Below are 134496 nucleotides of genomic sequence, written 5' to 3' on the forward strand. Positions count from 1 at the left end.
GAGGCTATTTTTGCCCTCGCTGCTGTTTTCGGAGCTGATTTTGCCTCTTTAACCTCTGCCGGGGAGTCCAAGCCCTTCCCCGCTGCTCCCTGACGGCTCCGGAATCGCGGGGGAAGAAGGAAAAGGAGCTCGGCCGATTCCAAACCCGCTCCGGATCAACCCCGGGGCTGCTGGAGGCTCCTCCGCCTGCTCTGGGGGCTGTGGCCAGCGGGAGCAGCTCGGTGACATCCCAGCCTCTTCGGTGACATCCCAGCCCCTTCGGTGACATCCCAGCCCCATCGGTGATATCCCAACCCCTTCGGTGACATCCCAGCCCCATCGGTGATATCCCAACCCCATCGGTGACATCCCAGCCCCATCAGTGACATCCCATCCCAGTTTTTAGGGATTCTCCCTTCCCATGGAACGCTCCAGCGCGGCGCCCATCCGGCTCCTGTGGCAGGCCCTGCTACAACGGGATGCTACAGCCACCCCTGTCCTGTCAGTGAATTTTTGGGATTTCACAGTGACCGGCACAGGGCAGAGCCACGGCGCTGGTGGCCCCAGTGTCACCAGGGATGGCACAGCCACCCCTGTCCTGTCAGTGAATTTTTGGGATTTCACAGTGACCGGCACAGGGCAGAGCCACGGCGCTGGTGGCCCCAGTGTCACCAGGGATGGCACAGCCACCCTCCTCCTGTCAGTGAATTTTTGGGATTTCACAGTGACCGGCACAGGGCAGAGCCACGGCGCTGGTGGCCGCGGGCGGGGACAGGCGCGGCCCCGCCCCGCAGGACACGGAGCGGAGCTGTCACCTCGGCCGCTCTGTCACCTCGGCCGCTCTGTCACCTCGGCCGCTGTGTCACCGTCATCCCCGGCGGCCCCAAATCGCAGCTGACATTTCCATCCTCGCCCTCGGCACCTGGGCCCGACGCCGGCGCTGCCGGGGAAGCGCTCGGGAATTTTCCGGCGCCAAGGAACAGATCCCTGCTCGCCCCTCGCTCTGCCCTCCGTGTCCAAACGCGGCTCCAGCCCCACGGCGGGGAAAAAACGGGAGGGGCAGAGCTGGGACGGCCGGGATTTGGGATCAGGAGACTCCTGGGATGGAGTGGAAGAGCCGTCCACGGGCAAACAGAGTGTTCCGTGGGATGGAGCGGGCAGGGATGGCGGAAAGGAGAGGGAATTGTTCCCATTGGATGGAGAAAATAGGGATGGAGGCAAAGGAGAGGGAATTGTTCCCGTTGGATTGAGGGAACTGGGATGGAGTAAAAGGAGAGGGAATTGTTCCCGTTGGATTGAGGGAGCTGGGATGGAGTAAAAGGAGAGGGAATTGTTCCCGTTGGATTGAGGGAGCTGGGATGGAGTAAAAGGAGAGGGAATTGTTCCCGTTGGATTGAGGGAACTGGGATGGTGACAACGGGAATTGTTCCCATTGGATGGAGAAAATAGGGATGGAGGCAAAGGAGAGGGAATTATTCCCGTTGGATTGAGGGAACTGGGATGGAGTAAAAGGAGAGGGAATTGTTCCCATTGGATTGAGAGAACTGGGATGGTGACAACGGGAATTGTTCCCATTGGATGGAGAAAATAGGGATGGAGGCAAAGGAGAGGGAATTGTTCCCGTTGGATGGAGGGAACTGGGATGGTGACAAGGGGAATTATTCCCATGAGGTGGAGGGAGCAGGGATGGAGGAAAAGGGAATTGTTCCCGTCGGAGCGGATGAACAGGGATGGTGACAAGGGGAATTTTTCCATCAGATGAGGGCACAAGGAAGGAGGCACAGGGAACTGTCCCATCCGAACAATTCCTCCTCGGGAAGGAGGCGCAGGACCCGGAGCAGAGTTCCTGCCGAGACTCGGGAATGACGCGGGAGCAGCCGGGATCGGGACCGGCTCCGGAGCCGTGCGCTCGGCCCGGGCTGGGAACGCAGCAAATCGAGTTTGGATAAAAGCTCGGGGCCCTTCGCTCTCCCCAGCCCCGGGAATGAGATTTCCATCCACTCCCGGGATGTTAATGGGTAATTGCGGGAGCTCTGGCCTGGCCCTGGCGTCCTCGGCTGAGGATTCCCGGCTCCAGCGGAGCAGCGGGGCTGGGAAACGTCTGGGAAAACACGGAATCCCTGTGTGAGAGCAGGGGAGAGCGGGATGGATCTCCCCTCAGCCCCTGGGGGGCCAGGAGAGGATCCCCGACCCATGGAAAACGGGAATTGGGTGTTGGAAATCCCAGGAGAGGATCCCCGACCCAGGGAAAACAGGAATTGGGTGTTGGAAATCCCAGGAGAGGATCCCCGACCCATGGAAAGTGGGAATTCGGTGTTCCAAATCCCAGGAGAGGATCCCCGACCCATGGAAAATGGGAATTGGGTGTTGGAAATCCCTACAGTCCCCATTGTCCCCAGTGTCCCCATTGTCCCATTGTCCCCAGTGTCCCCAGGGTCAGTGATGTCCCCAGTGTCCCCGTACCCCCACTGTCCCATTGTCCCCAGTGTCCCCAGTGTCCCCAGTGTCCCCAATGCCCCCATTGTCCCCAGTATCCCCAGTGTCCCCAATGTCCCCAATGCCCCCAGTGTCCCCAGTATCCCCAGTGTCCCCCGTGTCCCCAGTATCCCCCGTGTCCCCAGTGTCCCCAGTGTCCCCAGTATCCCCAGTGTCCCCCGTGTCCCCAGTGTCCCCCGTGTCCCCAGTGTCCCCCTGTCCCCAGTATCCCCAGTGTCCCCAGTGTCCCCAGTGTCCCCAGTGTCCCCCGTGTCCCCAGTATCCCCCGTGTCCCCAGTGTCCCCCTGTCCCCAGTATCCCCAGTATCCCCAGTGTCCCCAGTGTCCCCAGTGTCCCCCGTGTCCCCAGTGTCCCCAGTGTCCCCCCGTGTCCCCAGTATCCCCAGTGTCCCCAGTATCCCCAGTGTCCCCCTGTCCCCAGTGTCCCCCGTGTCCCCAGTATCCCCAGTGTCCCCAGTGTCCCCAATGCCCCCAGTGTCCCCAGTGTCCCCAGTGTCCCCAGTGTCCCCAGTGTCCCCAGTGTCCCCCTGTCCCCAGTGTCCCCAGTGTCCCCAGTGTCCCCCGTGTCCCCAGTGTCCCCAGTATCCCCAGTGTCCCCAATGCCCCCAATGTCCCCAGTGTCCCCAGTGTCCCCAATGCCCCCATTGTCCCCAGTATCCCCATTGTCCCCGGTATCCCCAGTATCCCCAGTGTCCCCCTGTCCCCAGTGTCCCCAGTATCCCCAGTGTCCCCCGTGTCCCCAGTATCCCCCGTGTCCCCAGTATCCCCCGTGTCCCCAGTATCCCCAGTATCCCCAGTATCCCCAGTATCCCCAGTGTCCCCAGTGTCCCCCGTGTCCCCGGCAAGGACACAGCCCCTGGAGGAGCCGCTGTGTCCGTGCGGACTCTCCGGCTGTTTGCCCTGCTGCGCTCGGCGGCTGCCGAGTAATGGAATTAGGGGAATGTTACGGGCAGGGAAATGGGCAGATAAGTGGCTTAAAGTGATCGAAATGACCTGGAGGTGCCCGTGCAAACGGTCTGGAAAATATCCTGGAAAATATCCTGGAAAATATCCTGGAACAGCCCGGCCCAGGCAGCTCCCGGGGCCGGAATTCCAGGAACTGTGGGAATCACGGAGCCCCCGGCCCCAAATCCCGGTCCCCTTTGGGAGAGGGTCACAGGCCCGGGGCAGCCCTTTTCCCTCCCTTTCCTGCTGGAAACCAGGAGGAAACCGCTGGAATCGGGAGTGGAGCAAAGCCGGGGGTGGCTGGAGGTGTGTGTGACATCGGTGACAATTGTCCTGACACCGTCCCCTGCTCCCCGGGGTTCATTTTGTTTTGTCACTGGAGCAGCCAGAGGTGGCTCAGGTGGGAGCCTGCAGCTCCGCCAGGATCCCCGTTCCAGGATCCCAATTCCAGGATCCCCATTCCAGGATCCTAGTTCCAGGATCCCATTTCCAGGATCCCCATTCCAGGATCCCATTTCCAGGATCCCATTTCCAGGATCCCCATTCCAGGATCCCAATTCCAGGATCCCCATTCCAGGATCCCATTTCCAGGATCCCCATTCCAGGATCCCAATTCCAGGATCCCCATTCCAGGATCCTAGTTCCAGGATCCCATTTCCAGGATCCCCATTCCAGGATCCCATTTCCAGGATCCCATTTCCAGGATCCCCATTCCAGGATCCCAATTCCAGGATCCCATTTCCAGGATCCCCATTCCAGGATCCCAATTCCAGGATCCCCATTCCAGGATCCCAATTCCAGGATCCCCATTCCAGGATCCCCATTCCAGGATCCCCATTCCAGGATCCCCATTCCAGCCCCCCCGGCAGAGCGTCCCTCCGGGTTTTTTGGGGTATCCCACATTCCCAGAGCTCCCCACGAGGAAGGATCCCGGCCGCACATCTGGAACCTCTGGATTTCCATAACCACAATAAACCTGGAATAATTTCCCTGGAACAGGATCGGGTTTTTTCCATTGGATTTCTCATCTTTTTGGGAAAACTGGGAATGACAAAACTGGGAATGACAAAACCCACCCCAAACCGATTTTTTTTTTTCCAAAGACCGATTTTTTTTTTTAAATAAATATCTATTTCTTTTAATGATCCATAATCCAAAGTGCTCGGAGAAGCAGCCCTTGAAGGAGATTGACTCTGACAGCCCCATCAACGTCAGCTCGGCTCCGGGATGAATATTCCCAACTTTAATTGGAGACATGATGCTCCCATTACCCGGGATGCCGAACCCCCACCTCCCCACTGATAAAATTATCCTTCTTTTTAGGCCTCTAATTGATGGCGAGGCCGCTGCTGCCCCGGAGAATCGGCTCCTGGAGCCTGGCGGGAGGAGAGGGAGGGCAGGGAGGGGTCCCTGCGCTGCCTGGGGAGGGGTGGGGGGCACGGAGAGACCCCCAGATCCTGCAGGATCCTTGGCTGCTTCCGAGGAAGAGTGGCCTGGAGAACCCACAGGGGCCTGGGGGGTCCTTTAACCCCCTCCCAGGCCTGTGACATTCCCCTGGAAGATGTCATTCCACCAGTGCAACCAGTCTGACCCCCCATCGAACTGGGATTTTGGGGGTTCCTCTCACAACCCACAGGGGTCTGGGGGGTCCTTTAACCCCTCCCAAACCTGGGACATTCCCCTGGAATATCCTCCTCTAACGAGTCTGACTCCATCAAATCAGGGTTTCGGGGGTTCCTTTCACCCCTCCGAGGGTCTGGAGCTCCTTTAACCCTTCCCAGCCCTGTGACATTTCCTCTTTCCCAGTGGGACCAGTCTGACCCTCCGGCTGATTTCGGGGGAAGAGGAGGAGGAGGAGGAGGAGGAGGAGGAGGAGGAGGAGGAGGAGGCAGGGCCTGGCAGGAGGGCTGGGAAGGGAAGCGGGAGCCGATAACATCTCTCTCCCCGCCTGCCATTCATCCCGCCGGATTTCGGGAGGCGGATTTGGGATCTCGGCCCCGCTCCGGCAGCAGCTGACACGGGAGCGGATTAAAGGGGCTGAGAGGCTCCAACCTCGCCTGCATCGGGGGAAAAAAAAAGGGATTTGGGATGGGAAGAGCGGGCTCCGCTCCACCTCCAGCCCCTCCATCCCTCTTCTCCCTGTTTTTGATCCCTCCAGAGGAGCGGGAGAAGCTGCCCCGGGGCTGTGCCCGGAGGGGGAAGCGGCCGCTCCTTCCCCGGCCTGACGGTGCGGGTTTCGTCTTCCCTCTCTCCATTCTCCCGTCCCGGTTTCTCTCCCTCGCCAGCGATCATTGCCCGTAATTTCCATTTAATGATAAGGCCGGGCTTGGGTGTTGGGCAGAGATGTCACGGCGGTGGCTGAGCAGCGACAGGAGGGGGAGGAAAAAAGGGGGACGGAGGGAGGGGCGGGACGGGAATCCAGGTGGTGGCACCCGTGGGATTGTCACCCGCCAAGCGGCGCCAAGTCCCCCAGCCCGGCGCTACCGGGGCTCATCATTAATGATTTATCCTTAATTATTAGGCTGTCCTGGCATCCCCGGGCATCCTGGGCTGGAATTGGCTCCTGGGAGCGGCGGAGCGGGGCTCAGCCCTGGGGGCTCAGCCCTGGGGGTCCCCGCAGGACCCGCTCCCGTCCGTGGTGCAAATTTGGGATCCTGTCGGGCTCCGGGGGGAAGGACAGACCTGTGACATTTCCTCCTTTCCCAGTGGAACCAGTCTGACTTCCCATCAAACTGGGAATTTGGGGGGCTCCTTTCACCTCTCCGAGGATCTGGAGATCCTTTGATGCCGCCCCAAACCTGTGACATTCCCCGTGAAGATGTTCTTCCATCACTGAAACCAGTCTGACCCTCCACCAAACTGGGATTCTGGGGTGGTCCCCAGGGTCTGGAGATCCTTTAACCCCCCAAACGGTGACATTTCCCCCTCTTCCAGTGCAACCAGTCTGACCCTCCATCAAACTGGAATTCTGGGGTGATCCCCAGGGTCTGGAGATCCTTTAACCTCCCAAACGGTGACATTTCCTCCTCTTCCAGTGTAACCAGTCTGACCCTCCACCAAACTGGGATTCTGGGGTGGTCCCCAGGATCTGGAGATCCTTTAACCCCCCAAACGGTGACATTTCCCCCTCTTCCAGTGCAACCAGTCTGATTTCCACCAAACCGGGGTTTAGGGGCGCTCCCCAGGGGCTGCAGACCCCTGCCCACCCCTCTCCAACTCCCTCCCACCCCAGCCCAACCCTCGGCGCCCTCCCACCCACCCCGACACCCCCGAACCCTCCCCGCAGCGAGGGAGGGGACAGCTCGGGGGGGTGGCGGGGAGAGCTCTCGGCGGCCTCGAACCCCCCGGAGCAGCCCCCGGCGGGCCGGGGCGGCGGAGCAGCTCCCGCGGGTGACAGGTTTTAGTGCGGGATGAGTTATATAAGGCTCGGCGAGCCCGAGTCAGCCGTAATGAGCCGCTTGTGAAATCTTGCGCCGATCTGTGTCAGCGCCCTAATCGCGGGCGACAGCCGGGCTCTGCGGCTGCTCGCCGATGATAATATTAATGTCAGGAAGCATCAAGCGCAGGACGCGCCTTTCAAAGGGGGGATTACGCTCCTCGCCCGCCGAAAAGGAAACAGTTCTAATCTTCCCTTTGCCGCAGCCCCGGAGCTGCCGGGGGGCCCGAGGGAGCGGCTCCGGGGGGTGGGGGTGGAACGGGGGTGGGCGTGCGGGGCGCTGCCTGTGTGCGGCGTGAGCACCCTCATCCTGCTCCAGAGCCCGGCCCTGGGTCGGGTGTCACCCCATTCCTCGATCCCATATTCCCTGTGAGCTGTGTGAGCATCCTAATCCTGCTCCAGAGCCTGTCCCTGGGTCGGGTGTCACCCCATTCCTCGATCCCATATTCCCTGTGAGCTGTGTGAGCACCCTGATCTTGCTTCCAACCCCATCCCTGTCTCATGTGTCACCCCATTCCTCGATCCCACATTCCCTGTGTAAGGTGTGAACACGCTTATTCTCCTCTCAACCCCATCCCTGCCCCGTTTTCCCCCATTTCTCCATCCTACCTCCTCTGTCCTGTGTGAACACCCTCAGGCCCCATCCCCGGCTCGTTTTCCCCCCATCCCTGGATCCCACATCCCCTGTCCTGTGTGAACACCCTCAGGCCTCTCCCAGCCCCATTCCCGGCTCGTTTTCCCCCCATCCCTGGATCCCACATCCCCTGTCCTATGTGAACACCCTCAGCCTCTCCCAGCCCCATTCCCGGCTCGTTTTCCCCCCATCCCTGGATCCCACATTCCCTGTCCTCTGGGAACACCCTCAGCCTCTCCCAGCCCCATTCCCGGCTCGTTTTCCCCCCATCCCTGGATCCCACATCCCCTGTCCTGTGTGAACACCCTCAGCCTCTCCCAGCCCCATTCCCGGCTCGTTTTTCCCCATCCCTGGATCCCACATTCCCTGTTTGGTGTGAACACCCTCAGCCTCTCCCAGCCCCACTCCCGGCTCGTTTTCCCCATCCCTGTATCCCACATTCCCTGTTTGGTGTGAACACCCTCAGCCTCTCCCAGCCCCATTCCCGGCTCGTTTTCCCCATCCCTGGATCCCACATTTCCTGTTTGGTGTGAACACCCTCAGCCTCTCCCAGCCCCATTCCCGGCTCGTTATCCCCCATCCCTCGATCCCACATTCCCTGTCCTCTGGGAACACCCTCAGCCTCTCCCAGCCCCACTCCCGGCTCCTTTCCCCATCCCTGGATCCCACATTCCCTGTTTGGTGTGAACACCCTCAGCCTCTCCCAGCCCCACTCCCGGCTCCTTTCCCGGTGCCCTCCTCCCTCCCCGCCGCTCAGGAGGCCGCCGGGGCCCGGCAGCTCATGCAGGTGCCGCCGCCGGGCTCCCTTTGTCATTCCAGCCGCTTTTCCCGGGCTGCGGGTGCCGCTGCCGACCCGGAATTGATTTGCATGCGTTCCTCTCTCCTCGGGGCTGCGGGGCGGAGGCCGAGCTGTCAGGCGGCGCAAACAGACCAACTCCGGCGGCGGAGGGAGGCCGAGCATCCTCGGGGATGCCGCAGCCCCGCGCCGGGCCCGATGGGATCATCGTGCTTCATCCTCGTCAGGCTCTCTGCCCTTTGCCCGCCTCTCCTCGTCCCCACGGGGCACGGGCGGCTCCGTCCGTGGGGGTCCCCAACCCCAGGCCAGGCTGGACGGGGCTTGGAGCAGCCTGGGATAAAGGGAGGGATCCGTGCCCGTGGGATTTCGGGTCCCTGCCCGTGGGATTTCGGGTCCGTGTTGCAATTCCATGATTCTGTTCCCCGTTTTCCCTCGGGGCTGTGCCCAGGGCACACGGTGAGGATGATGAGGACACCGATCTCTCTGGCACGGGGCCAGGAGAGCCCGGGCTAATTGGAAACAGGCGCGAGCCTGGGGTGTGCAGGAGCCCGGCATGATGGAGAAGTGGAGCTGTGAGTCAGAGATGGAGTTTTTAACTCGATTACCGCGGCTGCTGATGCTCATCCCCGCCTCCCTCCCTGCCAGGCTCCTGCCTCCAACGGGATCAGAATTCCATGACCTGCTCGCTCCTCTCCCTTCCCGGGGCACTCCTCACCACGACCCTCACCAAAATCCTCACCAAAATCCTCACCACAGTCCTCACCACCTCAAATCCTCAGCTCCCCTTTTCCCTGGGCTGCATCTTCCTGGGAAAAGCCGGAGCTGGAGGGAATTTTGGGGAGCCCTGTGGGCTGCGGGGGAAGAGCCCCGGGATGTCGGGAGCGGCGGCCGCGCTCCATAAATCCCGCCCAGCCCGCGGCTTGCCTTCATCTCTCCGTTATCGCTTCCTCCTGCAGAAAGGCCGGGGCCGGGAATCGCCTCCCGCCCGGGTCAGCAGCGCCGGGAGCTGCTCCGCGGGAGACCGGGGCTCAGGAAATCTGGGATCGGGGATTTGGGAGCCCCCGCAATTCGGGAATTCGGTGCAATGAGTTTCCCCCGCCGTGCTCAGCGCAGCGCCGGGGGGAAACGTCAGATCCTCCAGGCCCTGGGAGCCGCTGGAAGGGTTGGGAGAGGAGGAGATCCGGGGAAAAGGCTCCAGCTCCGGGCAGCCGCAGCTCCTGCTCCTCGGACAGCCCGAAGCGTCTCGGGGGCTGCGCCCAGGCGCTCCCCTCCCCGGGATCAGTGTCGGGATCAGTGTTCGTTCGTTGGGTCATTTGATGCAGCCCCGGCGGGGTGAGGTTTCCCCGGGCTGAGGGCCAGGAGGGAGCCGGAGCTGCCCCATCCCACCCCATGGATCTGCCCCATCCCACCCCACGGATCTTCCCCATCCCACCCCACGGATCTGACCCATCCCACCCCATGGATCTGCCCCATCCCACCCCACGGATCTGCCCCATCCTCTCCACATCCCGCTCCTCCCAAACCCTCTTCTTCTTCCTCCTTTCCCTTCAGCTGTGTGGGCAGCGCCGGCTCCTGGAATTCCAGAGGCCTGGAGGAGCGGGCGCGTCCCGGGGGAGGGCACGGGGGGCTGCTCGGGCCGCGGGTTTTAATTAAAAATGTAAATGAGAGCGGGGCGCTGCGGCTCCGGCGCCAGGTGTCAGCTCGGCTGGAATTCAGACGCCGATGTTGTTCCTTCCCTGGCCGCTCTTTCCTTCCTCCTCCTTCATCCTCCTCCTCCTCCCACCTTCCCCGTGCCCTCGGGGATCACCCACCCCGCGCTCCCATCCCGCGCTGGAATCTTCCCAGGATCTTCCCCGGGAAGAATTTTTCGTGCCGGTGTCAAGGCAAGCCCTCGTGGAGCGCCGTGTCCCCCGCTGGAATCATTAATTATTCCTATTTATAACGAGCCCCTGCCCTTGGCGGAGCCGGGGCCGCTCCCGCGGCCGCTGACACGGAGTTATTTTTACTCCTCTTCCCCCGGGGAGGCTTCGCTGCCGATTCCGGCCGTGGGATTTAAAGGGACGCCGCTGATCCCTCCCAACGCCTTCCCGGAATTCCAGAGGGATCAGCGGGATAGGCGCCGTGATTCCCGAAATTCCGGGAGCGGGGTGTTTGGGTGTGGTGGGAGGTGCTCCGTGTGGAGGATGTGGGGTTGTCCCATCCAGACAGCCCGGGGTGATCCTGCGCTGATCCTGCGGGATCTCTGGAGCCCCTCCAGGAATTCCATCTCCGTCTGCCGCCCGGAGATGGAGAAAAGTGGGAAATTTGTGCAAAATTCCCGGGGAAACGGGTCTTCCTGGCAGCTGGGGATGGCCAAAGGAAAATCCCTTTTGGGGAGGATTTGTGTCCAAATGAGTCCCTGACGCTGCGAATCCCTTTTTTCCCTGGATTTCTGCTCCTGCCCAGGGTCAGGACACCGGGAATTGCCAATCCCGAGGCTCCCTCTTCCCGGGAAAAGCAGAGCCCATCCTTCACTTCCCCAGCAGCTCCTTGGGGTGTGGCTGCTGCGATCCGGGGGGAATCCATGGGAATCCATAATTCCACACGGCAAACACCCCACAGGGCTGTGGGATCCACAATTCCAGCTGGGAAAGGCCTCTCCGGGCAGGGCAGAAGGGAAAACCATCCAGCTTCCATGGGCATGTAAATCCAGGGAATCTGAGCAGGGAGAGGGGCAGCGAGAGTTTCAGCACCCCGCGGGATGCTGGTGGGATCGGCTTGGACAAGCCCTTCCTCGATTAACTTCCATCAGCACGTTCATCCTTCCAGAACATTCCTGATCATCCCTGGGGACCTTCCCTGGCCTTCCAGAGCCACCACACCCCCGCTCCCCGCCCTTGGGGACAACGGAATGTCCCCAGGTGGAGCTCAGGGGGTTTATTTTGAGTAAAAAACAAAAACAACAAACTCCGCTGGGCTGGATTCCTGCCTCATCCAGGCAGGGAACGTCCCCATCCCTCATCCCTGCAGTGCTCCGGAGCAGGGATCATTCCCGGCAGGAATCATTCCCGGCACGAACCGTTCCCAAGGCGGGCTGAGCCATCTGGATGGGCCGGGCCCTTCTGCCACGGCACGGGGGTTGTTAACACGCAGCATATGCTCGCCTGGAAATTAATAATAATTTTCGGCTCTCACCAGCTGCCGGTAATTGGCTCCCCCTCGGCGGGGAGGGAGAGCCGGGAGCAGCGGGCTGGAAATTCCAACGCTTCCCGGCTCTGCGGGGGGGGGGGGGGGGGGCAAATCCTGGGAAAAGTGAGGAGGGTTCGGTGGGTGTGCCCCGGGATGGGCACAGGGATCCCCTTGGAGCAGGGAGCGAATCCATCCTGGATGGGAAGTGCAGCAGCCCTGGAATGGTTTGGGATGGGAAGAGGTTTTAAATCCCATCTCGTTCCATCCTGGAGCACACCTGGGTGGGAAGTGCAGGAGCCCTGGAATGGTTTGGGATGGGAAGAGGTTTTAAATCCCATCTCATCCCAGCCCCTGCCATGGTTAGGGATGCATTCCATGATCCCAGATTATCCCAACCCGGCCTTGGGCACTCCCAGGGATCCAGGGGCAGCCACAGCAAATCTGGGAATTCCAGCCCAGCCCCTCCCTGCCCTCCCAGCCAGGAATTCCTTCCCAGTATCCCACCCATCCGTGCCCAGTGGCAGTGGGAAGCCATTCCCTGTGTCCTGTCCCTCCTGCCCAGCAGATTCCCGCTGTCCGGGGCTGTTCCTGCAGCGCCCGCAGAGGGATGGGAAATCAAAACCCTGGGATGGGTTGGGTTGATAGGAGCTGAAATCCCATCCAATTCCAACTCCCGCTATCCCAGGCTGCTCCAAGCCGGCCCTGGACACTTCCAGGGATGCAGGGGCAGCTCCTCTGGGAATCCAGGCCGCAGAATTCCCGACGTTCCCACCGGCGCCGAGGGTGGAATTGTGAATTCTCCGAGTTCTGCGGCTGCAGGCTCAGCCTGGGCAGGTGGGTGTCGGGAGCCTGGGGAGGATATTTATATTTCCTGACAAAATCCGCCCGCGGAGCAGCTCCGGGAAGCGCTCGGAGCATTATTTTGGTCCAAACACTGCGGATTGAGGCGAAGGAACGCGTTAAACATCCACTTCCATGGAGACTCGGGCTTGGAAAAACCCCAGGATTGCAGCCAGGCTTTCAAAGGCATCCTGCCCCAAGGTGGGGGCAGCGGGGAGGGACGGGCAGGGTCTGGAATTCGGGATTCCAGCCCGTCCTCCCTTCACCGCTGGGGTCTGGGTGATCCTGATAATGGGATTCCCGTCATTAATCAATCAACGGGTTGTCGGAAGCTCGATCCAAAGAGCTCCCGTGTTTTCCCCGGCTCCAGCCAGGGAGGTTTGGTGCAGTGGGATTTGGGATGTGCCCCTTGCAGCAGCAGCTTCCCCCTAAAAAAAGCCCTAAATGTAAATATTCCCAGATATTTGTATGGGCGGGAGGGAAAGGGAGGACAGAGGGTTGGGATCAATCTGGGAATTCGCTCCCAGCACAGGCAGGGGTCGGGGATGCTCCAGGCTGGGATCAATCTGGGAACTCGGAGATGGAACAGGGAAGGATCAGGGATGCTCCAGGCTGGGATGAGCCCGGGAATTCGCCCCCGGCAGGGTCAGGGGTCAGGGATGCTCCAGGCTGGGATCAGCCCGGGAATCCCCCCCGGCAGGGTCAGGGGTCAGGGATGCTCCAGGCTGGGATCAGCCCGGGAATCGCCCCCGGCAGGGTCAGGGGTCAGGGATGCTCCAGGCTGGGATGAGCCCGGGAATCCCCCCCGGCAGGGGCAGGGGTCAGGGATGCTCCAGGCTGGGATCAGCCCGGGAATCCCCCCCGGCAGGGGCAGGGGTCAGGGATGCTCCAGGCTGGGATCAGCCCGGGAATCCCCCCCGGGCAGGGTCAGGGGTCAGGGATGCTCCAGGCTGGGATGAGCCCGGGAATCGCCCCGGGCAGGGTCAGGGGTCAGGGATGCTCCAGGCTGGGATCAGCCCGGGAATCGCCCCCGGCAGGGTCAGGGGTCAGGGATGCTCCAGGCTGGGATCAGCCCGGGAATTGCCCCCGGCAGGGTCAGGGGTCAGGGATGCTCCAGGCTGGGATCAGCCCGGGAATCGCCCCCGGCAGGGTCAGGGGTCAGGGATGCTCCAGGCTGGGATCAGCCCGGGAATCCCCCCCGGCAGGGTCAGGGGTCAGGGATGCTCCAGGCTGGGATGAGCCCGGGAATCCCCCCCGGCAGGGGCAGGGGTCAGGGATGCTCCAGACTGGGATGAGCCCGGGAATCCCCCCCGGCAGGGACAGGGGTCAGGGATGCTCCAGGCTGGGATGAGCCCGGGAATCCCCCCCGGCAGGGGCAGGGGTCAGGGATGCTCCAGACTGGGATGAGCCCGGGAATCCCCCCCGGCAGGGTCAGGGGTCAGGGATGCTCCAGGCTGGGATGAGCCCGGGAATCCCCCCCGGCAGGGTCAGGGGTCAGGGATGCTCCAGGCTGGGATGAGCCCGGGAATCCCCCCGGCAGGGTCAGGGGTCAGGGATGCTCCAGGCTGGGATGAGCCCGGGAATTCGCCCCCGGCAGGGTCAGGGGTCAGGGATGCTCCAGGCTGGGATGAGCCCGGGAATCCCCCCCGGCAGGGTCAGGGGTCAGGGATGCTCCAGGCTGGGATGAGCCCGGGAATCCCCCCGGCAGGGTCAGGGGTCAGGGATGCTCCAGGCTGGGATGAGCCCGGGAATTCGCCCCCGGCAGGGACAGGGGTCAGGGATGCTCCAGGCTGGGATGAGCCCGGGAATCCCCCCGGCAGGGTCAGGGGTCAGGGATGCTCCAGGCTGGGATGAGCCCGGGAATCCCCCCCGGCAGGGTCAGGGGTCAGGGATGCTCCAGACTGGGATGAGCCTGGGAATCCCCCCCGGCAGGGACAGGGGTCAGGGATGCTCCAGGCTGGGATGAGCCCGGGAATCCCCCCGGCAGGGTCAGGGGTCAGGGATGCTCCAGGCTGGGATGAGCCCGGGAATCCCCCCCGGCAGGGTCAGGGGTCAGGGCTGCTCGGGGCCGGCCCAGGTGCCCGGGATCGATGCCCAGCCCGTCCCCCCGGCCCCTCCGTGGGCAGCAGAGGCCGCGGGATCAATGCGGGGTGAAGGAATTACGGCTGCGGACGGGAGGATTTTACGGCTTCCTTCCCACCCGGCTCCGGCTTTGTGGACTCCCAGCAATTGCCAATTAATTCTGCTGCAGCCCAGGGCAGGGGAGAGCCCAGCTCCTCCCGGCCAGCCACGAATCTGGGGCTTTTTCCCAGCTCTGGAATGCTGGAATTCCCAGGAACGACCGCTTTGGGAATCCTCAAGGGCGAGGAAAAGCAGGCTGGATGGATTTGGGATTTTTCTTTTCCCCCCTCCGCTCCGCCACCTCCACCTTCCCCTCGCTCCCATCCATCCCAAATCCCAGCGCTCCAGGAACCAGACAGGCGGAGAGAATCCAGACCTCGGCAATTATCAATTTCTCCGGAGCGAGGGGCCGCGCTCCGGGCGCGGGGTTTCCATCAATCCCGGCCTGACGAGCTCCTTGTCACTTAGCACCTCTAATGCTCGGCCCTGATGCCATTAGGGGCTCCTCGGCACGGCCCTAATGCGGTTTCCAGCTCCTGCTGGCGCCTGGGGTTCGGCCGGAGCGGGAGAACGAGCGCTTCCCTAATCCGAGGAGACACTAATTGGGAAAACCAGCGGCTCCACGAGGCGCCCGGAGCCGCAGGAAAAACGGGAGCGGCATCTCCAGGCCATGGGAAGTGTCCCCAGCCCGGCTGGCAGCAGGTTGTTCCTGGTTTTGCCCCGTTGTGGGGGTTCCTGCGCGCCCCTTTCCTGGCCATCCTTGCCGGTTTTCCCTTGGGATCATCCCGGTTTTCTCCACAGGGATGCAATCCTGGTCTCTTCCCAATCCTGGAGATCCCCAGACTCCTCTTTCCGTGCCCTGACCATCCAAGCCTTGCCAGCCCACTTTTCCCTTGGGATCATCCCGGTTTTCTCCACAGGCCTGTGCCAATTTCCCCATCCTTAATTCCCCTTCCCCTCCATCCCAGGGATCCCCAAATTCCCCTCCCTGCCCCTCCAGCCCTTGGGATCATCCCAGTTTTCCGCACTCCTGCTCCATTCCCCGTCCTCTCCATCCCAGAGATGTCCTCATCCCACTGTCCTGGCTCTGTTCCCACCCAAGCCCAGCTTTCCCTTGGGATCATCCCAATTTTCTCCCCCCGGGGTGAATCCCTGCTCTGCTCCCAGCCCCAATGTTCCCATCCCAGAGATCCCCACGCCCCTTTTCCCCTCGTTCTGCCCCATCCCAGTTTTCCCTCGGGATGCAGCTTCGTGCCCTTCTCCACCCCGGGATCTGCCCCTCCCGTGCCCCAGGAGCCGCTGGGGGCCCGGAACAAATCCCTCTTTGGATGATCCCTGCTCCGAAGTGATTCATGACCGGCGGAATTCCATCAGGGCAAGAACTCCCAAATCAGATTAAACCTCTCCATTTGTCGGGAGCTTTGGCCTGGCCTCTCTTCCCTCCCTCTTTTCCATTGATTTTCTTTTCCTCCCCCCCTGGCTGAGCCTTTCCAAGGGTTTTTCCAGCTCGGAATTCTCCAGGCCTGGTGGCCTTTTCCACTCTAAACCCCATCCAGGGGATGAAATTCCAGCACTAAAATTCCCGGCGTTTCCCCCAGTCCCTGCTGCTAAAACTGGATCTGTGCCGTTCCCAACAAGCCCTGGCTGCAAATCCCACAGGATTGGGAACTTTGGGAAGTATTTCCTCGTTTTTACTGTACCATTCCCAGCTATCCCTCACACTCTGGATTCCCAAAGGATTGGGAATTTTGGGAATTGTTTCCATGTTTTTACAGCACCGTTCCCAGCCATCCCTCACTCCCTGGATTCCCAAAGGATCGGGAATTTTGGGGAGAGTTTCCATTCCTTCGGCTGAGGAAGGAAAACCGGGATGTCGAGGGGAGGGGAAGCCGGGCTGGAGGAGGGAGGGCTGTGTTAACAGCGATTAATAACGAACAACCCGCTAATGAGCGCTAATTAATTAATAACCACATGTGCTCAAGCCATCGATTCCCGATGAACGGCCCCGCGCTGCCAGGAGTCCCCGGCTCGGGAATTCCACTGGATTTCCCCGGATCATCCCATTCTTCCACAGGAACGGGGCAGGGAAAGGATGGGAATCATCCCCCACCCCTCAGGGCATCCCAAGGCCCTTCCAGCTCCGCCCTGCTCCACGATTTTCCTGATTCCAAAGTGGAAAATCCCGCTGGAAACTCTTTTTTTTTTTTTTCCCTTCAGTTTGGACCAACTTTAGGTGGGTTTTTTCCCACCTGGAGCAGGATCCCACCTGGAGCAGGATCCCACCTGCGCATCCCCATCCCCTTCACCCCCGGCCGGGAGAGAGGCGGCGGAGCTTTAATCAGCGTCTCTTATAAAAAGCTCTTAATTAGGCTCATTAAAGCTCGCCCGCTGGATTCCGCGGCGTCCCGGAAACGAACTGGAGCACCTGATTGGGAAAGGGTCATAAATAATTCATGGAATGTCGGCGCTTTCCATGGAAAAACGGCTGGGATGGGGCTGGGGCTGGGGCTGTCCTGGGCACCGGCGGATCCAGGGAAATTCCAGCGGGGAGTTGGGATGAGGGGCTGGAGGCGGTTGGGAAGAGGAGGAGGAGGAAGATGAGGAGGAAGAGGGAAAAGAAAAGGAAAAGGGAAAAGAAAGGAAAAGGAGGATGAGCCAGGGGCTGTGTACTGGTTTGTACTGGGAGGACTGGAGCCAGCCGTGAGGATTTCCATGAAAATACAGCCCAGTTTTCCATCTGGAATCCAGAGGGGCTGGGGAAGGGGTTATAAAGAGACTTTAAACCCAAAGTGTGGCCTAAACACAGAGAATCTGTGGGCTGGCTGGGCGAGGATGAGGAGGGACCTTGGGGCGGGGAAGGGCCCGGCCCCGGCGGGGAACTGGAACATACTGGGAGCACTGGGAGCTGTGCGCGGGCGCGGGGGGTCTCGGGTGGCATCTGAAACCCTGGAGGGAGCGTCGTCCATCCCACGGGCTGGGTTCTGCATCCCGGGGGATTCGGGATCTGCATCCTGGGGGGTTCGGGATGTGCATCCTGGGGGATTCGGGATGTGCATCCTGGGGGGTTCCAGATGTGCATCCTGGGGCATTTGGGATGTCCATCCTGGGGAGTTTCGGATGTGCATCCTGGGGGATTCGGGATGTCCATCCTGGGGAATTCGGGATGTGCATCCTGGGGGACTCGGGATGTCCATCCTGGGGGATTCGGGATGTGCATCCTGGGGGACTCGGGATGTCCATCCTGGCAGGTTTGGGATGTCCATCCTGGGGGATTCGGGATGTGCATCCTGGGGAATTCGGGATGTCCATCCTGGCAGGTTTGGGATGTCCATCCTGGCAGGTTTGGGATGTCCATCCTGGCAGGTTTGGGATGTCCATCCTGGGGGATTTGGGATGTCCGTCCTGGGGGATTCGGGATGTCCATCCTGGGGGATTTGAGATGTCCATCCTGGCAGGTTTGGGATGTCCATCCTGGGGGATTCGGGATGTCCGTCCTGGGGGATTCGGGATGTCCATCCTGGGGGATTTGAGATGTCCATCCTGGCAGGTTTGGGATGTCCATCCTGGGGGATTTGGGATGTCCATCCTGGGGGATTCGGGATGTCCATCCTGGGGGATTTGAGATGTCCATCCTGGCAGGTTTGGGATGTCCATCCTGGGGGATTCGGGATGTCCGTCCTGGGGGATTCGGGATGTCCATCCGCAGGGAAGCGCACCCAGCCGAGCTCCCCAGGCCCGTTCCTGCTCCGGCCGCCTCTGGAAGCGCCTCCCGGGGGGATGAGCGGGGCAGAGCCGCGGCTGGAGCGGGCCAGGAGCGGGATTTGGGGTCCGGCTGCCCGGGCACGGCCGCTCCGGTGGGCTCGCACTGCCCTCCAGTGGGCGCATCCCGCTCCCGGCGCTTCCAGATGTCCCCTGCCACCTCTCGGTGTCCCCTGCCACCTCCCGGTGTCCCCTGCCACCTCACAAGTGTCCCCAGGTGTCCCCTGCCACCCCTCAAGTGGTCCCTGTCACCTCCTGGTGTCTCCTGCCACCTCCAACTGTCCCCTGCCACCCCTCAGGTGTTCCTTGCCACCTCCCAGGTGTCTCCTGCCACCTTCCAACTAACTGTCCCCTGCCACCTCCCAGCTGTCCCCTGCCACCCCCCAGCTGCCCCACACCGCTGCCCAGATGTGTCCCCACGCAGAGGTCTCAGCCCTGCCCAGCCCCGGGGCGGGGTAAAGCCCAACCGGGGGACTCGGGGCGTCCCCTGCCCCTCTCCCCCCGGCTCACTGCAGGTTCCTCCTCTTGGCCGCCCTGAGGGCCACGTTGTCGTAGTCGCAGCGGCCGAGCCACTCCTTGCCCTGCAGCAGGAAGGGCCCCTTGGGGACGGCGTAGTCGTCGCGCTGGGCGTCGTAGGGACAGCCGAGGCCGGGGGGCTCCTCGGGGGCCGCCTGCAGCCTCCAGGCCTCGCCCTTCACCTCCTCGGGCTCGTCGTAGAGCGCCAGCCCCGCCAGCCCCTCGGGCTCGTCGTAGATGTGCTCGGGTTTGGGCGCCGTGGGGCGGCCGGGGGGCCGCGGTCCCCCCGCGGCGTCGCCGGGGCCGCTCAGCGCTTGGGGGATCCCCTCCCGGGGACAGCCGAACTGCCGGGCCAGGAGGGACTTGGCGACGGCGTCGAAGGGGACGGCGTACTCGGACTCGGCCGCGGCGCCCTCGGGGCCGGCGGGAGCGTTGCCGCGGCGCAGGGCGTCGCGGGGCTCGGCGTAGGGAAAATCCGCGGCCCGAGGAGACTCCCCGGCCCCGGGGGGCGGCGCCGCCTTGGCCTTGAGCCCTTTGCCCTCCGCGGGGGGACACTGGGGCTCCTGGCGCGGCTGTGGCCAGCCCGGCGTCCGGGCGGGGTCGGGCTCGGCGGGCCCGCGGCCCCGCTGCAGCTCGATGGCCGCCTCGATGGCCTGGAAGATCTCGTTGCCCTGTCTGGTGTCGAACTCGAAGTTTCCCTCCCCGGAGGCGCAGCGCCGGCCGGCCTCGAAGGAGAAGGTCACCTGCGGAGGGCAGGGGACAGCGGTCAGTGCCCAGGCCATGGCCACGTCCCCCGTCGTGGCACTGAGGGGAACGACAGATTTGTCTTGACAAACAAACTCTGGCTCTGCTGGGGGAGAAACCAGCACCGAGAGAGAAAAGAAACAACGGGGAGGATCCCACCGAAGGATGGATGGAAAAGGAAGAGATTTGTCTTTACAAACGAACCGTGGGTTGGCTGATAAATGGAATTGGATGTTGAAAGGTGAAAGGAACAACGGGGAAACCCTTAAATTCCGTGAGAATTAAAAATTAAAAGGGGGGTTGTGCATCAAAGGGGAATTTTAGGTTTTGGGCACTCCGGGAAGTCTGCACCTCTCAGGTGCCTCAGCCAATGGGGAAAGAGAGAGGGAAATGGGAAATTGGGATAAACAGGAGGCTGCGTCCTCCAAAATCTGAGAGGGAAACGCCCCACGGGCTCTCCCTCTATTGGAATAAAGCCAAAGGACGTTGCCCCGAGCTTTTCCAGCCTCCTGATGTTTGCATTTTTCTCGTGGAGTTTCTCACAGATTTTCACGCAATCAAAGTGATGTCTACGTTCCTCCCTCGAGCAGGGACAATCGATGGACTCCTAGTTTGGCCAGCGTGGCCGGAGAGGTGCCAACCTCATTGTCCAATCCCTAAGCGTTGTCCAAAACGAGCCGAAATCGGAAAACAAACTTCCCTCTTTTCGCCCTGACTGCGCGCGCGTCCTTCTTTCCGCGCACCCTACAGCGACAAGAGGACTCCTCTGTCCCCTTTTTGGGACACAAAGCCCGGCCGTTTGGGGGGCAGTTTCCCCGCAGCACTGACCTTGTCGCGGCCGAAGCGGCGCAGGAAGCGGTAGGGCCAGAGGCAGAGCAGCTCCCGGCTCTGCGGGTGCCGCAGCTCCAGCGCCGCCGGCGCCGCCCGCAGCACGCAGCGGCCCCGCAGGCGGCAGCGCTGGGCTGGCGGTGTCACCCGCACCGTCACCTCGAACTCCTGCTCCGGCCCGCCTGCGGGGGGACACGGCGTTGGACACGTGGCTCACCTTGGAGAAGGGCTGGGAGTGACCCACCCAAGCCAGAGCGACCCCTAAGCCAGGACAGCCCGCTCCAGGCCAGCTGGGATGGACGTGGTGGACACTGGACACGTGGCTCACCCTGGAGAAGGGCTGGGAGTGACCCCCCAAGCCAGAGTGACCCCCAGCCCAGCCCAGCCCGCTCCAGGCCGGCTGGGATGGACGTGGTGGACACTGGACACGCGTCCCACCCTGGAGAAGGGCTGGGAGTGACCCCCCCAAGCCAGAGTGACCCCCAGCCCAGCCCAGCCCGCTCCAGGCCGGCTGGGATGGCCGCAGCCCTGGACACGTCCCAGCCCACAGAAGGGCGGCGGAGGAGCCCCGCAGCCAGGCCGGCGGTGTCCGGCCGATAAGGGCCGGCCGCGGGCAGCGCCGACAGCCCGGCGCGGCCCCAAACCGCGGCAGGAAGAGGCTTTTTGGGGAGGAAGTTTGGGGCGGTTTCCCCGCCCGGGCGCGCTCCTACCTCCGCCCCGCGAGCTGTACAGGGAGTTTTCCTCCATGGAGAGCTCGCCCTCCGTGCCCTGCGGGCTCTCCTTGGCCGCTCCCGGCTCCTCCCGGCTCCTCTGCCCGGCGGGGAGAGCGGCAGGTGAGGGCTCCCACTGATCCCAGTGGATCCCATCCATCCCAGCAGATCCCATCCCTCCCAGGGCGTCCCATCCATCCCAGCAGATCCCGCCCATCCCAATGGATCCCAGTGATCCCAATGAATCCCACCCACCCCAGCACATCCCACCCACCCCAGCATATCCCACCCACCCCAGCTGATCCCATTGATCACAGCAGATCCCACCCATCCCAACGGATCTCACCCTCCCCAGCGGATCCCACCCACCCCAGCAGATCCCACCCATCCCATAGGATCCCATCCATCCCAAAGGATCCCAGTGATCCTAACGAATCCCACCCACCCCAGCAGATCCCATTGATCCCATTGATGCCCCCCACCTGCACGGATCCCACCCACCCCAGCAGACCCCCCGATCCCATTGTTCCGTACCGGGAACGCCAGCTCGCAGAGCCGCTGGATCCACTCGGCCGCCTCGGCGGGCTCGGCGGCCAGCAGGAGGCGGCGCTCGGCGGTGTCCAGCAGGAAGGGGACGGTGTCCCTGGGGCAGGCGGTGCCCTCGGCCCCGGCCTCGGCCACCTGGACGCAGTCCCGGAGCCGGACCAGGCGCCGGCCGCCCTCGGCCCTGCGCGGCCGCTCCGAGCCCTCGAGCAGCTCCAGGCGCGCCGAGGAGCGCGGGCCCTCGCGGTACAGCACGGCCCAGAACCGCTTCCACTTCTGCCGGGGACACGCGCGGGGTTGGCCTTCCCGGGAGGGTTTTCTTTTTCCAGGGATTTTTACCTTCCCAGTGGGGTTTTCTTTTTCCGGGGATTTTTACCTTCCCAGCACGCTTTTACCTTCCCAGAAGGTTTTTTACCTTTCTAGGAATGTTTTATCTTTCCAGTTTTTACCTTCCCAGGAATTTTATCATCTTCCCAGGAGGGTTTGACCTTCCCAGGAAAGTTTTACCTTTCCAGGGGGTTTTTACCTTCCCAGGGGCTTTTACCTTTCCAGGAGAGCTTTGTTTTTCCGGGAATTTTTACATTCCCGGGAGGGTTTTCCCTTTCCAGGTGTTTTAACCTTTCTGGATGTTTTTATCTTTCTAGGAGCATTTTGCCTTCCCAGGAGGTTTTTACCTTTCCAGGTGTTTTAACCTTTCCAGGAGTTTTTACTTTCCTCGGAGTTTTTATGTTCCCTGGGGGTTTTATCTTCCCAGGAGTTTGGGTTTTTTTTTTTCCTTCCTGGGAATTTTTCCCTTCCCGGGAGTTTTTATCCCCTCGGCATCCTGCAGGAACCCAAGGCAGGACAAGGCTGCAAAGCCCTGCTGGGTTTTCAGACCGGCTAAAGGTTGGGGCCGACACAAATTGGGATTCTGAACCCCGGGATGAACATCCCCGAGCAGCCCGGCCTCACCCAGCCCCGTTCCCCACAAGCCTTGAGCAGCTTCCAGCTCCTCCTTCCATCCATTTCCCGAAAAAACCCCCAAAATTTCAACTCTTCCAGCCCTGCCCCAAAGGCAGTTCCGGGCTGGGGGAGCGCGGAGGCGGAGGGGAAGTGGGGGCGGGGAGGTCACCCCCAAACCGGCACGTCCTCCCCCAGGGACGGGATTTGGGGGATCCCTTTTCCCGGGATGGGATTTGGGGGTCCCTGCCCTTCCCGGGGGTCCCCTGGGGAGGGGCTCGGTGGGGAGGAAGAGGAGGGAGAGGAGCAGGAGAGGCCCCTCGGCTCCTTCCCCTCGGCAGCCATCGCACAACCGCGGCTTTATCTTTGTCGGCGGCGGAAACCGCGCGGCTTTGGGGGGACAGAACCGTCACCTCCCGGCTGGGACTGTCACCTCCGGCTGGGACTGTCCCCAAATGGGGCTGGGGGGGGCAGAACCGTCACCTCCCGGCTGGGACTGTCACCTCCGGCTGGGACTGTCCCCAAATGGGGCTGGGGGGGGCAGAACTGTCACCTCCTGACTGGGACTGTCACCTCCTGACTGGGACTGTCCCCAAATGGGGCTGGGGGGGACAGAACCGTCACCTCCCGGCTGGGACTGTCACCTCCGGCTGGGACTGTCCCCAAATGGGGCTGGGGGGGGCAGAACCGTCACCTCCCGGCCGGAACTGTCCCCAAATGTGGCTGGGGGGGTCCCTTCCGTCACCCAGCGCAGCTCTGGGGGGTCACATCTGTCACCCAACGTGACTCTGGAGGTGGCATCTGTCACCTCCTGGTTTTGGGGGGGTCACATCTGTCACCCCCGAACTCTGCAGAGCCTCTCTCGAGGGCTCTCCACAAAGTGTCCCCAGCCCCTCCTGTCCCCCAACAGTGGGTGAGGGACAGCTGAGTGCCCAACGGGTGGGATCCACCCAATCCCGTGGGATCCTCCCATTCCTTTGGGATCCCCCCATCCCCATGGGATCTCCCCATTCCCGAGGGATCCCCCCATTCCCGAGGGATTCGCCCCCTCCAGGTCCCCCCGAGCCCCCCTGACCTTCCCGAAGGTTTGCTGGAGCTGCAGGTAAATCCCGCCCTGCTTCACCACCGCCTCCTCCATCCCGGCGTGTCCGGAGTGTCCCCGGAGTGTCCCCGGGCTGTCCCCGGGCTGTCCCCGGAGTGTCCCCGGGCTGTCCCCGGGGTCCCGCGGGGCCCTGTCCCCCCCGCGGTGTCACCGGGGCAGGCTCAGCCCGTGCCGCGCTCAGCTCGGGCTCTGCCGCTTCCTCTGCTCGGGGCGGCTTCCTGTGGGTCCCCACGCGGGACACGGGCGTGGCACTGCCGGGCACGTGGGCGTGGCACTGCCGGACACGTGGGCGTGGCAGCACTGGACAGGAGGGTGTGGCACTGCCGGACACGTGGGCGTGGCACTGCCGGACACGTGGGTGTGGCAGCACCGGACAGGAGGGTGTGGCACTGCCGGACACGTGGGTGTGGCACTGCCGGGCGCGTGGGCGTGGCACTGCCGGGCGCGTGGGCGTGGCACTGCCGGACAGGAGGGTGTGGCAGCACTGGACACACCCGTGTGCCGCCCTGTGGTGCTGATGGGCACCGGGCGCTGGTGCCGGACACTGGGAACCGGACACTGGAAACTGGGAATTGGGCACTGGGACTGGACACTGGTGCTGGACACTGGACACTGGGCAGGGCACTGGGGGAACTGGGAGCACCGGTCGTACTGGTGTCAGTGGTCACAGTGGGGACACTGGTGACACTGGGGGCACTGGTCATACCGGTGTCCATGGTCACACTGGTGACACTGGTGACACTGCGGGCACTGGGCGTGCTGGTGCCCGTGCTCACAGCGCTGCCCTCGCGCTGTCCCCACGCTGTCCCCCGCTGCCCCTGTAAGGTGCGCGGCCCCTTTAAGGCCGTGTCAACAAACCCGGTTCGCGCCCCTCCCTCCTCCCCCCGCGCGCGCCGCCGCCCTCACGTCACACGCACCGCGCCGCGCGCGCCGGGGCGGGGGCGTGACCGGCCCGCCGTGGGCGTGTCCCGGCGCCGCGCGCAGGCCCCTGGGCGTGTCCCGAGCTGGGTGGGCGTGGTCTAGCCCAGCGGCGCGCATGGAGGAAGAGGCGTAATTTATTCGCGGAGGGCGTGGCCTAACCCGCGCGCGCAGCCTCCGGGTGGGCGGGGCGGGCTCGGGCGGGCGGGTGGGGGGCGCGTCCCGCGCGGGGGGCGCAGGCGCGCGCAGGGGGCGGGGCGGCGGCGCGGGCGCAGGCGCGGTGCGGGCGGCGGCGCGGGGGGACGCGGTGGCGCCGGGCCCGGCGCAGGCGGGGGCGGAGGCGCGAGCGGAGCATGAATGGGGCGAGATGGCGGATCATGTGCAGGTGAGCTCCGGCCGCCGCGCGGGGCTCGCCCCGGCCCGCCCGCCGCCCTCCCGCCGCTCCCCCCCCCCGCGCCCCGCGCGGCCGAGCCCCGCACGGCCGGGCCCGGCCAGGCCCCGGCGAGGCCCAGGCGGGCGAGGCCGCGGCGGCCGGCGGAGGCGGCGGCGCCGCCGCGGGGTGCCGGCGTCGCTCGGCGGGTCCCCGCGTCCCCGCGCGGGTCCCGGGGCTCCCTCCGGGTGTCCCCGCGGGGCCGCCGGCGGCTCCCGCCGGGCCCGGCGTGCGGCCGCCGAGTCCGGCCCGCGTCGGCACGGCGCGTCCCCGCGGCGTCCCCGCCCGGCGCGGAGCTCCCCCCGGCCCCGGGGCTCTCGGTGTTCCCGGTGTCCCCGGTGCCGCCGGCAGGTCCCGGGGGAAGCCCGCTCCGCTCCCGCCTTCCCCGGGAAGCAGCCGCCGCGTCGCCGCTGTCACCCCCCCGCGTCGCCGCCCTGTCGCCCTCCCGGGGCTCTGGGGACCCGCTGGCCGCTCCCGGTCCTGGCGTGCGCCGGCCCGGGGCGATCCCGGCTGGCCCCGGGCTCCTCTCGCAGCCGCCTTTGGGATCCTCTCGCAGCCGCCTTTGGGATCCTCTCCCAGCCGGGTTTGGGATCCTCTCCCAGCCGCCTTTGGGATCCTCTCCCAGCCGCCTTTGGGATCCTCTCCCAGCCGCCTTTGGGATCCTCTCGCAGCCGGGTTTGGGATCCTCTCCCAGCCGGGTTTGGGATCCTCTCCCAGCCGCCTTTGGGATCCTCTCGCAGCCGGGTTTGGGATCCTCTCCCAGCCGGGTTTGGGATCCTCTCCCAGCCGGGTTTGGGATCCTCTCCCAGCCGGGTTTGGGATCCTCTCCCAGCCGGGTTTGGGATCCTCTCCCAGCCGGGTTTGGGATCCTCTCCCAGCCGGGTTTGGGATCCTCTCCCAGCCGCCTTTGGGATCCTCTCCCAGCCGGGTTTGGGATCCTCTCCCAGCCGCCTTTGGGATCCTCTCCCAGCCGGGTTTGGGATCCTCTCCCAGCCGGGTTTGGGATCCTCTCCCAGCCGGGTTTGGGATCCTCTCCCAGCCGGGTTTGGGATCCTCTCCCAGCCGCCTTTGGGATCCTCTCCCAGCCGGGTTTGGGATCATTTCCCAGCCGGGTTTGGGATCCTTTTCCAGCCCCTTTGGGATCATTTCCCGGCCGGGTTTGGGTTCCTTTTCCAGCCCTTTTGGCATCCTTACCCAGCCCTTTTGGGATCCTTTCCCAGCCGGGTTTGGGATCCTTTCCCAGCCCCTTTGGGATCATTTCCCGGCCGGGTTTGGGATCCTTTCCCAGCCGGGTTTGGGATCCTTTCCCAGCCCTTTTGGGATCCTTTCCCAGCCCTTTTGGGATCCTTTCCCAGCCGGGTTTGGGATCCTTTTCCAGCCCCTTTGGGATCCTTTCCCAGCCGGGTTTGGGATCCTTTCCCAGCCGGGTTTGGGATCCTTTCCCAGCCCTTTCGGGATCCTTTCCCAGCCCTTTCGGGATCCTTTCCCAGCCCTTTTGGGATCCTTTCCCAGCCGGTGCCGTCCCTTTCCCTTTCGAGTCGGGGGAAGGTTTTCCCGGGTGTTTAACGGGAATCCCGGCCTGGAGAAGTCCCTGGAGCGGGAGGGAATCGGGGATGGAAAAGGATCCAGGGACAAAACCCTCGGGAAGGGACCCGAAACCTTCAGGAGGGGGACGGAACCCTCTGGGCGGGCTCCGGGGGTCTCGGAGAGTGACCCCAGACCTCGGAAATGGATCCCAAACTTCCTGAAATTGATCCCAAACCCTCGGAAATGGACCCCAAACTTCCTGAAATTGATCCCAAACTTCCTGAAATTGACCCCAAACCCTCGGAAATGGATCCCAAACTTCCTGAAATTGATCCCAAACTTCCTGAAATTGACCCCAAACCCTCGGAAATGGACCCAAAATCTTGTGAAAGGGAACCCAGACCCTCTGAAGGAACCCTAAACCTTCTGACCTTGACCCCAAATCCTCTGGAAAGGACCCCGGACCCCCTAAAACCGACCCCGGACCCCTAAAACTAAAATTTTTCCTGGAATGACGGAACCCAAATCCAGTTTTTAGGAATTTTTCCTGGAATGACGGAACCCAAATCCAGTTTTTAGGAATTTTTCCTGGAATGACGGAACCCAAATCCAGTTTTTAGGAATTTTTCCTGGAGTGCTGAAGCCCTAAAAGATTTTTCCTGGAATGATGAAGCCCAGATCCATTTTTCCATGGATTTTACTTGGAATGCTGAATCCCAGATTCATTTTCCCTGGATTTTTCCCGGTGTGAACAATTCCCAAACCCTTTTTTTTTATGGATTCTACCCGGTTTTCATCCCGAAAAATCCCAAATTCTGGGAATTCTCTGGGTTTTGGTGGGAATTTCCCAGCTGGAGCTGCTCTCCTGACCAAGCTTGGAGTGAATATTTTGGGATTTTCCCAGTTTTTTCCTCCTTGGAGCAGAGGAAGGATCATGAATCCCATTTTTCCCCCTTTGGAAGCAGATTTTCCCATTTTTTTCCCTTTAATTCCAATTCCTGAAGTGTTTTCCGTGCTGCTGCCTCCCAGTGGGATGGAATTCCGGGGGAATTTCCTGGGACAGCGATGGATTTTCCCTTTCCCTCGGATTTGGGAAATCTGGGAACGATGAGAAACGGACGTTTCCGTGGGCTGGAAGGAAATTTGGGATCCTGAGATGTCCCAGGATGTCTTAGGGCCGGAAATTCGGGATTCTGGGATGTCCTGGAGGGGTTGAAATCCACCTGGATGTGGAATTTTTGGGAATCTTCAGTGGATCATGGAAATCTTTTTCCCAGCCCAAATTCCAGGATTTTTCAGGCTGCTGGGAATAGGGGAAATCAAGGATCCGGTGCAATTCCTGCAAAATTTCTGCAAAGGTCCCGGGAAATACCTGCAAAAATCCCTGGAAATTCCTGTAAAAATTCTTGTAAATTCCTGCAAAAATTCCTGCAAAAATTCCTGGAAATTCTGGTAAATTCCTGCAAAAATTCCTGCAGAAATTCCTGCAGAAATTCCTGGAAATATTGGTAAATTCCTGCAAAATTCCTGGAAAAATTCCTGCAAAAATTCCTGGAAATTCTGGTAAATTCCTGCAAAACTTCCTGCAGAAATTCTTGGAAATTCCTGCAAAATTCCCCTAAATTCCTGTCGATCCCTGCAAGAATTCCTGCAGAAATCCCTGTGAATTCCTGCAAAACTTGCTGTAAAATTTCCTGGGGCGTTTGAAGGGAAGGGACAAAAAAACAAAAAAAAAAGAGGAGGAGGAAAGGAAAGGAGAAAGGGAAAAGGGAAAGAGGAAATAGGGGAAAAGAGGGAAAAGGGGAAAAGGGAAAAAGGGGAAAAGGGAAAGAGGAAATAGGGGAAAAGAGGGAAAAGGGGAAAAGGGAAAAAGGGGAAAAGGGGAAAAGGGGAAGGAGAAGTCGGGGCAGGTCCAGCGTGTGCTGCACAGCAGCCCCTGCTCTCCCTAATCCCGTTTTTCCCCCGTTTATTCCCCGTTTATTCCCCGTTTATTCCCGTTTTTCCCCGTTTTTCCCGGGAGCAGAGCCTGGCCCAGCTGGAGAACCTGTGCAAGCAGCTCTATGAGACCACGGACACGGGCACGCGCCTGCAGGCTGAGAAGGCCCTGGTGGAGTTCACCAACAGCCCCGAGTGCCTGAGCAAGTGCCAGCTGCTGCTGGAGAGGGGCAGCGTGAGTACAGCCCCCAAACATTCCCAAAATTCCCCAAATCCTGGAATTCCACGTCCCAAAAATTCCCCAAAACCATGGAGTTCCACGTCCCAAAAATCCCCCAAAACCGTGGAATTCCACATCCCAAAAATTCCCCAAAATCCTGGAGTTCCACATCCCAAAAATTCCCCCAAACCATGGAATTCCACGTCCCAAAAATTCCCCAAAATCGTGGAATTCCACATCCCAAAAATTCCCCAAAATCCTGGAATTCCACGTCCCAAAAATTCCCCCAAAACCATGGAGTTCCACGTCCCAAAAATCCCCCAAAATCGTGGAATTCCACGTCCCAGAAATTTCCCAAAATCCTGGAATTCCACATCCCAAAAGTTCTCCAAATCGTGGAGTTCCACGTCCCAAAAATCCCCCAAAATTGTGGAATTCCACGTCCCAAAAATCCCCCAAAATCATGGAGTTCCACGTCCCAAAAATCCCCCAAAATCATGGAATTCCACATCCCAAAAATCCCCCAAAATCATGGAATTCCACATCCCAAAAATTCCCCGGCAATCCTGGAGTTCCAGGCTTGGATAAAGGAGTTACAATTGTAAAATTCCTGTGAAATTCCCGCCGAATTCCTGTCAAACCTGGGGGGGTTTGTCCCGGAGCCGTTGGAATTTGTGCGACGCGGCTCCTCCGCGTCCTGCTGGAGCCGCTTCCCCGGCCGCAGCCCCGCCGCCCCGGGTGCCGTTTGCTGCCATGGAGATTCCGGCGGTTTTTATGGAATGTTTTCTCCCGTTTTTCTCCCCCCCAGTCCTCGTATTCCCAGTTACTGGCGGCCACCTGCCTTACCAAACTGGTGTCACGCACAAACAACCCGCTGCCCCTGGAGCAGCGCATCGACATCCGTGAGTCATTCCCGGAAATCCCGGGGCAATCCCGAAAATCCCAGGGGAATCCTGAAAATCCCGGGGCAATCCTGAAAATCCCGGGGGAATCCCGAAAATCCCGGGGGAATCCCGAAAATCCCGGGGGAACCCAGAAAATCCTGGGGGAATCCAGAAAATCCCAGGGGAATCCCGAAAATCCCTTTCCCAGGGTAAATCCCGCCCTCTTCCTGCTCTATTCCTGGGATAAACCCGGCCCTTTTCCAGGGATAAACCTGGCCCTTTTCCAGGGATAAATCCGGCCCTTTTCCCGGGATAAATCCGGCCCTTTTCCCGGGTCTATTCCGGGATAAATCCGGCCCTTTTCCCGGGCTCAATCCCCCTTTTCCTGGGCTCAATCCCCCTTTTCCCGGGATAAATCCGGCCCTTTTCCCAGGTCTATTCCAGGATAAATCCGGCCCTTTTCCTGGGCTCAATCCCCCTTTTCCCAGACTCAATCCGGCCCTTTTCCCGGGATAAATCCGGCCCTTTTCCCGGGTCTATTCCGGGATAAATCCGGCCCTTTTCCCGGGTCTATTCCGGGATAAATCCGGCCCTTTTCCCGGGTCTATTCCAGGATCAATCCGGCCCTTTTCCCGGGTCTATTCTGGGATAAATCTGACCCTTTTCCCGGGTCTATTCCGGGATAAATCCGGCCCTTTTCCCAGGTCTATTCCGGGATAAATCCGGCCCTTTTCCCAGGTCTATTCTGGGATAAATCCGGCCCTTTTCCCAGGTCTATTCCAGGATAAATCCAGCCCTTTTCCCGGGTCTATTCCAGGATAAATCCGGCCCTTTTCCCAGGTCTATTCCAGGATAAATCCAGCCCTTTTCCCGGGTCTATTCCAGGATAAATCCGGCCCTTTTCCCAGGTCTATTCCGGGATAAATCCGGCCCTTTTCCCGGGTCTATTCCAGGATAAATCCGGCCCTTTTCCCGGGTCTATTCCGGGATAAATCTGGCCCTTTTCCCAGGTCTATTCCAGGATAAATCCGGCCCTTTTCCCGGGTCTATTCCAGGATAAATCCGGCCCTTTTCCCGGGTCTATTCCGGGATAAATCCGGCCCTTTTCCCGGGTCTATTCCAGGATAAATCCGGCCCTTTTCCCGGGTCTATTCCGGGATAAATCCGGCCCTTTTCCCGGGTCTATTCCGGGATAAATCCGGCCCTTTTCCCGGGTCTCTTCCGGGATAAATCCGACCCTTCCCCGGCCTCCTCAATCCCCAGATAACCCCCAACCCTTCACCCCCCCCCCGACCTCCCTCCCCTTCCCCTCCCCCCCGAGGCCGGCTCCCGTCTCCCGCTCCACCTTTTCCCGGATTTTTCCGGTTGTTTTTCCAGGGAATTACGTGCTGAACTACCTGGCCACGAGGCCGAAGCTGGCGACGTTCGTGACGCAGGCGCTGATCCAGCTCTACGCCAGGATCACCAAGCTGGGCTGGTTCGACTGCCAGAAGGACGAGTACGTCTTCAGGAACGTCATCAACGACGTCACCCGCTTCCTGCAGGTCAGCTTGCCTCCCCGGAATTCCCGGGATTCGCCGAAATCCGGGAATTTTCCCGTGCTGGAAAGGAGTTCGGGCTTTTCCTTATCGGTGGTTTGCAGTAGGGGATTCCAAAGGGAAGCAGCTCCTTAAAAATCCGGGAATTGTTCCTGGGTGTTGTCAACTTCCCAGCAGGTTCCTGCAGGTCAGCTTCCCTCCTCGGAATTCCCGGGATTCGCCGAAATCCGGGAGTTTTCCAGCTGCAGGAAGGAGTTCCGGCTTTTCCCTCCTGGAGGTTTTCAGCAGGGGCTGCTGAGGGGGAAAACGTCCTGAAGGAAAAAGAAATCCGGGAATTGTTCCTGGCTGCTCCCAGCTTTAGTCGGATCCGTCGTCTCCAGACTCGGATCCCACCCTGGGGATATTCCAGGGATTTCTCGGCGTTTTGCTCCGTTCGTTCTCTCAGATCAGCATCCCGAAAGCTCCGGGGTTTTCTTCTTTTTCAATAAGGGTTAAAACCTTTGGAACCGAGAATGTTTCCCAGGAAAAAAAGGGAATTTCTGCAAGGAAAAAAGGGGAATTTTCCGAGGAAAAAAAAGGGAATTTTTGCAAGGAAAAAAGGGGAATTTTTTCAAAGAACAAAAACGGGATTTTTTGCAAGGGAAAAAGAGGAATTTTTCTGAGGAAAAAGGGGGATTTTTCCAAGGAAAAAAATGAATTTTTGCAAGGAAAAAAGGGGAATTTTTCCTTGGAAAAAAATGAATTTTTCCAAAGAAAAAAAGGGGAATTTTTCCGAGGAAAAAGGCCATTTTCCCCCTAAAAAGCCAGCCGTGCTTTGCCTCCCCAGGACAGCGTGGAGCACTGCATCATAGGAGTGACAATCCTGTCCCAGCTCACGAATGAAATTAACCAAGTGAGTGCCGGGGGCTCAGCCGGGGCCTTGGATGGTGGTTTGCATTCCGGGTTTGTGCTGACATGCTCCGAGCTCCTGGGATCCTTCCCTTCCCTTCCCTTCCCTTCCCTTCCCTTCCCTTCCCTTCCCTTCCCTTCCCTTCCCTTCCCTTCCCTTCCCTTCCCTTCCCTTCCCTTCCCTTCCCTTCCCTTCCCTTCCCTTCCCTTCCCTTCCCTTCCCTTCCCTTCCCTTCCCTTCCCTTCCCTTCCCTTCCCTTCCCTTCCCTTCCCTTCCCTTCCCTTCCCTTCCCTTCCCTTCCCTTCCCTTCCCTTCCCTCCCCTCCCCTCCCCTCCCCTCCCCTCCCCTCCCCTCCCCTCCCCTCCCCTCCCCTCCCCTCCCCTCCCCTCCCCTCCCCTCCCCTCCCCCGGTTTCGGTGTGTGGGGGGTTTTTTTTTTGGGGATGAGAAAGGGAGAAATGAAAAGGAGGATAAGGAATTTAGTGAGGAAAAGGGGAGAAACCCACGGATAAGGAATTATTTAGTGAGGAGAAGGGGAAAAAAAAAAAAAAAAAGTGGATTTCTCCATGGAAAAGCCGTGGAATTGTTCTGGGGATTCAACTCTTTAGAGCTGGGAATTCCCATTCCTAAAACCCCCTAAAAAACTCGTTTTTGCAGCTGATTTGGGAAGAAAATCGGGAATAAACCCCCAGGAATGTGGATTTCTCCATGGAAAAACCATGGAATTGCATCCTGCTGGTCCTGGGAATTCCCATTCCTTAAAAACCCCATTTTTGCAGTTGATTTGGGAATAAAATCGGGAATAAACCCCCAGGACTGTGGGTCATCCCTGGAAAAGCCGTGGAATGCTCCTGGGAAGGGCTGGCCCAGCGCCCGCCCGGACTCCCGCAGCTTTTCCCGCTTTTCCCGGTCGATCCCAGGAGCTCTGATCCCGGATTTCCCCCCCCGCAGGCTGACACCACCCACCCCCTGACCAAGCACAGGAAAATCGCCTCTTCCTTCCGGGATTCCTCGCTCTTTGACATCTTCACCCTGTCCTGCAGTTTACTCAAACAGGTGAGGAAAAGTCGGGAATCTTTGGGAAGGGGAAAAAACGTCTGGGAGTTTTTGGGGGCTGAAATTCCTTCCTGGAATGAGCGGTTTGTGGTCCTGAAAAATCCTGTTGGGAGGTGGTTTTTCCGGGGGAAAAAATGGATTCATTAAGGGGAGTTGTTTTTTTTAATTTTGAACGATATCAGCGTCAAGGAAACGATTTTGTTGAAAGGAGAAACGTTGAATTGGGTTTTGTTTCGGTGAGGAATAGAAAACAAACCCAGGAATCCAGCTCCTCTCCACAATTCCAGCCGCAGATAAATCCCGGGATCTTCAGGCTGCGGCTTCAACTTCCCCGTGGTTGTTCAAGGCGAAAAAAACCCGGATTAATTAAGGGAATTGTTCTTTCAGAATGCATCGATATTAATTAATAGATTTAAAAAACTGAGAAATAATGAATTCATTTTGTTTAAACACCGAGTAGGATGGTTTTGATAAGGATTATTACGTTATTCCTGCCTTGGGGAAAACTCTGGGATTTTATTTACGCCCCTCTGGAAACAAAAGCGCGCTCTGGAGCGAGTCCTGGTGCCGGTGAAATCCTGCCTTGCAGGAAATTTGGGATTTCAATCCCGTGATTTCCTCGTCCTTGCTCGGGGATGGAAATGGGAATGCTGCCCATCATCCCTTTCCCGGGACAAAAACTCCCTCTGGAATTGCATTCCCGCCCCTCTAGAAACACCCCAGGTGCTCTCTGCTGCTTCGAGCAAAGCCCCGCCTCCTTCCGCCTGCCCCTGGAGATTTCGTTTCTCCCTTTTCCCTCCTTTTCCCTGCCTCAATTCCCTGATTTTTGGGGGTTTTTTTCCCTCTTTTCCCAGGCTTCTGGGAAGAACCTGAACCTGAACGACGAGAGCCAGCACGGGCTGCTGATGCAGCTGCTCAAGCTCACCCACAACTGCCTGAACTTCGACTTCATCGGCACCTCCACCGACGAGTCCTCGGATGATCTCTGCACCGTGCAGATCCCAACCAGCTGGAGATCGGGTGAGCCCGCGGCAACTGGCACAATCCCGCCCGGAGAGCGCTCAAAGCCGGGGATTTTTGCAGGAATAAATAAATTAAAATGAAAATAAAAATGAAACCTCCAAGGGGTGCAAAGCCCTCAGCCCTGAGCCCCCAGAATTCTATTTTTGGCGAGGATTTTATCTTTGCGTTGAAAACCTCTTTGCCAGTCCCAACCAGCCGGAGATCGGGTGAGCCCTGGTGCAGGGATTGGCAGAATCCCGCCTGGAGAGCGCTCAAATCCGGGGATTTTCCCCAAAAATCAACCCCCCCAAAGCCCTCAGCCCTGAACCCCCAGAACCTTTTTATTTTTTGGGGGGAAGGAATTTTATCTTTGCTTTCCCACCCCTCTGTTCCCTTCCAGTCTTTCACCTCCTCATTCCAACCACCCGGAAAAACGGATTTAAAACTAAAAAACCCACAAAACCAGGGACTGACTTGGCACCTTCTTCCCCCCCCCCAATCCCGCTGTTGCCGGCACAGACTGTGCTCTTAAAATACCTCGCTGTGATTTCCTCCCCCTTCCAAGCTCCCGCGGGTGACTCAGTTTTCTAGGAAAGGCCTTGAGAGCGACGGAACGCGGGCAGCCATTCCCTCCGTGCCGTGAGCAGTCCGCGTGCCGCGGGGGAGAAAATCCGACGGGGGCGAAGTGGAGAAGCGGAAGCCGAGGTCTAAAGTCTCTTTTGTCTTGCAGCGTTCTTGGATTCCTCGACCCTTCAGTTGTTTTTCGACCTCTATCATTCCATCCCTCCTTCGTTCTCTCCGCTGGTAAGTCCGGGCTTGGTTTTCCCCTCGGTTTTCAGGGCTCCTCTGGGACCTTCCCTGAGGCTTCGGCTTGTGCTGAAGTTGTCCGGGTGCTGCTGAGAGTTTGGAAGCATCCACAGGGCTCGGATTTTCCCTAAAAAACGCTTGTATTTTATTTTGGGGGCTGGAATTTCCACCTCCTCTCTCCTGACGCGGCTCGGAGTCTCCCGTTGGCTCGTCCCCTTGGAGGGAGTGACTCCTGTTTCTCCCCAAACAAACCCTCAAAGCACTCCGGGAACGGGGAGCAAACCCAAGAGATGGAATTTCTCCTTCCGCCCTCCCAAACTCAGCCGTGGCCCCTTGGGGCCGGGAGCGCAGCTGAGCTGGGAGTTGGGTTGTTTTCTTCTGGAAAAAGTAAAAATTTGGATGGTTTTTTCTGGAAAAACAAACGAAAAAGCCTTTGGGACGTTAATCTGATAATTATTTGCCGTAATTAAAGCTCAGTGAGAACGAGGCTGAGAGGGAAGGGCCTTCAGAAGGAGTTTTTCCACGGAGACTCCACTTTGGTGGGGAGTTAATGGCTAATCCTGAATTCCCAGCTTGAAATATTCAGGCGAGGTTTGAGCTGTGAGAATCCTTTTTGGTTTTTTCGAACGGAGAAGTGAAATTCTTCCACTGGGATCAGTGATTGGAATCCCTGGAGGTGTCCAGGGAAAATGACACGCAGAGCTCCGGGCTGGGGTTCAAAGGTTGGGCTCTGACCTTGGAGGGCTTTTCCAACCTCTGGAATTCCATAATTCTGAGATCTTCGGGCCGCAGCTCCTGCCGCGAGGGGGAGAACCCCTTCGTTCCCGTGTTCCCGTCCCAACTTTGGTGTGTGTCCCGGCAGGTTTTGTCCTGCTTGGTGCAGATCGCCTCGGTGCGCCGCTCGCTCTTCAACAACGCCGAGCGCGCCAAGTTCCTGTCTCACCTGGTGGATGGAGTCAAGCGGATCCTGGAGAACCCCCAGGTGAGCGTTCCGCCCCAAAAAAATTCCCCAGCACGTTGCAGCCCCAAAAAATTCCGCTTGGACGCTCGGCGCGGGGGGAGCTGCGCGGCCTCGTCCTGCTCTTCCCTTTTCCCGCCCTTCCGCCTTCCGAGGGACGCTCGTGGTGGGTGTCGGGAACAATTCCTGCTTTGGAAGAGCAGTTAAGGACTGGAAGCATCCCTGGAAATGCCCAAAACCCGGGAAAAGTGGGAATTCCTCACCTGATTCAATGGGCAGGGTGGGATTTGTCGTCTCGCTGTGATCCCACGATGATCCAGGGGCAGCAGAGCTGTTCCTGTGGGAACAATTCCTCCTTTGGAAGAGTAAATAAGGACTGGAAGCATCCCTGGGAATGCCCAAACTCCGGGAAATGTGGGAATTCCTCACCTGGTTCAACGGGCTGGGTGGGATTTTTTGGGAGCTTGGGCTTGTTTGGATCTCTCTCCAATTCCATGACGATCCCAGCCTCTGGCAGGAGACGGTGGAGCTGTTCCTGTGGGAATAATTTCTGCGTTGGAAGAGTATTTAAGGACTGGAACCATCCCTGGGAATGCCCCAAAACCCGGGAAACGTGGGAATTCCTCACCTGTTTTTATGGGCAGGGCGGGATTTGTCGGGCAGGGCGGGATTTGTCGTCTCTCCGTGATCCCGCCACGATCCAGGCGCGGCGGAGCCATCCCTCATCCCCCCCCTCGTGCTTTCCTCAGAGTTTGTCGGACCCCAACAACTACCACGAGTTCTGCCGGCTGCTGGCGCGGCTGAAGAGCAACTACCAGCTGGGGGAGCTGGTGAAGGTGGAGAACTACCCCGAGGTGATCCGCCTCATCGCCAACTTCACCGTCACCAGCCTCCAGGTACCGGCCCGCCCCCGGCATTCCCTGGAAAACACGCGGCAGGAGCCTCCCGGCTGCTTCCTCCCTGCCCCGGCGAGATCGGCCCTGCCGGGGGAGAGGGGCTGGAGGGCCAAAATCCCTTCGGGTGTGGATTTGGGATTCCTGGGAAAAGCGGGGCAAGGGGTGGGAGCTGCCACGTCCTGGGAATTCGGGATGAGCTCCCAGCGCTTCCCGAGTGCCGGGGATGCCTCTGAGCCGGGTGCGGCCGGAATTCCCGGGTTAATTCGCCCAGCAGGCCAGTGGCATGGGCAGGGAAGTGAATTCGAAACCCCTTCCAATCCCAGTTCTGTGGGCTAAACTTCGACAGCACAAATCCGAACTCCCTGCTTTGTTTTCCTCGTTTTTCCCCCTCCGGAAGCACTGGGAATTCGCCCCCAACAGCGTGCACTACCTGCTGAGCCTGTGGCAGCGCCTGGCTGCCTCTGTCCCCTACGTCAAGGCCACGGAGCCGCACATGCTGGAGACCTACACGCCCGAGGTGACCAAAGCCTACATCACCTCCCGCCTGGAATCCGTGCACATCATCCTCAGGTGAGCCTCCCCTGGCCCCCGGGGCCGCTCCTGCCCGGCCCGCCGCTGGGAAAAGTGGGATCGTGCCCCCCGTGGCCCAGGAGCGCTGTCGCCTGCCAGCGGGCTGGCGTCCCTCGCCGCGGTGTCCCGGAAAAACAGGATCCCGTTGGGAGAGGAGACGTCGAACTGCAGCCTTTGGGATCTGTGGGGGGAAAAGCAGGGAATGCTCAGAGCCAGGGGCTGGAGCCCCTCGGGGAGAGCTGGGAATTCCAGGGGGAAATTCCGGGGAAAGCTCCGAGCCTCTTCCAGGGCATGAAAGGGGCTCCGGGAGAGCTGGAGAGGGATTTGGGAGAAGGGATGGAGGGCCGGGACACAGGGAATGGCTTCCGATGGGGAAAGGGGAGATTGGATGGGATTTTGGGAAGGAATTCCTGGCTGGGAGGGTGGGGAGGAGCTGGGCTGGAATTCCCAGAGGAGCTGTGGCTGCTAAATGGGATTTAGGGGGGGAAAAATGGGATTTAGGGGGAAAAATGGGATTTTGGGGGGAGGAATGGGGATTTGGAGCTGCTGAGACTGCCTGGACGCATTTTTCCGGCTGTTTTCCCGCAGGGATGGCCTGGAGGACCCTCTGGAGGACACGGGGCTGGTGCAGCAGCAGCTGGACCAGCTGTCCACCATCGGGCGCTGCGAGTACGAGAAGACGTGCGCGCTGCTGGTGCAGCTCTTCGACCAGTCGGCGCAGTCCTACCAGGAGCTGCTGCAGAGCGCCAGCGCCAGCCCCATGGACCTGGCCGTGCAGGAAGGTCAGCCCGGGATTCCCGCGGGAATGGTCGGCCCGGGATTCCCGCGGGAATGGTCGGCCCGGGATTCCCGCGGGAAGGGCTCCGCCCCGGCCCGGGCTGCTCCCTGGGGAGGGGAGGGATGGCGGCGTTTGTCTGCGGGAACGGCCCAGATCCCAGCCCGGATCCTGTGGATCCCGGCCCAGATCCCGTGGATCCCAGCCCATATCCCATCCCAAATCCCATCCCAAATCCCATCCCAAATCCCATCCCAAATCCCATCCCAAATCCCATCCCAAATCCCATCAATCCCATCCCAAATCCCATCCCAAATCCCATCCCAAATCCCATCCCAAATCCCATCCCAAATCCCATCAATCCCATCCCAAATCCCATCAATCCCATCCCAAATCCCATCCCAAATCCCATCAATCCCATCCCAAATCCCATCAATCCCATCCCAAATCCCATCAATCCCATCCCAAATCCCATCAATCCCATCCCAAATCCCATCCCAAATCCCATCCCAAATCCCATCCCAAATCCCATCCCAAATCCCATCAATCCCATCCCAAATCCCATCAATCCCATCCCAAATCCCATCAATCCCATCCCAAATCCCATCCCATCAATCCCATCCCAAATCCCATCCCAAATCCCATCAATCCCATCCCAAATCCCATCAATCCCATCCCAAATCCCATCCCATCAATCCCATCCCAAATCCCATCAATCCCATCCCAAATCCCATCAATCCCATCCCAAATCCCATCCCAAATCCCATCAATCCCATCCCAAATCCCATCCCAAATCCCATCCCAAATCCCATCCCAAATCCCATCCCAAATCCCATCCCAAATCCCATCCCAAATCCCATCAATCCCATCCCAAATCCCATCCCAAATCCCATCAATCCCATCCCAAATCCCATCAATCCCATCCCAAATCCCATCCCATCAATCCCATCCCAAATCCCATCCCAAATCCCATCCCAAATCCCATCCCAAATCCCACCCCATCAATCCCAAATCCCTCTTTTCCCTGCCCTGAGCCGTACCCGTGCCCTTCCCTCTCCTGAGGGAAGCCCTGCCCTCCCCCCCCCCCGCGGCCCATCCCCCAGGCGGGACCGGGGCAATCCGGGGAACATCCCGCTCCCCGGGCGTCCCTTTGGCGCGTGCCAGCGTCCCCCGGCGTCGCCCGGTGTCCCCCGTGTGTCCCCAGGGCGCCTGACGTGGCTGGTGTACATCATCGGCGCCGTCATCGGCGGCCGCGTCTCCTTCGCCAGCACCGACGAGCAGGACGCCATGGACGGCGAGCTGGTGTGCAGGTGGGGCCATCCCGGGGGAATCCCGGCCGAAATCCCGGCGAATTCCGGCCAAAGCGCCGCTCCCGCGATTTTTTGCCCAGCTCTGCTTCCGGCGGGAAGTGCGGCTGGAAAGGGATGGAGGGAGGCGGCGCCGCTGGTGGCCAGAGGGAGTCGGGCTTGGGCTTGGCGGGGGGAGAAAGAGCAGGGAAAAGGGAATTGGTCATCAATTATCGATCGTTAATCATTAGTTATTAGTAATATTAAATATTAATTATTATTGGTTCGGGACTGTCGGGAGCGGTTTGGAATACTGGGCTGGGAAAGGTCGGATTGCGCGACGTCGTTGCCCGGATTTTTGGGGATTGGAAATCCCGTGGGAATTCGGGTGTCGGTGAAGAGCGGAGGGGAAAGAGCAGGAAAAGGGAATTGGTCATTAATTATTAATTCGGGAATGTCGGACTTGGGAACGTTGGGAATTATCGGGAATACTTGGCTCGGAAATGCTGGCAATCATTGGGAACGTTGGGTTTGGAAAGGTCGGATTTTCCCATGTCATTAACTGGATTCTCGGGATTGTGAATCCAGCGGGAAAGCCGGGAAAAGGGAATTGTTCTCCCCTGTTCCCATTTTTCCCCACGTTTTCCCCAGGGTGCTGCAGCTGATGAACCTGACGGATTCCCGGCTGGCTCAGGCCGGGAATGAGAAGCTGGAATTGGCCATGCTGAGCTTCTTCGAGCAGTTCCGCAAGATTTACATCGGGGATCAGGTGCAGAAGTCTTCCAAGGTGAGGGAAATCCCGGGAATTCCTCCCTTTCCCGCCGGAAAACAAGCCTTGCGTCATCCCTTCAGTGATTTCTCCTCGTCTCACCCGGAAGTCAATCCCGGTTTTTGTGATTCCTCCGTTTATTCCCAAGTTTTGACTCTCCAGACGCTGAGGCGGCTTGGGAATATCGGGAGTTGGAGACCTGGATTTGGTTTTTCCCAATTTTGGGTTTTTTTTCACCTCAAACACCCCCCTGAGCTGCTTCTCCCTGGTTTTAAAATGGAAATAAATCCGAATTCCCTTCATCCCAAGGGATTTGTCCCTGTGGGTTGGGATGTAAAATCCCTTTTTCCGTCGGAAAAAAAAAAAAATTGGGAATGTTGCTCCAGGATTGGGTTCTGTTCCTTCCTGGAGGAGAAATTGGATTGGGATGGAATCCCTTCACTGGGATTTGGGAACTGCTGAGGATTCCAGAGGAATCCACTGGAATCCTGGCTGGCTTTGGAGGCGGATCACTTAGATCCCGTTTTTTGGGGGGGAATTTTCCTGGGAAAACCTTCTTTAGTGATGCTGCTAGGACCCTAAAAAAAAAGAGGAAAAAAACCAGGAAAAAAATCAGGATTGGGATGGATTGGATGGACCCAAACCACACCTGGGAAAACCCCACAGCATCCCCTTCTCCCCCAGAGGGAAGAGCAGATTTCTCGGGATAATTCCCAGTTTTCCTGCCGCTTTGGAAGCCTTTTTTCCATGGTTTTTTTGGGGTTTTTTTTTGGGCAGCTGTACCGGAGGCTCTCCGAGGTGCTGGGGCTCAACGACGAGACCATGGTGCTGAGCGTCTTCATCGGGAAGATGTGAGTGTTCCGGCAGAATTCCAAGGATTTCCCGGAATTCGGAGGCATTGCCTAAAAAAAAAAAAACCCCTGGAGTTTTCCAAATCCCACAAAAATCCCGCGGATTTCACCACAAGAAAAGCTCCTGGGGAATGGAATTTTTTCCCGAAATTCCGGAGGCGGGGAGGGGCCGTTCCCGGCACACATTCCGTGTGGGAAGGGAGCTCAAAGCTCCGCATCCGACCTGGAATCGGATCCGTTCTTTTTGCCGTTTTAGTCATTTTTTATCCGTTTTATTAAATGGATTTAAAATTACTTATTTTTAAAAAATTTATTAATTTTTTATCCCATTTTTAATCCATTTTTTATTCCTTTGATCAAATTTTTAATCCATTTTATTCGTTTTAAATCCATTTTTACCCATTTTTGTGCATCATTTTCTCCTTTATTTCATCTTTTTGTCGTTAAGTTGGTCCTTTTTTAAATCCAGTTGATCCATCGCTTTATCCGTTTTTCTATCCAATTTATCCATCCTTTTACCTGTTCTTTATCCATCATTTTATCCATCGTTTTATCCATTCTTTTATCCATTTTATCCATCATTTTATCCATTTTTTATCCATTTTTTATCCGTCGTTTTATCCATTATTTTTATCCATTATTATATCCATTTTTATCCATTTTTTAATCCATTCTTTTATCCATTATTTCCATTATTTTATCCATATTTTTATCCATTTTATTCATTTTTTACCCATTTTTATCCATTCTTTTTTCCATTCTTTTATCCATTTTTTGTTCATTCTTTTATCCATGATTTCCATTCTTTTATCTATTTTATCCATTCTTTTATCCATCATTTTATCCATTTTTTATCCATTTTTTATCCGTTCTTTTATCCATATTTTTATCCATTCTTTTATCCATTCTTTTATCTGTTATTTCCATTCTTTTATCCATTTTATCCATATTTTTATCCATTCTTTTATCCGTTTTTATCCATTCTTTTATCCATTCTTTTATCCATCATTTTATCCATCATTTTATCCATCATTTTATCCATCTTTTTATCCATTTTTATCCATTTTTATCCATTTTTTTATCCATCATTTTATCCATCATTTTATCCATCATTTTATCCATCATTTTATCCATCATTTTATCCATCATTTTATCCATTTTTATCCATTCTTTTCTCCCTTATTTCCATCCTTTTCTCCATTATTTCCACTCTTTTCTCCATTTTTTTCTCCATTCTTTTCTCCATTTCTCAGCCACCTCTGTGGCTTGTGGAACCAATCCAGCAGTGCCAGGGCAAGGGAGAGTTTTGGGAATTCCAAGGCTTTGCCAATCCCGCAGAATTCCAAGTGCGGCCGATCCCAGGTGGAATCCGGGATATTCCAGAGGAGAATTTTTCCGGCCCACTGTGATCCCGGTGATTTTATTCCCCTTTTTGTGCCTCAGAGGAACCAGGGAGAGCCCGTGCTGCTGGGAGATAAAAACCTGGAAAAACTCCGCCCCAATTCCCAGGAAAAAAAAAAAAACCTGGAAAAATCCCTCCGATCCCTGTTTTTCCTTCCCCAGCATCACCAACCTGAAGTACTGGGGCCGCTGCGAGCCCATCACCTCCAAGACTCTGCAGCTGCTCAACGACCTCTCCATCGGATATCCTTTTGGGAAGAGCTCCCAAATCCCTGGGAGCCGGCATCCAGAGGTTCTGCTGCAGCGGGAGCTGCCGCACGTTCCCGGTTTTCCCCCGGAGTTTTTGGGAGTGAGGAGAGCGGAGGGCGGGGTGAAAGCCGGGGAATGTTGACTTGGTTTCTGTTTATTTATCGTGGATTGGAATTCCTTTGGAGTTGAGCATCTGCGGGTAGGTTCCAGTCTGTCCTTTGCTTTTCCGGGAATTCCAGGAGTTTCGGGAATTTCCAGGAGTTCCAAACCCTGAGTTTTCTCCCAGGGCGTCTCCCCGAGCCGAGATTCCCACCAATCGGGTTATCCCTGAAAAAACAGAATTCCCAACTTCCTGAATAATCCAGGAAGTTTTCCCAGCCTGGCCCTGGAAGTGATTTTCCAGAAATTCCAGGAATTCCTGAGTTTTCCCCCAGGGCGTCTCCCCGAGCCGAGATTCCCACAATTTGGACTATCCTTGGAACGCACCCAAAATTCCCAACTTCCTGAATACTCCAGGCGCCATCCCGCTTTTCCCAGCCTGGCCCTGGAAGCGTTTTTCCCGGGGAATTCCAGGAATTCCGCTGCTTCCTTGACGCCCTGCACGTACAGCAGCGTGCGGAAGCTGGTGAAGCTCAGCGCCGTGCAGTTCATGCTGAACAATCACACGGTGAGCTCCTCCCCCCCGTTCCCTCATTCCCAGGGAAATTCCGCTCCGGGGCACCCTTTGGAATGGGAGCTGCCTCCCTGTGTTTCCCCAGTGCTGGAGGAGCCTCTGGAAAACGGGAATTTTGGGGAATTCTGGAGGGTTTGGGGTTGGAATTCTTCAGTTTGGAAGCGGGGTTGGGGTTTGGGATTCCCATTCCCGAAGGATTTCTGCTCTCCATCGAATCCGGACTCATTCCTGGGAAATTCCCAGCCTCGGAGCAGCGGCGGGTCGGGATTTCAGGATTTTTTGGGATGTAAGCCATCCCGATTTTCCTTTGCCAGAGCGAGCACTTTTCCTTCCTGGGAATCAACAACCAATCCAACCTGACGGACATGAGGTGTCGGACCACGTTCTACACGGCCCTGGGACGCCTCCTCATGGTGGATTTAGGTATTTTTCCCGGGAATTCCGGCAGAATTCCCGCGTTTGGGAGCTGGGTTCTGGGATTTCGGGAGGCGTGGCTTCGCCAGGAGAGGGTGTTGGCGTGGGAAAAGCCAAGGGGGGAAAAGGAAAATCGGGAATCGGGTTGGGCGCTGAGAACGCAAACGGGGAGGAAGTTTTCCAGCCCGCCAAGACTTGAGATGGAATTTTCCCATTCCAAGATTCGGGATCAGTTGTCCCGGTTTGTTTCCTGGTCCAGGGGAGGACGAGGATCAGTCCGAGCAGTTCCCAGGGGTTTTCCCATGGATTTCCCATGGATTTCCCATGGATTTCCCATGGATTTCCCTGTTTTCCCAGGGGAGGACGAGGATCAGTACGAGCAGTTCCCGGGGGGGGGTTTCCCATGGATTTCCCATGGATTTCCCATGGATTTCCCATGGATTTCCCGGTTTTCCCTGTTTTCCCAGGGGAGGACGAGGATCAGTCCGAGCAGTTCCCGGGGGGGGGTTTCCCGTGGATTTCCCGTGGATTTCCCATGGATTTCCCATGGATTTCCCATGGATTTCCCGGTTTTCCCTGTTTTCCCAGGGGAGGACGAGGATCAGTACGAGCAGTTCATGCTGCCCCTCACCGCTGCCTTCGAGGCCGTGGCTCAGATGTTCAGCACCAACTCCTTCAACGAGCAGGAGGCCAAGGTCGGTGGGGAGAACATTCCCGGTTTTCCAGCTTTTCCGGGATCTTTTCCGTGGGATTTGGGGGTTGATGGATGGATGGATGGATTGATTGATGGATTGATTGATGGATGGATGGATGGATTAGTTTGGATGGATTGATTGATTTGATTGGATGGATGGGTGGATTGACTGATGGGTTAATTGATGGATTGATTGATTTGATGGATGGTTTAATTGATGGGTTAATTGATGGATGGATTGACTGATGGATTAGTGGATGGATTGGTGGATGGTTTAATTGATGGGTTAATTGATGGATGGATTGACTGATGGATTAGTGGATGGATTGGTGGATGGTTTAATTGATGGGTTAATTGATGGGCGGATGGGTTGATTGGTGGGTTAATTGATGGATTGACGGAGGGATGGTTTAATTGACGGATGGATTTGATGGGTGGATGATGGATTGATGGATGGATTAACTGATGGGATGGATTGATTAGTTTAGATGGGTTGATGGGTTGATTGATTTGATTTGATGGATGGATTGATGGATGAATTGGTGGATGGTTTAACTGATGGGTTGATTGATAGATGGATTGATGCATTTGATGGATTAATTGCTTGATTGATGGATTGATTTGATGGATGGGTTGACGGATGGATGGATGGATTGATTGATTTGACTGATGGATTAATTGGTTGATTGATGGATGAGTTGATGGATGGATGGATTGATGGATTAATTGGTTGACTGATGGATGAGTTGATGGATGGCTGGATGGATTCCATTGATGTGATTGATTTGATGGATGAATTGTTGGATGGGTTGATGGATGGGTTGACGGATGAGTTGATGGATGGCTGGACGGATTCCATTGATGTGATTGATTTGATGGATGGGTTGACGGATGGGTTGACGGATGGGTTGACGGATGGGTTGACGGATGGGTTGACGGGTTGACGGATGGCTGGACGGATTCCATTGATGCGGTTGGTTGCCGGATTAATTGCCGCATTCCTGCCCCCGGCAGCGCACTCTGGTGGGTTTGGTGCGGGACCTGCGCGGCATCGCCTTCGCCTTCAACGCCAAGAGCAGCTTCATGATGCTCTTCGAGTGGATGTATCCTGAGCCCGCATCCCAAATCCCAGACACCCCAGCTCCCGGGAATAACGCCCCCTGGCTTGATGGGATTTCACCTCCTTCGTTCCGAGCCGTAAAACACCTCCAGAAGTCCCCATTTCCTGGGAATTTCCCTACAATTTACAGGATTTCGGGTCCTTCATCCCCAAAAATCCTAAACCCATCCCTGGGGAATGCCTCCAGAAATCCCAAGTTCCTGGGAATTTCCTGAATTTCCCCGGGAATTTCCCTTGGATTTATAGGATTTGGCATCCTTCATCCCCAAAAACTCTGGTTTGCCTGAAAAAATTGGGATTTTTTTTCCTTCCCTTTCCTTCCATTAAAAAAAAACCATTTTGGGGTTCCGGGTTTGCCTTAAAACTTTGGGATTTCCTTTAAAAATTGGGATTTTACTCTTGGGTCCTCCCCCCCAAAAAAACCTTTTTAGCTTCTAATTTCCCTTTAAAAAATTTGGGATTTTTTTCCCCCTTGAATCCTGGATTTCATCGGGATTTTTATCACGACGATGAATTTTTCCGGGATTAAAAACAACCCAATAATTTTTAAGCGTGACCCTGGGAACGCCCCTGCCTTTGCTGCGCTGGCGGAATATCCCGTTCCCACGGGATTTTTGACCTGGAAAAACTGGGAATTCCTTAATTCCCGTGGCAGTTACCCCTCCTACATGCCCATCCTGCAGAGAGCCATCGAGCTCTGGTACCACGACCCCGCCTGCACCACGCCCGTCCTCAAACTCATGGCTGAGCTGGTCCACAACAGGTAGGAGTTCCCAAAAATCCGGGGTTTCGTGGAATTCTGCACCTTGGAAAGGGTTTGAAGCTGATTTCAGCCCTCTGGGGTTGAAATCTGATTGTTGCCCTCCAAATTCCCATTTTTTCCCCCCCTAAACCCCATTTTTCCCCCCTAAATCCCATTTTTCCCCCCTAAATCCCATTTTTCCCCCCCTAAATCCCCATTTCCCCCCCCTAAATCCCATTTTTCCCCCCGAAATCCCATTTTTCCCCCCTAAATCCCATTTTTCCCCCCGAAATCCCCATTTTTCCCCCCTAAATCCCATTTTTTCCCCCCCTTAAATCCCATTTAGCAGCCACAGCTTCTCTGGGAATTCCAGCCCAGCTCCTCCCCACCCTCCCAGCCAGGAATTCCTTCCCAAAATCCCATCCAATTTCCCCTTTCCCCATTGGAAGCCATTCCCTGTGTCCCGTCCCTCCATCCCTTCTCCCAAATCCCTCTCCAGCTCTCCCGGAGCCCCTTTCATGCCCTGGAAGAGGCTCGGAGCTTTCCCCGGAATTTCCCCCTGGAATTCCCAGCTCTCCCCGAGGGGCTCCAGCCCCTGGCTCTGAGCATTCCCTGCTTTTCCCCCCACAGATCCCAAAGGCTGCAGTTCGACGTCTCCTCTCCCAACGGGATCCTGCTTTTCCGGGAGACCAGCAAGATGATCACGACCTACGGTGAGGGATCCCGGGATGCCGGGGATGCATCCATGGGAAAATCCGGCCTGGAATTCATGAGAGCGTTCAACAGTTTGGGTGGGAACGGATTTGGAATCCCATCCCAGTTTGGAATTTATGGAATCACTCAATGGTTGAGGTCGGAATGGATTTGGAATCCCATCCCAGTTCCCAGATTTTGGGTGGGAATGGATTTGGAATCTCATCTGTTTTGGAATCTATTGGATCGTGGAATGGGTTGGGTTGGAAAGGAACCGTGTAAATCACTCCCAGATTCTGGATTGGAATGGATTTGAAATCCCATCCCGGTTTGGAATTCATGGGATCACGGAATGGTTGAGGTCGGAATGGATTTGAAATCCCATCCCAATTCCCCGGTTTCGGGTGGGAATGGATTTGAAATCCCATCCCAGTTTGGAATTCATGGAATCACGGAATGGTTCATGTTGGAATGGATTCGAAATCCCATCCCAGTTCCCAGATTTTGGGTTGGAATGCATTTAAAATCCCATCCCGGTTTGGAATTTATGTAATCACACAATGGTTGAGGTCGGAATGGATTTGGAATCCCATCCCAATTCCCCGATTTCGGGTGGCAATGGATTTGGAATCCCATCCCAATTCCCCGATTTCGGGTGGCAATGGATTTGGAATCCCATCCCAATTCCCCGATTTCGGGTGGCAATGGATTTGGAATCCCATCCCGGTTTGGAATTCATGGAATCACAGAATGGTTCATGTTGGAATGGATTCGAAATCCCATCCCAGTTCCCAGATTTTGGGTTGGAATGCATTTAAAATCCCATCCCGGTTTGGAATTTATGTAATCACACAATGGTTGAGGTTGGAATGGATTTGGAATCCCATCCCAATTCCCCGATTTCGGGTGGCAATGGATTCGGAATCCCATCCCGGTTTGGAATTCGTGGCATCACGGAACGGTTGGCCTTGGAACGAACCTGTAATCCCGACTCCCCGCTGTCGGGCCGCTAGGGCTTTCCAACGCCGGCCTTCTCCCGGGACGGGACCCCTTGGCGGGGCGCTGATTCCGAGCGGGAATTCCGGCAGGGAATCGCATCCTGACGCTGGGCGAGGTGCCGAAGGATCAGGTGTACGCGCTGAAGCTGAAGGGAATCTCCATCTGCTTCTCCATGCTGAAGGCGGCGCTGAGCGGCAGCTACGTCAACTTCGGCGTCTTCCGGCTCTACGGCGACGACGCGCTGGACAACGCGCTGCAGACCTTCATCAAACTGCTGCTCTCCATCCCCCACAGCGACCTCCTGGTGAGCCCCGCTGCCCGGGAATGCCGCCCCGGAGCCGCCGCGAGGGCCGGCGGGGAGGCGGGGACGGGATGGATTTGAAATCCCGTCCCGGTTCCCGGATTCTGGCTGGAAAGGATTTGAAATCACATCCAAATTCCCAGGTTTTGGGTGGGGATGGATTTGCAATTCCATCACTGTTCCCAGATTTTGGGTGGGGATGGATTTGAAATTCCGTCACTATTCCCAGATTTTGGGATTTGAAATCCCATCCAAATTCCCAGATTTTGGGTTGGGATGGATTTGAAATTCCATCCAAATTCCCAGATTTTGGGTGGGGATGGATTTGAAATTCCACCGCTATTCCCAGGTTTTGGCTTGGAATGGATTTTAAATCCTATCCCAATTCCCCAGTTTTGGGTTGGGGTGAATTTGAAATTCCATCCCAGTTCCCAGATTTTGGGTCAGAATGGATTTGAAATCCCATCCAAATTCCCAGATTTTGGGTGGGGATGGATTTGAAATCCCATCCCAGCCTGGAATTTCTGGGATCATGGAATGATTTGGGTTGGAAAGGAACCACGTAAATAATTCCCAGATTTTGCCTTAGAATGGATTTGAAATCCCATCCCAGTTCCCAGATTTTGGGTGGGGATGGATTTAAAATCCCATCCCAGCCTGGAATTTCTAGGATCATGGAATGATTTGGGTTGGAAAGGAACCACGTAAATAATTCCCAGATTTTGCCTTGGAATGCATTTGAAATCCCATCCCAGCTTGCGATTCCTGGCTGGCTCTCCCCAGCAGATCCCTCAGCACATCCCAGCTGACCCACAGAGGCTTGGATTCGGGATTTGATCCTCCCAAACCTTCCAAGCGGATTTTTTTTTTTTTTTCCCCCTGCTTTTCCGCCAGGATTATCCCAAGCTCAGCCAATCCTACTATTCCCTGCTGGAAGTTCTCACCCAGGACCACATGAACTTCATCGCCAGCCTGGAGCCGCACGTCATCATGTACATCCTGTCCTCCATCTCCGAGGGCCTCACCGCTCTGGGTAATTCCCGACATTCCCCGGCATTCCTGGCCTTCGGGATGCAGCCGGGAGGAGACGGGGGGGAGGGTTAAAATCCCGCTTTTCCCGTGGGAAAGGTGGGATTCCGGGGAGAGGGAGAGCTGCGAGCGCTGGGGCTGTGGCCGAGCCCTCCCGAAACGAGTGCTGGGCGTGGGGGGAGGGCGGAGTCCGGGAATGGTTTGGGGGAAAGGGATTTGAATCCCGTCCAGGCCCAATCCCAGGGACGCCTTCCCACTTTTGCCCCTCCCCCAAAACCCCCGGGGATTTTTCCCCAATCCCCATTTTTTCCCCCATTTTTGCCCCATTTTACCCACATTTTTTCCCACAAAGCCCCACATTTCTTCCCCACTTTTCCTCCCACTTCCCCCTTCTTTTCCCCTCCATTCTCTCCTGCCCTTTCCCCCATTTTTTCCCATTTTCTCCCCAAAACCTCCATTTTTCCCCTTTTCCCCCCATTTCTCCCCAATTTTTTCCCCCCAAACCCCCATTTTCTTCCCCAATCCCCATTTCCCCCCCAAACCCCTCATATTCCCCCCCAATCCCCCATATTTCCCCCCCAAACCCCCATTTTTTATTCCCCAATCCCCCATTTCCTCCCCAACCCCCCCATATTCCCCCCCAAACCCCATTATTTCCCCCAAACCCCATTTCCCCCCCCAACCCTCAATTTCTTTCCCCAATCCCATTATTCCCCCCAATCCCCATTATTCCCCCCAATCCCCATTATTCCCCCCCCAAATCCCATATTTCCCCCCCCAACCCCCCATATCCCCCATATTCCCTCCCCAATCCCCCATTATTCCCCCCTAACCCCCCATATTCCGCCCCCAAACCCCCATTTTTTCCCCCCCAATCCCCCATATTTCCCCCCCAAACCCCCATTTTTGATTCCCCAAACCCCATTATTCCCCCCTAACCCCCCATATTCCCCTTCCCCAAACCCCCATTTTTTCCCCCCAATCCCCCATTTTTTCCCCCCAATCCCCCATTATTCCCCCCCCAAAACCCCATTATTCCCCCCTATCCCCCCATATTTGCCCCCCAAACCCCATTTTTTCCCCCCCAAACCCCCATTATTCCCCCCCAAACCCCATTTTTTTCCCCCCAAACCCCATTTTTTTCCCCCCAATCCCCCGTATTTCCCCCCCAAACCCCCATTATTCCCCCACCCCCCCCCCCCCCCCCCCCCCCCCCCCCCCCCCCCCCCCCCCCCCCCCCCCCCCCCCCCCCCATATTCCCCCCAAACCCCATTTTTTCCCCCCCAACCCCCCCATTATTCCCCCCCAATCCCCCATATTTCCCCCCCAAACCCCATTTTTTCCCCCCCAACCCCCCATTATTCCCCCCCAATCCCCATATTCCCCCCCCAAACCCCGTTTTTTCCCCCCCAAACCCCATTTTTCCCCCCAAACCCCCATTATTCCCCCCTAACCCCCCATATTCCCCCTAACCCCCCATAATTCCCCCCCAAACCCCATTTTTTTCCCCCCCAATCCCCATTTTCTTCCCCCCCAACCCCCATTATCCCCGCCCCCAATCCCCTATTTCCCCCCCCACCCCATAACCCCCCCGGAGCCCCATCCCTCCGCGCCGAGCCGTGGCTGTGTGTCCCGCAGACACCATGGTGTGCACGGGCTGCTGCTCGTGCCTGGACCACATCGTCACCTACCTGTTCAAGCAGCTCTCGCGCAGCACCAAGAAGAGATCCACGGCGCTGGCCCAGGAGAGCGACCGCTTCCTGCACATCATGCAGCAGCACCCCGAGATGATCCAGCAGGTCGGCCCCCGGGAGCTCCCCAACTCACCGGGGGGGGGTGGTCCGCAAAACTCCGGGAGAATCCGGGGGAGAGGGAAAGAAACAAATCACGCCGCGCCCGGGCGGGCCAAAAACAAAACCATCCCGAAAAAACAAACCCCCTGGGGAGTGCGAAAATAAAAACAAACTCCGGGGAGAATCCCAGATTGACCCGGGATCTCTGCTGGAGGCTCCGGAGCTCCACAGCGCCCGGGGCCAGCAGGGGGCTGGGCTGGGATCCGCGGGATGGGATCCGCGGGATGGGATCCAGGGGATGGGATCCAGGGGATGGGATCCGCGGGATGGGATCCGTGGGATGGGATCCGCGGGATGGGATCCAGGGGATGGGATCCAGGGGATGGGATCCAGGGGATGGGATCCGCGGGATGGGATCCAGGGGATGGGATCCGTGGGATGGGATCCAGGGGATGGGATCCGTGGGATGGGATCCAGGGGATGGGATCCGTGGGATGGGATCCAGGGGATGGGATCCGTGGGATGGGATCCAGGGGATGGGATCCAGGGGATGGGATCCGCGGGATGGGATCCAGGGGATGGGATCCGCGGGATGGGATCCGTGGGCTGGGATCCAGGGGATGGGGATGGGATCCATGGGATGGGATCCATGGGCTGGGATCCAGGGGATGGGATCCGTGGGCTGGGATCCAGGGGATGGGATCCGTGGGATAGGGATGGGATCCATGGGATCCATGGGATGGGATCCATGGGCTGGGATCCATGGGATGGGATGGGATTTGGGCTGGGATCCACGGGTTCAGGATGGGATTTGGGCTGGGATCCACGGGATCGGGATGGGATTTGGGCTGGGATCGGGATGGGATTTGGGCTAGGATCCATGGGATCAGGATGGGATTTGGGCTGGGATCCACGGGATCGGGATGGGATTTGTGCTGGGATCCACGGGATCGGGCTGGGCTGGGATGGTGGGACGGAGGGGCGGCCGTTAACCCTGCGTTGCCCGGGCAGATGCTCTCCACGGTGCTGAACATCATCATCTTCGAGGACTGCCGGAACCAGTGGTCCATGTCGCGGCCCCTGCTGGGCCTCATCCTGCTCAACGAGAAGGTAAAGGGCCAGCCCGCGGCGCCGGCTCGGGCGCTTCCGCCTTTCGCCTCCCAATCCCCTTTTCCCCCCTTTTCCCTCCCAGGCCGCCGTTTCTTCCCGACAAACCCCAGATTTCTCCCCCGATGCCCCGTTTTTTTCCTCCCCAATCCCCATTTTCTCCCTGGCCGATCCCACTTTTCCTCCCAAACGCCCGTTTTTCCCCTCCATGCCCCACAAACCTCGTTCTCCTCCCCATTTTTTTCCAGTTTTCCTCCCATTTTCCCCCTCCCCAAACCCCATTTTCCTCCCCAATTTTTTCATTTTCCCCCCATTTTTCCCCATTTCCCCTCCCAAACCCCCATTTTCCCCCTTTCCCCTCCCCAAACCCCATTTCCCCTCCCCAGTTTTCCCATTTCCCCCCATTTCCCCCCTTTCCCCTCCCAATCTTTCCCCCAGTCCCCATTTTCCCCCCCAGTTTTTCCATTTCCCCCCATTTTTCCCCATTTCCCCCCTTCCCCCTCCCCAAACCCCATTTTTCCCCATTTTCCCCCTCTCCAAACCCCATTTTCCTCCCCAGTTTTCCCATTTTCCCCCATTTTTCCCCATTTCCCCTCCCAAACCCCCATTTTTCCCCCTTTCCCCTCCCCAAACCCCATTTTTTCCCCATTTTCCCCCTCCCCAAACCCCATTTTCCCCCCGAGTTTCCCCATTTTTCCCCCTTTCCCCCTCCCCAATTCCCATTTCCCCCCTTGGCCGAGGTGTCCCCGGGCTCCTCCCTGCCCCGCACAGAGCCCGGAGCACCCCGGCGACTCCCCGTGCTCCTCCCGGGCGCTGGGAGGGGGCCGGGCTGCGTCCCGAATCCCGAATCCCCCCGGCCATTGCGGCGGGCCCTGCCGTCCTTCCCGCAGTACTTCTCGGACCTGCGGAACAGCATCGTGAACAGCCAGCCCCCCGAGAAGCAGCAGGCCATGCACCTGTGCTTCGAGAACCTCATGGAGGGCATCGAGCGCAACCTGCTCACCAAGAACCGCGACAGGTCGGCCCCCAAAACGCGCCGGGGAAAGAAACGGGGGGGAAAAAAAACGGGAATGCTGGGAAAACAGACAGGGGAAACAGGGAAAACAGACAGGGGAAACAGGGAAAACAAACAGGGAAAACAAACAGGGGAAACAGGGAAAACAAACAGGGGAAACAAACAGGGAAAACAAACGGGAAACAAACAGGGGAAACAGGGAAAACAAACAGGGGAAACAGGGAAAACAAACAGGGAAAACAAACAGGGGAAACAGGGAAAACAAACAGGGAAAACAAACAGGGGAAACAGGGAAAACAAACAGGGGAAACAGGGAAAACAAACAGGGAAAACAGGGAAAACAAACAGGGAAAACAAACAGGGGAAACAAACAGGGGAAACAGGGAAAACAAACCGGGGAAACAGGGGAAACAGGGAAAACAAACAGGGAAAACCCACCGGGAAAACAGGGAAAACAAACAGGGGAAACAGGGAAAACAAACAGGGAAAACCCACCGGGAAAACAGGGAAAACCCACTGGGAAAACAGGGAAAACAAACAGGGAAAACCCACCGGGAAAACAGGGAAAACCCACTGGGAAAACAGGGAAAACCCACTGGGAAAACAGGGAAAACAAACAGGGAAAACCCACCGGGAAAACAGGGAAAACAAACAGGGAAAACAAACAGGAGAAACAGGGAAAACAAACCGGGAAAACCCACCGGGAAAACAGGGAAAACCCACCGGGAAAACAGGGAAAACAAACCGGGAAAACCCACTGGGAAAACAGGGAAAACCCACCGGGAAAACAAACAGGGGAAAACCAACCAGGAAAACAAACAGGGAATGCTGGGAAAACAAACTGGGAAAACAAACTGGGAATGCTGGGAAAACAGGGAATACAAACTGGGAAAACTAGGAAAACAAACAGGGAAAACAAACAGGGAAAACCCACCAAGAAAAACGGGAAAACCAGCCAGGAAAACAAATGGGGAATGCTGGGAAAACAAACGGGGAGAACCGGGAAAACAAACAAAAAACTGGGAAAACAAACCGGGAAAACCAGGAAACCAAACTGGGAAAACAAACGGGGCAAAAGAGGAAGGGCTGTGTTCCTGCAGGATTGGCGGCTGGGCTGGGAAGGAGCTGGAATATCCCCGGGGATGGGAATATCCACGGGGATGGGAATATCCACGGGGACGGGAATATCCACAGGGATGGGAATATCCACGGGGATGGGAATATCCACGGGGACGGGAATATCCACAGGGACGGGAATATCCCCGGGGACGGGAATATCCCCGGGGACGGGAATATCCCCGGGGACGGGAATATCCCCAGGGACACGTTCTGCTGTCCCACGTGCGTCCAGCCTGCCCTGGAACCCTTCCAGGGACGGAGGAAGCGCAGATTTCCCTCTGGGAATTCCACCCCCCAGCCCCTCCCAGGCAGGAATTCCTTGGGAATATTCCCCGTCCACATCAATCCCTTCGGGGGAAGCTCCGCGTCCCCGCCCTCGGCGTGGACACCCCCACCGGGCCTCGGCTGGGACAACCGGCCGCAATTCCGGAACGCCGGAGTGACGGGAACATCCCCCTTGCCGCCTCCCGCAGGTTCACCCAGAACCTGTCGGCGTTCCGGAGGGAAGTCAACGATTCCATGAAGAACTCGAGCTACGGCGTCAACAGCAACGACATGATGAGCTGACAGCCGCCGCTCCCCAGGGAACGTCCCGGCGCCTTCCCCAAGCCCCCGGCGAGGAGGGAGCAGCGGCCTGAGCTCACCTGGCCAGGTGGTTTTGGTTTCTTGGGTGGTTTTTTTGGGAAGGGCAGAATCCAGGAATTCCGAAGGGTTTGTCTCCGTTGTCTCTCTCTTTTGAGTTTTTTTTTTGGGGGTTTTTTTTGGGTTTTTTTTTGTTTTGTTTTGTTTTCCCTTCCCTGGCCGGAATGTGGAAGCGCTGTGCTGCGAGAGAAGCCTGCCTTGTATAAAAACAAACAAAAGAAAAAAAAAACAAAACACAAAAATAATGTACATTTTTTCATAACGTTTTGGAGCAAGGTTTATATTGAGTTTCAAGAAAAAAAAAACAGAAAAAAAAAAAAAAGAGACAGAAAAAAATTAAAAAAAAAAAGACAAAAAAAAAAAAAAACACATAAAGAAAAAGACGGAAAAAAAGCCAAAAAAAAAAAAAAAAACACAAAAAAAAAAAAAAAAACACACAAATAGCAAAAAAAAAAATCGACAAAACAAGAAAAAAAAGACAAAAAAAAAACCAAACCAAAAGTGTGATTGAAATTTTTACAGAGTCCTGGTGCACCCGGTGCTGGTGTGAGGGTGGTGAATGCGAGTGAGGAAAGCGTGGCCTGAAGCTTTACTGGGCGAGGGGGTGGCTGTGTGAACGTGCAGAGATCTATTTAGTGAGACGAAGCCAGAGAGAGAGAGAGAGAGAAAAGAGCAAAAAAAAAAAAAAAAAACCTTCAAAAAAAAAAAAAAAAGTCACAAAAAAAAAATTTAAAAAAAAAAACCGACAAAAAAAATTAATTAAAAATAATAATAATAATAATAAAAATAAAGAAAAAAAACACCACAAAAAAAAAAGGCATTGTAAAATTCCAAAATGTATATTTTTTCTTATTAAGCCCCCCCTTGAGAAAAAAAAAATAAAATAAAAGGAAAAAAAAAAAAAAAAAAAAAAACAAGCCCCCCCGCAGCCGGGAGCGCGCCGGCCGCGCGTGCTCGCGGGTGTCCCGCCGCCGCGGCCCCGCACCGGCGCCGCCGTGCGCCCTCCTCCCGCGCCCTCCGCTCTTCCCTCGCCGCCTGCCGTCCCGCCGGGCCGGGGCTGGAGCCGCGGGCGGCCCCGGGCGCGCTCCCGCCCGGCCCCGCCGGGGAAAGGCGATCCCGGCTCCCGGGGGCGCGGGGGAGCCCCGGCCCCGCTCCTCGTGCTGCTCGTCGTGCGCGTCCTCCCGCTCAGCTCGGCCCCGAAAACCGCGAACGCTCTCGGGCCCTCGGGGCTTCGGTCTTCTCTCCCCCCGGACGCTCTTCTCCTTCCGTCTCATTCTTTCTTTCCCCTCTTGGCTTTTATTTTTTGGGGTGTTTTTTTTTGTTTTGGTTCCGTTGTTTTGGGGGTTTTGTTTTTTCTCTTAATCTTTCTTTTGGGATTTTGTTGGTTCCGTTGTATTCTTTTTTGTTTCCCCTTTTTAATTTTTATTTTATTTTGGTTCCATTGGGGTTTTTTTTTTTGTTTGTTTCCCCCTTTTTATTTTATTTTATTTTGGTTCCATTGTGTTTTTTTTGTTTGTTTTTCCTCTATTTTAATTTCGTTTTATTTTGGTTCCATTGGGGTTTTTTATTTTTGTTTCCCCTTTTCAATTTTATTTTATTTTGGTTCCATTGGGGTTTGGTTGGTTTTTTTTTTTCCCCTTTCTAATTCTATTTTATTTTGGTTCCATTGGGGTTTTTTATTTTTGTTTCCCCTTTTAAATTTTATTTTGGTTCCATTGGGGGGTTTTATGTTTCCCCTTTCTAATTCTATTTTATTTTGGCTCCATTGGGGTTTTTTTTTGTTGTTTCCCCTTTCTAATTCTATTTTATTTTGGTTCCATTGGGGTTTTTATTTTTGTTTCCCCCTTTTTAATTTTATTTTATTTTGGTTCCATTGGGGTTTTTTAGTTTTGTTTCCCCTTTATTTTAAATTTTTTTTTATTTTATTTTGGGATATTTTTGGTTCCATTGAGGGTTTTTTCCCCTTTATTTTCTTTCGAGAGTTTTGGTTCCCTTGTTGTTTTTTGTTGGGTTTTTTTTCCCCCTTATTTTATTTTCTTTCGGGATTTTTTTTGGTTCTCTCGGTTTTTTGGGTTTTTTGTTTGTTTGTTTGTTTGTTTCCACCCTTGTTTTAATTTTCTTTTCTTTGGGGATTGTTTTGGTTCCCTCGTTGTTTTTTGGGGCGTTTTTGTTTATTTTTGTTTTTTTCCACCCTTGTTTTTCTTTTCTTTCAGGATTTTTTTTGGTTCCCTCATTGGTTTTTTTTGGTTTTGTTTTTTTTTCCCACCTTTATTTTCCTTCCCTTCGGGGGTGATTTTGGTCCCCTCGTTGTTTTTTGGGGTTTTTTTGGGGTTTTTTTGGTTTTTCCCCCCCTTGCTGATTTTCCTTCCCTTCGGGGCTGGTTTCGGTCCCCTCGTTGTTTTTTGGGGTTTTTTTGGGGTTTTTTTGGTTTTTTCCCCCCCTTGCTGATTTTCCTTCCCTTCGGGGCTGGTTTCGGTCCCCTCGTTGTTTTTTGGGGTTTTTTTGGTTTTTTTTGTTTTGTTTTTCCCCCCTTGCTGATTTTCCTTCCCTTCGGGGGTGATTTTGGTCCCCTCGTTGTTTTTGGGGTTTTTTTGGGGTTTTTTTGTTTTGTTTTTCCCCCCTTGCTGATTTTCCTTCCCTTCGGGGCTGGTTTCGGTCCCCTCGTTGTTTTTTGGGGTTTTTTGGGTTTTTTTGTTTTGTTTTTCCCCCCCTTGCTGATTTTCCTTCCCTTCGGGGCTGGTTTCGGTCCCCCTCATTGTTTTTTGGGGTTTTTTGGGGGTTTTTTTGTTTTGTTTTCCCCCCCTTGCTGATTTTCCTTCCCTTCGGGGCTGGTTTCGGTCCCCTCGTTGTTTTTGGGGTTTTTTTTGGGTTTTTTTTGTTTTGTTTTTCCCCCCTTGCTGATTTTCCTTCCCTTCGGGGCTGGTTTCGGTCCCCTCGTTGTTTTTTGGGGTTTTTTTGGGGTTTTTTTGTTTTTTTTCCCCCCCTTGCTGATTTTCCTTCCCTTCGGGGCTGGTTTCGGTCCCCTCGTTGTTTTTTGGGGTTTTTTTTGGGGTTTTTTTGTTTTGTTTTTCCCCCCTTGCTGATTTTCCTTCCCTTCGGGGCTGGTTTCGGTCCCCTCGTTGCTGTCGTCGGCCCCCTCTCCCCTGGCGATCGTGTGTGTCGGGTCCTTTCCCGCGTGAGCAGATGCTGGTTGATGTCGGGGTGTTTGCTGCAAACAGTGTAAGCATTGTGACTGCAAATAAAACTCCATGGTTTCTACTGACGCGCCTCTGCCTGCGCCCCGCAGTGTCCCCAGTGTCCCCGCAGTGTCCCCAGTGTCCCCAGTGTGTCCCCACAGTGTCCCCCGTGTCCCCAGTGTCCCCAGTGTCCCCACAGTGTCCCCGCAGTGTCCCCAGTGTCCCCAGTGTGTCCCCACAGTGTCCCCACAGTATCCCCAGAACCCCCAGAGTGTCCCCAGAGCCCCCAGGGTCACCCCAGAGCCCCCAGGGCGTCCCCAGTGTCCCCACAGTGTCCCCAGAGTGTCCCCAGTGTCCCCAGTGTCCCCACAGTGTCCCCAGTGTCCCCCCAGTGTCCCCAGAGCCCCCAGGGTCACCCCAGAGCCCCCAGAGTGTCCCCAGTGTCCCCGGTGTGTCCCCACAGTGTCCCCAGTGTCCCCACAGTGTCCCCAGAGTGTCCCCAGTGTCCCCCCAGTGTCCCCAGAGCCCCCAGGGTCACCCCAGAGCCCCCAGAGTGTCCCCAGTGTCCCCGGTGTGTCCCCACAGTGTCCCCAGTGTCCCCACAGTGTCCCCAGAGTGTCCCCAGTGTCCCCAGAGTGTCCCCAGAGCCCCCAGGGTCACCCCAGAGCCCCCAGAGTGTCCCCAGTGTCCCCAGAGCCCCCGGGTCCCCCCAGGCCCGAGATTCCCCCCGAGCTGCCAGTTCCTCCTCGGGGCCCTGGCGATCCTCTCTGCGCCCCAAAGCCCCCAGCACCCCACGGTGCCCCCGGGCCGTCCCCGCCGGGCGACTTTTCCCGATCCAAGCCCCAAATCCCGGGATTTCGCCCGGGGGGACGGGGAGGATGCTCGGACGGGAGCGAGCGAAGCCCGCCCGGGTCTCCCCCCGACCCCGGCGGGGAAAACCTCGGGAGCGGGGAAACCCTCGGGGCGGGGAAACCCTCGGGAACGGGGAAACCCTCGGGAACGGGGAAACCCTCGGGAGGGGGGAAACCCTCGGGAACGGGGAAACCCTCGGGAGGGGGGAAACCCTCGGGAGGGGGGAAACCCTCGGGAACGGGGAAACCCTCGGGACGGGGAAACCCTCGGGAGGGGGGAAACCCTCGGGAACGGGGAAACCCTCGGGAGGGGGGAAACCCTCGGGAACGGGGAAACCCTCGGGAGCGGGGAAACCCTCGGGAACGGGGAAACCCTCGGGAGGGGGGAAACCCTCGGAACGGGGAAACCCTCGGGAGCGGGGAAACCCTCGGGAACGGGGAAACCCTCGGGAGGGGGGAAACCCTCGGGAGGGGGGAAACCCTCGGGAGCGGGGAAACCCTCGGGAACGGGGAAACCCTCGGGAACGGGGAAACCCTCCGGAGCGGGGAAACCCTCGGGAGGGGGGAAACCCTCGGGAACGGGGAAACCCTCGGGAGGGGGGAAACCCTCGGGAACGGGGAAACCCTCGGGAACGGGGAAACCCTCGGGAACGGGGAAACCCTCCGGAGCGGGCATCGGGATTTTCCACCGGGAACCCCCGACGCCGGGATTGAGGGTTTGAAAAACGTTTATTTCCAGCGGGAGGACGAGCACAGGCAGCTCCGGCCGCTCCGTCCTTCCGGAGATCCCCCCAAGGCTCCTGCCCCTCCTCACGCCATCCCAAAATTCCCAGTCCTCATCCCGATTTTCCCTCCTGGGCCGCCGTCTCCCTGGCCCTGCCGTACACGTGGTCGTTGCAGCCTTCCCTGTTCCGGGCGATCTCGATGGCGAAAAACTGGATCCTGGTGGCTGGAAAAGGGGGGACGGGGATCAGCCCGGGGGGATCCGCGGGCTCGGGGTCCTCCGCAGCCCCCCACGGCCCCCTGCCCACCGAAGATGGTGTTCTCCTCCGAGTATTCCCGGCGGGAATCCAGGCGCAGCAGCGTGCCGAAGTTGAAATCCTCCACCAGCCCCTCGAAGGCGAGGCAGAACGGGCGCCACTTCTGGGGGGATGGAGGCCCAAAGCTGGGACCCCCGGGGTGGGGACCCCGAAATGGGACCCCAAAATGGGACCCCAAAATGGGATCCCAAAATGGGACCCCAAAATGGGACCCCCGGGGTGGGGACCCCGAAATGGGACCCCAAAATGGGACCCCAAAATGGGACCCCGAAATGGGACCCCAAAATGGGACCCCGAAAATGGGACCCCGAAAATGGGACTCCAAAATGGGACCCCGAAATGGGACCCCCAAAATGGGACCCCAAAATGGGACCCCCAAAGCTGGGGACCCTCCCAGGGACTGGGACCCCGAAAATTCGGAACCCCCAAATCTGAATCTTCTAGGACTGGGACCCCTAAAGTTGGAACTCCTTAATTCTGGGATCACTCTACCAGGGCTGGGACCCCCAAATCTGGAATCCCCCCTGGACAGGGACCCCCAAAGCTGGGGAACCCTCCCAGGACAGGGACCCCAAAAGCCGAAACCCCATCAAACCTGGGACCCCACTGCGAGGACAGGGACCCCCAAAAGCTGCGACTCCCCGCCAGCGCAGCCCCCCAGTGTCCCCCCAAATCCCGGGAAGAAAGGGGGGAAGCCCCCGGAGATGTGCTGGGAGGCCTGGAACGCCCATTTGGGGTTTTTCGGCGCCGGGCAGCGCACACGGGAGCCAAGACGGGGCGTTCGGGGCGTCGCCTTCGCCGCCCTCCTTCCCCTGCTGCCCCCTTTGGGTCCCGACCACAAACAAACTCGGCTGGTGCCTTTTAATCGGGATTTTGCTAATTGTTTAAGAGTCCTCGGGGCCGTCCCCCCCGCGCGGCTCCCGCGGGAGTCGGGCAACGGAAAAACCTCAGGGGAGAAACTTCCAAAACAAAAATAAAAAAAAAAACAACTTCCCGGAGTTTTATCCTCCCTGACCTTGGAGCGGGAAGGAGCCAGGAATTCCCCGAGGGATCCAAAGCAGCCCCGAGAGAAAAAAAATTCAAACTCCTTCACCCACCGCCTTGGCCGGCTCCGATTTCAGCTCCTCGGGGTCCAGCACGTCCACGCGCAGCTCCCGGAAGGTTTGCCGGAATTCCTCGTAGATCCGATCGTCCGCCTTGGTAAGCTTGAGGAATTTGGGGTCCACCGAGGAGATGAGCTGCGGGGGAGGGGGGAGGTCAAAGGTCAGCTGGGGACCCCCAAAATCCCCTCCCCCCCTCCAAGAAAAGACCCCGAACTCACGTTGAAGTAGACGTGGGCGTGCTGATGAGCCTTCATGGCCCAGGCCAGCTCCACGCGGGGCTGGACACGGGCCAGGGACACCTGGGACACCTCCTGGGGACAAACGGCCCCTCGGGGGTCCCCCCGCCCCCTTTTCCGGGGGGTCTTCTCCCCTTGGGGTTCCTCGCTTCCCATTCGGGGGGTTGTTCCCTTTGGGGTGGGGGTTTGGGGTTCTCCGGCTCCCAGGGGACAAGGTTGGGACCCCCCTGCCGGGACTGGGACCCCCAAAACTGGGATCTCCCAAAACTGGGGTCCCCAAAACTGGGACACCCCCAAAACTGGGATCCCCCTACCGGGACTGGGATCTCCCAAAACTGGGGTCCCCAAAACTGGGACACCCCCAAAACTGGGATCCCCCTGCCGGGACTGGGATCCCCAAAACTGGGACCCCCCAAAATGGGATCCCCCTACCGGGACTGGGAGCCCCCAAAACTGGGACCCCCCTCCCAATAAGGCCCCCCCCAGTGTCCCCAGTGCCCCCAGTGTCCCCAGTCCCCCCGGCCCCCCAGTGCTCCCAGTCCCCTCAGTTCCATCAGTCCCATCAGTCCCCCAGTCCCCCCAGTGTCCCCAGTGTCCCCCCAGTGTCCCCCCCAGTGTCCCCCCAGTGTCCCCAGTCCCCCCAGTGTCCCCAGTGTCTCCCCCAGTGTCCCCCCAGTGTCCCCAGTCCCCCCAGTGTCCCCCCCCAGTGTCCCCCCAGTGTCCCCTGTCCCCCCAGTGTCCCCAGTGTCCCCCCAGTGTCCCCCCAGTGTCCCCAGTGTCCCCCCCAGTGTCCCCAGTGTCCCCCCAGTGTCCCCAGTGTCCCCAGTGTCCCCCCCAGTGTCCCCCCAGTGTCCCCCCCAGTGTCCCCCCAGTGTCCCCAGTGTCCCCCCAGTGTCCCCAGTGTCCCCAGTGTCCCCCCCAGTGTCCCCCCAGTGTCCCCCCCAGTGTCCCCCCAGTGTCCCCCCAGTGTCCCCCCAGTGTCCCCCAGTGTCCCCCCAGTGTCCCCAGTGTCCCCAGTGTCCCCCCCAGTGTCCCCCCAGTGTCCCCCCCAGTGTCCCCCCAGTGTCCCCAGTGTCCCCCCAGTGTCCCCAGTGTCCCCAGTGTCCCCCAGTGCCCCCCAGTGTCCCCCCAGTGTCCCCAGTGTCCCCCAGTGCCCCCCCCAGTGTCCCCAGTGTCCCCAGTGTCCCCCCCAGTGTCCCCAGTGTCACTCACGTCGTTGCCGAAGGACTCCGCGGGCAGCGCCAGCGCCTGAGCGGCCGCCGCGGCCTCGCCGGGGCCCTGCGGGGACACGGGGCCGCGACACGGCGGGGACACGGCCCCCCGGTCACACAGGGTCCCCCAGTGTCCCCGGTGTCCCCTCGGTCCCCCCCCCGGTGTCCCCCGGTGTCCCCCGGTGTCCCCGGTCTCACCAGCCCCGCCAGTCCCGCCGCCGCCATCGCTGCCGGAAGAGGAGCGGCCGCTCCGCCCACGGGGACCGGGGGGGACAGGGGGGGACAGGGGGGACAGAGAGGGGACAGGGGGGGACAGGGGGGGACAGAGAGGGGACAGGGGGGGACAGGGGGGACAGAGAGGGGACAGGGGGGGACAGGGGGGACAGAGAGGGGACAGGGGGGGACAGGGGGGACAGAGAGGGGACAGGGGGGACAGGGGGGACAGAGAGGGGACAGGGGGGGACAGGGGGGACAGGGGGGGACAGGGGGGACAGAGAGGGGACAGGGGGGGACAGGGGGGACAGAGAGGGGACAGGGGGGGACAGGGGGGACAGGGGGGACAGAGAGGGGACAGGGGGGACAGAGAGGGGACAGAGAGGGGACAGAGAGGGGACAGGGGGGGACAGGGGGGACAGAGAGGGGACAGGGGGGGACACGGGGGGACAGGGGGGACAGGGGGGACAGAGAGGGGACAGGGGGGGACAGGGGGGAACAGGGGGGACAGGGGGGACAGGAGGGATCAGGGGGACAGAGGGGACACGCAGGGCAAGGGGACACGGGGGACACGAGGGGGACACGGGGAGAGCAGGGACACGAGGGGACGTGCAGCACCGGGGGGACAGGGGAGACGGGGGAGAGGGGGACACGGGACAACGCGAAGGGACACGCGGCGTGGGGGACACGACGGGACATGGAGGGGACGCGGGGGGACATCGGGGGGACATGGAGGGACACGGGGGGACATGGAGGGACACGGGGGGGGCATCGGGGGGACACGGGGGGACATGGAGGGACACGGGGGGGGCATCGGGGGGACACGGGGGGACATGGAGGGACACGGGGGGGCATCGGGGGACACCCAGGGCGAGGGGACACGCGGGGTGGGGCCAGCAGGGATGCCACCTGTGACACGTGGGTGGGTGGGGGACGCTCTGGGGGAGCGCTTCGGGGGTCCGGGGGGGTTCCCACATTTCCGCGTGTCCCCCCAGGGTGGTGCCACCCTCCCCGGCCATGTCCCTGTCACACAGCGCCGGCGGCCCCTTCGCCAGGCCCGTGTCCGTCCTTTGGGGTGAGTGCGGCACCCCAAACATACCCCAAACACACCCCAAAACCCAAACACACCCCAAACACACCCCAAAACCCCAAACACACCCCAAACACACCCCAAACACCCCCAAAACCCAAACACACCCCAAACACACCCCAAAGACCCCAAAACCCCAAGCACACCCCAAAAGCCCCAAAGACCCCACACACCCCAAAAACCCCATACAGCCCACACACCCCAAACACACCCCAAAACCCCCACACACCTCGCACACCCTACGCACCCCAAACACCCCACACACCCCAAATACCCCAAAAACCCCGAACACCCCAAACACATCCCAAAAACCCCACACACCCCAAAAACTCCACATACCCCAAAAGCACCCCAAACACCCCACACACCCTGCACACCCCCCACAGCCCAAAACCCCCCAGAGCCCCACACCCCCCTAACACACCCCGCGCGGCCCCAGGGGTGTCCCCAGCGGCGGGAGCCCGGCACGGCCGTGTCCCCGTGTCCCCGTGTCCCCGTGTCCCCCTGTCCCCGTGTCCCCATGTCCCCCTGTCCCCATGTCCCCGTGTCCCCGTGTCCCCGTGTCCCCGTGTCCCCATATCCCCGTGTCCCCATATCCCCGTGTCCCCGTGTCCCCGTGTCCCCCTGTCCCCGTGTCCCCGTGTCCCCGTGTCCCCATGTCCCCGTGTCCCCCTGTCCCCGTGTCCCCCTGTCCCCGTGTCCCCATGTCCCCGTGTCCCCCTGTCCCCGTGTCCCCGTGTCCCCGTGTCCCCATATCCCCGTGTCCCCGTGTCCCCGTGTCCCCATATCCCCGTGTCCCCATATCCCCGTGTCCCCGTGTCCCCGTGTCCCCCTGTCCCCGTGTCCCCGTGTCCCCATATCCCCGTGTCCCCATATCCCCGTGTCCCCGTGTCCCCCTGTCCCCATGTCCCCGTGTCCCCGTGTCCCCGTGTCCCCGTGTCCCCGTGTCCCCCTGTCCCCGTGTCCCCGTGTCCCCATATCCCCGTGTCCCCATATCCCCGTGTCCCCATGTCCCCGTGTCCCCATATCCCCGTGTCCCCATGTCCCCGTGTCCCCATGTCCCCGTGTCCCCATATCCCCGTGTCCCCATGTCCCCGTGTCCCCGTGTCCCCGCAGGGTGCGAGCTGAGCGCGGACAGACGCTGCTGCACCTTCCCGGCGCCCCAGGGCGGGCACGACGAGCCCGAGCAGCTGGTGCTCTACACCGTGCGTGACCCCAAAAACACCCGGGGGGTGAGGGTGTTCGGGGGGGGCTGGGGTGGGCAATTTGGGGCGGTTGGGGGTTTTTTGGGTGGTTAACTTGGAGGTTTTGGGGTTTTTTTGGGGTGGCTAATTTGGTGGGTTTGGGGTTTTTTTTGGGGTGGGTAATTTGGGGGCGTTGGGGTTTTTATGGGGTGGTTAATTTGGTGGGGTTTGAGGATTTTTTTAGGAGGAGTATTTTGGTGTTTTGGGGGGTTTTTGGGGGCGGTTAAGTTGGTGGGTTTGGGGTTTCTTGGGTGGTTAATTTGGTGGGGTTTGAGGATTTTTTTAGGAGGAGTATTTTGGTGTTTTGGGGGGTTTTTGGGGGCGGTTAAGTTGGTGGGTTTGGGGTTTCTTGGGTGGTTAATTTGGTGGGGTTTTGGGGGTTTTTGGGTGGTTAATTTGGTGAGTTTGGGATTTTTGGGGGCGTGTAATTTAGTGGGGTTTGAGGATTTTTTGGGGGCGTAAATTTGGTGGGTTTGGGGGTTTTTTTGGGGATAGTAATTTGGTGAGTTTTGTGGTGGCTGATTTGATGATTTGGGGTTTTTTTGGGGGATGCGGTTCGTTGGGATTATTTTCATGGGCTCAGACTCTGTTCATCCAGCATTTCACACCTCCCTGGCCCAGCAAAAAAAACAAAAATAAAACAAAAAAAACCCCCCAAAACTCAAAAACATCCCCCAAAAAATCCCCAAGGGGGTTAAGGAGGGGACGGGATTGCTCCTCCTACTGCCTGGGGGAAACGGCCTGGGATTGATTCCAGGGTTAATTAATTAATTAATTAATCAGGATGTGGGAGAGAGTGTGGCAGGCAGGGAGGGAGGGGGGGGCAGTTGTGTCCCTCAGCCCCCCAAATTCCCGGCGGTTTTGGGGGGAATCTTCTCTGCACGGCTGGGGGGATGAATTCCCCGAGGCGGGGATTGTGCCTGAGGGTGAATTTCGCCCCCAAAAAAACCCCAAAAAATCCCTGCGGGGTTTTTCCCGAGGATCCTGCAGGGATTTCTTTCTCCATCCCTCAGGGATTGAATAAATTCCCCACCACGGGCAGGGGGATGCCCTCAGCCCCAAAAATCCCCCCCCCCCCCAAAAAAAAAGGGGTGCTGGGGGTGAGGAGCACCCGGATTATTTTAGGGGGGGAGGGGGTTTCCCGATTTTTCCTTCTCTCCCAGATCTGCCTGGGGCCGGCGGCCCGGGATGAATTCCACGTGGTGGAGGTGACAACCGGGGACAGCGACAACCGCGTGTGGCTGCCCATCGCCACGCTGAGACCGTCCCTGCTGCCCATGGTGGGCGTCCGGGGGGCGCTCCGGGGGTCCGGGGGCTGCCCCGGGGGGGCCGCCAGGGATTGTCCCCGCTCCCCTTTTCCAGGTGGTGCTGAACGGGCTGGAAGTGACCCTGCCGGTGACATTCCGCCTGCGGGCCGGCTCCGGGCCCGTCTATGTCAGCGGGCAGCACGTGTCCGGTGAGGGCCGCGGTGTCCCCTGTGTCCCCTCCTGTGTCCAGTGGGTGTTGGGGTGTCCCCTCGTGTGTCCAGTGAGGATTGGGGTCCCCTCCCCGTGTCCCGTGAGTGTCGGGGTGTCCCCTGCCCTGTGTCCAGTCAGTTTTGGGGTGTCCCCTCCCCTGTGGTGTCGGGGTGTCCCCTCTCGTGTGTCCAGTCAGTTTTGGGGTCCCCGCACCCCCCCAGCGGGGTCTGGGGGCTCAGCCGGGCTGTCCCGCAGTGGTTGACCTGAGTTCGGAGGAGGAGGAGGAGGAGGAGGAGGAGGAGGAGGAGGAAGAGGAGACCCCCGAGCGGCCCCGCCGGCGCTCCCGTGCCCAGCCCAACGGCACGGCCAAGGTCAGCCCCGAGCGGGGGGCTCCGGGGACTCTTGGGGTCCCCGAGCACGGGGGAAACGGGGCGCAGAGCCCCCAAATTCCTCTCCGTGAAGGGGATTAACCACAGCCTTCATCCCTGGGGAGGGAGGGAGGGAGGAAGACTCCGCATCCTCCATCTCTCTCTCTGTCTCCCGCAGCAAAGGAAGGCGGAGAAGGAGGAGGAGCGGTGAGTGCGGGGACCCCGGGCCGGGGGATCCCCGGGGGGGCCCCCGCGCCCCTCTCGGCGTTCGGGTTTCTCTCTCCGGGGCACGGCAGGGTTTCCTCTGCTGCTTTTATACATTTGCTGCATTGTCTTTGCTAACTGGGGGCCAGGATTTTGGGAGGAAAAGGCAAAAGGAAAAGGCAAAAAAGCAGGATTAGCTTAGAAATAAAACCAGGTTTTATTAACACGCGCGAAGAGAAGCAAAGGAAAAGAAAAACAAACAAACAACCCCCAAAACAAAAACAAAACCCCAAAAAGAAAACAAACACAAAAAAATCACCACAACCTCGCTTCTTGTTCCTGCTACAAACGGTTCGTTTTCTACCGACAGTGAAAATTGTTTTCGCGGGCTCAGCCTCCCCCCCGTTTATCCGGCATTTCACACCCTCCTGGCCCAGCAAAAAAACAAACAAAAAAACCCACCAAAAAACCTCAAAAACAGCCCCAAAAACCCGAGAGGGTTAAGGAGGGGGACGGGATTTTGCTCTTCCTTCTGCCTGGGCTTGATTCCGCCCTTAATGACTTAATTAATCAGGATGTGTGGGGACAGTGTGGCAGGCGGGGAGGGCGGCACTTGTGTCCCTCAGCCCCCCAAATTCCCGCGGGGGGGGGTTGGTTGTTTTTTTTGGGGGGCGGGGGGTGTAAATTTCTCTGCACACTAACCCCAACCCCTCCCGGCCCGAACAGGAACGGCGATCCCCCTCCCGCCAAGGTAAACGCTCGGGGTGTCCCCCCCGCACCCCCTTGAACCCCACGGGATAAACAATCCCAGGAGTTCCCGCCGAAGGGGGGGGGAGGGAGATAAAAAGGGTCGGCAGCGGCTGCTGGACCCAAAACTGGGGTTAAAAAAAGCAGATTTGGGGTTTTTTCCCCGCCGCCTTCAGCCCCCTTCCCCCGTTGGCGCAGGGACGCGGAGCCGGCCGGGGCAGGAAAGCGGCGCCGAAGAATTGACGGGAATTATTCCATCGCAGCCTGGCCAGGTGAGAGGGGTTTGGGGTGAGGGTCCCCACAGAGCTCGGGGGGGCGGCCTAGGGTGTCCCCAACCCCACAGCGGGGTCACCCCGCCATCCCTGCGGGTGAAAAAAATATTCCTTTTTCCCTTCCAGGTGCCGGGAAGGGGAAAAGTGACACCCGCTGGGGCTGTGATTGCCGAATAAAGCGCACTTTGCACTCCTGGCTCCCCGTGCCGCTGCGGGGGGGGGCTCTGGGAGCGCCCCCCACCCTGATTTGGGGGGGCCGGGGCTGCCCCCCGGCCGTGGGGGGCGGTGAGAAGGGGGCTTGGGGGGTTTGGGGGGTCCTGGGGATCCGACCCCCCCCCCTCGAGGGCTGTTCCGGGTGTGGGGCAGCGATGGGGCGGTCACGGGGGTTTGTGGGGGGGTTAATCCCGCTCTGCACCCCCCGCGGTGGGGCTGGGGACAGAGGGGACAGTCCTGCAGGGCGGTGACGGCAGCGCTGTCCCTCCGGCCTGTCCCCACCCCGCGGGGGCTCTTTGTGCCCCCGGGAGGCGCTGGCAGCTCCCGGCCCCACACCTGGGGGGCAGCCCGGGGGCGAGGACGGCTCCACGTCCATCCGTCATCCCCCGGGGCGGGGGGGGACCGCAGAGCTGGGGGCTGTCCGGTTTGGGGTTTTATTTTGGGGGGCGGGGGGCTGCAAAGCGGGCTTGGGATGAATTCCTGCCCCGGAGGGGGGGCGGGGGGGGGGTTAATTTGGGTTGTCTTAATGAAATCAGGACCCCCCACACCCTCCTGCGGGTTGGGGGGGGGGGGGCTGCCCCCACACCTTGTGCCGAGGGGGGAAACTGAGGCACGCACCTGTGTAGACACCCCCTCTCCCCCTCGGGGACCCCCCAAAGGGCGCTTTGAGCCCCCCAGGGCGGTTTGAGCCCCCCAGAGGGCGGTTTGAGCCCCCCCAGGGAGGTTTGAGCCCCCCAAAGGGCGCTTTGAGCCCCCCAGGGCGGTTTTAGCCCCCCAAAGGGCGGTTTGAGCCCCCCAAAGGGCGGTTTGAGCCCCCCCAGGGAGGTTTGAGCCCCCCAAAGGGCGCTTTGAGCCCCCCAGGGCGGTTTTAGCCCCCCAAAGGGCGGTTTGAGCCCCCCCAGCTCCTGCCGGGGGTCCATCCAGCATTTCGCACCTGCCTGGCCCAGCGCACGGCTCCTCCTGGGGGGGGAGGGGGGCATCCCCGACCTCTCCCTGCGGGATTTGGGGGTCCCCAGAGCCCCCCCCCCCTCCCCGCCCCCAGCGCTGCTGAGACCCTCCCGTGGTGAGCGAGGGCTGTGCTGGCACCTGGTGACAAATCTCTGTCCCCAAGGCCTGGCGCCTCCACCGAGGCTTGGGGAGGGGGCGCACCCGAGCCGAGCCCCCCACTCCTTCTTCCTCCTCCTCCTGCCCCATGCCGGCCCCTCCCCGCGGGGCTCCCCGCACCTTTCAGAGCCTCCCCCGCCTCCCGCGTCCCCGTCCGCGCCGAGCCCGCGGGGGCGGCGTGGGGCGGGGGGCTGCCCCGCCCGGGACCACCGGCCACAGCTCCGGGGGCTGATGGGGAGGGGGCGCAGGGTACAGGATGGCGCTGGATGTCCCCCGGGCGTAGCACGGGCAGCCCCCGGGGCCCGAGGAGGAGGAGGAGGAAGAAGAGGAGGAGGAGGAGAAGCCCCCAGCCCCGCGGCCTCCCCCATGAGCCGTGGCCGCGGCGGGGTTTTGGGAATCGGAGCGTGCCGGGATTCAGCCCTGGGCTGCCCCGAGCGGGGGCATCGGGCCGGGCACGGGGAGACGGGAGCGCTCCCAGCCCTGCCCGGGGGGCTTCGGGCCGCGCCATGCAGCCCCTGGGCCTGCAGAACCTCTCCATGTGAGCCCGGCCCGGCGTCCTCACCGCGGCTCTCCCCGGGCTATTCCCGGGCTAATCCCGGGCTATTCCCGGGCTATTCCTGGGTCATTCCCGCGGCTCCCCCCGGGCTATTCCTGGGTCATTCTCGCGGCTCTCCCCGGGCTATTCCCGGGCTATTCCCGGGCTATTCCTGGGTCATTCCCGCGGCTCTCCCCGGGCTATTCCCGGGCTATTCCTGGGTCATTCCCGCGGCTCTCCCCGGGCTATTCCCGGGCTATTCCTGGGTCATTCCCGCGGCTCTCCCCGGGCTATTCCCGGGTCATTCCCGGCTTTCTCCACCGGTCATTCCCGATGTTCTCCCTGGGCCCCTCCCTGGGCTGTTCCTGGATTATTCCCGGGGCTCTCCCTGAGTTATTCCCAGTTTTCTCCCTGGTTTTCTCCCTGGGTTATTTCGGGCTTTATCCCTGGATCGTTGCCGGGGGTCGTTCCCGGTTTTCTCTCTGGATTAGTCCCGAGGTTCTCCTGTGTCATTCCCGGCTTTCTCCCGGGGTTATTCCCGGGGTTCTCCCTGGTTTTCTTCCTGGATCTTTCCCGGCTTTTTCCCTGGGTCATTCCCGGTTTTATCCTTGGGTCATTCCCGATGTTCTCCCTGGCTCATTCCCGGTTCTCTCCCTGGCTCATTCCCGGTTCTCTCCCTGGCTCATTCCCGGTTTTCTCCCTGGGTCATTCCCGGTTTTATCCCGGGATCATTCCCGATGTTCTCCCTGGCTCATTCCCGGTTCTCTCCCTGGATCATTCCCGGTTTTATCCCGGGATCATTCCCGATGTTCTCCCTGGCTCATTCCCGGTTCTCGCCCTGGCTCATTCCCGGTTTTCCCCCGGCATGGCGGGGCTGGGGGAAGGACGCACCTCCCGGCGGTTCCCGCCGACCCTTCCCGCTTTTCCCTTTTCCCGCAGATGTTTCCAGCTGCTCATGTTCTGCTGTCGGACCCAGGTAGGTGCGGGGGCTCCGCTGGCCCCGGGGCGGGCGGGGGCCGCGCTGGTCACCCCCCCCTTGAGCTGCCCCTTGGTTTTGGGGGTGTCCTGGGGTGGGGGGGACCCCCCGGGGGTCCCCGAGTGGGGCCGGGCAGGGCAGGGATGGTTCCCGAGGGGTGTCTGTGACCTCGGGGGGGTTCAGGGATGGGGATCTCCCCCCCCCAGACCCCCCCGGAGGGTCGGGGTGAGGCTGGCACGGCCCCCCCGGCCCAGCCCGGGCTGGCGCCGAGGGGGTTAACGGGGTCTGGACGCTCCCGGCGGGGGGGTGCGAGCTTCGGCGCCCCCTCCCCTCTCCCCCCACACCCTCCGGGGCTGCTCCGACCCTTTTTTTGGGGGGTTTTTCCTTTTTTTGTGTGTGTGAGCTTTGTAAAAGCGGCAGCTTTTAAAATGCACTGTTCCATACGAGCACCCTCTGCCCCGGCGCCCGAACAAAACCCGCGGGGCTGCGGCCCCAAAACATCCTCGGGACCTTTTCTCTCCTTTTTTTCCCCCTTCTTTTCTATTTTTTTTTCTTTTCCCTTTCCCAAGGTAAACGCTTTTATTTCTTTGAAAATGAGCGGGGAAAGGAAGGGAAGCGCCTTTGATGGGGGGAGACCACCCCCAAATCCCATCCCACCTCCCCCGGCCAACCCCAAAGGCTTTTAAAGCAGGAAATGAGTCCCGGCAGGGATTTGGGGGCTGCAGACCCTCGTGAATTCCCACCCAGCCAGGCGATTCCGCATCCTGGGAATGCGGGAGGCGGGTCCTGATCCCCCCAAAGTGACGCTGCGGGACCCCAAATGTCCCCCTCGCCCAGCAGGAGGTGTCACCCCTGGGTCTCAGCCCCTTCAGGGCTGGTTTTTGGGGTCTCTCAGGTGCTGCCCCAAACGCCGCTGGCACCGGGATCCAGCCCAGATTTCCCTTGGGATGTTCCAGTTGGAGTTCGGAGCGGGGGACCCCAAATCCCCCCAAAATCCCCCTCGGAGCGAGGACCCCGAACCCTCCTCACCTGCTCTGCTTTTCCCTCCAAAATGCCGCATTTAGGAAAAGCCTCGGGGCTGTTTTGGGATCCCCGGGGGGTTTATCCCGTTCCCAGGGCGGGTTGGGAGCGGGTGGCTCCGCTCCTGGGATTTTGGGCATTTGCTCCTGGGATTTTGGATATCTTTCCCTTGGATTTCGAGCACTTTCCCCTGGGATTTCGGGGGTGATTTGTGGCCCCTCAAACACTCTCTGGGTGTTCCCCCAGCTCAGCTCCTCCTTCCCGGCGTGTCCCAAAATCCCTGGGGCGCCAAAATCCTTTTCCCTGCATCCCGGCCGCGCTCGGAAACCAGGACCAAAAAAACCTCAAAAACCTCTTTGCCTTCCCCATCCCAAACCCCAAAAACCAAAATAAAGGAGGCGACACCACCCCAAACTTTTCTCCTTGCCGCCCCGGGAGAAGGAATTGATTTGATTTTTCCCTTTGTAAACAAAGGGGGAGAACCAACCGTCTCCTAATTTTAACCAGTACGTGAGGGACCAGGGCGCCGTGACGGACCAGCTGAGCCGCCGGCAGAGCCGCGAGTACCAGCTCTACAGCCGCACCAGCGGCGGGCACGTCCAGGTGCGCGGCAGGAGGGTCACGGCCACCGCCGAGGACGGCAACAGATTCGGTGAGGAGTCCTTGTGTCCGCCCGGGGCTGGCCGCCATCGGGGGATGGCCCGCGGGAAAGGGGTCTGAGGTCCTGGGGGATCTGGTGGAGTTCCTGGGGAGTCTGACGGAATTCCTGGGGAACCTGATGGAGTTCTCAGAGAATCTGATGGAATTCCTGGCGAATCTCCTGGAATTCCCGGGGGATCTGATGGAATTCCTGGAGAATCTGATGGATTTCCTGGGGAATCTGATGGAATTCCTGGAGAATCCGCTGGAATTCCTGGGGAATCTGCAGAATTCCTGGAGAATCCGCTGGAATTCCTGGAGAATCCGCTGGAATTCCTAGAAAATCCACTGGAATTCCCGGAGAATCCACTGGAATTCCTGGAGAATCCACTGGAATTCCCAGAGAATCCGCTGGATCCTTCACCGCGGACGTGTCGGGGGAAGGGAAGGGGCAGTTTGGGTTTCTCACGAAGTCCCTTTGGCATCACCCATGGGGAAATTCCCCGGGAAAGGAAATTTTTTTTTCCATCCAGCTCACCGAGAAATCTCAAAAGGGGAATTAATCTGGGGAATCTCCCTTGGAGGAACTTCCCAGAGCTGCGGAACAGAACAACTCCCTCTTTTCCCATAGCAATACCATCGATTTCCCCCTTTTTTCCGGGGAAGGCGGGGCGGAGGGGACGGGCCCGGGGGGGGGATTCGGGGTCCGGGGGTGTCGCAGCCCCCCGGGACACGTCCCCTGTCCCCTCCTGGCAGCCAAGCTGATCGTGGAGACCGACACCTTCGGCAGCCGCGTGCGGATCAAAGGCGCCGAGAGCGAGAAGTACATCTGCATGAGCAAGAGGGGGAAACTCATCGGGAAAGTGAGTCCTGGACACCCCCCCGGGACCCCCCCAAATCCCCCGGGGCCCGGCCGGGCCGGTGCCCCTGTCCTTGGGCACTTTGGGGGGTCTTTGGGGGGTTCCTGATCCCGTTTGGTTCCGTCCTCCCTGCGCGGGGCGCTCCACAGGGAGGATCCAGGGAGGTGCTGCTGGCGTGCGAGGGGTTAAATCCATAGGGGATGGGGTGGGGATGGGTTTGGGGGTGATGAAGGTGAGTTGGGGGTGACAAAGACGGTCTATGGGGTGACAGGGATGCTCTAGGGGTCTCAGTGATGCTCTGGGGCTCTCAGTGATGCTCTGGGGCTCTCAGTGATGGGCTGGGGGTCTCAGTGATGCTCTGAGGGGTCCCAGTGATGCTCTGAGGGGTCTCAATGATGCTCTGGGGCTCTCAGTGATGGGCTGGGGGTCTCAGGGATGCTCTGGGGGTCTCAGTGATGCTCTGGGGGGTCTCAGGGATGGGCTGGAGGCCACCAAAGCTGACCTGGCTCGTCCCAACCCCTCCCAAACCCCCGCCGGGCCCTCACCCCTCTCCCTCCTCCTCCTCCTCCTCCCGCCGCAGCCCAACGGGAAGAGCAAGGACTGCATCTTCACCGAGATCGTGCTGGAGAACAACTACACGGCCTTCCGGAACGCTCGCTACGAGGGCTGGTACATGGCGTTCACCCGCCGCGGCCGGCCCCGCCGCGCCTCCCGCAGCCGCCAGAACCAGCGGGAGGCTCATTTCATCAAACGCCTCTACCGCGGGCAGCCGCCCTTCCCCAACGCCGAGCGGCAGAAGCACTTCGAGTTCGTGGGCTCCTCGTCACCCAGCCGCCGCTCCCGCCGCACCCGCGGACCCCGCACGTAACCCCCGGAGCTGCCCGGAGTGTCCCCTGCCCCGCCCGGAGTGTCCCCTGCCCCGCCCGGAGTGTCCCCTGCCCCGCCCGGGGCTGTCCCCTCCCCGCCCGGAGTGTCCCCTCCCTGCCCGGAGTGTCCCCTCCCCGCCCGGAGTGTCCCCTGCCCCGCCCGGAGTGTCCCCTCCCTGCCCGGAGTGTCCCCTCCCTGCCCGGAGTGTCCCCTGCCCCGCCCGGAGTGTCCCCTGCCCCGCCCGGAGTGTCCCCTCCCTGCCCGGAGTGTCCCCTGCCCCGCCCGGAGTGTCCCCTCCCCGCCCGGAGTGTCCCCTGCCCCGCCCGGAGTGTCCCCTGCCCCACCCGGGGCTGTCCCCTCCCCGCCCGGAGTGTCCCCTCCCCGCCCGGAGTGTCCCCTCCCTGCCCGGAGTGTCCCCTGCCCCGCCCGGAGTGTCCCCTGCCCCGCCCGGAGTGTCCCCTGCCCCGCCCGGAGTGTCCCCTCCCTGCCCGGAGTGTCCCCTGCCCCACCCGGGGGTATCCCCTCCCCGCCCGGAGTGTCCCCTCCCCGCCCGGAGTGTCCCCTCCCCTCCCGGAGTGTCCCCCTCCCCGCCCGGAGTGTCCCCTCCCCGCTCGGAGTGTCCCGGCTCCCAGAGCTGCGGCTTTTCCCTCGTTTTGTTACAAATGGGTCGGGTCGGGTCGGGTCGGGTTGGAAGCGCCCCGAGGGCGAGGAGGGCACGGTTTGGGGTGTGGGATCCCGAATCCTGGCGGATCCCGGCGTGTCCGGGGCCTTTGTGCACTCCCCTCGGGGTGGTCACCGAGATCCTGAATCCCGGAGCATCCCAAGGAATCCTTGTCAGCCCTTTGGAGATGGTCCCGGGGGTCCCCAATCCCTGGAGCATCCCGTGGACTCCTCGCTCCCCACCCAGTGCCTTTGTCCCCCTGGCAGAGCCCTGTCCCTGCGCCGCCACCCCCGGACACGTTCCCGCTCCCCCTGGGCTCAGCTCTGGCTTCCAGGGCTGGTTCGGAGCAGCCCTGAGCCTGTGGGATGTCCCCGAGGGGCCGGGATGTCCCCGTGAGCGTGGGGTCTCCCTAGGGGACTGGGATGTCCCCAAGGAACTGGAAATGTCCCCTCTGGGGTGACATGTACCCAAAGGACTGGAAATGCCCCCTCTGGGGTGGGATGTCCCCACAGGACTGGGATGTCCCCAAGGAACTGGAAATGTCCCCTCTGGGGTGGGATGTCCCCACAGGACTGGGATGTCCCCAAGGAACTGGATATGTCCCCTCTGGGGTGGGATGTCCCCACAGGACTGGAAATGCCCCCTCTGGGGTGGGATGTCCCCAAGGAACTGGAAATGTCCCCTCTGGGGTGACATGTACCCAAAGGACTGGAAATGCCCCCTCTGGGGTGGGATGTCCCCACAGGACTGGGATGTCCCCAAGGAACTGGAAATGTCCCCTCTGGGGTGACATGTACCCAAAGGACTGGAAATGTCCCCTCTGGGGTGGGATGTCCCCACAGGACTGGGATGTCCCCAAGGAACTGGAAATGTCCCCTCTGGGGTGACATGTACCCAAAGAACTGGGATGTCCCCTCTGGGGCGGGATGTCCCCCGTGGGGCGGGATTCCAGCCCCACAGCCCCCGGGCCAGCACTTCTGTCCCCACTCCGTGGGGTCCCCGTGTTATTTATTGGAGGGGACGGTCTGTGCCCTCTCCCGGTGGCACCGCCTGGGACAGGGACACTGCGGGTGCCCCCCAGGCCAGAGAGAAGCCGCCTTTGGGGGATTTTTATTTTGCTACCGATGATTTTTTTGTGTGTTTTGACCAATTCCATCGTTTGAGAGACGGTTTTAGGCCTAAAGCTTTAGACTTGAGAGTTCCTTGGTGTAAAGGAGGAACCCTGCAGGAAATAAAAGTGAGTGTGCAGACTTTGGGGCCCGGGGGAGTTTTCCTCGCCGTGCCTGTGGGGATGGGGGATCCAGCACAGGGTCCCCAGGGCCACCAGCCCGTGCTTGGGGACACCAGCGGGACGGTGAAGGTGGCGGCTGACGGGGAGTCCTTGGGGCCAGCTCCCTGTTTGGGGATCAGTTTGTGTCCTGAAGGTGACTGCTGCACCCTGGTGACCAGGACAGCACCCCCGAGGGCACCAGGGTGGCACCCACTGTCCCCTCATATGGGGACACCAGGGTGGGACCTACTGTCCCCCCAAAGGTCACCAGGGTGTCACTCACTGTCTCCTCCATGGGATACCAGGGTGGGACCCACTGTCCCCCCAAAGGGCACCAGGGTGTCACCCACTGTCCCCTCCATGGGCCACCGGGGTGTCACCCACTGTTTCCCCCACAGGGCACCACCCCCAAAGGGGTTCCCATCCCCGTACCCCGTTTTTACCCCACTGAACATCCCCCTCGGTGTGGCACCCCGGGGACCCCCGGTGTTGTGCCCTCTGCAGCCCCGCAGGGTGTCACCCCCGGGGTGGGCCCACTGTGTCCCCCCATTGTCCCCACCCCAGGGCGTGGCCCTCAGCCCGGTGTGGCACCCAGAGCTCCCCCCAGAGCATCGCCCCTGTCCTGGGCCCTGTTCCCCTCACCTGGTGTCACCCTCGGAGTGGGACCCCTGGATCCCCACCCGGGGCATCCCCCTCAGCCTGGCACCCCAAACCCCGTCACCCTCAGCCTTGTACCCCCAAATCCCATCCTCTACAGCCTGTTCCCCCAAATCCCATCCCACTCAACCTCGTCCCCTGTGTTCCCCTAAATCCCTCAGCCTGGTACCCCCTGCTTCCCCAAATCCCATCCCACTCAACCTCGACCCCCCCTGTTCCCCTAAATTCTGTCACCCTCAGCCTGCCCCCCCCCAATCCCGCCCCCCTCAATCCGTCCTCCGCCGTTCCCCCAAATCCCACCGCGCTCACCCCGGCACCACCGCGGTCCCCTGTCCTCCCTGCCGCGGCCACCAGCCCCGCTGCCCCCTCCCCGACCTCTCGGCTGTCCCCCCTCCCCATAATCACCTTCCTCCGCCACAATGCCCTGGGAGGCGACAACCGGACCCCCGGGGGGGCCCTAATCCCCGAACCGGGGCTCCCCCAATCCCCTCCAAAGCTGGACTTCGGGAGGGGCAGCGGGGACAAAATTCTAACAGTTTGAGCTCAATGGAGCTTTAAAGCGGAGGGGAAATGCAACACCCGGCAATTAGGGGCGAACAATGCGCCCGGCGCCGCTGCCCAGGTGTGGCGGCCGGAATTAACCCGGCGGCCACGGTGATTTTAGGGGGGTTTGGTGGTTTTTTTTCTCTTTTCCTCCCACCTCCCCTCCCGTTTCCTTCGGCCCCCACAGCCCCGGCTCCTTGATCCTGCAGGAATCCGAGACGTTCTTGAAAGGAGAAGGGCTTTGAGAAAGGAGCCGGCTGGGCCGGGGCCCTCCCCTGCCCCCGCAGCCCCCTCCCCAATTTAGCCAAAGCTTCAAAGGTAGAGGAGTTCCCTTTGTGTGATCTCCGCTTTAATTTTTCCCCCTGTCCCTTTTTTTTTTTTTTTTTTTTTTTCCCTCTCTTCTCCTTCCCAAGCCCTTCCTCTTTTTTCTTTCAGGGTTTTTCCCCTTCCTCCCCTCTCTTTCTTCTCGACCTCCCGGGATAGAAAGGGCTCGGAAGGGTGAGTCCTTTTTAATTATGGCTGGAGAAGGAGAGAGAGAAAAAAACCAACAAACCCTCCTCACGCGGCTTCTTTCTTGTTTTTTGAGGTGAGACCTGGGGCGGGGGGTGGAGGTGGGGACAGGAATGTCCTCTGTGCAGAAAGTGCACTGGAGGGTGTCTGCTCCCAGCCTTTCCCAGGGGCTGGGGACGCTCGGGGTGGGGGGGGCACTGAGGGGACACCGAGGGGGACAGGTGCCACCCCCTGCCCCGCTGCCACCCCAAACGCTCTGACAGGGGGGTGCCGTGGGCTGGACAGGGGGTGGCACTGGGGTGACAGGACTGGAGGTGTCCCCTGGGGAGTGGCCAGGCCGGCCCTCACAGCCTGGAGGTCACCGGGCTCCCCCGGGTGTCCCCCCAGACCCTGCAGGGGGGCAGGGGGGGCGGTTTGGGGCCAGGCAGGTGCTGCACAGAGGGGCGCAGGGGTTGTGCCCCCCTGGGAACGTGGGGGGTGATCCTTGGCCCCGCCCTGCGGGGTGGGGAGGGCAAGGGATGCTCCTGCACGTCCTCCATCCCTGTTTGTGTCCACAGGGTTGTCCTGCACATCCTCCATCCCTGTTTGTGTCCATAGGGTTGTCCTGCACATCCTCCATCCCTGTTTGTGTCCACAGGGTTGTCCTGCACATCCTCCATCCCTCTGTGTGTCCACAGGGTTGTCCTGCACATCCTCCATCCCTGTTTGTGTCCACAGGGTTGTCCTGCACATCCTCCATCCCTCACTGAGGCCAAAGGATGTTCCTGCTCCTCCTCCATCCCTCTTTGAGTCCACAGGATACTCCTGCTCATCCTCCATCCCTCACCAAACCCAGAGGACCGTCCTGCCCACCCTCCATCCCTCACCGAGCCCAAAGGAACGCCGTGCCCACCCTCCACCCCTGGCCGATCCCGGGGGCCGCTCCTGGCCGCCCTCGGCCTCGCGGCGCTCCCGGGGGCCGCTCCCGCACATCCTCCGCGCTCCATCCCGGCGCCTGCGGAGGGAGGCGGTCGCTGTGGCAACGTGCGTGCGGCGCAGGGGAGGGAGGGAGGGAGGGAGGGGATGCTCGGCGCGGGGATGGCTCCCGGCGGACACGCAGCGCTGCCCGCGGCGGGCCATGGGCTCCCCTGAAGGTAGGGCCCCATCCCCCTGCCCCACACCCCCCGGGACCCCCCCGGGGATCCGGCTTTGGTGGGCACGGGGCGAGCGTGGCCGGGCTGGGCTTGGAGCGGGCGCATGAAGCGGTGTTCGCCGCGGGTCGGAGCCGGATCGGGGCGTCTCCAAACTCCTCCCGCCGTCCCCGTGGGGCAGCGAGGCGCGCTGGGCCGGCAGGCCGAGTCCCGGCGGGTGCCACGGCCGGGTCAGGCCGGCCGAGCAGCCCCCGGGGCGCAGGTGGCAGCCGCCGAGCAGCCGCTGCCATCGTCTTCATGCTTGAGAAACTGGGTTAGTGGCGGGGGGGAGGCGGCCGCGGCCTCGATTTATTCACGGGCACGGCCCCGGGGGGCGGCGGGGGCTGGCGGAGCCCCCCCCCTCCCCCCGGGAGCGACGGGGCCGGGATGCTCCGGCGGGCCGGGCTGGCCCCGGCGGTGAAGGACACGCGTGTGGGTCCCCCCGGGCGTGGATCCCCGCCAGGTGTTCACCCCTGGGCCTGTATCCCCCCACCCCCAGATGTGCACCCTGCGTGTGTTTCCGCCCAGATGTGCAGCGCGGACACACCCCAGGCTCTGCCATCCCCCTCCAGCTGTGCATCCCTGAGCGCGCAGCCCCCCTCCCCACCCAGATGTGCGCCCAGAGGGGGCCCAGCAGCCCTTTTCCCGAGGCGGGGTGCGGGGGAAACTGAGGCAGCGAGGAGCAGGAGCAGCGAGGAGGAGCCCCGGAAAGGAGCTGCTGTCACCAGGCAGCGCTCCCACACAGCGCCGGGAATAGACTCCGGATCCCGGCGCTGCGGCACCAACGCAGCCCCGCCGCCCCCGGCGGGGTCCGGCCGCGGCTCCTCCGCTCCCGTGCCGGCTGCCGGCATGCCGGGATCGCCTTCCCGGCGGCTCCAGAGGGATGGAGGTGACCGCAGCCTCCCTGTCCTGCCCTGCCCAGCCCAGCCCTTCCCCAGGACCGCGACCCCCCAGGGCTCGTGGGGTGTTTGGGGCGTGAGGGACATCAGCTCCCCCCGCCAGAGCCCAGCGCTTGATTTTGGCCGATCCCCAGCACCTCCCAGCCCTCCCCGAGTGCCCGCGGGTGGAAATTCCCGCAGGATTTCCCCTCCCAGGGCAGCCAGGGGTGGGTGCAGCACCCCCAAAACCCAGCCTGGGGCTCGGCTTGGGCGGGCGGTGCCGTGCCCGGCTGTCCCCACGCTGCCGCAGCCCCGTGAGATGCTCAGCATCCGCTCCCGAGAGGGGCTGGGGGTGCCCAAAATCCCCCCGGGGGGAGCGCGATCAGCCGCGCCCCATGCCCAGCGGGCTCTGGGGGTGCGGGCCGAGCCTGGCAGCGAGGCAGGGCCGCGTTATTCCCGTTTTCCTCCCTCTTTGTGCCGGGGAAAGCGGGAGGAGCGGCAGCCAATACTGCTTCGTCATGATGCCGGCTAATTCTCCTCTTGTTGGGAAAGGGACTGAGCCAGCAGCCAGCGAGCCGGGGACGGGCGAGCGGCACCCACGCTGCCACCACCGCCACCACCGCCACCACCCCCCCGGGACAGCCACGCACTCCTCCACCCTCCCTCCCTCCCTCCCTCCCTCCCAGCTCCAGGCAGCCTCCCCCGCCCGGCCGGCCGCGGTTATCGGGGCTGGCGGGGGCAGATAGGCCGGCCGGCCCCGCTCGCCCGCCCGTTCCCCGCTGTCGCGGCTCTCTCGGATGCGCCGCAGCCGCGGCAGCCCAGGCGGGAGCCGGTGTGAGCGCAGGGCGGCCCCCCGCAGCCCCCCGCGGGCCGGGCCATGCGGGGTCCCCGGCGTTAGGTGAGTGAGCGGCCCGGCAGGGACGGGGACGCGCTTGGGGACACGGGTGGGGACACGGACAGGCCGCCGGGGGGTGCGGAGGGGGCCGGTTGGTGGCGGCCGCTCTCGGTTTTGCCGTCGCTTTTTCGGTGTCGCCGCTGCTCGGGGTGGGGGGAGCTGGGCGGGGGGGGTGGGGGTGGGGGAAGCTCGGGGGTGTCCCGTGTTTTGTCACCTGCCTTGTCCCCACACGCGGCGCTGCTGTCGTTGCTGGGGGGCCGCGGGGATGGGAAGGGCGGGGGGAACGAGGGGTGACCCCTCCCCGAATCTCCCCCCAGCGACACCAGAGTGCTCCCCGGGCCACCGCTGTCCCCTTTCCCTGGGGACACCGCCGTGGGCACCACGGACCCCGAGGGAGGAGGCCGGGACAGCCCAGCCCTTCACCTGAGGGCTGAATTTGTGGGCTCTCAGCGCCCTTATGGGGGGGCACCCCAAAATCCCACCCCTCCCTGAAGGATTTGATGCTCCCTGGCCGTGCTGGTCACGCTTTTGACACGGGATTTTGGAGCTCCCCAGCCCCCCTGGCAGAGCCCGGAGGGGCCCAGTTCCCATCTCCCCACCGCCGTGGAGCATCGGGGGGCGGATTTAGGGGGAGAATTTGGGGGGCCAAGCGCGTCCCCCCCATCTCCCGGGGGCTGTGGGTGCACAGGGTGAATGGCCAGGCTGGGCTGATTCCCGCCTCTCTCAGGCAAACCTGGGCCACCACCTGTCCCCAAACCTGTCCCCAAACCTGCCCCCCCGGGTGTCCTGTGGGGTGCGACCCTCGCTGTGGTGACGCCCTGTCCGGTATTGGGGTGCCCAGGCCCCCCACCCCGGGGAACCCAATGCTGGCCGTGCCATGGGGCTGATGCCAGGCCTGGCAGAACCGGGGGGTTGTTTCGGGGGGACTCGGGGACACCCCCAAAGCCCCACGGGGAGCCCCGGAGGGCGCGGCCTCCTCACACATCCCCAGCGGGTCCCTCCGCGTGCGGGATGAGCAGGCTAATCCCGCTTTAATCCCAGATTACCAGCCACGTGAGGCGCGGCCCGGAGCGGGCTGTGGGGTGGCCATCGGGGCAGGGGGGCCGGGCAAGGACCCCCCCCCCCATCCCACCCCCGGGAATTTTGGGGTTCGGGCCCCGTCTCCCCAGCTCTCTCTCCAAACCCGCGGGGCTCGGAGTCTCCTGGCAGGGCTGGGGGACAGCTGCGCTGGCCCAGATTCCGCGGATGGGAGGAACCGAGGAGGTGGAAATTCCTCCTTCATCTCCATCCGCTCCGGGCTGGGGTGGGCGGGTTGTTGTCACTCCCCTCCCCATCCACCTTCCAGCCAGGGGAAACTGAGGCACGGAGCATCCCCAGGACGCACCGTCCGTCCCTGCCATGGAAAAACGCCCGGGGCTGGCAGCTGGTGGCATTTAAGGCCACCGAGGTCCCCGGGCAGCACTCAGCGGCACGGAAGCGATGGGCTGTCAATAGCCACGGGGGTCGCTCCCGCTGGCCCCGGCGGGGCCGGGAACGGGAGAAACAGGACAAAAGAGGAACCGGACACCGGCCAGCCGCGGGTCGGGGACCCACGTGGTCCCCGTGGCCCGTCGCTGTCGCGATCAAGTTGCCGGTGAGGCCCCGGTGCCTCGGTTTCCCCGGTGAGCGGGGAGGATGCTCCGGGCCTCGCCTGCCGCTGTTTGTTTGGAGGCTGTGCTGGGAGGAGGAGGAGGAGGCCGGGGCTGGGCTGGGCTGAGCTGGAAGCAGCGGACACCGTTCCCAGGGCCGGCGGGAACCGTCTGTTCGGGGAACTTGTGACCCCGGGTGTCCCCCCCGCCTTCCACCGCTGGCTGCGAGCCGCCGCAGCCGCGGCACAATCCGGGCGCTGCGGCCCCCACGGTGGCACCCGCAGGAGAGGGAGGGTGAGGAGGAGGGCGGTGGGAGGAAGGCCGGGGGTCCCAGGTGGGGAGGAAGGTGGAGGGGAGGGGGAGGTTCTCACGGCCTGGCCCCGAGCCGGGCGCTGATGGCTTTGGCGGCTGCGAAAAGTCAAATCCGGATTTCCTCGGGGCGGGGAGGAGGGAACCGGCCTCTTCCCGCGGCCCCACAGCCCTGGCTCCCCCGGCACGGGGGGGGGACAGACCGGCACCCCTCCATCCCGGTGAGCCCCGCGGGGACGTGTCCTGTCCTGTCCGTCCATCCATCCATCCATCCATCCATCCATCCATCCATCCATCCTCCATCTCCCTCCCTCTTCCCACGCTCTTTTCCTTCCCCGCTCCGGCCTCGACATCGCCTTGAGCGGGGTCCGCGCTGTGTCCCCCCCGTCCTGTCCCCTCTCCCCATCGCCCCCCAGGCCAGGAAAAATCCCAAACACGCCGGGCCGCCCTTATCGCGGGCCACGCGCGGGACCTGGCAGCGGATCCGCGGGGAGATTGGAGGTTGCCATGGGGAACGCGGCTGCCATCGGGGCGGTGGCTCCCTGCCTGCTCCTGATAAGCTGTCCCCGCGTCCCCAGAGCGCGCGGGGGGGGACGAGGGACCGTGACCGAGGTGCTTGTGCGGCCCTGGCACCCCCGGCCGGGTTTTGTGGCGTCTCTCCGCAGCCCCGGCTTCGGGTTTGTTTTCCTTCCACCCGGCCCCGCACCCACCCTGTGCTCCCGCTCTCCGCCATCGCATCCATCTGCTCGCTGTCACCGCGTCCCCGCCGGTGTCCCCAGCGCCACCGGAGCGCCACCGGAGGCGGGGGGCAAGGCTGGCTCCGGCTCTGGAAAGTGTGAGCTCACGGCCGTGGCCGCCCGGGACAATGCCACCCTTGTGCCTTGTCCCGTCCCACCGGGCCCGGCTCCCCTGGGAGGGCGGGGAGGTGCCGGGGGTGGCCTTGAACGGCGGGCCGGTGCTCGGAACCCCAAATCTGGGGGTTCTTTGTGCCGGCGGGGGGGTCTCAGCAGCTGCCGGCAGAGCCCCGAGGATCGTCCCGGCTTTCTCAGCTCTGCTCCTGCTCCATCCCCGCATCCCCCGGGAACGGGCTGTGTGCCCGCGGGGCTGGGGGACAGCAGGGTCGCTGTCCCCAGAGGCGGTGCCACCCGCCGTGCCCAGCTCCCCGCGCTGCTGTCACTGTCGCTGTCGCTGTCACCGCCCCGCTGGCATTTCCCAACTCCCTCCCGGCCGAAAGGAGAAGTTCGGAGCAGAATGGGGAATTTTCCCCTTTGTGCGCCGCATTGTGGGTGTAGAGCGCAGCCGGCGCCGGGGGCTGCGCGGGGCCGAGCCCGTCCCGCTGCCGCTGGAGCCTTCTCGAGGCCGCGGGACAAAAGGGCGACACTGCCGCTGCCCCGTCAGCAGCCACCGGGCACAGGGGACACGGGGCGGGCACAGGGGACACCGGGCAGGAGCAGGGGACACCCGGCGGGCACAGGGGACACCCGGCAGGTACAGGGGACACCCGGCGGGCACAGGGGACACCCAGCAGGAGCAGGGGACCGCGGGGATAGCCTGGGGACAAGGGGTGGCTTCCTCACCATCACCTCTGTCCTGTCCTCGCAGAGGGAACACCCGAGCCCCCCCAGCGCGGTGTCGGCGCCCAGAGGGATGTGCAGCCACAGAGGCGGCGGTGAGTGCGGTGTCCCCACGCCTTGTCCCCTGCCCGGGGGGTGCAGGGCTCAGCTCCGTGCCAGGGGGGCGATGGGACCCCCAGCCCGGGGGGGGCTCTGTGCCCTGGCAGGGGGCGGTGGGAGGTGGGACCCCCGACCCCAGTGTGCCCACCCCGGCCGTGCCCAAACCCCGCTGTCCCCACAGGACCCTGTGACTGACACAACCCCGCCAGCCCACGGCTGAATGGAAAGACTGCAGAAGGTAAAGGGGGGGGGGCTGGGGAAGGGTGCTGGGGGTCCAGGGAGAGTGCTGAGGGTGCGGGGAGGGTGCTGGGGGTCCAGAACAGGGTGCTGGGGGTCTAGGAAGGGTGTTGGGGGTCCAGAACAAGGTGCTGGGGGTACTGAATGAAGTGCTGGGGGTCCAGGGAGGGTGCTGGCATGGAGAACAGGGTGCTCAGCGTCCAGAGAATGGTGCTGGAGGTCCAGGAAAAGTTCTGGGAATAGAGAACAGGATGCTGGGGGTCCAGGAAAGGGTGCTGGGGGTCCAGACAGGGTCCTGAAGGTCCAAGGAGGGTGGTGGGAGTGCAGGAAGGGTGTTGGGGGTCCTGGCAGGGTGTGGGAGAATGTGGACCCCCGCACGCAGGGGGGGCACAGGGGCAAGGCCAAGGGCTGGGGCAGTCATGGGCTGCTGTTAGCAGGGCCTTGCCTTCCTCCTCCTCCTCCTCCTCCTCCTCCTCCTCCTCCTCCTCCTCCTCCTCCTCCTCCCCCTCCTCCTCCTCCTCCTCCTCCTCCTCCTCCTCCTCCTCCTCCTCCTCCAGCCCAGCCTGGCAGCACCATCTAGCGGCGGCGTGTCCTGGCCCAGCCGCTGTCCCCTCCGGCTGTTCCCTCCGGCTGTCCCCTCCCCGCTGTCCCCTCCCCGCTGTCCCCTCCCGGCTGTCCCCTCCGCCCAGCGCCCACCAGGAATCCCCATCCCGAGGAATCCTGGATCCATCGGGGTGTCCACGCCCTGCCCGCCCCCCCGAGCCCCTTCCCGGGCTAAAATCTCCCTTTTTTTTCTTCCCCCATCCAGCAGCCACTGACCTCCCCTGGGAGCGTCTGTTCTTCCCGCGGATCCAGCGTTCCTGGATCTCCCTCGAGCATCGTGGTAATTCCCATTCCCACCGCATCCCTAAACCCACGGGGCCGGGATGTGCCCCCTCCTAAACCCTCTCCACGCCTCCCCACTCCCCAAAAAATCCCCCTCTGCGCCCCAAACGAAGGCGTTTCCCCCTTCCTTCCAGGCCAAAATGGACAACGAGGTCCTGGGGTACAAGGACCTGGCCGCCATCCCCAAGGACAAAGCGATCCTGGACATCGAACGCCCCGACCTGATGATCTACGAGCCCCATTTCACCTACTCGCTCATGGAGCACGTGGAGCTGCCCCGGAGCCGGGAGGTGAGGAGGCATTCCCTGGGGTTTTTGGGAGGAAAATCCCACCTGGATAAAAAAGGTCACAGAGATGGGACTGCTGGGATACAATTCCAGCCTGAAAACCACCCAAAATTCATCAAAATTCATCATGATTCTTAACGGATCGTGAAGGTTATTAAAATTGTTAAAAAGCAGTTTTATAAGATATTAAAATGAGTTGAATGAATTCATTTTGCAAAGACATTAAAAGGGATTAAATCCTTGCCTTCTGCAGCGCTCCCTGTCTCCCAAATCCATGTCTCCTCCTCCATCTCCGGAGGTGAGTACGGGCCCCGCTGGGGCTGTGGGAGGAGGGGCGGTGGTGGTGAATTGGGGAGGGGTCTGCCTGATCCCCAATTCCCTGTTTTCCCCAGGTGATCCGGGAGTGGCTGGAGAGCCGGCCCCCCAGCAGCACCCCGCTGCCCCCCTCGCGCCAGGGCACCGCCCCGACCCGCAGCAGCGTCCAGCACTTCCACCGACCCGGTAACGGCCCCGGCGCCCCGAAACGGGACCCCCAGCGCTGCCCCACACAGCCAGGGGGGCCTGGACACTCTGCCCCATGCCATGAGCTCCTTTTCCCAACCTCAGGAGCTCCCATTGGCAATGCCATGAGCTCCCATTCCCATTCCCAACCCTATCATCTCCCATTCCCATGAACTCCCATTCCCAATCCCATCACGTCCCATTCCCATGAGCTCGCACTCCCAGCCCCATGAGCTCCCACACCCAATCCCATCAGGTCCTATTCCCAGCCCCACAAGCTCCCATTTCCATGAGCTCTCTCTACCATTCCCAATCCCATTCCCACGAGCTCCCATTCCCATTCCCATTCCCATTCCCATTCCCATTCCCATGAGCTCCCACTCCCATTCCCATTCCCATGAGCTCCCATTCCCATTCCCATTCCCATGAGCTCCCACTCCCATTCCCATTCCCATGAGCTCCCACTCCCATTCCCATTCCCATTCCCATGAGCTCCCACTCCCATTCCCATTCCCATGAGCTCCCACTCCCACTCCCATTCCCATTCCCATGAGCTCCCATTCCCAACCTGATTCCCATGATCTCCCACTCCCATTCCCATTCCCATGAGCTCCCACTCCCATTCCCATTCCCATGAGCTCCCACTCCCATTCCCATTCCCATGAGCTCCCACTCCCATTCCCAACCCCAAACCCATTTTCCCCCCCAGAGACCGACACGACAGAGCTCAACATTTACAAGAAGCCGCCGATCTACCGGCAGAAAGGTGAGTGTGGGGCGGGCTCCATCCCGCGGGACTGGGGCATCCCGGGACGCTCCCTCACCCTCCCGGTGCCCCCCCAGACCACCACTCCAGTGCCCACCACGGGAAGCACCTCATAGAGGACTTGATCATCGAATCCTCCAAATTCCCGGCGGCGCAGCCCCCGGATCCCAACCAGCCCGCCAAGATCGAGACCGACTACTGGCCCTGCCCGCCGTCCCTGGCCGTCGTGGGTAGGTGGGGACGGTTGGGTTTTCCCTCCTGGAGACGCCAGGGAGGGCTGGGGACAACTGGAGCATCCCAAATTTCCCCGCAGAGACGGAGTGGAGGAGGCGGATGGCGTCCAAGAGAGGCGAGGAGGAGGACGAGGATCTGACGGAGGAGATGAAGAACCTGCGGGAGCTCCAGCGGCAGGAGCTGAGCAAGGTCAGGGGCGGGCTGGCAGCTCGTCAGGGGGCTGCGGACGGGCTGGCACCGACCCCAACCCGTGTCCCCTCGTCCTCAGGTCACCTCCAACCTGGGGAAGCTGATCCTCAAGGAGGAGATGGAGAAGTCTCTCCCGATCCGGAGGAAAACTCGCTCGCTGCCGGACCGGACGCCTTTCCACACGTGTGAGTGGGGTTGTTCTCCCTGAATCCCGGCCCTTTCCCTCCTCAGCTCTGGTGCCTGGACCCCCCTGTGCCCCCCAAATCCTGCCTGCACCTCCTAAATCCCACCTGAACATCCCAATCCTGCCTGCACCTCCTAAATCCCACCTGAACATCCCAATCCTGCCTGCACCTCCTAAATCCCACCTGAACATCCCAATCCTGCCTGAACCTCCTAAATCCCACCTGAACATCCCAATCCTGCCTGAACCTCCTAAATCCCACCTGAACATCCCAATCCTGCCTGAACCTCCTAAATCCCACCTGAACGTCCCAATCCTGCCTGCACCTCCTAAATCCCACCTGAACATCCCAATCCTGCCTGCACCTCCTAAATCCCACCTGAACGTCCCAAATCGCACCTGAACCGCCTAAATCCCATCTGTACCTCCCAAATCCTGCCTTCACTTCCCAAATCCCACCTGAACCTCCTAAATTCCATCTGAACCTCCCAGCTCCCACCTGCACCTCCCAAACCTGCCTGAACCTCCCAAATCCCGCCTGCACCTCCCAAATCCTGTCTGTTCTCATTCCTGCACTTCCCAAATCCGGCCTGAACCTCCTACACCCCTGCATACACCCCTGCCTGTCCCTAAATGTCCCTAAATGTCCCCGACGGTGTCTGCCTCTCTCGCAGCCCTCCACACGAGCTCCAAGAGCTCCTCCCTCCCCGCCTCCGGCCGGAGCACCCTCACCCGGGTAGGTGGCCGCCAGCTGTCCCCCCCCACACTGCCGGGGTCACCCGCACACCCCGCCCGGGGGTCTGGGGTGACCCCTCTGAGCCCGTCCCTGTCCCCCCGCAGCTGCAGTCAGCGGAGTTCGGCTCGGCGGGGAGCGAGAAGGGCAGCCCTGGTGAGGGGCAGGGCGTGGGATGGGGGAGATCCCGGGGAGTGGGGGGGTCCCGGGGGGGTGGGGGGGTCCCGGGGAGTGGGGGGATGTCCTGGGGATGTGGGATTGCCTTGGGTAATGTGGGGGTGTCCTGGAAAATGTGGAGGTGTCCCTGGGATGTGAGGGTGTCCTGGGGGTGTGGGGGTTGTCCCAGGGGATGTCTCCAGGAATGTGGAGGTGTCCTGGAAAGTGCGGGGGTGTCCTGGGAGATTGTGGGGGTGTCCTGGGGATGCTGGAATGTCCTGCAGGGACGTGGGAGTGTTTTGGGGATGTGGGGGTGTCCCTGGGAATGTGGAGGGTGTCCTGGAGGGATGCTGGAATGTCCCGGAGAGATGTGGGGACGCCCTGGAGGTGTGGGGGTGTCCCCAGGGGCTGGGAGGGGTGGCACAAGCAGGACTGTGGGGGGCACCGCGGGGCCCCCCCAGGCTGAGCCCCCTCCTCTCCTCGGCCAGCCCTGCAGGTAAGAGCTCACCTGGCTGCGGACACCGAGACCACCAAGCGGGTGACGTACGGGGCAGGGGGACCCTGCTGGGACGGTCCCGGGGGGGGGGAGGGAGGGAGGGGGTGGCACCCCCGTGCTGGAGCCCCTCACCTCTGCTCGGGGGGTTTTGGGGGGGCCGGGCTGAACCTCTTTGCCCCCCCAGAACGGCCAGCGCGGGCGCATGGACAGAGGGAACTCCCTGCCCAGCATGCTGGAGCAGAAGGTGAGCGGGGCCTGGGGGGGCTCGGGGGGGCTCCGATGGGGCCGGGGGGGGCTCCCCGAGGGTCTCACACCCCCTTTTTTGGCAGATCTACCCCTATGAGATGCTGATGGTGACGAACCGAGGCCGGGTGAAGCTGCCGCCCGGCGTGGACAGGACCAGGCTGGAGGTGGGGGCCGTGTTGGGGGGCTCCGGGGGAGGTCCCACCACCCTCTGTCCCTTCCTTTTTTGGGGTTCTCAGAGTTTTCTGTGCTCGAAATGATTTTACTGGAGTTCACTTGGGGTTTTGTGTCCGCAGAAACGCGAGCAAAATATATTTTTTTTGCTATTAATAATATAACATATTAATATATTTATATTAGTATAATATATTGATAATTTTTTAATAGAAAAAGTGTGTTCTGATGGAAAAATGCTGATAGAAAAAGTGTATTTTGATGGAAAAAATGCAGAACCCCGGTGAAAAATGGAAAATGATGAGTATAAAAATGAGATACAACAGCTAGGGATGTTTTAAATAACGAACATAATTAATGGGTTAAAATAATTTTATTAAAACAATAATTTTCTTTGATAGTATTTTATTTCTATTTTATTAAATTAGAAATTTAAAGTCCAGGTGACTCGTAAAAAAATCTTTAAATAACCTAAAAAAGCCTAAGGTTTTTTTGGTGTAAAAACCCCAAAACTTTTGGTGTAAAACCCCCAAATTTTTTGGTGTAAAAACCCTCAATTTTTTGGTGTAAAAAACCCTCAATTTTTTTGGTGTAAAAAGCCCAACATTTTTGGTGTAAAATCCCGAAATTTTTGGTGCCCCTGCAGCGACACCTGTCCCCGGAGGACTTCGTGAAGGTGTTCGAGATGTCCCCGGAGGAGTTCGGCAAGCTGGCCCTGTGGAAGCGCAACGAGCTGAAGAAGAAAGCCTTCCTCTTCTGAGCGCAGCCCAGTCCGTGTCGCGCCGTGTCACCGCTTTAGGGCTCCCAGCCGGTTTTTATTGGGGTCCCCCACCCCCCTTTTCCCAGATGTGCCCCCCGCTCCCCTCCCGGCCTCACTCCTCCCGCAGGGAATGGGGCTGGGGGGGCTGGAACCTGCCTGGGGCAGCCCCCGCCCCACAGCGGGCACGGTTCAGCGGGGAGGGGAGGTTTGGGGAGGGGTCTTTGGGATTTGTGCCCCCCCCTTTCCCTCGCCCCCCCGGGAATGTGCCTGGCTCTGCTTTTTGTCATGCCGGCTCCTCTGGGGTGTGGGGAGGGTCCCCTCCTCTCTGGGGGGTCTGCTGTCCCCAGCCCCCCCACCCCGGGGTGCTCCCCCCCAAGGTTCCCCCTCCCCCGTCCCCCAGCCTGGGGGTCGACACTGCCAGACCGATGTTCACCCGGCGAAGCCAGGCCCAAATCCCATTTTATCCCCCCGCCCCCAGCCCCCCAAATTTGTGTCCCCACCCCCTCCCCAACCTCAGCCCCGGCCCCCCCTGTGCCGGCTGCTGCAGCCAGGACCCCGAGGACACTGCCAACCCCCCCCGGGGCTGGGCAGAGGGGCAGGGGGAGCCCCCTGGGGCTGGGCAGGGGGCGGCAGAGGTGGGGCGGGGGGTCCCTGTGCACGGAGGTGGGGGGGGGGGGATGCTCCGGGGGCCTTCGGGGGTGATGGTTTGGGGGGCACAGGAGGGCACTGAGCTGGGATGTTGATCTGGGGCGGTGGGTTGGAGCGGGGCACGGCTCGACGGGCGCTCACCGGGCGCTGGGGACTGTCCCTGTCCCCTCCCGGCCGCGCGGACGGGGCTCGGCGCCGGGCAGCACCTTCCCTTCCCACCCCTTCCCCTTCCCCGGGCACACGTTTTGGGCAGGACCCCTCTCTCTCCCCGCACACACCCCCCCGACCCCTCCACGCTCCCCCCGGTTTTTTTTTTTTTGTTTGTTTCCAGCCACTTTCCAGCCGCTAGACCTTTGTTGGGATGTAAAGAATGTAATTTATCGGGAATTCACTGGCCCATAACTTGCCTTTCACTGCTACAAACGACATATCTATAAATATATCTATAAATATGGGTTGTTTTCGGACTGGACTGCAGTGATTCACTTTCTCTGGTTTTTCGGGGGTTTTTTTTGGGTTTTTTGTTTTTGTTTTTTTTTTTTTTTTTTGTTAGAGTTTATTTTATTTGCTGGTGTCGGAGAATCCGCGTGAGAGTGATTTTTTGCTTACAATTAAAGGTGAAATGGCTTTATCCAGCCCGGCTCCGCAGCTTTGCTTCCGCCGCCCCCCTCTCCTCCGAAAACACCTCCCCGCGGACCCCGAGCGCGGGTCCCTGCAGATGGCGGTGCTGCTCCGAGGAGGATGCGGAGCCTTCCCCGCCTTCCTCCCGCCCCGGCCGGGCTGTGCTGGGGGCCCGCAGGGCGTGTGCGAGCCGAGCCGAGCCGGGCCGGGCCGGGACAGCGCTGCCCCGATCCCGGCCCCATCCCATCCCGATCCCATCCCGATCCCGATCCTGATCCTGATCCCAATCCCGGTCCCGATCCCATCCTGAACCCGATCCCAGTCCCGGTCTCGGTCCCGATCCCAATCCTATCCCGATTCCAATCCCATCCCGATCCCGGTTCCGGTCCCATCGCGATCTCATCCCAGTCCCGGTCCCGATCCCAGTCCCGGTCCCGATCCCAATCCCACCCCGACCCCTATCCCTATCCCGATCCCGATCTCGATCCCGATCCCGGCGCGATGTGAGCGCTCCCGCACCATGTCCCGGCAGCGAGGTACGGGGGCTCCGAAGGGATGCGAGGCTGGGGAGGGGGGAGGGGGGTCACAAACTTTAAAAAAGGGGGGGAAACGAGGGTTCGGCGTGTGGGGGAGGCTGCGTGGGGGTGCGGCTGGGTGTGGGGTGCCCGTGGGGTGCCCGCGGAAGGGAAAAGGGGGTTCGGGAAGAGAGGAGAGGGTGAAAAAGGGGCGGTGGGATGTGCGGGGGGCTGCAGGGTGGGAGCTGGAGGGGAAGGGATGAACGTGAGGGGACAAGGAGGGGACGGGGTGTCCCCCCACACACATTGGGGTGCTATGGCAGGGCTGGGGGGGGGGTTCAGCGCCTCTTCCAGCGGGGAATTTGGGGGTGCAACAGCCCTGGGGGGAGCGTCCCCACCCTGCAGCCGTGGCCCGGAGCCTCCGCACATGACGAGTCACGCTGCGGCCGCGAGCAGCTCCCCGCAGCCTCCTCTGAGTCATCCCGCGCTGGGCCAGAGCCACCCCCGGGGTCCCCCGGGTCACCTCCGCACCCCCCGCGCCCCTCGGGCACCTCCCGGCACCGAGACAACCCCGCGGGGCCGCCGGGCCAGAGGCGGCGGCCCCGAACCTCAGCCCGCGCTGGGCATCACCCGGGCACGGAGCGTTCCCATGGCACCCCTGGGGCCGCCCCGTCCTTCCTCCTCCTCCTCCTCCTCCTCCGCCGGGGATGAGGGCGCGGATGGCACGGGGATGATGAGGGTGAGGATGCCACCCGTCCCGCGGGAGCGGGGAGCTTTGCTAGGAGACGCTCTGTGTGTGTGTGTGTTTTGGGGGGCGTTTTCCTCCCGCCCTTGGAGACCGAGGCAGATGTTTTCCATCGCCGGCCACGGCAGCGGGCAGCGGGCCAGCGCTCAGGGCAGCCCCGGCCCGACTCACGGCGGCTGCGGGCACAGCTGGGCACAGCTGGGCACGGCCGGGCACGGGTCGCTGCCCCACCGAGGGCACGGCGGCCGGGGGGAGCGCCGGGGGTGGGGGGCCGCAGGCAGCCAGGGCAAAAGGGTGAGCGGCCGGAGATGTCATTGCCGAGGAATTCGGCCTGGGCGGAGGAGAGGAGAAAGGGAGGGAGGGGAAGAGCCAGGGGCGCTGGCCCTGGGGGGACAGTCCCCGTGTGCCCCACACCGCCCGCGGGTCCCTTCAGCCAGCCCCGGCCCCCGCCCCCTCCTCGCTTTTTCCCGCAGGGAGCTGTTCCCCCCCGTTCCCTTCCCCGGTTTCCAGGGAAATCCAGATGTTTGGGCCCGGCTCCGGCGTTGCTCAGCCGGGCCGCGCTGCCAGATGTTTCCCGTCCCCCCGGGCAGGGTGTGTGCTCCCCGACCGGGGACACCGCCGAGGGGACGGGGGTCCCCCCGTGCCAGCACCCCCGGGGGCGGGGGGCGTCACCCCCGCTCCTGTAACACACCTGGACTGGGGGGCTCCTTCCCCTCGCCTCACCCAGGCGGTGCCGGCTTCTCTTTGGGGTGCACTGCATCCCTGTTAACCCGGAGAAATTTGGGATTCAGGGCTGTGGGATGTCGGGGTCACCTGGGGCGTTGCAGGAGGAGCATCCCTGCTGGTGGTGGCTTCACCGGGGACTGTCCCTTCCAGCCGGGAAGTGACAGGGGGACTCCAGGAGGGATCAGGGCGGTCTGGGGGACACAGCCAGACCCGCGCCAGGGGCTGCCGGGTCCCCGTAGCGGGTCTGGAATGTTCGATCCCAGCTGGGAGCAGCCAGCAGAGCCCGGAGCGGGGCCGCGCAAACCAATTCCAGATGCGCGGCAGGAAAGAGCCCGGAGGGGAGCCGGGCATGTCCCCGGGGCACCGAGGGACATCTGCCCGCTCCTGTGGTGGCAGCTGGGGGTGGCCGGGGCGAGGGGGCCCTGAGGGAGCGGGGACAGGGGACAGATCGAGGGTGTTCCTGGTCCTGCTCTGCAACACCTGCCCGGACCCCGAACTGCCCGAGGGACCCCAAACTGCCCGAGGGACCCCAAACTGCCCGAGGGACCCTCTGCCCGTGCCCGGAGCCTCTCGGGGGCGTCTCTCGGCGTTGGGGCAGGGCTGTCCCGGCTGTCGCGCTGTCCCCGCTCGGGTCACAAAGCAGCTCCTTGTCCCTCCTCTGTCCTCGTCCCTCCTCTCTGACCTTCCCGGGTGGCAGCTGAGCCCCGACCCCTGTCCCTGCCCTCGGAGGGGGCGGTGGGTCAATGCCCAGCGTTTCAGCCTTCATCAGCTGCTCCAGGCTGCCAGGGCTCCTCATCTTCCTCCTCCTCCTCGTCTTCCTCCTCCTCATCCTCCCCCTGCACGCGGAGGAGGGGCACCAGCGCAGTCCCCCGGCCACCGGGAACAAACCGGCTCTGTGAGCGCACACAGAGGGGCCTTCATCCCCGCAGGGCGCCCTCCTCATCCTTCCCCGGGCCCCCCGGGCCTGTCAACGGCCGGATTGTGCCCGGCCGGGGCAGGTGTCAGAGCAGGGCAAGGCCATGTCCCCATGGTATTGGGGACACCCCCATGGTATTGGGGACACCCCCATGGCATCGGGGACACCCCTCCATGGCATTGGGGACCCCCCCATGGCACTGGGGACACCCCCATGGCATCGGGGACACCCCTCCATGGCATTGGGGACACCCCATGGCATCGGGGGCACCCCCACGGTATCGGGGACATCCCCATGGTATCGGGGACGTCCCATGGCATTGGGGACACTCCCATGGTATTGGGGACACCCCCACGGTATCGGGGATACCCTATGGCATTGGGTACACTCTATGGCATTGGGGACCCTCCCTGGTGTCAGGGACACCCCCATGGCCTCGGGGACCCCCAGCCCAGTGCGGGGCTCAGGGATGGAGCCCCCCCGCCCACCCCGTCCCCCGGAGGGCGCGGTAGCACGTCGCTGTCCCCCGCAGACCTGGACAAGCTGCTGTCGGACCTGCGCTCCTTCCTGCTCATCCTGGACCGCGAAAGCCTCAGCGCCGCCGCCCGCGCCAAGAAAAAATCCGTGTCCGACCTGCTGTGGCGGCTGCAGGGCCCGCCGTGTGAGTGCGGCTCTGGGGGCGGGGGGAAGCCCCCGGCCGGTGCCCGGTGGGGCCGCGGGGCCGGCCCGGGGAGCGGGGCCGTGACCCGGCGCTCCCCCCGCAGCAGAGGATGCAGAGTACATGATCATGCGCTGCCTCTCGCCCAGCCCGGGGACCCCGCACGGCCGCACCGGCGCGGGTGAGTCCGGCCCTCCCACCCAGCCCCCCAATCTCCTCCTCCACGCGTGGTTTTGGGGGGGTCCCCGACCCCTCGGCACCCCGGCGCGGCGCTGCCCGTCCCGCTTTTCCCCGTAGGAGCCAGCACGGAGGATGTGGCGGGGGGCAGAGGCCGCGAGTGGAGCCCGGGCAGCGCCCCGAGCCTGCAGCGAGGGGTGAGAGGGGGCAGCGCGGGGTCGGGGGGCTCGGACAGCGGCCCGGGGGGTGCCAGAGGGGCCCGGGCATGCCGGGGGGGGAGCACCAACCTGGCTCCAACCAGACCGGGAGGGTTTTTGGTGCTCCCCCGGCAGTGATCTGGGGACCCTGCGAGGTTTCCCACCTTTTACCCCCCCCAGGACAAACCTCCCGGAGTCCCCCCGTCCCCCGCAGCCGATGACTCGTACGAGGACGCGGACCCGCCGGCTCACGGCGGAACCGGTGAGGTCTCCCCGCGCCCCCTGGCCAACACCCCCGCGGCCTCACCCCCTCCTCCTGACCCCATCCCGCCTCCCAGGCGGCGGCGACAGCGACAGCAGCCACTACGAGTCGTATGGCGAGGAGGAAGAGGAGGAGGAGGAGGACGAGGAGGGAGTGACGGACCGCGCCCATTACCTGCGCTGGCCGGCGGGCGCCGAGGCCGAGCCCCCCGCGCCACCCGAGGCGCAGCTCTGCGGGTTCCTCTGGAGGAAGCGCTGGCTCGGGCAGTGGGCGAAGCAGCTCTTCATTGTCCGGGAGCACGTGCTGCTGGTGAGGGGCTGGGAGAGAGAGTGGAAAAAAGGGATGGAGGGTGGGAGAGGGGCTCCGTGCCCCCCCCTGAGCCCGCCGTGCCCCCCCTGAGCCCTCAGTTCCCCCCGACCCCTCAATGCCTCCTGACTCCTCAATGCCCCCTGACTCCTCAATGCCCCCCTGAGCTCTCAATGCCCCCCTGAGCTCTCAATGCCCCCCCGACCCCGCCGTGCCCCCCCTGACCCCTCAATGCCTCCCTGACCCCTCCGTGACCCCCTGACCCCGCCATGTCCCCCTCAGTGTTTCAGGTGCGCCGCTGACCTGCAGCCGGTGCTGGAGCTGGACCTGCGCGGCTGCCGTGTCACCTACAAGGACAAGCGAGGCAAGAAGATGCCCCACGCCCTGAAGGTGACAGGGACCACGGGAGAGGTGCTGGTCATCGGCTTCCAGAGCCGGCAGCAGGCTGAGGACTGGAGGAAGGTTTGGAGGTGTTGCAGCCGGGCAGGAGTGGGGTGGGCAGGGGGAAATGGGGGGCACGGCCCCGCTCTGGAGCTCCTAGAGGGGCTGGGGACCATCCAGTTCCCTTCTCGGGGTTGGAGGCTGGAGCTGGAGGCCGGGGTGCAGCGCTGGGCGTTTCCCTCGGCAGGTGATCGAGGAGGTGAGCAGCGATGCCCCGAGCGGGCTGGCGGCCCTCAGCGTTCCAGCGTCACCTTCGTCCAGGCTCAGCAGGGTGAGTTTGTCCCCCGGGGAAACGGGAACGGGCCAGGAATACACCCCAACCCCAAATCCTGGGGCGACTTGCCCTGGGAAGGGGCTGAAAACCCACAGAGATGAGACGCTGCCCATCTCAAATCTCATCCCAGCTCGGCAAGGAGGAAGAGGAGGAGGCGAACCGCTCCCGGCAGAGCCCTGCCCGCAGCCCGCGGCCCGGAGAGGATGCCAGAGGAGGTGGGGGGTGCTGGGGGCCGGGGTGAGGGGGGTCCTGCCCGCCGTGCCCGCTGACGGCGCTGCCCGCAGGGTTCCTGGCGGTGAGGCTGCGCGGGCGCTGGCAGCGCCTGTGGTGCGCGGCCCGGCACGGAGCCCTGCGCATGTTCCCGGAGCCCGGCGCTGCCCAGCGCCCCGTCTGCTCCCTGCGCCTGGACGGCTGCCAGGTGAGCCCCGGAGCGGCCGCCGGCTCCCCCCAAAACCTCCGGATCCGCATCGCCCAGCGCGGCCGGGAGCTGGCCCTGCTGCAGGTCAGTGACCGCTGGGACACAGGGACAGCCCTGTCCCTCCTGGGGGGCAACTGCTGAGCCCAGACCCTGCCCCGGGGGTACCCACTGAGCCCAGACCCTGCCCCGGGGGTACCCACTGAGCCTGGACCCTGCCCCGGGGGTACTCACTGAGCCCGGACCCTGCCCCGGGGGTACTCACTGAGCCCGGACCCTGCCCCGGGGGTACCCACTGAGCCCGGACCCTGCCCCGGGGGTACCCACTGAGCCCGGACCCTGCTCCAGGAGTAACCCCGAGCCCAGATCCTGCCCCGGGGGTACCCACTGAGCCCGGACCCTGCTCCAGGAGTAACCCCGAGCCCAGATCCTGCTCTGGGGATACCCACTGAGCCTGGACCCTGCTCCAGGAGTAACCCCGAGCCCAGATCCTGCTCTGGGGATACCCACTGAGCCTGGACCCTGCTCCAGGGGGGACCCCTGAGCCCGGCCCCTGCCCCGTGGGTATCCCCTGAGCCTGGACCCTGCTCTGGGGTATGCCCTGAGCCCAGATCCTGCCCCAGGGGCACCCCCTGAACCCGGACTCCACTCCAGGAGTACCCCCTGAGCCTGGACTCTGCCCCAGGGTACTCCCTGGGCCCAGATCCTGACCCGGGGTCACCCCCTGAACCCACACCCTGCCCCACACCAGGCCCGTTCGGACGAGGAGAGGGAAGCCTGGCTGAAGACCCTGCAGGCCAGGGGAGGAGTGGAGCCAAAGAAGGGTGATGGGCCCCCCCCGAGACCCCCCAGGCCCACCACCCGCCCAGCTGCCGGGTAAGGGCTTTGCCCCCCGCCCCGGCCCTCCCGCTCCGCTCTGGGCTGTGGGGTGTGATGGGATCCCCTCCTGCTCGCAGGGGGCTGCTGCTGCGCCGTGTCCCGACCCCCAACACCTACATGGACGATCCCTCCGGGCAGCCCCCGCCAGCTGAGACCCCCAAACATCTCTACTCCAACGCGGAGCGGCTGCAGCAGCTGGTAACCTCTGCCGGTGCTCTTTGCCCCCACTCGGGACCCTCAGGGTGGGGGGATCCGCTCCCACTGCCCCCTTTGCCCATGGGCTTCTCCCGGGCTTCCTTCGGCAGCAGCAGAACCTGGACCGGGCGGCGCAAGGACAGCGCAGGAGACCCGTGTCGGCCCTGCCCACCTGTGCCAGCAGCCACGCCCCGGGCGGTGCCCGGCCCTCGCAGGCAGGTGAGAGGGGCCGGGGGCTCCCCAAATGCCCCAGCTCCAGGTGCTGGCATGGAGGCTGCGGTGCCCACGAGAGCTGGGATTTGAGTCTTTCCCCTGCCCTTCATCTCCAGAGTTCCTTCTCTTCCCTCCCTCCTGGTTATCCTTTCTCTTCCCTTTCTCCTGACCTTTCCTCTCTTCTCTTCCTCCTGATCATTCTTTCTTCCATTTCTCCCCAGCATCCTTCCTCTGCTCTTTCTCCTGAGCATCTTTTCCCTGAATTTCCTCCCCAACTATCCTTCCTCCTGCCCTTCCTCCTGATCCCTCCTCCTCTTCCTTTCCTCCTCTTCCCTTCCACCTCTTCTCTTCCTCCTCTTCATTTCCTTCTGATTGTCCTTTCTCTTCCCTTCCTCTGCTCTTTCTCCTGAGCATCTTTTCCCTGAATTTCCTCCCCAACCATCCTTCCCCTGCCCTTCCTCCTGACCTTTCCTCCTCTTCCATTCCTCCTGATCATCCCTTCTCTTCCCTTTTCCCCAGCGTCCCTCCTCTCCTCTTCCCTTCCTCCCCACCACCCTTCCCCTGCCCTTCCTCCTCACCGTCCCCTCCTCTCCCCTTTCCCCCCAGCGCCGCCGGCAGCTCTCCGGGCCCGGCTGGCCAGCACCGCACAGCTGCCAAAGGACAGCCCCAACCTCCAGAGCCGGGATTTGTCCGGCTCCCAGCACACCCTGACGCTGCCCCAGAGGAAGGGGACGCGGGACGGGCTGGATGCGCTCATCGGTAGGAGCACCGAGGGCTCCCGGGCGGAGCAGCCGGCGGGGCCGAAGCGTGCCCGGGCTCGGCAGCGCTCCAGCTTTGTCCTTGCAGGGAAAAGAGCCTTCCCCAAGCTGGAGGAGAAGGTGGGGCAGCTGGAGAGCCGCGTGAAGGGCAGGCTGAAAGCCGGCTCCGAGATGAACCTGCTGGCCCTGGGGAAGTCACTGAAGGGTCACATCGCCGCCACCGCCAGCTCGGCTGGCTCCGAGGTGGGGGGGACACGGGAGAAGGAGTGGAGCAGAGGAAGGGGTGAGGTTTGGGGGGCAGCCCTCAGCCTTTCCTCCGCCGGTTTTCCCGCAGGGATCGTTCCTCAGGCCGCTGCTGAAGCGCACCACGTCAGCCAGGAGCGCCCTGAGGCCGCCCCCGTCCCCGCTCCTCGTGGGGAAGGGAAATGTGATGAGGAAGACAAAGGTAACTCCAGGATCTGGGGGGATGGGATGTGGTTTAGAGGATCCCACGGCACAGGGAAACGAGGGATTGACCCCCCCCTTTCATCCCCTGATTCATCCAGGAGTGGGAGATGAAATCTGCCATGTGACCACGGAGCGGGAGTCTCCCAGAGGACATCCCAAGTTCTCCCAGAGAACACGGAGCTGCACGTGGATCGTGCAGGCCCGGCCTGGATTCAGCCTGGAATTTGACTTTTATCCATCAGTATCAACGCTACAACTACGCACATCTATTTTTTTATATACAGATATATCGACACACACGTATCAGCTCTCCACCCGTGGGTTTCCAGCCTCTCCCCGCTGCATCCCCACCCCAGCTCCTTGGTTTTGGGGTACAGAATTCCCGGGTGCAGCTCCAGGAGCTGCTGGCTCTGTCCCCAGGCCAGCAGTACCCCAATCCCCCTCGCAGATTTCACGGGATGGGTCTGGATAAACCCTGCACCCAGCAGTCGTGGGGGACACAGATTTGGGAGGCCAATTGTCCATTCCCTGGAGCCAGCGGGACCCGGGCTGGGCCCTGGGCGGTTTTCCAACAGCTGTGCTAGTCAGGGCTTGGTTTTAGCTGGAGAAATGTTTTGGTTTTGTTTTTGGGTTTTTTTTAGGATTAAAAAAATATGGTAAAACTTGGGTTGTGCTGAGGGAAAGGGTGAGCTGGGAAGGGGAGAGTCCGTGTCCTTGTCCTGGTGAGGGTGGGCTCCAGCCCGGTGCAAGGAGGTTGTGGGGTCAATCCCGATCCCAGGGAAGGAGTTTGTGGGGTCAGATCCATCCCAGGGAAGGAGTGAGTTTGTGGGGTCAAATTGATCCCAGGGAAGGAGTTTACGGGGTCAATCCCAACCTGGTGAAGGGATTCGTGGGGTCCTTCTGGGGTGGGTTGATGCCCTCCCCGGTGTGTAGGGGGTTTGTTCTCATCCAGATGTGTGGGGTCCATCCCATCCCCATAGAAGGAGTTTGTGGGGTCAGATCGATCCCAGGGAAGGAGTTTGTGGGGTCAGATCGATCCCAGGGAAGGAGTTTGTGGGATCCATACCCATCCCGGTGAAGAAATTCCTGGGGTCCATCCGGGGTTGGTTGTTGCCCCACCCGATGTCTGCGGGGTTTATTCCCACCCAGGCGTGTGGGGTCCATCCCACCCCTGTGCCCCGGCTCGCTCCCCACCCCGAACCGCCCCCCCGGAGAAACTTCAGGGCTGAGGCACCTCCCCAATCCCTCCGTCCTCCGCCCTCTCTCCGCCACCCCGATCCCGATCCCGATCCCGATCCCGCCCCGGGAGCCGGAGCGGCGCAAGCGGGGGAGGGACCGGGGCGGCACCGGGGGCGGCAGCGGGGTGGGCACCGGGGTGGGCACCGGGGCCGGTCCCGGGGGGTCCCAGCCACGCTCAGCCGTCTGGGAGCGCTGCTGCAGCAGGCGGTGGAGACGGTGAGCGGGGCCGGGGGGACGCGGGACACGGGGGGGACCGGGAACGGCACCGGGACCGGGAGTGGGGGATTCCGTGCCCCCCCCTCCCCGTGATCCCGGTCCCGGTGTGAGCAGCGGGAGCCCAGCGTGGACCTGCTGGAAGCCTTCCCCGAGCACTGGAGGGGCATCACCGGCTACTACCTGGAGGCCACAGGTGAGTGGGGTGCGGGCAGAGGGTTCCCGTGGCCCAGGTTTGGGGACTTTTTCCCGGGATGGGGTCCCCGTTCCCCGAATTTTTTTTTTTTTTTTTTTTTTTTTTTTTTTTTTTTTTTTTTTTTTTTTTTTCCCCCCCCAGAATGGGTTTTTGGGGTTTTTTCTTTCCCGGGATGGGGTCTCTGCAGCGTGGGAACAAATTCCTTGTGCTGTGGGAACTCGTGTCCTAAGAGAGGTCCTTGTACCCCAAAACAGGCTGTCCTAAAAATGGCAATAAGGTCCCTGTGCCCAAGGAGGGGGGGGGCGCAGTGCCCTAGGAGGGGACCACATTCCCTGGGACGCGATCCCATATCCTGGGAGGGGATTTTGTGTCCTGGGAGAGGGTCCCTGTGTCCTAAATCAGGGTCCCCGGCCCAGGAGCGAGACAGCTGTGCCCTGGGGCAGCGTTTGGGGACACATCCCGGGACAGGACCCCCTGTCCTGGGACAAATCCCTGGCCCCGGGGATGGCACCCCGTGCCCCGGGACAGCCCCGCAGTGCGCTGTGGCTGCCCCGGCACGGGGGGGACAGGCCAGGGGACACCCCCTGGCAGGACTGACCCACCCGGGGCTTTGTGCCCTGTCCAGCCGCGACCCCCGGGCACGGCGGGGGGATCGGGGCGGCTTTGGCTGGCTGGGGACGCTCCCGGCAGCGCCGCACGGGCTGGGACACGTCCCGTGGGGACACAACAGCGCCGGGACAGCTCCGGGCACGATTCCCGGCAGGATCTGGGTGCTGGCCGTGCCCGAGGGGGTCACCGTGCCCAGCGGGGGAATGGGCAGCGGCGGGGGGAGAGGGATGTCCGGCAGCGTCCTAGGGCGGGGCGGAAGCGGCTGTTCCATCCTCACATTGCCATCTAGCGTCATTCCCGCTCCGGAGGAGCCGCTTGTGGGATGGCACGGAGCAGGGAAAAGCCTGTGGGATGGCACGGAGCAGGGAAAAGCCTGTGGGATGGCACGGAGCGGGGAAAAGCCTGTGGGATGGCACGGAGCAGGGAAAAGCCCTGGCACAGCCCCACCGGCACGGCGGACACCGCACCCGGGCATCCCCTCCCGCTGCCGGGCCCGGGGGGGACCCGCCGCAGCCCCCCGTCCTTGAATCCCTGAATCCCTGGATCCCCAGGTGGCCAAATCTGTGAACCCCTGGATCCCCAAATCCATGGACCCCTGAACCCCTGGATCCCTGAATCCCAATATTCCTGAATCCATGAATCTCTCGATCCCGGGATCCCTGAATTTACCCCTGAACCCCATGACCCCTGAATCCCAAAATCCCAATATCCTGAATCCCCAGATCCCTGGATCCCTGAATCCATGGATCCCTGAATCTCTGAACCCCTGGATCCCCATATCCCTGAATCCATGAATCCCTGGGCCCCTGAATGCCCATCCCCATACCCCTGAATGTCTGAATCCTCAGATCCCCAAATCTATGGACCCCTCAACCCCTGAATCCAGGAATCCTCAGATCCCTGAATCCCCGGATCCATAAATCCATGAATCCATGAATCCATGAATCCCTGAATCCCCGAATCCCCAAATCCATGAATCCATGAATCCCTGAATCCCCAGGTCCCCAACTCCATGAATCCCTGGATCCCCAGGTCCCTGAATCCCAGAATCCCAGTACCCCAAATCCCAGTATCCCCCAATCCCAATATCCCAAATCCCAGTACCCCAAATCCCGTTGTCCCAAGGCCCGTTCCCGGCAGACGAGAGCATCCCGGCGCGGCAGACGGACGTCCCGTGGCACCTGCGGCAGATGTTGGACATCCTGGTGTACGAGGAGCGGCAACACCTGGGGGGAGACGGGGCCGTGCCTCGAGTTCCTGCTGCAGCACAAACTGCTGGAAACTCTGGGAACGCCGGGGAAGGCCGAGGTGAGCCGAGGGATCGGGAAAATCCCCCCGGAGAGGCTGAGCCCTCAGCCTCCCCCAGCTGCTGCACGTGGTGCCCCTCAGGAATTCTAATTTTGGAGCGTTTTTCCTGGGAACGGGGGTTTGTGAAGTGGGAGATGGTCACAAGGCTCGGGGGTTTTTGTGAGGGGAAAACTTGGCTTTTTTGGGGCAGCTCTTGGGTTACTGAAGTTCCTCACTGGGATTCTTTCTGGGATCTTGCACCCCAGCACATCCCTGCTTGCACAGGAAGGGATTTTTTTTAAAAAAATATCTGGCACGCAGCTTTTTTAAAAAACATCTGATGCAAGATGAAGTGCCAGGTGTGGAAAAAAGTAAATATTGCTCAAATATATAACATAAATATATAAATATAAATACACATATATACACAAATATCTATTTATAAATATTAAATATTTTATTATAGATTTTTATTTTTTATATATTTTATGTACATAAAATATTATATATAACCTGTTAAAAATACATAATATAATATGATGTAAAACATATTATATTATATTATATTATATTATATTATATTATATTATGTTATGTTATGTTATGTTATGTTATGTTATGTTATGTTATGTTATATTTATAATAAATATAACAGCTCTGCTGTCCCTTTGCTGCTAAAAACAGCAACGAGGCCCCTGGAAATAGATTTTTATTCAAATCTAAGTGAAAACACACTGGTCCTTCCACACCCATGAGGATTCGGGGTTTTGGGGATGCTGAGATTTAACTCCCTAAATGCTGAGAAATGGGAAATAATCCCCCAGATTTTTTTTCTTCCTTCTTTTGAGAGGATTGAGTTAAACCCCTCGTTGCTAAAGGGATGGGAGGGATGATTTGGGGCAATTCTGGGGAAATCAGGGGGTGTGGCTCTGACTGCTGTCCCCTGTCCCAGTATCCCCCCCGGGACGAGGCAGCAGGTCCTGCTCTCCTTCAGCCGCGCCCTGGGGCAGCTGCAGCACCCGCTCCTGCACTACCTCAACGTGCACCGGCCCGTGCAGGTGAGCTCCCACCTGTCCCCAGCGCTGCCTCGGGTGTTTTCACATCTCTGCTGCCCGGATGTCACCAGAAATTGATGCTTTGGGAAGGCAGAGCTCGAATAGAGTATAAAGAGCTAGAGAGTAAAGTAGATATTTATTAAAAGGCCTTTTAAGGATTTATTAAATAATAGATATTTATTAAATAATAAATATTAAATATTCGAGGTTTATTAAAAGACCTTGGGCAGGACAAGAGCCTGCCCGGGGCTAGACCCAAGGTGGACCCAAAATGGTCACAAAATGGACCCAAAACAGTCCCAAAATGGTCCCAAAATGGTCCCAAAATGGTCCCCCAATCACGAGGTCTCACACACATTCCTGTAAGTTTTAGTTCATTTGCATGTTGGGGTTTTGCATGTTGGGAGACCCCCGGGGACACCCCCCACCCCCTGAGGGCGCAGCTCATCGACCGCTGCGACCACCTGTGCGACGAGGTGAGCTCACCTGGGCTGTGGCTGGGGTGGGGGCCGGGCAGTGGCGGGGGTCTCACCGTGCTGGCCGTGCCCAGATCAGCCTGGCCAGCCTGCGGCTCTTCGAGGGCACCGCCAGGGGACAGCCAGGGGACAGCCAGGGACAGCCAGGGGACAGCCAGGGCACCCCAGGGACAGCCAGGGGACAGCCAGGGACAGCCAGGGGACAGCCAGGGCACCCCCAGGGACAGCCAGGGCACCCCAGGGACAGCCAGGGGACAGCCAGGGGACAGCCAGGGACAGCCAGGGGACAGACAGGGACAGCCAGGGCACCCCCAGGGACAGCCAGGGCACCCCAGGGACAGCCAGGGGACAGCCAGGGACAGCCAGGGGACAGCCAGGGGACAGCCAGGGACAGCCAGGGGACAGCCAGGGACAGCCAGGGACAGCCAGGGACAGCCAGGGACAGCCAGGGGACCCCCAGGGACAGCCAGAGACACCCCCAGGGACAGCCAGGGCACCCCCAGGGACAGTCAGGGACCTAAAACTTTCTCCTAAACCCTAAAACCTCCTCCTAAAGCCTAAAACCTTCTCCTAAAATCTCCCAAATTCCACCTGAGCAACCTCCAGCCCCTTCCCTTTTTGGATAAATTCACTTTATCCAGTTCTGGGTTTTTTAATATATTTTTCCAGCAGGTGGCAGGGTGAGACCAGGGAAGCGCGGAGGGATGTGGGACAGGCCGGGAAGAGGCGCCCGGGAGCACCTCGGGTAATTCTGGAGGAATTTATCCGGAATTTTCCACTTCTGGGGCAGGGAAAAGAGCCCTCGAGGGACATTTCCCTCCCTACAACTAGACCCCTCTGGAATAAAATGAGAAGGATAATCGGGGAGAGGTTTTTTTAAAAATTTATTTTATTTCCCTTTCCTTTCCTTTCCTTTCCTTTCCCTTTCCTTTCCTTTCCTTTCCTTTCCTTTCCCTTTCCTTTCCTTTCCTTTCCTTTCCTTTCCTTTCCTTTTCCTTTCCTTTCCTTCCTTCCTTTCCTTTCCTTTCCTTTCCTTTCCTTTCCTTTTCCTTTCCTTTCCTTTCCTTTCCTTTCCTTTCCTTTCCATTTCCCTTTCCTTTCCTTTCCTTTCCTTTCCTTTCCTTTCCTTTCCTTTCCTTTCCTTTCCTTTCCTTTCCTTTCCTTTCCTTTCCTTTTCCTTTCCTTTCCTTTCCTTTCCTTTCCTTTCCTTTTCCTTTCCTTTCCTTTCCTTTTCCTTTCCTTTCCTTTCCTTTCCTTCCTTTCCTTTCCTTTCCTTTCCTTTCCTTTCCTTTCCTTTCCTTTCCTTTCCTTTCCTTTCCTTTCCTTTCCTTTCCTTTCCTTTCCTTCTTTCCTTTCCTTTCCTTTCCTTTCCTTTCCTTTCCTTTCTTTCTTTTCTTTTCTTGCAGGGAGATGATTTGGCCACCGGGCGCCGCAGTTTTCCCTCCGAGGGATGAGAGGGGCCAGAATTCCAAGGGGAAAAAAAAATGAAAATTCCAAGGAGATCTGAGCCAGAGCCGTGTGAAATCCTCTCAGCGTGATGGAATTCTGCTGGAATTCTGAGCAGGATGAGGAAATCTGGGAAGGGACACAGGGGACAGGGAGGGGTGGCACACTCCCGGCTCTGGAACAGCAGGAAAAGTCAGAATTGCCAGCCCTGGACGTCCTCCCCCTGTGGAATCGCTCCCTCCCCGTGTCCCCTGCCGTGCCCTCTAGTGCCACCTCCAGCTTTTCTGAGGTGTTTAATTAAATTTTAAAATATAATTTATGTGCAGCAATGCTTTTTCCCTTGGAGAAGAGAGCAGCAAAGGGCCTCACACCGAGGGCACGCTCCCAGGACGGCCTCCTGGTCTCCTTTCCCAGCGCTCCAGGTTTCTCAAACCAAGACCAGGCTCCTTAAAAATATCTTTTTTTTTTTTTTTTTTAAATGTTTTGGTTTTGGTTTTCTGAAATTCTTTTCTCAGAGAATTTTCTGTGATCAAGAGACACGTTTTTGTAACAGCAAATTGGCATGTTTTCCCTAGGAGGGACTTCTCCTTGCTGTCCCTCTGCTCTGACCAACGTGAGTGAAGACGTTTGTCTTTGTGTCACCGATCCAATTGGTCTGTGTGAAATAGTATAAAAGTCAGGGGGCACCCCCAGGGACAGCCAGGGACCTAAAACTTTCTCCTAAACCCTAAAACCTCCTCCTAAAGCCTAAAAGCTTCTCCTAAAATCTCCCAAATTCCACCTGAGCAACCTCCAGCCCGCTTCCCTTTTTGGATAAATTCACTTTATCCAGTTCTGGGTTTTTTAATATATTTTTCCAGCAGGTGGCAGGGTGAGACCAGGGAAGCGCGGAGGGATGTGGGACAGGCCGGGAAGAGGCGCCCGGGAGCACCTCGGGTAATTCTGGAGGAATTTATCCGGAATTTGCCACCTCCGGAGCAGGGAAAAGAGCCCTCGAGGGACATTTCCCTCCCTACAACTCGACCCCTCTGGAATAAATGAGAAGGATAATCGGGGAGAGGTTTTTCAAATATTTTATTTTATTTTATTTTATTTTATTTTATTTTATTTTATTTTATTTTATTTTATTTTATTTTATTTTATTTTATTTTATTTTATTTTTATCTTTTTTCTCTTTTCTTTTCTTTTCTTTTCTTTTCTTTTCTTTTCTTTTCTTTTCTTTTCTTTTCTTTTCTTTTCTTCTCTTCTCTTCTCTTCTCTTCTCTTCTCTTCTCTTCTCTTCTCTTCTCTTCTCTTCTCTTCTCTTCTCTTCTCTTCTCTTCTCTTCTCTTCTCTTCTTTTCTTTTCCTTTTTCCTTTTTCCGTTTTCCTTTTTCCTTTCTTTTTTTTTCTTTTTTTCTTTGTTCTTTTTTCTTCTTTTCTTGCAGGGAGATGATTTGGCCACCGGGCGCCGCAGTTTTCCCTTCGGGGGATGAGAGGGGCCAGAATTCCAAGAGGGGAAAATAAAAAATAATTCCGAGGAGATCTGAGCCAGAGCCGTGTGAAATCCTCTCAGCCTGATGGAATTCTGCTGGAATTCTGAGCAGGATGAGGAAATCTGGGAAGGGACACAGGGACAGGGAGGAGTGGCACACTCCCGGCTCTGGAACAGCAGGAAAAGTCAGAATTGCCAGCCCTGGACGTCCTCCCCCTGTGGAATCGCTCCCTCCCCGTGTCCCTGCCGTGCCCTCAGTGCCACCTCCAGCCTTCTGAATCTCGGAGTCTGTGCCGCTGGGGTGTAAAACAGTTTTCTCTAATTGGGTGAAGGACTGTCTGCATTGCAGGCCTCAAATGGTCGTTATTGGGTCGAAAACATAAATAATGAAGGTGTCACTTTGGCATGGAGTAATTATCTCTTAAATTGCCTTGGAAATAGTTAGAGGTTCCCATTTTGTCTCGTTTCTCTAACTGGCAATTTGGAGCTCCCGCTGTTAATATTGTAAATCGATAAAATATAATCAACACCCAAGACCAAACTCGACTTCACGTTTCCCGTGTCTTTCATCCTGACCTGGGCCGAGATAAAGCAGAACTGTGACAGGGAGGGACCTTAATTTCGTAACGATTTGGGTTCCGGTTGATGATCAGGGAGCAGAAAAGCTCCGGGGAGACTCCAAGTCCCTTCCAGAGCCTGGAGGGAGCTGGGACAAGGCATGGAGGGACAGGACACAGGGAATGGCTTCCCACTGGGAAAGGGGAGATTTAAATGGGATTTTGGGAAGGAATTCCTGGCTGGGAGGGTGGAGAGGGGCTGGGATGGAATTCCCAGAGGAGCTGTGGCTGCCCCTGGATCCCTGGCAGTGTCCCAGGCCAGGATGGGATAATCTGGGACAGTGGGAGGTGTCCCTGCCCATGGCAGGGGTGGCCCTGGGTGGGATTTAAGATCCATTCCCAACATTCCTGTGATTCCAGTTCCTCTGGAGCTCCGTCCCTGTGATGGCACCACAGGGAACGGGGCCCACAGCTCCTCGTTATCCGAGGGAAAGGGAAGAAATCCACCCAGGCAGCAGCAAAACAATGACGAGACACGTTATTTAAACTCTGCCTCCCTGAGCAGGATCGTGACCCGGCAGAGGAATTATTTATTTCGAAATCCCCACTTTTCTATAAATGAAGACTTTCAAAAAGAAAAAAACCTGGCTGGCAGATCTGCATTTAAAGGCCTAATCCAGGTGCACTGCAGCTCCTTATCCCGTGAAGTTGTGAGAGAAAAAGGGGGAAGATAATGGGAGCTTTTGTCATGGATATCTGAGGAGACTTTGGGGAAGCCAAGACTTTCATGTGAGTCGTGTTAAAGGATTTTCTGCAAAATTCTCCGTCTGAGGGAGAAAGAAAAACCAGGCCTGCAGCCCTCAGGAGCTCTCATTTTGAGTTTGTCAAACCTTTAAAAAGTTTTACCTTTTTATTTATCCCGGGGATTTTATTTTCCCTTCCCTCTGGCCGCGATCGCTGTCGGAAAATCCTGGCTGGGGAGATGGCGAAGCTGATGATTTATAAACCCCCTGGCGAGGAGGAGCTCAGCAGCTTTTCTGCATGGAAATCCTCCTCCTGCAAGCAGGATTCGACCCCAGCCAGGTGAGAAAATTCAGGAGAAAACGGGGATTTGGCGCCATTGGGCTGGAGGCGCAGGAGGCGTCAGGGCTGAGTTAGCACCGCGCTTTTCCCATAATTTCCTGGTGACACCCCCTGGCTCTGGTGGCACCTCCGGCACTCCCTGCTCTCCAGCATTCCCTGCTCCAGCTGAGAAGACTCTAAACTTCCAGATGTGAGCAGTAAATCCCGCGTTTCTCCTCTAGGAGCTGGGGCAGGTGCAGGGGAGGCTTTGCCAAACTCCGTCCTGGGGCTGGGAGCAAACTTTTGTCTCCTGCAGCAGGAGCTGAAGCCCTGAACTTCCTGATTAGTCTGAGCCCTGATTAGGCTGCAGATAGGCCCTGATTAAAGTGCTCTTGGCTATTTTGGAGCTCCAGATAAATATTCATGAGTGGAGGAGAGGAGAGGAGAGTAAACAGAAAACAAAGCGGAGCCTGGCAGAGCTCGCCAGGAGATCCAGGGGGAGGATCCCGGTCTGGGGTGGTTGAGGTCGTGGAATCCTGGAATGGGTTGGGGTGGAAGGGACCTTAAAGCTCATCCCTGTCCCCATGGGCAGGGAGGGACATTTTCCACCGTCCCAGGGTGCTCCAGCCTGGCCTTGGGCACTTCCAGGCATCCAGGGGCAGCCACAGCTCCTCTTGGAATTCCATCCCAGCCCCTCCCCACCCTAATTCCTTCCCAAAATCCCAATATCCCTTCCATCCCTGTCCACCTCAGACACCTCTCGGAGCACTGAGGGTCCAGGGAGAGGTTCCCACCTCGGGATCAATGCTTGGACATTTCAGGTTCTTCCTTCGGTCCGTTTGGAGCAGAAAACAAAGACTCCTCTGATTTCCTGAAACAACCCACGTTGTCACCCCTGTTTTCCCAGTTCTCGGATATGTTGGGAAGGGATACATGTGGTACCCACAAACTTATTAATAATTACAGGAATGCAAAACCTTGTGATTTAGGCCCTAAAACCCTCCTGCAATGAAGAAATGGGGATGAGGCTGATTTGTCCCATTCTGGCTGAGTTTCTCCATCCCCACCTTCCTCTCCAACACCAGACCCCAAAAAACGTCCCAAATCTGGTCTGGGCTGGCGATCCCAGCTCCTCCCATCCTTCCAAGGCTTTCCATCATCACCTAAATCTGATAAAAAAAGGAAATGGAAAGCCAAAACCATCTGGCAACTCCCACTAACTACAGAAAATAAATAAGGGCACCAACAAATTGAATCGATAACCTCACACTTCTCCACCCCTTTTCCTGTGTTTTATCCCTTTTCCAGATGTTTCCACCTCTCCCCCTTCGCAGTTCTGTGCCACAGACAGCCGCAAATTCTCATCTTTTGATATAAAAGCAGCAAAAAAAGAAACCCCAGCCCAGCACTGATGATTTTTGTTTCAGGTGTGCTCGGAGGAGGCTGCAGGCACAAACCTCCTCCTCCTCTTCCTCCTCTTCCTCCTCTTCCTCCTCTTCCTCCTCTCCCTCCTCTCCTCTCCAGCACCCGGAGAGCTCTTCCCAGTTGTTTCCTCGCGGTGCTTTTCATCCCGAATTCCTGTTTCTCACGGCGACCTTTGTTCTCCCCAGGTTTTTATTTTTATCTCTGCTTTTTCCCTGCCCTGAGGCTTTGAGGGAGTTGAAGGAGGACTCGATCAGCTGGAACAGTGAAAATCCAGGTTTTCCACCCAAACGGCGCCACATCCGGCGGGATTTGACAGAAAATAAAAAAGCAAAGGGAGAAACCCCCACCCTGCTGCGAATTTTTTAGTGGATAATAAAAAAAAACTTTAATAGATAATAAAAAATTAACTGATAATAAAAATATTTTTTAATGGATAATAAAAAAAATTTAAAAAGTAAAATAAAGAGACGAAACCTCTTTGGCTGCTCGGGAATGGAATTTTCTCTTGGACTTACAGGGTTCACCCAAAAATAGTCAGGGATGGCCACAACTGGAGGAATCGATGGTCACTTTTGGGGTTCCACCACACCCGAAAGAGGGGTTCGAGGTCCCCAAATGTCACCTTGGTACCTGACAGGGCCACATGGAATTAAGGTTCCTGGGGAACCTTCTCTGTGGAGTTCCGTCTCTGCCACTGCAGGTGCCTCCTCTCTTAGTGCTCACCCGTCCCTTAAATACAAAGAAATTCTGAATTTGGGAAAAAACGATGCAAATTTTGACCTTTTCCAGCCCAGGCCTGGGAGTAAAGGAAGGGAGGAAGTAGCTGGTGTGTGCCAGGGAAGATGTTCCTCGGAGTTCCCGCACCAGAGACGTGGATGTGTGACCATTTAGCCATCAAAATGCTAATCACCGTGGTAATTCCATCAGGAATTAATTATTTTCGTGGCTTCCTCTGGGATTAGCCCAGCCACAAGGTTTGGGTGAGGGATTTGGGGTTTGGAGTGACCTGATGGGAGATGGGAGGTGCCCCATGGATGCGTCTGGAGGTGTCTTCCGACCCAAACCTTCCCATGACTCTCAGCACTCCCAAAAATGGCAGAAATTTGGCGTTTTTGAGGGTGGAGAATCCAGCCAGTGACCGGAAAAGGTCAGGAATGGGTGTTCCATCCAAGAGGGAAGGATGGATCCTGTGCCTGAGGCGTCAGGAATCCAGCTCCTTATCAGAGACCTGCTGAGTCCTGACCCCACCAACTCCACACCCTCCTCAGGCTGCCAAAAAAACGACCAAAAGAACGACTCCCTCCCAGTGATAATTATGGATTTAAACGTTTCCTGTCAACCGAGAAATATTTTCTCTTCTCAATTATTTTGTTTCTTCTGGGGAAAAAAAAACCAAAAAAAACCCAACAAAAGCAAAAACCCAAACCCCAACTCATCCAACCCATCATTTTCTTTGATAAGCTCCACAACCCCGGGGATATTTTCCAACTTGTCCGTGGTGGTGAAGAGTATCCTCATTTCTCCATTTAGGAAATAGAAAAAAAACCCCCAACAAACCAAACAAGGGATTAAAAACATCAGCATGAGCAGATGGACAAGGCAGCGGGAGGATTTGCAGGAGCCACCTGAAGTAAACGAAGCTGATGGAATTTGGCATTTCTATCACAACAGATCTGGTGCGAAAGCTCCCAAATTCAGCCTGACACACATTTAGGTCGCTTTTCTCTGGGATTTTTTTCGCTCTGCTGCTGCACCTGAAGAACAAAACAACCCCCAGAAATAAACAATGTCAGAGGCACGATTGAGGCTTGACCCAGCTGAGGCAAAGCCAACAGTGTGTACACAAAAACAAAACCCCAAAACCCAAAACAAACAAACAAACAAACCACACAAAAAACCCCCACAAAAAACCAAAAAAACCCCAAAAAACTAACCAACCAACCAACCAACCGAACCAAACCAAACCAAACCAAACCAAACCAAACCAAACCAAACCAAACCAAACCAAACAACAACAACAAAAAACCCACCAAAAAACCCACCAAAAAACCAACCCAAAACAAAACAAAAAATTTCAAGGCTTTGGGTATTGCACGTCCTGGTGGATGTGGTCCTCACATGATTTTCCATAAAAATAACAGCCAGACAGTGTATTGTGGGGTGCTGATACCTGGAGGAGCCGGTTTGGGAGATCATCAACCCTCCAGTTTCAAAGACTCGCTCGTCTGCAGAGAACTCCTCGCTGAAGGCTCCAATTAGTGTTTGATTAGGCCCTTTCACAGCTTCTCTCCCGAATGAAAAGGGAGAAATATAACATTGTTCTCTTCAATTCCAGCAGAAAAGCCGCGAGATCAGGCTGTTTAAAACAACAAAAAAAGAGTGGGTTTTCTTTTTCCCCATTTCCCTCCCATTCTGCCGTGAAAAGCACCTTATTATAAATATAAGACGACCCAACCACCTCCTGATGATAATGACCCGCCAGATTTGTCGTAACGAAATGTCAGTGTCACCCGTGGAATAATCATGGCAAAATACCTCAAAAACAGGAAAAAGAGGGGAAAAAAAAATAAAAAGGGAAAAGGAACACTCCCACTTCTGGTATAACTAGAAGAGTTGCTTGAAAGTCAGAGGCTTAAGTGATTCAGGCAAATATTGAGCTGCTTCATTTGCAATTTGATTTTAACCACGGGCACGACGACGAGGGAAAACAAGAGCGGGAGCGTCGGCGTCCCGATATTAATAAAATATAATTAGCAGGGAGATTTGCATAGGGGAAAGGAAAGCTCCTTAATTCCACTCCCCTGCTCCTGCCAACCTGGCTTGTGCCGTCGGAGGAGATTTTTCCAAGGGCTGGTGTTTACGGAGGGTTGATTAGAGGCGGAGAATGGAAATTAACAGGGAATTCACTGACATTGTTTCCCTCTGGAAGGCGCTTGTGGATCCCAGCTGGAATGTCCTGGAATCGTGGGATGGGTTGGGTGGGGTTGGGAGGAACCTTGAGGTCAGTCCAACAAAGGTGAGGACACCTTCCACCAGACAAGGCTCTAAGCCCCTTCCAAACCCAGCCTTGGGCACTTACAGGGATGGGAATGGGCATGGAAGAAGACCTGGATTCGATGGGAAGAAGACCAAAATTATTGGATAGATGACCAAATTCAATGGGAATATGACCTGCATTCAACTGGAAGAACACCTGGATTCAATTGGAAAAAGACCTGGATTCAGTGGGAAGATTATCTGGATTCAATGGGAAATGACCTGGATTCAGTGGGAAGATTACCTGGATTCAATGGGAAAAAGACCAAATTCAATGGGAAGAAGACCTGGATTCAACAGGAAGAAGACTTGGATTCAGTGAGAAGAAGACCTGATTTGGTGGAAAGATGACCTGGATTCAACTAGAAGAACTGGATTCGACTGGAAGAAGACCTGGATTGTGTGGGAAGAAGACCAAATTCAACTGGAAGAAGACCTGGATTCAACTGGAAGATGACTTAGATTCAGTGGGAAGAAGACCAAATTCAAAGGGAAGAAGATTTGGATTCAAGGGAGGAAGACCAAATTCAATGGGAAATGACCTGGATTCAACAGGAAATGACCTGGATTCAATGGGAAGAAGACAGCCAGGAATCTGGGAAAGATAGGGAAAACAACGACACCACAGTAGGAAAAAGGGAATTCATTTCTTATGGGAATTCTTATGGGAGATGGAGCATTGGAATAACAACCAGGGGAAAAAACCTTGTGCTCTCCCTGTTTCCTCAAGGGAAAAAACTCACTTTTCCTGCTGCACTTCCTTCCACCCCGGGGCACTTTTTCCTTTGGAAATAGTGTTCAGTTTCCAGTTAAAAACCCATTCCTGGAACAAAAAGTATTTCCTGGGCTTCCTGCAGCCACAGGAGGAGGGTTGGGAGAAGCTTTTGAGTTTCTCAACAGGCTGGGAAAGAAAAAGGGCTCATTTTTCCAAGGAAACCGCCCGAGGAGAAGAGCTGGAAATAATCCTGAACACATCAGCACGAACTAAAAATCCCAACTTTTTTTGCAGGGAAAACGGTGGATGAGGGATTTGGGAAAAGGGCATCTCAGGTGCTTTTAGACATCCAGCCTCCCCCTCCTCTCTCAGACCCAATTCTTTATTTTTCACCTTCAAGGGCACGAAAAGAAGACAAGAAAAAAAACTTCCTTCTTCAGCCTCCGTGTGACGTCTTTTGTTCCAGTCTAAAGGCAGAAAATCTGGGAAAATCATTGCCTCGCTCTCCAGCCGAGACTGGCAAAGTGACAGCTCGGAGAGAAAGCCACTTGCACGTTTTATTCTTACAATATTTTAAAATTATCTGAGCTCCGCTTGAGCCTTGACATTGAATATAGCCCAGTCAAGGGAGAAATCCAGCTTTTTGGAGCTGCTCCCAATAACTTCAGCTTTTGCTGCAGAGAACAAATAAAAACCACCAAACTTCTTGTTTTTTATGCCTGATCCAGAGCCCACGTTGCCTTTCCAAGAGGAATGCTGAAGCGGTTTATGCAGCAAAACCGTTTGCGTGGGTTAACAGATATTTGACCTGGGACTAAAGAGCAAATTCGAGCCATTCGAATTTAAATGGTGGCATTTTTTAGATGTTTTTGACCATATAAATTAAAATTATGGCATGTTTTACATGTTTTTGACCCAGTGCAAAAAGGGCGACACCAATCTGCCATTCAAATTAAAATTATGGCATTTTTTATATGCTTTTGACCCGGTGCAAAAAAGGGCGACACCAATCCGGGTGATTGTTTTGGATCCATTCCCACATTTTCTCTTCCCTGATGAAAAACGTGGATAAACTCTATCCCTGAAATAAACCCATGGCTCAATGGATGATCCTCGATGTTCTAAAATCCCTCTTCCACATCTTTTATCACCTGAACTCTTTCTTATCAGCAGAACTGCTCGGTGCTTAATCACCCTGGGTGCGAAGATGGATTTTTGTGCAGCTTTCTCAAATCTGGGAGTTTTTCTGTCCCAAAGAAAGAGCGATTCCCTCCCATCTGATGCTTTGGAGCAGGAATGTTTTAACTGGAAAAGCTCATCCACGTTTGACATGTTTCCTGGCGGGATTTATCATTTTAAATAATTATTTTAGATAAAATATATTTAAAATAAAATATATCTGGATATTACCCTCAGTTTTTCTCCTTCCCAGTGGGCTGCAGGTGGTGAATAAAGATCAGTTCCGCCTTTGTCCCCCCAAAAAAAGTGGAAAAGCTGACGAGATGAGCCCAGGGAAGTGTCACTGCTGGTTTTCCAGGAACAGGAATTCCCATCTGGAGGGAATTCCTATCCTAGGCCGAAGGGCTCCCAGCCTCTTCCAGAGCACCACAACGGCTGCAAAACAGGTGGAAAAGTGCCAGGAACGAGTTAATTTGGAGATAATTTTTTGTCCTGGGTGTGTAAAAATGGTTGGGACAGGGAGAGGAAGCAGCAGGTGAAGGTCTGGAGGGAATCATGGAATGGTTTGGGTTGGAAGGGACCTTAAATCCCATCCAGTGCCACCACACACAGGGACACATCCCACTGTCCCAGTGTGTCCCAGGGGTGTCCCAGGGGTGGGACAGCCACACCCATGAACTCTGTGACATTCCAGAGGGGAAAAAGGGATCCGGGATGGCGTTGATTTGATTGATTTGTTTCCTGGCCTCGTGTTTATCAATCTCCGCTGGATTGTCAGAGGCACATTTGTCAAAGGCACACCACCCAACTCATCCAGGTAATTCCACCACACAGTTCCACCACACAGTTCCACCACAAAATCCCACCGCAGAGTTATATCACACAATTCCGCCTCAGAATTCCCCCACAGAAATCCACCTCAAAATTCCACCTCAGAATTCCACCTCGAAGCTGCACTTCACAATTCTCCCCCAGAGGATTCCACCAAACAATTCCACCTCAAAATTCCACCTCAGAATCCCCCCCCACTGTCTGACCTCAGAATTCCACCACATAATTCCACCTTGGAATTCCATCAAACATTTCCACCTCAGGACTGCACCACACAATTAGACCTCAAAATGCCCCCACACAGTTGCCCTGTGCAATTCCACCTCAGAATTCCCCCACAGAATTCCACCTCAAAATCCCGCCTCACCATTCCACCTCAGAATCCCCCCCACATGATTTGCCCACACAATTCCACCTCAGAATTCCACCACTCAATGCCACCCATCACGCTCTCCTTGACCCTAGAAAAGTCTTGAGGATTTATTTCTATCATTTTATATGAATTTATATAACTTTTTACGCCTGTGAACCCCATGGGCAGCACTTTGTGCTCCCTCCTCCACCAAGCACGGTGCTAACAAAGGGCACACGTGACGTCATGAACTCTGGGCACTGCTTCCCGTTTAATTAGCTGCACTATGCTTAATTAATTAGAGATGCACCATCGGAGACCTGATGGATGATCCTGTTGGGAGTGGGTTGATGCAAGGCCAGGCTGGATGGGGTTTGGAGCACTCTAGCCGTGGTTTTATGCCTGAGGTGTTTTGGTTTTCTGAAATTCCTTTCCCAGGGAATTTTCTGGAAACAGGAGAAATGCTTTTGGAACTGTAACTTTGTTATCCATTCCTTTCCCTAGGAGGGACTTCTTCTTGATGTCCCTCTGCTCTGACCAATGTGAGTGAAGAGGTTTTCCTTGTGTCACCGATCCAATTGGTCTGTGTGAAATAGTATAAAAGGGAGACACATCCCAGAAATGAAGGAGTCATTTTCAGCCTTCTGAATCTCGGAGCCTGTGTTGTTGTGGAGTAAAGCAAGCTCATCATCAGCCTCAAACAGGGCTTGAGACAATTGAGAGATGGCAACAGCTCACGTCTTGCCACCACCAGCCAAAGATCCCCTTGTTACGGGGCATTTTAAAAGTTTTCCAGCCAACAGCAAATTGCTAAAGCTTACAGAAAATTGTTCTAGGCAGTGACTAAAAGCACACGCACACCTGCTTCAAACAATTCTTTTTTTTTTTTTTTTTGGTATGCTTTCTATTAACAACACACAATACTCCATTATTAAGTTTAAAACCTTCTACCATCTTGCTGGGCATATTTTTCTGCAGCCTTAAGGTCTATCTTAGCCAAACCTAAAAACTCCAGCTATCGTTTCATGCCCTTGCTTGCTGTGCTGTTGTAACTTTTTCCTACTTTCAAGCTTTGCAGCCGCAGCTAATTCTAAGTTCTGCTTTTTCTGTTCCTGGGACCTGATTTCACAGATTTCTGGGAGTCTTCGTACCTTTAGCATTTCCCACAGCACCGGATGGGCTTTAAGGTCCCGTCCAACCCATTCTGTGATTTTGTGACTCTCCTGGCGCCGGGCAGTGCTGGCACAGCACCTCCCTGCCCACCACAGCAGCTGATCCTCGAGGAATGAGGCAGCAGGGATGATGGATGGACGTCTGCAGCTCCACCAAGAGCCCCGGGATGATGGATGGACCTGAAGAGAAAAGATGCCATCCCTTGATTAAAACAGAAATTAATTAATGGGCCGGGAGATGCAGATGATGGCTGGGAGCTGGGATGGATGGGAGGCTGGGAAACGCTGGCTCAGCAGGAGAGGGGGAAAAAGGAGATGGAAACTTGGATGTCACCTGGATCAGACATCAGCAGAAGGCCGGAGGTAGAAGCACTTTTGTCCAGACACCCTGAGGGATCTGCTCTGCTCACCCAGTGACGCTGTTTTACACCACAACGACACAGACTCCGAGATTCAGAAGGCTGAAAATGACTCCTTTATTTCTGGGATGTGTCTCCCTTTTATACTATTTCACACAGACCAATTGGATTGGTGACACAAAGACAAACCTCTTCACTCACATTGGTCAGAGCAGAGGGACAGCAAGAAGAAGTCCCTCCTAGGGAAAGGAATGGATAACAAAGTGACAATTACCAAAACATTTCTCCCGTTTACAGAAGATTCCCTGGGAAAGGAATTTCAGAAAGCCAAAACACCTCAGGCACGGAACCAGGGCTACACAGAGAAACACTGGGCAAGGTCTCCTCAAGGTTGCCACAATTTAGGGAATGTTGGATGAGGAGTCAGAAGGGGCAAGGAAGAGCTCAGGGTGTTGCAGTGACTGGATGGGTTCACTAAGCCTGAAAAGCTTCCTTTCCTTTGCCCATCTGAGCAGAAACCAGATTTTAAAAAGAAATTCTGCCCATTTAGCCTCAATTAAGTAATTGCTCCTGCTCCCTGACAACCCTGGCACACAGGATTGACTTCCTGCCCTCTTTCCCCTATCCTGCCCTAACTCACCCCAAAAGATCAGCCGGAAATCTTTGTTCTGGTCCCTTCTACATCAGATCAGAACAACCCAGGACCATCAAGCTCTTTTTGCCGTTGGCATGTGGGGGTAGGAGATCAGGGTTAGGGTTAGGTACCTGAATCCTAAAATCTGTGGTACCTGAAATCCCAAATCTGAGGTTGCAAAAGGCCCCCAGGATCATCGAGTCCACGCTCTGCTGGATCCTCTCCTTGTCCCCAGCCCAGAGCTCTGAGTGCCACCTCCAGGAGTTCCTTGGACACCTCCAGGGATGGGCACTCCACACCTCTCTGGGCTGCTCATTCCAAGTCCTGAGCACCTTTTCCATGGCAAAATTCCTTCTGATGTCCACCCTGAGCCTCCCCTGGGCAGTTCCAAGGCCTATCCACCCTTTTCCATGGCGAAATTTCTGCTGGTGTCCAACCTGAGCTTCCTCTGAGCAGTTCCAATCCCTGACCACCCTTTCCATGAGGAAATTCCTGCTGGTGTCCAACCTGGGTAATTCCAAGGCCTGTCCACCCTTTCCATGGGGAAATTCCTGCTGGTGTCCAACCTGGGTAATTCCAAGGCCTGTCCACCCTTTCCATGGGGAAATTCCTGCTGGTGTCCACCCTGAGCCTCCAATTCCTGTCAATCCCAGTAATCCTGCCCAGTCAGCTCCCAGCACTCAGCAGGGATGTCGGAGGCTCCATTTTTTTTTAATCTGTGCCAGCAAAAAATTCCCTTTTTCCTCCGTGTTTGGATGAAATCTCGCTGATTGAAGGAGTCTCCTTGAGCGGGGGCAGCAGCCTGACAGCAACATCCTGATCCTCGCCACGCACCATAACACAAAAATTAAACTCAATTACCATTCCCTTCATTAATGTGCTGCATCCAGAAAATTTCTGGCAGTTTCCACTACGGAGGGTCCGGCGTGTTTTTATAGCTCTCCTCATTTCTCCCCAACGGCCGCAGTTCTGAGGTTACGAACAAACTCCGGGCAAAGTAAAGCTTTGCTAAAGTTTCACTCGACTCCAGCCGCGAATTTGGCTCTGAGAAACTTAAATTTAGGTCTGAGACAGAGTCTGCGAAAGTTTGGAAATCCCGATGAGGGGAAATCCATGTTGAACTCCGAATTAATCCCAACAATCTCACCTATTGATTTTTTTTCCCCCTTTTATCAATTGAACTGCTTGTTCCCAATAACTCATTTCCAGGTAAGGGACTCCAATACCCAAGACCTGCTCAGTTCTAATTGACACCTTTTCCTGGAACACCTTAATCAGAAATTATTGGCCTAATAATGATTTTTCAGATACCAGGACAGGCTAAACAAACTCCTGGCTGCCCTAGAGAAGCAGAAAGCTGAATTAAATTTTAGTTCAGAGGCTCCAGCGCCTTCTCATCCCTCCCCAAAAGCAGGGAAAACCACTCCTCGTGGATTCTCGTGTGGAGAAACGACCAGCTGGAACTGATGTTATAAACCAAAAATTGAGCTTTTTTAAACCTAGAGTTGGTACAAATATGATTTGTCTTCTGTGAGGGTGGTGAGGGGGTGGGATGAAATTCCCAGAGAATTCCCTGGGATAAATATTGTGGAATTATGGGATGGTTTGGGTTGGAAGGGTCCTTAAAGCCCATCCAGTTCCAACCCAAACACCTCCCACTGTCCCAGGTTGCTCCAAGCCCTGTCCAGCCTGGCCTTGGACATTCCCAGGGATCCAGGGATACCCTCCACGAGGCTGGAAATCGCATGGGAAGGAGCCAGCAAACACTGATGGGCACCCGGTGTCAAATCCCTGAGTTATTCCATTTGCTTCAAAATCATCCTTCCGTGTTTCCTGTTTTTGATTCTTTAAAAACAAATCCCGTATCCTCCCGGGTCAAAGTTTCTTTGTTTTGTATATCATCCTTCCGTGTTTCCTGTTTTTGATTCTTTAAAAACAAATCCCGTATCCTCCCGGGTCAAAGTTTCTTCGTTTTGCGTTTTAAATAAGGACTTTAGAGACTACCAAAAACACGCCGTGAATGAGAATTTTCTGTTTAGTTAAAAAAAAGGAGTTCCTAATTGGTTCTAATCAATGCAGCGTGCTCAGCCCCTGCTGTTGGACGTGGGGCTGGGATCCGTGGAGCAAGGAGGAATTGCTGCTAATGGATGCACACGGAGGCATCCCATGCTCCATTTGTACCTCGGCCTTTTTATTTCCGTGAATAAAATCAAAACCAGACGGTCATTAAAGAAATATGAAACCTCTGAACGAGTTCCGGGCATTAGAGGTTCATTTTCTTCCATTTCTCCCTGTTTTTGGGGTTTTTTCCCTTGTCCTTCGGGCCATGGTCTCTTTGCATTTCTGTTTAGTCGGGTGGATTTCGTGCCTGCGCCACAGGAGGGGTTGACAGAGTGGCAGGAAAATCCAAAAGGGGGGAATGAAGCAGGAGGAGGGATTTTTATTCCTTTGTCTGAGATGAGGTGACTACAGAAAGGGGGGGAGTGGTCAGTGATTGTGTCAGAGCCAACCCCGTCATTCCTGACCAGGATCCCAGGGAAGGGCTGGAATTGCCACCATTCCCACCTGGGGCTCTTCCTGAGGAGTTTTCCACCCACAGCCCATCAGAACTTGGATCCAGATGAATGTGGACTTGGGAATAAGGGTGTGGGCCTGAAGTTTCTGGGTCTGGGAGATTTCAGCCTGCCTAGCAGCTGCTAACATTTTCCCAAGGAAAAAATTTCCCAAGAAAGTTTCTTCTCAAAACAATCCTGCCAAACAACTCTCCTTTCTCCAAACAATCTTTCTCCAGGTGGTGTTTTGCTGTTTCTCTGGTTTAACCAACGGCATTAGAGAGGTGTCGTTCCTATTCACCAACCACAGTAAGTCTGTATGGGAACACCTGATAAAGGCAGTGAGAATTAGACAATAAAAGCCTTTTTTCTGTGCTCTTTGACTTCTGGAATATTTGGAGTCTCTCTTTTGTGTCCTACAGCGACAGGGAGTTCCTTGGAAAACTGTCCCAGTCCTTGTGTTTGACATCCCAGATCAGCATCAGCCGAGCTGGAGAGGGAATTCAGGGGGCACTGGAATGGAGAGGATGTTGGAGCACCCCGGGTGCAAAACCTCTGGCAGTCCCTATCCAAGCAAATTCTTCTGGAATATCTCAAGAAGGCTTTTGGAGCAAAATCTTGGAGCAATTTGGGAAATCAGAATTTCCCAGATTTGCTGTGGCTGCCCCTGGATCCCTGGCAGTGCCCAAGGCCAGGCTGGGATAATCTGGGACAGTGGGAGGTGTCCCTGCCCGTGGTGGCGCTGGATGGGATTTAAGGTCCCTTCTCACCCAAACCATCCCAGGATTCTGTGATTTTTCTCTCAGTGGGTGCAAATCCATGGATGGAGCTGGAATCGCTCCCAGGCAGTTCCAGACTCAGCTCAGGGGTTTGGTCACGCAGTTTTGAGCTCTGCTGATCACACAAATGACAGTGCCTCTGCTAATGGGACATGGGGACTATGTCTGTGCACCCCTAAAAGGGAAGGGTCACAGTCTGGGAGCCCGAGGATTAAGCTGGGGATTTCCTGGCGTTTGGAAACAGCCTCAGGTTGTGCCGGGGAGGCTGAAGTTGGATTTTGGGATAATTTCTTCCCAGAAAGGGCTGCGGTGGGATCCTCATTCCTGGGGGGAGTTAACAGTGGATGTGGCTCTTGGGGATGAGGCCAGTGGTGGCCTTGGTGATGCCAGGGAACGGTTGGACTCGATGACCTTAGAGGGCTTTTCCAACCCAAACAATTCCACGATTCCCTGATTTCTCTAGTGACTTTTCATGGTATTTCATTTAAGTGAAGAAGCCAAAACAACTCCGTCCCTGTCTGAGTAACTGGGGAGGCCCAGGGGGTGTGGAAATGCTCGATGAGGATTCCAGGTCTCCTCTCAGAATCACTGTCCTCTGTGCAGGGCTCACCTGTCCTTCTGGAGTTTAATCTTTTCACCTTCCTGGGGAATTCTTTCCTTTGGAAACAGCTGGAACAGCCCTCTCCTCTTCCACTATTTTACCAGAGTAAAGAAGCGCGTTCCACAAACGCTCCCTTTTCTTCACCCCCCCCCTTAAGGTTTCATAGTTTTTCCGCCGGTGAACCCATGCATTTCAAATCCCCATCCCGAGCTCAGGAGCTGATTTCCGTGGCAGATTCCGAGCGGCGACGCCTGCCCCGATCTCAGCCGCGGTTTATTTTTATTCCTCCGCATCAGGGGCTGTTTGTCACGCTGCCTGCGCGGGGGGAGCTCGCCTCGCCGTGCTCTGGGGAGCTGTAACTCATCTTCTGTTTAATCCACTGTCTGCCACAGGCTCGGCTTGGAGATGGAGCGCTCGGCCCTCCCTGACATCCTTCACAATCCTTTTTTTTTTTTTTTAAATTTTTTATTTTTTTTTCCCGGACGGGCTTTTATTTGTTCTCCCGCTCCGTCCTTCGTTACCAAACAAAAGGGAGTTGGGTTTCCAGTCGGTGCCGTTTGAGGAAAAGCTCTCCCTGTGGATTGGTTCTGCCAGGATTCTGGGATGTTAAAATGTCCAAGTGAGCAGATTGTGCTGTCGCTCCTGCTCGGCTTTGAGGGAAGTTGTAGAACTCCAGGATGGTTTTGGGGTGGAAGGGACCGTGCAGATCATCTCCCTCGCCCCCCTGCCAGGCACACCCAGCAACAGAAATCAGGGAATCATGGAATTGTTTGGGTTGGAAAAGCCCTCTAAGGTCATTGAGGGCAACCATTCCCTGGCACCACCAAAGCCACCACTGACCACGTCCCCAAGTGCCACATCCCCAGGGCTGGTAAATCCCCCCAGGAATGAGGATCCCACTGCAGCCCTTTCTGGGAAGAAATTATCCCAAAATCCAACTTCAGCCTCCCCCAGCACAACCTGAGGCTGTTTCCAAACTCCAGGAAATCCCCAGCTTAATCCTCGGGCTCCCAGACTGTGACGCTTCCCTTTTAGGGGTGCACAGACATCGTCCCCATGTCCCATTAGCAGAGGCACTGTCATTTGTGTGGTCAGCAGAGCTCAAAACTGCGCGACCAAACCCCTGAGCTGAGTCTGGAACTGCCTGGAAGCGACTCCAGCTACATCCGTGGAGTTCCAACCCCAGCTCCAATCCCAGCTCCAACCCAGCTCCAATCCCAGTTCCAGCCCAGCTCCAACCCAGCTCCAATTCGAGATCCAGTCCCAGCTCCAACCCAGCTCCAATCCCAACTCCACCCCAGCTCTAACCCAGCTCCAATTCAAGATCCAATCCCAGCTCCAGCCCAGCTCCCCAGGCTGCTCCTGCTCCTCCTGAGGAGGAGGTGACGCTGCCGGGTGTCCACGTGGATCTCCTGAGCTGGCAGGGACCCAGGAGGAGCAGGGACACCGTCACTCTTCTGTCACACGTGGCACCGGCAGCTCAGCACCTTCACCTCCGCGCGTCTGTCACCCAGAAATCGGGATTGGGGAATCAGGAATCAGGAATCGCTCTCGTCCCGGAGCTAAACACAGACACCAGGCAGCAGGAGGAACCCAGTGGGAGCACCAGGGCTGCAAAGGGAGCCGAGAACAGCCCTGGCCCAGGCTGTCACCCCCTCCCGCTGAGCTGTCACCACAGGCACCCCAGACGCTCCGACACCGCTCCCGCCCACGGGGACAGAAAACTCGGGACGGGCTCTGCCTAAAAATAAAAGCGAGGAATACTCCAGACCTTCCTGAAAACACAACGAGACGTGGGCGTCGCTGGAAGAAAAAGCCTCGGGAAGGTGTCGGCAGGACGGATCCCTGCAGCCCAAAGCACGGCGCAGGAGCTCTGCCATGGCTGAGCCCCTCCCGTGGGAGCTGGGGTTATTTTAGGGAACTTCCTTCTGGCTGGCGTGTCCCGAAATAGGGCTTTTGTCTTTCTGGAGTAAAAATTGTCGTGTTTGCTCACAGGCTTGCGGTTCCCTGGAACAGTCTGGCTCGGGAACGCCTTCCTAAGGACTGTTTGGGATGGTGAGGAAGGAAAATAATAATCCTAAGGGAGGTTTGATAGGGTTAGGAAGGAAAATTGTCCTTCCCGTGGGCTGCTTGATTGGATAAGGAAGGAGGACGGTTCCTCCTAAGGGATGCTTGATAGGGTAAGGAAGGAAAACAGAATTTCCAAAGGGCTGATTAATAGGGTAAGGAAGGAAAAGAATCCTTCCTATGGGCCACTTGATAGGATGAGGAAGGAAAATTGCCCTTCCCGGGGGTGGCTTGATAGGATAAGGAAGGAAAAGAATCCTTCCTGTGGGTGGCCTGATAGGATTAGGAAGGAAAATTCTCCTTCCTATGGTGTCCCAAAATAGGACTTTTGTCTTTCTGGAGTAAAAATCCTCGTGTTTGCTCACAGGCTTGCAGTTCCCTGGGACAGTCTGTCTTGGGAACGCTTTCCTAAGGACTGCTTGGGATGGTGAGGAAGGAAAAATCCTAAGGGATGTTTGATGGGATTATGAAGGAAAATTGTCCTTCTCGTGGGCTGCTTGATTGGATAAGGAAGGAAAACAGTTCCTCCTAAGGGATGCTTGATAGGGTAAGGAAGGAAAACAGAATTTCCAAAGGGCTGATTAATAGGGTAAGGAAGGAAAAGAATCCTTCCTATGGGCCACTTGATAGGATGAGGAAGGAAAACCCACTGTGAGGTGCCTGCTGGAGCAGGAGCACAGCTCTCCCTGGATGGACAAGAATGCCACAGGTGTAAAACGCGGGGAAGATGAATTCCATCTGGATTTAACACTCGGGGACTACAACCCGACACAAAGCTCAGCATCACTCGGGGCTGAGGGCAGCAGTCGGATCTGGGGATCCCCCCTGATCAGGATGGATCCGTGGATGCTGCTGAGCCACGATAAATCCACGGTGAAGCTGAGCCCTTAAAGCTGTCCTGGATCCTGTGTAGTCACTGCGGGAAAATAAATAAATACCCTGGGACGAAGGTGATGTTGTTGCTCTCCCTGGAGATCCCTGTTCCGAATCACCCCATAAATTTGGAGGCTCCAAACACCACAAAACACGACTTCGAGGTGAGACTGCTCACGAGGCACCGAGGGGAGAGTTCCCAGGGGAGATCTCACAGGAGTGAGGGCTGGAAAAGCCTCCAGGGGGACTCGGAGCAGACGGGGAAATAAAGGATGCTCCGGAGAGCGTTCCCTGCTTGTGACAGAGCAGAGAAAAACCAGCCCTGATCGCCTTTCCCCATCACTCCCGGCAGCCAGGGAGGTTGGGAGCTGTCAGAGGAGCGTTTCTCCGGGACGAGACGCTGATCCATCTGGAGCGGGGGGTGAGGGATGGCGTGAATCCCTCCGTGCGCTGGACGAGGCGCAGGAAGGCTGAGGACATTTGTCAGCCTTGGATGAGCCTCTCCCCCGCGCACAGCTCCGGCTTTAAGGGAGTTTATTGCCTCTCAGTGGAAAGCCAGAGGAGAAGAAGAACAGATGAGAGGAGATTTGTGAGGCGTCGCAGACCCAGCTGCAAAAACCGGGGGGATGGGGGATGGAGAAACTGGAGCTCCAAAATTGGGGCTTGGAGCCGTTTGTGCCACTCCTGGGATTGGGAAATCGCTCCGTGCCCTCCCCAGGCTTCTGAAACGCCTCATGGCTGGGCTGACACTCTATCATAATTAGTCAATATTATTTATTTACCCCGGGGGCTGTCTGGGGACTGTCACATGTCAGCCCCTGGCAGCAGGGCTGCTCAGAGCCAGCCCCGAGCCAGGTGACAGACGGGCACGATGGCAGGGACGGGGTTGGGATCCAAATCTCGCTTTGTTTTCCGCTCGGGGACACGGTCGGGACGTCTGTTCCCTCCAGCACAGACCTGTGGTGGCATCCAGGAAACCTCAGGCCTTGGGGTGTCTCCAGAACCAGAATCTGCCTCTGAACTCGACCTCTGACTTCTGCAGTTGGGCTCCAGTCAGCCAAAACCTGGGCTTAAACTTAAAGTTTTTAATTTGTTTGTTTTCGTGACACAGAATTTGCAGGAGCTGTTCACTCTCAGACAAAGAAATTCTCGGGACAGGACATGTCCCCTTTGGCTTTTCCTTCTCTGAGTCCTTTGAGCTTTTCGACCAAGACAAGCTGGGCTTGGAAATCAGGATCTGCAGGAGTGCAAGAATCCAAACAAAGATAAGATAAAGACGAGATAAAGATAAGAAAAATAAAATATAAAGAAATTATAGAGATAAGATAAAGATAAGATAAAGATGAGATAAAGATAAGAAAAAAATAAGATAAAGATAAGATAAAGATGGAACACCCTGTCCAGCTCTGTCCCCCCACATAAGAAGGATGTGGAGCTGCTGGAGGCTTCATTTCCTTGGGATTGTGTTAAAATTCCCAGCTCCAGAGCCTGGAGTGAGTTGGAGGGAGCTGTGCCAAGGGTTTGGCGTCCCCAACACCCCGAGGATGTTTCCATGCGGAATTCGTGGTTTGTGCCCCTCTGCGAGCCCCTGGCTCAGCGTGGGTGGTGAGTCCCTGCTGGGGAAGGGTTTGGGCTTTTTTTGGGTTCCCTTTAACAAGGGATGGGTTATTTCAGGATAAATTTTGGCCGTTTGAATGCTTGAAATGGCTCCAGGCAGAGCAGCAGGTAGAGCCAGGTGGGTCAGAGCCCTTTTTGTGTTTGGAAGGGGGTCAGAAATGTAGGGGTGAACTCCAGGCACTTTAAATCTTAAAATCGTGGGTTTTGGTTTGGTTTGGGTTGGAAAAGACCTTAAATCCCACCCAGGGACACCTCCTACTGTCCCAGGGTGCTCCAGCCTGGCCTTGGGCACTTCCAGGGATCCAGGGGCAGCCACAGCTCCTCTGGGAATTCCAGAAATTCCTCCAGAGGGAGGAATTCCTTCCCCAAATCCCATCCAACCCTGGTCTCCGGCAGTGTGGAGCCAATTCCTTCCCCTTGGACTGAAAGTTCCCTGTTGCTCATGGCTCCATCCCTGCAGCCTCTCCCAGCAGAGAATCCTTGGCTTTGGGAATGAAAATGAACGTGCTCCATCAGCTGCTGAAGTGGGAGAACGAATCTGAGATGCAGAAATGTCCCACTCACTCCCTTAAAAATCTGGGACTGGAAAACCCCCAAAACACCTGTCCTGTGTGTCCATCCCTGTTTTTACGTGCCAGGGACAACCTGTCCTTGTCACCTGGGGCGTGCTGTCACCTCCCCGTAACCCGCGACACCGCAGAGACGCAGAAATGTCCCGTGAAAATCTGAGACTGGGAAACCCCAAAACTCCTGTCCTGTGTGTCCATCCCTGGTTTTACATCCCAGGGACAACCTGTCCTTGTCCCAGCCCTCCAGCCTGGCTCTGGGGTGTGCTGTCACCTCCCCGTAACCCGCGACACCGCAGAGACGCTTTGACAAGACGGAATCGCAGTAATTGCTCCTGAAGCGTTAATAACAGCAAACAACATTTCACGTTCCAGCGCGGCGGCCCCGAGCTCTGAATCCACATCAGGTCCTTGAGGAGGAGCACCCGGCCCGTGGGAATGAGGCATTCCACGTGGCCCCAGGCAGACTCTCCCTGTCCTCGTGGGTCCGAGGCATCTGAGCAAACATAAAACATCGATGTGCTCTCGCTCCCCTGGCTGCCTCGTGGACGGGCCCTTCGGAGTGAGAATTATCCCCTGCCGGGCTCCTGAGGAGCTCCAAGTCGTGCAGAAGAGGTCGCGGGTTGTTCAGGGGAGACGTCTGCAGCATTCCCGGATGCTCCAGTGACACCAGCGCTCTGCTTGGAGGGATTTGTGCCTTTCTAAAGCAGCGCAGATTCCCCTTCTCGGATGGTTCTGTGCTTCCCTCAGGAATTTCAGGACCCGCTCTGGCCTGGGGGAAGCTCCAGCAGGTTCACTGGGTGCTGATGTGGGGCATAAACTCGTTTTTCCTCTTAAGGCTGTGGCAAGTCGCGATCCTGAATTTGAGATCCTGAGCCTGGATTATCCCTGAGAGGTGAGGGAGGCACCGGCCTTGGCAGAACATTTGGTTAAAACTCCCTGTCCTGGGCCTTTCCTGAGGTGTTCAGAGCCACTGGATCAGGCTTGGAGCATCCTGGGATGGTGGGAGAGGGGAGAGTGGGATGGGATTTAAGGTCTCTTGAACCCAAAGCATTCCATGGATTTATAATCACAAAACCCAGGACTAAAGATAAATTTGGTGCCCAGCAGGGTTGGTTTTGCATAGGTAGATCCTTTCTTTCCCCATCCTTCCCCACTTTTTCACCCTCAGCATTTGTGAATTCTGTGAATTCTGTGGATTTGTGAAATCCTTCCCTGCTTTTTCACCTTCAACATTTGTGAATTCTGTGAATTCTGTGGATTTGTGAAATCCTTCCCTGCTTTTTCACCCTCAGCATTTGTGAATTCTGTGAGTTCTGTGAATTCTGTGAATTTTTGAACTCCTTCCCTGCTTTTTCACCTTCAACGTTTGTGAATTCTGTGAATTTGTGAATTCCTTCCCCGCTTCTCACCCCCGGCATTTGTGAATTCTGCGAATTCTGTGGATTAGTGCATTCCTTCCCCACTTTTCACCCTCAGGATAATGATCCCTCCCCTCGTTTCCCCGCAGAGGCTTTTCTCTGACGTGAGCTCCGTGTTCCTTCTACAGGCTCCACTTCCATGTGCAGCAACTTGGTTCCTAAATCAGCCCCAAAAGCTGGATAATTCTGCCAGCACTTCATCCCTCACGGGGTGGGGGAATTCACCCCCAGAGGGGTCGGTCACATCAATCATTCTTCTCATTCTTCTCCCAACAAAACATTTTCGGGGAAGGGGACACCAAACCCCTCTGATGAACCTGACACAAACCATCTGATTTCTTCCTCTTTTCCTGCCTCTCCCCTTGCGATGGTTCTGGTTTTCTCGGCCAAGGTCAGGATTAACACACGAGAGTCGCGGTTCGTGTTCAGATTTGAATGTTTATTATTTCTTATCTATTTGCAGAGCCACGAGTTAGAGAAACGAGCTAAAATGGAGCACCTCTAACTCTTTCCAAGGTTATTTAAGTGATAATCCCCCAGTAACGAGATGACACCTATATTATTTATACTTTGGAGCCAACAATGACCACCCAAGGCCCACAGTGAGGACCGTTTTCACCCAATTACAGAAAACCTTTTTCTGGTTGCAGAAAAACACCCAAACCCATGAAGAAGGAAGAAGAAGGTGAAAAAAAAAAGAACAGCTAACCTCCACCCTAAAGTCTCCATCTTGAACACATACATTACTGCATACCAAAATCTAAAAATCTAAGTTTCCAGAATTCCAGCATTCCCCCCGCTCTCCGCGGAAGGGAAGAAAAAGGTGTCCTTTGGGGTGGCATTTGCAGTCTCCAGCTCAGCCGTGACATTTCCTGTTGGAGCAGCACCTCCCGCCTCTCCCAGCTCATTAAATTTTCAGGGATGTCTCGGAGTCAGCCCCGAGCGAAGGAGCTGCCGTGGATTCCTGGCTGAGGATATTTCCAGGGCCCTGCAAGAACACCTCCAGCCCCAGACAGGAGGGAGACAACGCGTTTATTCCGGGCTGTTCGGTGCCAGGGGCCCGGCTGGAGGGGAGGAGAGGCAGATGGAGAGGGAGAGGGGATGAAACTCTGCCTCCCTCGGATCGGCCCTGGCTGGAAATGCTGAATTTGTGATTGTGGAATAATAAAACCTCCATCTTTCCCTTAAAACTGGGGCTGTGAGACCCGGATCGAGGGTGTGTGGCTTGGGTGTCTTGTCCCCCTGTATTTCTTTCCAATTTCTGTTTGGCTTTCCAGGCTTTTGTGCAAAGCGAGGCGGAAAATCTGTTTTTCTGGGCGCGCTTTGGGAGTGGAGAGCTCAGCCAGGCACCCCCAGCACGTGAGGACAGACAAAGGGGGGGATTTCAGAGCAGAGCATCCAACCCAAGTAAATCCTTGGGGTGAAAATCCCAATTTAACCTCCTGATTCCGTGTCCTGGCTGTGAAATGTGCACAGGGCAGAGCAGGCAAAGACCACCTTGATTCCTGTGAATTTTGACATTATCGTGGAATCATGGAATGGGTTGGGGTGGGGAAGGACCTTAAAAATCACCCAGTTCCAGCCCAGACACCTTTCACTATCCCAGGTTGCTTCAAAGCCCATCCAACCTGGCCTAGAGCACTTCCAGGGATGGTTTATCCCCAAATTCCCCGGCCAACACTCCCCTTGCCTTCCAATTTGAACTCCAAACCCGCATCCGGCCTCATCCCCAAACCACTCTTGGTGCCGTAGTTAATGGCTTTTATTAACAACGCTAATGAGATCACTAAAAATGTTTGTGGGACAAAATTCATTTAGAGAGACAAAGCTGCTGGAGGAGGCGGGGCTCTCCGGGGCCCGGCTCTCCCGGCTGTAATTATCGTTATTCCACACCCAGCCCAGGAGTTCGGATCTATTTCATTCTAATATTAAAGCACTAGCTTTCCTTTTAATCTCCCCGTGTTTTCCCCAGGCGTTTTGGAGGTGGTGGGGAAGATCCTGGGTAACAAAGCGTGAAAAACGCCAGAGCAGGCCCGGGGAGCGCCTGTGCCGCGTCAACATCGCTCTGCCTCAGATGTTTAACTCCAGCAAAACATCCAAAAGCTTTCCTTGGGCTGCTGCTCAGGGGACTGAGACAACTCACCAGCCCCTCCTGACTCTCATTCCAGCCCCTGCAGCCTCCAGGATGGAATTCCCTGTTGAAATGGGGGGGGGTTTAGGGGAAATTTCTTCATGGAAAGCATTTTGTCCAGGGCAGTGGCGGAGTCCCCGTCCCGGGGGGGATTTGAGAATGGAGTTAGTGGCCTTAAGGGGCTTTTCCAACCCAAACAATTCCATGGTTCTCCGATTCAGTGATTTTTTCTAATTCTTTTCCCTGAGGGAAAACCTGTCAGCTTGAAACACGGACTTTATTTATTTATTTGATTGGTTGGTTGGTTGATTGATTGATTGATTGGGAGAGGAAAATTTTGGAGTGCCTCTCCACCTCCATCCATCCAAGGAGAAACAAGGTCATGCTGGGAGCCAGGGATAGATCCCATCCCTGAGGGCACAACCTGGATGGATCCAAGGGGATTAATGTGGGATTTTTTCTCCTGTGAAAACTGCAGTTTTCTTTGCCAGCTCACGGAACAGAAGGAAACAACTTCGCAGAGGGTGATTGGGACAGAAAAGCTGGGCTTGCCAAGGCCTGGCCCGGGGTTGGGATGCTTCAAATCCAAGGAAAATGGATTTTTATCAATGCTTTGCTCCGGAGAAACCTTTGCTGACCCTTTTCTTCCCCGTTCCCACCTCTCCAGGTAAAAATAAAGATCAAAACAAAACCCATTTCTGGCAGAAAATGCTTTTGCCCACAAGGGCAGAGCTGGGGGAGTTTCCCAAAAACCCTCTGAGGGCTTTGTTGTTGTGGTTGGTTTTGTGCAGGAAATGAAAGCAATGATGAGAAATCCCGAGATTTCTCCTGAGCAGGAACAAAATTGTGACCAGGTTGGAATTTATTGATCCTCCTGCAGTTTGGCACAGCCAGAAGCAACCTGGGGTGGAAATCTGGGGAGTGAATTCAGGATAAATTTCCATTAATGGGAATTTATAGGTTATTTAAGGCTTAATGATTTCTATCGGGGGCTGTGGGTTTCGGAATCCTTAGGAGGGAAAAAAAAACATGAAGGGAAACATCCCAAATTTCTGGCTGGAGAGGAATAAATACCCCAGGGGTGTCTGCTTTGGAGGCAAACTGTGTGCTGGGAAATTGGCTTTGGAAAAAAAAAGAAGGAAAAATGAGTTTTGGAGGGATTGGATGCATCAGGAATTCTGCTCCATTGGGTCCTGAGGGGGGAAAAAGAGGAATAAAGGCCACTGAGGTTAAGGAGTGATGTAGGAGTGAGGAATTTATGGCAATTTTGGGATATACAGCTGAAAAATAAAATCAGGGACGTGCAGGGGGGAGGTGGGAGGTCTTTGTGCCTGGAGCTGGAGGCGAGGCAGGAATAACGAGCGGGAAATCATCCTGCCAAGGCCTCAGCTCCCAAAAAATGGCTTTTCCACCCCTGGTCTCGGGCGAGGACAGGAAGAGAAATGAGAGAGGAGAGAGGGGAATGCAGCAGGGAGATTGATTTCGGCTGGAGAAAACGGAGGTGGAACAATTCCAGAGGCTGCTGGTGCTGCTGGGAGAGGCCCCGAGCTCAGCTCTGCCACATCAGACTCCTTCCGAAATGAAGGGGGAAAAAAACCCCCGGGATTTTTGAGGAAAACAACCTGGATGTGGCAGAGGTTAAACTGCAGGGGATCGATGTGAGCACGCGGGTTTGCTCAGGAGCTGCTCTCCAAAATAACGTCGGGAATGGGAAGGGAACAGGGAGTGGTGGGGGTTTGTCAGTGGTTTTAGAGGAAAATTCAAGTCCCTGCTGGCAGGTGCTTCATTGAGGTGCCTTATCGGGTATTTGTAAGGGAGGGGAAAATGGTGTTTTTAAGGAAAATACCCAAGGATGAGAAATTGGATGGGGTGTGGAGCAACCCGGTCTAGTGGAAGGTGTCCTTTCCAACCCAAACCAACCCAGGATTCTGTGAAATTCCGAGCTAGAATCAAAAATTTAGCGTCCCATTGCCTGGAATAACAGGATTGAATGGACAGGATTAAATGGAATATTCCTATTCCAATTACTACACTCGGATGTGTGAATTATGTTTTCAATAATATTTTCCTTTTTGCTTTGCACCAGAACACAGAAAGAGATAAAACTGTCTGTCAAAAAGGTGTTTTTGTTTTTTTTTAATCGAGCTCTCGATGGCTTCTCCTTCCTAAATGGGAACGGGAAGCTTAAAAAGCCTCTTCCCAAAACCCTTGCCTAAGATATTATGAATATCTTAATTAAAGGAGATTAGGGAATCATCTCCAGGGGGCCACTGGAGTCAAAGTTTGTAACTGCAACTTTCAGATGGGGCTTTTCAAGCTGTTAATTGGACGTCGTTTAATTACAGCCCGGGCTTTTCCAGGAATTATTACTTGGAGAGATTTAATATCCTGCTCCACATTCCTGATGTCACAGTCAGCGTGTGGAGGACTGGGAAGGCTGTGGAAGGATTTGCTTTGAGGAAAAAGGTTCAGCGTTGTATTGTTTTGTGCAATAAATGTAAAATTACGTACAAAATACAAATTATACAAAATATTCAAATATTAGTTATGTTATATATAAATATATATTATTATATTATATATAAATATAATATTTTACATATTAATATTGTATTATTGTATTATTTTTTATTTATTTAAAATATTGATTAGCTTTTTGCTTTGGGCTCTGTGTGGATGACCAAAAGCCACCCTGTTTTTGGATTTATGATTTTTCCCAAACCTGGCATCAGCAATGAACCCCATTCCCGGAGCTGGGTGTTGATCAGGAGTGGCAGAGGAGTTAATTCCAGAGCCAGGGAATATCCAGAGGTTTATTCAGAGGGGTGTTTGTTTTTCCTGCCCTGATGAAACACGGCTCC

The 134496-nt window shown here is 58.0% G+C and overlaps 8 protein-coding genes across 18 annotated transcripts; 6 read left to right on the top strand and 2 right to left on the bottom strand.

Moving 5' to 3' along the window:
* Positions 1-18574: 18574 nt before the first annotated feature.
* On the bottom strand, positions 18575-23777 carry DOK2 (docking protein 2). The gene is made up of 5 exons (XM_066206226.1): positions 23529-23777; positions 21506-21790; positions 20972-21071; positions 20262-20443; positions 18575-19432 (listed from the first exon to the last, which is right to left on the bottom strand). The coding sequence occupies exons 1-5, from the start codon at positions 23589-23591 to the stop codon at positions 18680-18682; spliced, it is 1383 nt and encodes a 460-aa protein (XP_066062323.1). The 5' UTR covers positions 23592-23777; the 3' UTR covers positions 18575-18679.
* A 1002-nt stretch (positions 23778-24779) lies between these two features.
* XPO7 (exportin 7) lies at positions 24780-58117 on the top strand. 2 transcript variants are annotated; one of them, XM_066206280.1, is made up of 28 exons: positions 24780-24858; positions 28454-28600; positions 29394-29487; positions 30847-31013; positions 31834-31899; positions 32846-32950; positions 33805-33970; positions 34683-34756; positions 35622-35741; positions 36467-36613; positions 37011-37183; positions 37772-37965; positions 39163-39268; positions 39896-40031; positions 40791-40864; positions 42428-42508; positions 43118-43181; positions 43502-43610; positions 44190-44296; positions 45310-45398; positions 46071-46178; positions 46788-46870; positions 47939-48153; positions 49045-49183; positions 50818-50978; positions 51984-52082; positions 52970-53097; positions 54687-58117. In XM_066206280.1, exons 1-28 carry the CDS (start codon positions 24841-24843, stop codon positions 54778-54780), a joined length of 3264 nt encoding a protein of 1087 aa, XP_066062377.1. In that variant the 5' UTR covers positions 24780-24840; the 3' UTR covers positions 54781-58117. The 2 variants fall into 2 exon arrangements, with proteins under 2 accessions (XP_066062377.1, XP_066062376.1); XM_066206279.1 differs by having other exon boundaries at positions 50883-50978.
* A 1475-nt stretch (positions 58118-59592) lies between these two features.
* PBDC1 (polysaccharide biosynthesis domain containing 1) lies at positions 59593-62726 on the bottom strand. Of its 3 annotated transcripts, XM_066206335.1 has the most exons (6): positions 62671-62726; positions 62474-62539; positions 61244-61303; positions 61020-61160; positions 59914-60025; positions 59593-59831 (listed from the first exon to the last, which is right to left on the bottom strand). In XM_066206335.1, the coding sequence occupies exons 1-6, from the start codon at positions 62695-62697 to the stop codon at positions 59719-59721; spliced, it is 519 nt and encodes a 172-aa protein (XP_066062432.1). In that variant the 5' UTR covers positions 62698-62726; the 3' UTR covers positions 59593-59718. The 3 variants fall into 3 exon arrangements, with proteins under 3 accessions (XP_066062432.1, XP_066062433.1, XP_066062431.1); XM_066206336.1 differs by lacking the exon at positions 61244-61303 and having other exon boundaries at positions 61020-61127; XM_066206334.1 differs by lacking the exons at positions 62474-62539; positions 62671-62726 and having other exon boundaries at positions 61244-61618.
* Positions 62727-63678: 952 nt separating this feature from the next.
* Positions 63679-68264, top strand: NPM2 (nucleophosmin/nucleoplasmin 2). Of its 2 annotated transcripts, XM_066206281.1 has the most exons (9): positions 63679-63760; positions 64892-65007; positions 66183-66299; positions 66382-66475; positions 66732-66847; positions 67023-67051; positions 67775-67799; positions 67994-68067; positions 68194-68264. In XM_066206281.1, exons 1-8 carry the CDS (start codon positions 63703-63705, stop codon positions 68036-68038), a joined length of 600 nt encoding a protein of 199 aa, XP_066062378.1. In that variant the 5' UTR covers positions 63679-63702; the 3' UTR covers positions 68039-68067; positions 68194-68264. The 2 variants fall into 2 exon arrangements, with proteins under 2 accessions (XP_066062378.1, XP_066062379.1); XM_066206282.1 differs by lacking the exon at positions 67775-67799 and having other exon boundaries at positions 67972-68067.
* Positions 68265-69264: 1000 nt separating this feature from the next.
* On the top strand, positions 69265-74282 carry FGF17 (fibroblast growth factor 17). The gene is made up of 5 exons (XM_066206292.1): positions 69265-69275; positions 70859-70895; positions 72423-72567; positions 73311-73417; positions 73995-74282. The coding sequence occupies exons 2-5, from the start codon at positions 70875-70877 to the stop codon at positions 74280-74282; spliced, it is 561 nt and encodes a 186-aa protein (XP_066062389.1). The 5' UTR covers positions 69265-69275; positions 70859-70874.
* A 4700-nt stretch (positions 74283-78982) lies between these two features.
* DMTN (dematin actin binding protein) lies at positions 78983-91602 on the top strand. 3 transcript variants are annotated; one of them, XM_066206164.1, is made up of 17 exons: positions 78983-79055; positions 84404-84470; positions 84656-84712; positions 85520-85594; positions 85731-85886; positions 86137-86181; positions 86276-86384; positions 87094-87150; positions 87228-87380; positions 87464-87573; positions 87653-87758; positions 88432-88493; positions 88598-88646; positions 89135-89184; positions 89327-89386; positions 89472-89552; positions 90206-91602. In XM_066206164.1, exons 3-17 carry the CDS (start codon positions 84695-84697, stop codon positions 90317-90319), a joined length of 1245 nt encoding a protein of 414 aa, XP_066062261.1. In that variant the 5' UTR covers positions 78983-79055; positions 84404-84470; positions 84656-84694; the 3' UTR covers positions 90320-91602. The 3 variants fall into 3 exon arrangements, with proteins under 3 accessions (XP_066062261.1, XP_066062263.1, XP_066062262.1); XM_066206166.1 differs by having other exon boundaries at positions 85523-85594; XM_066206165.1 differs by lacking the exon at positions 78983-79055 and adding an exon at positions 83541-83636.
* A 93-nt stretch (positions 91603-91695) lies between these two features.
* LOC136302677 (actin filament-associated protein 1-like 2) lies at positions 91696-100374 on the top strand. Of its 5 annotated transcripts, none has more exons than XM_066206159.1 (17): positions 91696-92124; positions 95023-95151; positions 95255-95329; positions 95446-95522; positions 95703-95784; positions 95861-96093; positions 96373-96552; positions 96719-96802; positions 96936-97020; positions 97090-97307; positions 97972-98096; positions 98177-98297; positions 98405-98513; positions 99114-99266; positions 99354-99508; positions 99600-99710; positions 99811-100374. In XM_066206159.1, the coding sequence occupies exons 1-17, from the start codon at positions 92109-92111 to the stop codon at positions 99835-99837; spliced, it is 1980 nt and encodes a 659-aa protein (XP_066062256.1). In that variant the 5' UTR covers positions 91696-92108; the 3' UTR covers positions 99838-100374. The 5 variants fall into 5 exon arrangements, with proteins under 5 accessions (XP_066062256.1, XP_066062257.1, XP_066062258.1 ...); XM_066206160.1 differs by having other exon boundaries at positions 98408-98513; XM_066206161.1 differs by having other exon boundaries at positions 98411-98513.
* Positions 100375-100834: 460 nt separating this feature from the next.
* Positions 100835-106478, top strand: FHIP2B (FHF complex subunit HOOK interacting protein 2B). The gene is made up of 6 exons (XM_066206086.1): positions 100835-101167; positions 101282-101360; positions 103095-103277; positions 104209-104314; positions 105457-105532; positions 106194-106478. The coding sequence occupies exons 1-6, from the start codon at positions 100835-100837 to the stop codon at positions 106239-106241; spliced, it is 825 nt and encodes a 274-aa protein (XP_066062183.1). The 3' UTR covers positions 106242-106478.
* The last annotated feature ends 28018 nt before the right edge of the window (positions 106479-134496 follow it).

Source organism: Chamaea fasciata, unplaced genomic scaffold (assembly GCF_029207755.1).
Source record: "Chamaea fasciata isolate MVZ Bird 193981 ecotype frontalis unplaced genomic scaffold, bChaFas1.0.hap1 SCAF_30, whole genome shotgun sequence".
NCBI classification, from domain to species: domain Eukaryota; kingdom Metazoa; phylum Chordata; class Aves; order Passeriformes; family Sylviidae; genus Chamaea; species Chamaea fasciata.

Excerpts from the sequence above, each read along its gene's own strand:
- XPO7 (XM_066206279.1), top strand. Across the intron at positions 32,951-33,804 it reads CCTGCAGTTTACTCAAACAG|GCTTCTGGGAAGAACCTGAA; the intron begins GTGAGGAAAAGT and ends CTCTTTTCCCAG. Across the intron at positions 35,742-36,466 it reads GGATCCTGGAGAACCCCCAG|AGTTTGTCGGACCCCAACAA; the intron begins GTGAGCGTTCCG and ends TGCTTTCCTCAG.
- LOC136302677 (XM_066206159.1), top strand. Across the intron at positions 98,097-98,176 it reads ACCACCCGCCCAGCTGCCGG|GGGGCTGCTGCTGCGCCGTG; the intron begins GTAAGGGCTTTG and ends TCCTGCTCGCAG. Across the intron at positions 99,509-99,599 it reads CCAGCTCGGCTGGCTCCGAG|GGATCGTTCCTCAGGCCGCT; the intron begins GTGGGGGGGACA and ends GTTTTCCCGCAG.
- PBDC1 (XM_066206334.1), bottom strand. The coding sequence starts at position 61,417 with ATGGGAAGCGAGGAACCCCAAGGGGAGAAGACCCCCCGGAAAAGGGGG. Across the intron at positions 61,161-61,243 it reads ACGCCCACGTCTACTTCAAC|CTCATCTCCTCGGTGGACCC; the intron begins GTGAGTTCGGGG and ends CCTCCCCCGCAG. Across the intron at positions 59,832-59,913 it reads GGAGGAGAACACCATCTTCG|CCACCAGGATCCAGTTTTTC; the intron begins GTGGGCAGGGGG and ends CCCCTTTTCCAG.
- DOK2 (XM_066206226.1), bottom strand. The coding sequence starts at position 23,591 with ATGGAGGAGGCGGTGGTGAAGCAGGGCGGGATTTACCTGCAGCTCCAG. Across the intron at positions 21,791-23,528 it reads TCCAGCAAACCTTCGGGAAG|AAGTGGAAGCGGTTCTGGGC; the intron begins GTCAGGGGGGCT and ends TGTCCCCGGCAG. Across the intron at positions 19,433-20,261 it reads GCCGCTTCGGCCGCGACAAG|GTGACCTTCTCCTTCGAGGC; the intron begins GTCAGTGCTGCG and ends TGCCCTCCGCAG.
- FHIP2B (XM_066206086.1), top strand. The coding sequence starts at position 100,835 with ATGTCTGCGGGGTTTATTCCCACCCAGGCGTGTGGGGTCCATCCCACC. Across the intron at positions 101,168-101,281 it reads TGCAGCAGGCGGTGGAGACG|CGGGAGCCCAGCGTGGACCT; the intron begins GTGAGCGGGGCC and ends CGGTGTGAGCAG. Across the intron at positions 101,361-103,094 it reads CTACTACCTGGAGGCCACAG|GCCCGTTCCCGGCAGACGAG; the intron begins GTGAGTGGGGTG and ends CGTTGTCCCAAG.
- FGF17 (XM_066206292.1), top strand. The coding sequence starts at position 70,875 with ATGTTCTGCTGTCGGACCCAG. Across the intron at positions 70,896-72,422 it reads TGTTCTGCTGTCGGACCCAG|TACGTGAGGGACCAGGGCGC; the intron begins GTAGGTGCGGGG and ends AATTTTAACCAG. Across the intron at positions 73,418-73,994 it reads GGGGGAAACTCATCGGGAAA|CCCAACGGGAAGAGCAAGGA; the intron begins GTGAGTCCTGGA and ends CTCCCGCCGCAG.
- DMTN (XM_066206164.1), top strand. Across the intron at positions 86,385-87,093 it reads CCAGCACTTCCACCGACCCG|AGACCGACACGACAGAGCTC; the intron begins GTAACGGCCCCG and ends TTTCCCCCCCAG. Across the intron at positions 87,381-87,463 it reads GCCGTCCCTGGCCGTCGTGG|AGACGGAGTGGAGGAGGCGG; the intron begins GTAGGTGGGGAC and ends ATTTCCCCGCAG.
- NPM2 (XM_066206281.1), top strand. The coding sequence starts at position 63,703 with ATGTCCCTGTCACACAGCGCCGGCGGCCCCTTCGCCAGGCCCGTGTCC. Across the intron at positions 67,052-67,774 it reads GCGGAGAAGGAGGAGGAGCG|GAACGGCGATCCCCCTCCCG; the intron begins GTGAGTGCGGGG and ends CGGCCCGAACAG. Across the intron at positions 67,800-67,993 it reads GCGATCCCCCTCCCGCCAAG|GGACGCGGAGCCGGCCGGGG; the intron begins GTAAACGCTCGG and ends CCGTTGGCGCAG.